Source organism: Bufo bufo, chromosome 7, assembly GCF_905171765.1.
Source record: "Bufo bufo chromosome 7, aBufBuf1.1, whole genome shotgun sequence".
In the NCBI taxonomy this organism is placed as follows: Eukaryota; Metazoa; Chordata; class Amphibia; order Anura; family Bufonidae; genus Bufo; species Bufo bufo.
The window spans coordinates 74576470-74720648 of NC_053395.1; positions in this window are offsets into that span (position 1 = coordinate 74576470).

The window sequence follows — 144179 nt, forward strand, 5'->3', positions numbered from 1 at the left end:
AGGACATAGATGGACTCGCGCCGGACGAGCTGACCTTTCTGCAAGCACCCGGCCGGCGTGTTGGTGCCCATGAGCTCGCCTGGCCTGAGGAACCCATAGAAGGCCAGATACAAGGCTGTTTCTACCAGCACGCTTACCTGTGGGCCGAACGGTTTGCCCTGTAGTTTGTCTATCACTAACCTGAACAAGCAGCCGGTAAAGGGCTGACGCACATGTCGTTTCGTAACAGACACCCTTCAACGCCGCTTTGATAGGGGGAGCAGAGAAGAGTGATGGTAGGTCCGGATATAGGATGTAGCGATGGTGCTGAATACCTGCCAGGTATAGTTTAACTGTACTATAGGATAGGTTTAATTGAGCGTGGCAAAACCCAACAAAGCCCAATAGGTGAGTGATAGGCCCCAGGCCTGTGGCCGGGTAGGTGTTTTCATATTTCTGAAACAGGCGCCAAGCTGTCTTGTAAGCCCTCAGAGTATTGCGGGACAAGGATTTGGCCATCAGTCTCTTAGCTACGGTGAGATGAGAGACTAATCCAAGCGCAGCTAGGCCTGGTGAGGAATTGGCGTTGGCAAGTGATCTGCCCCTGGACAAACCTGAAAGAAAAGTGGAAAATTAAGGCGGGATAAGGCATCTGCAGCGATGTTGCGCTCTCCACTGATGTGCCTACATACGAAACAAAAATTATGCATCAAAGATAGCCAGACGAACCTCCTCACGAATGACATGACCAGTTTGGAACTAGACCTGCCCTTCATGACGATGTCCACAACTGCCGTATTGTCCGTGAGAAACAGTACCGTACAGTTTCTCCACAGCTCGCCCCAGGCCACTGCTGCCCCCACTAAGGGATATACCTCAAACAAGGCGGAACACGAAGAGAAACCTGGGATGGATGCGACCTCCGGCGGCCAAGGACCAGCGAACCAATGGTTGCCGTGCAGTGCAGCAAATCCGACTGGCGATGAGGCATCAGTGTGGACTACTGGAGACTGGTTCGAGACCACCGGAATGAAGAGTGACACGCTGTTCCAGTGAGTCAGAAACCTGTCCCACATCATCAGGTCGGCCATGGCCTCTGGACCTAAACGTACCATCTCGTTCTGTGCGCGGGCCTGTGGGAGCAGCGCCAAAAGCCTAGATATGAAGGACCTACCTTGGGGTATAATGCGCATGGCAAAATTGAGCATGCCTAACAGGGATTGCAGGTCCGCTCTGGAAGCCACTCTCACTTGAGCCCACCTATGCACGACCTGCCTAATCCTGTCTAATTTATCAGGTGGGAGACTCGCTTGCAAGCGCACCGTGTCTAAACGTATCCCCAAAAAGGTAATAGTGGTGTCGGGGCCTTCTACTTTATGAGAAGCTATTGGCACATTGAGGTCTGAAAATACCGTCTGCAAGCGCTGTAGGTCCTGCGGCTGCCGTGTCGGGGACTCGATAAGAAGAAAGTCGTCCAGGTAATGCGTGACATGGCTGACCCTGAAGACATCTGATAATACCCAATGCAAAGCGCTAGCCAACTGATCAAAGAGCCATGGACTAGACTTGGACCCGAAGGTCAGTTTGCTGGCAAAGTAGTACTGCCCTTGCCACTTGATCCCATGCCACTGCCAGAGCTCCGGCTGGATGGGGAGCAGTTTAAAGGCGTCTGTGATATCCGCCTTGGATAACCAGGCCCCTCTCCCGAACTTGAGTATGACCTCAATAGCCTCATCGATAGAGGCGTACCTCATGGAGAATTCTTCCGAGGGGATCAATGAATTCAGACTGGGGACTGATAAGGAATGTGGGGCCGACAAGTCGTAAACAAATCTCTTTTTATGCCTGTCACCACACCGACCAGGTTAACCCTCCAGCAATCAAACGGAGGCTGCCGCACTGGGCCAATCACATAACCCTTGTCTAGCTCGAGTTGAATTAATTGTGTGACCGTCTCGGGATCTCTGATAGCCGACACCAAGTTCCCGCACTCATGCGGGGCTTGAGGAAGGGCCAGCAAGCCTGTGTGGAAGCCGTACCGCAAACCGTTGAGCACATACTGCACCCGAGCTGAGTCTGGATGTCCGGCTAAGAAACAGGCGAGGAGATCTATGTTAACCATGCTTAGTCATGCGTGATTCCCCCCTCTTTGCGTGCAAGCGACGCGGGGGTGGGCCCTGAAACACAGGGTACATAAGTGCAACAATCTGCATTGGTTTTAGTGGCATATTGCATAATTAAAGTTATTGCATAATGGTGACTTACAGAGGTACTTCCCCGGGCGCCCCAACTTGTCACTGGACGCGGAAGCCCTGCTAGCCGGCTGGACGGGGAGAACGCTAGATACGAAAGGCGCAGCTGCGCTACCGCTCTCTGAACACCATCCGGCCGTGTGGGCGTAGGAACCGCAACCAGTGCAAGTTGGAGCCTTCAGGCCCGCAAAGTGGCGGCAAAACAACTCGGTATCCATCCATGACCAATCTATGACATGCTTGCACTGAGCGAGTGTGGCCGCAGCCTTTGCCGAGAAGGAGCTGTGGTACTCATAGAAGGCAGAGCCTCCATATTTGTACCCTAGATCAACGATTTTGAATAAATATAGGTCAAGCTCCTCCCTCCTAAGGGGGCTAACAGAGCACACCACGTCTCGGTAGAGGCTGAAAGCCAACACAAATTCGGCAACATTGAGTTTCCTGTTCAGCCTTGTGTCCCTAGACTTGAGCACAACAGAGACCTCTCCGCAGGATATGGTCTTGTTGTCCGGGGCTTCGTGTGCCGGCACGAGCAGGGACGCCAAATTGACGTCCTTTCCTTCCAGAATATCCTGTCGGATATTAGGAGGTACAAAATGAGAAGGTGCTATAGTAGCGGAAAAGCTGGACCCACCCAGCACTGCGGAGGCTGATGAGCTGGCGACACACCCTGTCTGCAATCCTGTATTGAACGCTGCAGGCTGACCCTCGACAGTCTCCAGCCTAGCCTGCATATCTGACACAGATGTACCCATGATGTTGACCGCAGCATGCAGCTCCGTTAGGGAAGTCAGAATGGCACTAAGGGACCCCTCATCTCGGCTAGGAGCCGCGGGTTGTGTAGTCAGAAGGTGGTGAAGTTCCGCCTTCCTCGCGGCGGCCGGGAACGGTATCCCCCTTCTTGATAATTCTGCCGTCAGCCTAGGGACGGTCTACAAACTTATCGGCAACTCCGCCGACCGCATGGCGGTAATAGTGGTGTCGGGGCAGATGTACCCATGATGTTGACCGCAGCATGCAGCTCCGTTAGGGAAGACAGAATGGCACTAAGGGACCCCTCATCTCGGCTAGGAGCCGCGGGTTGTGTAGTCAGAAGGTGGTGAAGTTCCGCCTTCCTCGCGGCGGCCGGGAACGGTATCCCCCTTCTTGATAATTCTGCCGTCAGCCTAGGGACGGTCTACAACCTTATCGGCAACTCTGCCGACCGCACGGACTGCTGCTCCCCGCTGTCCCGAGAAGATAAGGACCCTTCCGGAAGAAATTCCTGTGACATCTCCCTACTGAAAGAAATTCAAACTCAAGTAACCACATCAAGGCTAATCACTACCTACTGGCCATACCAGGCCAGATCTGCCCCCAGGGGGGAACCTAGTGCCCGTAACCAAGGTCCGACGGCGCCCACGGTCGTGACCAGAAGCGCTGCCAGGTCTGCCGGCCTGGCCGGGCAGGGATTCTGAAGTCAGTAGTCAATGAGCAGGTCCAAGTACCATAGTGTTTATGATCGTAGCCGGGAGACGCGACTACGCTGTTAACTGCCCGGCTGGGGGCATATATTGTGACTGGGACCCGCTGGGAGACTGAGGCCTGACCCGGCCTTACCTGTGACCGTGAAAAGCTGCCCTCCCCGGCCGTGGCTGACCTGCGTGCGTGGACGTGACGCCACCTCCCGCAGATATACCCACCCCGTGCCTGTAGTCAAACGGGAGTAGCGGCCGAGTCCGTGGATGTGACCGACTCGCCCCTGTAGTCACGAGGGGACCCTGCATCGTGAGTAGCGGTAACGGATCACCTCCTGTAGACGTGGTAGTATTAGCTCACGAGACTGTCGTCGTAAGACTACTGCCTGCCGTTGTGGCTGGCCTTTATAATGAGTCTGTAGTCGTAACGGATTTGTGCCTGCAGTCGTGGCAGGGCTTTAGAGCAGGTCTGTAGTCGTGACAGACTGATGCCTGCAGTCATGGCAGGACTTTATAACGAGTCTGTAGTCGTGACAGACTGATGCCTGCAGTCATGGCAGGGCTTTATAACGGGTCTGTAGTCGTGACAGACTGATGCCTGCAGTCATGGCAGGACTTTATAACGAGTCTGTAGTCGTGACAGACTGATGCCTGCAGTCGTGGCAGGGCTTTATAACAGGTCTGTAGTCGTGACAGACTGATGCCTACAGTCGTGGCAGGGCTTTAGTGCGGGTCTGTAGTCGTGACAGACTGATGCCTGCAGTCGTGGCAGGGCTTTATAAGGAGTCTGTAGTCGTGACAGACTGATGCCTGCAGTCGTGGCAGGGCTTTATAACGGGTCTGTAGTCGTGACAGACTGATGCCTGCAGTCGTGGCAAGACTTTATAATGAGTCTGTAGTCGTGACAGACTGATGCCTGCAGTCGTGGCAGGGCTTTATAACAGGTCTGTAGTCGTGACAGACTGATGCCTACAGTCGTGGCAGGGCTTTAGAGCGGGTCTGTAGTCATGACAGACTGATGCCTGCAGTCGTGGCAGGGCTTTATAAGGAGTCTGTAGTCGTGACAGACCTGGCAAAGCAATATTTCTATCTATACCATTTATTTTATTTTTTATTTTCCCTCCCACCAAAGGCCACGACTGTAGGCGCCACCCTGCAAGAGATGCGCCAGTGGCCTGGACATGATAGGCCACCATACCCCGTCCCCCAAGCCCATGCAGGAGTAAAAGAGGGGGTTGGCCCACGCATGCGCACCACACCTGACTCACCTGGCGGCCGTGACAGCCACAAACCCCACAGTAACGTAAGTTAGCCAACCACCTGTGGACCTGAATAAACAAGGACAGACATGTGAGTGAGCGCACGCCGGCTGAGTGACCCTTCACCCACGCAACCGCTCCCTAGCCAACCACCGGTTTATTGCGACTGCGCCCGAACCGACCCACTGACTCCTGACGTACCGTATGGGCTTATGGGCGGCCAGGCTGCATGCGCAAAGTGAAGTGGCCATCCCCCTTCCTTGAACCCTCTTTATATTTAATACTTAAAACATTTCCCTTTTTTTTTTTTTTGACGCCTGCCTTAGTACCTAGCCACTGGGCCTGAGCAAGGAGACCTGCACCTGGACTGCAGTACCAGCATGGGCCTGTAGGTGTCGCCCTCTATCAGATCAGGACCTGCTGGAGCGCCGCAAGCCAGTGAGCCGTACTGTGGAGCCGACGGCCGGCGTGACCGATGCTCTGGGTATGCGAGCGGACGTGTGACTCGTCGTGGCGGAGCCACAGGTGAGGGGTGACCGCCAGGGGGGACGCTGCATGTGGGAGCGGGGTGCCTGGAGCAGGGTGCCTGGAGCGGGGTGCCCGCAGCGGATCGGGAGTGCGGGCAGTCACCGGTGCGGCTGGGGACCGGCGGCACGCCCGGCAGCCCAACATGATATACATAGCGAGACGGGTGTGCAGCCACCCTGCCTACCTATTCACCGTAGCGACGAGCCCGACGCAGCCGACCACCCGATCTACCAGTGAGACACGCGACTTCTCTGGCACCGACCCACGAGCCGATTCGAAAGCGTTCGAACCGAGAAGTGGGGGCAGGAGAGCCAGGTTTAAATAGTGAAAGCCCCGCCTCCTCTCACACAAATCCGTCACTCTCAATTGCCTACCACTTGCGGCATCTAGAAAAGAATACACACAATGGGCATATAATACTTGAACATTGCATAACCTGTAAACTTGTAATGAAATCAGTGCAAAAACATTATGTATTTATTAGTGCAATCAATATTATCATAATGCGCTCAAATATGACTTGAGTCCTTTTTCTTTGAAGTGCTTTCTGTAGAATCCTCTGGAAACAGGTAAAAATCAATTGTAATCCACAGGAAACAAGAGAGTTAATTGTAATCCAATGAAAGGTATAAAATGTCACATAAAAGCACATAAAGTAGCAGCATAATAAGAACCATAGTTCCATGAGGCTATCAAGTAACCTGAGATAGGGGGTAAAACAATGTAAAACTTGGGCACAAAGTAGTTGAAGATGGGGGGGGGGGGGGAGTCCTCACAAGAGTGGCCATCCAGCTGAGGCTGTAACTAGTGGCAACTGGAGAGGCTGTAACTAGTGGCAACTGGAAAAACAAAACTGGCCGACAGTCTCTCAGTTTTCAAGACCAGTCCACGCTGTGGATCCCAATAGTCCTTTATTTTTAGAAAGGAGCATTTTTAGAGAAGGACTTCCAGGTCCTCCTCGCTGCTAGAGCTACTGAAGCTCATTAGAGGGTGCTCTTGCCTCTGGTAACTTAGCTTGGCAGCTGTAGTGGTGAGCCACTGCCCTCTTGTGGTGTATTTTGTAATTGGCCGAGCATTCAGCCTGGTGAACGCTGCAGTGACCTGCTGCAAGCCGGGATCCCTAGCCGATGCAGAGGTGGGCAATACCTCTGGCTGGAGAGGCTCTTGAAGGCAAAATTGGGGTGCCTGTTGGAGCTTCCATGGTAGGACGTATGTCTGCACCCTGGGATTGAAGGTCAGCACTGAATTGTTAATCTGGCCCACCCGTAGTGTTGGTGGAGCGGCCAGGTCAGGGATGAGGGGCTCCGGTTCTGGCTGGGGTTGTTCCCTGAACCTCATCCTGCTGTCCGGGGTCTCCTGAAGGCAGCGGACTCTCCCTGCAGAGCCTGGGTCTTCCTTCCATGTCTCTAGGGTAAGTGCAGGGGATAATGGTTTGGCCAAAAGGGTCACTCCATATAGGTTGTGACAGGCCTGTGGCAAGTAGGGGCGCAAACCATAGGACTGTCCCGGTGCATCTGATGAGCTTTGGGTCACTGGGTCGGGAATCATCTAGGACCTGCTTGACCTACTCCTCAATTGCTGTTTTATATTCCCATGAGGTCTGGGCATGACGGGACCTCTGGGTTAAGCCGTCCCGACCTGGGGGTGTCTCCTCTGGGCAGCGGAGTGGAAACTCCGGCCGCCTCCGCCGCACCAGCAAGCGTGCGGAGCGGGGGCTGCTCGGGCCTACTAGAAGTGGTGGGACCCACCGGGCGCGGTGCAGGGGCAATTACTTGCTGGACCGGGGCCTCAGGGAGCGGGACTGCTTCTACCTGTAGTTGCGGCCGGGTGGCCCGTTCCGGTGCCTCCTGCTGGCTCTTGGCAGTGGTCGCAGTCGTCTCTGGAGCTGGGATGTCAGTCGCTAGAGACGTAGATGCCGTCGGTGACGCAGAGACCTCCGGGGCCTGGCCAGCTTTGCTGGCGGTGGCTTTGCTGGCGGTGGCTTCTGCAGGAAGACATATGGGGAATGTTAAGTAATAAATATTTTATTAGGTATTACTTTCTGTTTTAAAAGCAGAGAAATTGAAATTTAGAAAATTGCTAATTTTTCAAAATTTTGGGTAAATTTGGGATTTTTTCATAAAGGTGAAATATATTGACTCAAATTTACGACTATCATGAAGTACAATGTGTCACGAGAAAACAATCTCTGAATGGCTTGGATAAGTAAAAGTGTTCCAAAGTTATTACCACATAAAGTGAGATATGTCAGATTTGCTAAATTAGACCTGGTCAGGAAGGGGGCAAATGGCCCGGATGTGAAGTGATTAAAGAGGCCCACAACTCAATCTCCCTGATTTGCAAAGCACCAAAGTGTCAGGGTGCCTGTAAATGATGCTGTCTGGACATGTGATTCATTTGCAGATTACTGATAACTACAAGGCTGTAACTGTTCTTCAAATGGTAAGTACTAGTGCAAAAAAACGTAAAAGGATTTTATTCCTGCATAATTAAAAGGTATATTAGTACCTACAAAACTGGCTGACCTGTTGCACGTGTGATTGGCAGCTAAAGGCATCTGTGTTTGTCTCATGTTCATATGTTGCTGAGAAAAATGATGTTTTATAATATGCAAATGAACTCTAGGAACAAAGGGGGTGTTGCCGTTACTCCTAGAGGCTCTGCCTTCTCTGCAACTGCTGCCCCCTGCCTGGCAAGGCCAGGCAGTACAAATATCATAATGTCTGGCCCTGGCTAAGTGGAGAGTGTGTGGGAGTTGCAGAGAAAAAGGATCCTCTAGGTGTAACAGCAATGCCCCCATTGCTCCCTCTATAGCTACTTACATGTCGTGGGTGCTATTGAACGTGGCATGTAAGGGGCTAAACAGACTGGATCAGTGTTTATGTGAGATCCAAGCCCCAGCTCTCTCATACCAAGGAGACCTGTACAGTACTAACACTGAGCATAAAATGGTGGTGTCCCAGCCTAACACCCTTACTGACCGCAGTAGAAAAGGGAATGAGTGGTAACTAAGGAGTTAAAAATGATGAAACAGAGGCCATGCAATATTTTCATCCACAAATGTGTTAAAATGTCTATTATACACATCAAACTGCTGCCATGCTACCAAAATCTGCATTTTCTGAGAGCGCTCTTGCAACAAAAATGTATACTCTAGCAGAATCATTTTGATAAATAAAACAGTCTGCAAAAAAAACTGTAAGATGTTAGGAGTTCACACATTTATTTTACTTATTTACATAGCGTTGACATATTCTGCAATGCTTTACAGATGTCATATTATCATCACTCACTGTCTCCAATGGGGCTCACAATCTAAGTTCCTATCAATATGTTTGTGTGGGAGGAAACCCACACAAACACAGGAAGAAAATACGCCTATATTAGGTCTATTTCAGATGCAGATTGCAGCACAATGGTTAGTTGCACCTCAATCTGCTAATTTTTTCCACTCACACCAGGTCTAAAAAAGTGGGCGTGGGGAGGGAAGGGGATGGCCCGGCAGGTCCGTCTCATTCTTGATTTTCTACGTCTGTTTTAGGCGTAGAAAATGGTTTAATTGTAAGCCAGCTAGAAATGTGCTGAAGCTATGTACATTGCACCGCTTGATAACTTTGGCAGATCCATTGCCAGATATAGGGGTTATTAAAGGGCTTCTGTCACCCCACTAAAGTCATTATTTATTTTTTGGGCTAGTTAAATTCCTTATACTGCGATATATGAAAATATAATGGTCTTACTTACTTTCCTTCAGCAGTTTCTTATAAAAACGAACTTTTATAATATGTAAATTAGGTCTCTACCAGCAAGTAGGGCGTCTACTTGCTGGTAGCCGCCGCAAAAAACCGCCCCCTCGTCGTGTTGATTGACAGGGCCAGCCGGGATCTCCTCCTCCGGCCCGCCCTGTCAGCATTTCAAAAATCGCACGTCTGTGTTCATTTGGCACAGGCGCTCTAAGATGAGGAGGCATGCCTCCTCAGCACTCCCTCAGTGCGCCTGCGCCGATGACGTCTTCTCTTTCGGTGATGGAATTTAACTAGCCCAAAAAAAAAATATGACTTTAGTGGGGTGACAGAAGCCCTTTAAGGCAAGCATCTAAAATGTCTTAATGAATGACTCACTTTGTGTCTTGTCCTTGGTTGGATTTGAACTTAGGACCCCAGCACTATAAGGCACGAGTGCTGACCACTGTGGTGACCCTATGTACAAGACATGTCTACACCAGATATAAACTCCTAAGATTAGTCACAAAATTCAGAAAAAATGATTCTACCAAATGAATCTGAAAGTCTGGCGATTTTTTTTTAGACAAATCAAGCAAAACTGCACTCAACATTTTACACTATCAAGGGAAACAGAGCAGGGAAGACAGAGAATCACATGATCCCCGAACTGGGCTCTGCCTGGCAGACTTGCTCACAAGGAATTGCAGGCAGCCTGACAGCCAATCAGGGGGCAGGATATTGGCTGGTCTATTAGTGTCTATGCTATTTGTGACATCATTGTGTTCTCAGCCAATGATGTGAGAGAATGCATCTTCCATGGGTTTGAGAGACAGCAAATACAGACACAAGTCAGGCATCTTAGGGTCTTGCATGGATAGTGTAGTGATGTAGTGCGTAGAAGATATGTTTAGTTAGATTGATTAAATTAATAGGTAGAAAATCAGATTATTTTCTGTGCATGAGCGAGCCTTCCCCCCCAAAAAAACGATGTTTCTACAGTTCACAAGTGTTTCATAGGAATATATCCAGCACCATTAACTGCATACACTGCACTATTTCCAAAAACAGTTGCAATTTTGCTACCATTTATAATTGCATAATTGAACGCATTTTAGCCATACGAGTACTTATTTTCTGCAGGACAAGTTGTACTTTCTAATGGCACCATTTACTGTTACATAAAATGTAGTTGGAAGCTGTAAAAGTATTTCAAAATGGTCTGGCATTGGAAAAAACACACAATTCCGCCACAGTTTTCCAAACTCTGAATGCATCCATATGAAATTGGAAGTATACAAATGAACACAAGAGTTCCATACACTTATCAGTCATAATAAAGGAAAACTCCTTATAATTTGCAACCAAATGATCATGTCAGGTTATTTTGTATTGTTTTGTTTTCTGTTGGATTTATAAAGAATCCAAGGTTGCCATTTACTATAAAGTTAAAAATGTACGAGTTGTTTTTGTTGGAAAAATTAACACTAATGTTGTTCCTTAAATACTTTACACGTAAGTAATATAGGTCAGGGTAATACTAAATCAAGAAATTAACACTAATGTATACAAGAATTATAGTTGTGTTCAAATTTTGTTAGTATGCAGCATTTTCTGCATTATCCACTCCTGACAATTAGTCTTGAAGAAATCCTACAGAAAACACAGGGGTTAATCTCCTGTTGATCTCCTCCATCCTTGGCTTGTGGCCGTCTAAGGGGTGGGGCTTACCAAATGAGAGAGTAAAAATCCTTTTGTCCTACTGCTGCATTGCATAGCAGGGGGGCTCTTGCGTCAGCCAGTTGTCTTACAGCCATGCACAGGACAGTGAGGAGGCAAAGGAGGCTAAACTCATGGGACACAGATCATTTTTTCTATACATGTTTTTTAGTTTTTATGACCAAAGTAATGGAGGCGATAAAGGAAGGATGTGCTAAGCAGTTTTTGCGTTTTCGATGTGTCTTTTTGTGGTAAAAAACATGACATCAAGAGGTTAGCTGAAGGTCTATTAGAAATATGAAGCACAGGCCACACAAACATTTTTTTCTACTGGCATTCTTGTTAATTAGGTGGCATGTTTTATTTCTCTGGCTTCTTTTTAAAAACACAACCTTTTTTGCCATTTCTTTCAAGCATTTTAATGTGACCTTTTTTATAGGGGGGAAAAAAACACAAAGAAAATGTTAATCTGTAAGGATAAGCAAATTGATTCTGAATTAAAATAATTTGTTACGGAATTCACAAAACTTTGTCTGGGATATGAATCTGAATTTAACTGTTCATGTCAGCAGGCAAAACCACAAGGAAGAAGAAAGATGGTCACACTGGATGAAAGTGGAGGAGAGGGCTCGCCATGAGTGGCTCAGAGGCTGGCATACAGCCTCCATCACCCAAGATGCCTGTGCAGAAAGAGCAGAATGTCATTCTGCTTTGTAATTGTGATATTGCAAGAAGCTGTGGTGAGAAAAGGAGCTATATTTGGGAATCTGGGGAATATTAAGGGGTGTAATCAGGGAGAGCAAGTGAGAACTGGTCGCCATCAGGTGTATTTAGTGTATTTGTAACATTGTTTCAGGTTTTAAGACAAATCGTGACACCTTAAAAAATTATTATAAAATAACATTCTCCATATGTCTACTTTATATTGGCATAATTTTGAAAATGTAATTATTTATATTTTTTTTGGACATTACAAGGCTTTTTCACAAAACTTCCAAAACCGAGTTTTTTAATGACCAATTCAGTTATGACGTCACTTTGTGAGGCTTACATGACAGAAACCATCCAAAAGTCACCCCATTTTAGAAACTACATTGCTCAAGTTATTTGTAACAGTTTTTACATATTGTGTTAAACCATTAGGTGTTTCACAGGAATTAATGCAAATGGAGGTGAAATTTAAAAATGTAACTTTTTTTTGCAGATTTCTTATAAACATTTTAGTTATTTTTTCCAGTACAACAGCAAGGGTTAACAGCAAAACAAACCTCAGTATTTACTACCCTAATTCTACAGTTTCCAAAAACACTCCATAAAATGAAAAAAAAAAGTGAATCCATTTTAGAAACTAAACCCCTCAAAGAATTTATTTAGAGGTGCATTGCATGCTTTTACCTCACAAGAGTTTAACACAATTGAAAAATTATGATTTTTAAGAAAATGCTGTTTTAGGCCTACATTTTTCACTTTCACAAAAACTAACAGGAGGAAATGCACCCCGCATTTTGTTACCCATTTTCCCCTAAATAAGGCTCCATATGGGGTCACAAACTGATGTATGTGCGCATTTTAGGGTTTAGAAGGGAAGGACCACCATATGGCTTCTGGAGGGCAGATTTTGCTGGAATGGTTTTTGGGAGAAGAAACCCCCAAAATTGACCTAATTTTGGAAACTATATCCCTCAAGGAATCTTTCAAGGCATGTAATAAGCACTTTGACCTCAAAGATGTATCAGTAGTGTCCTGACTGCCATGGTAACCGATCGGAGTCCCAGCATTACACTGCTGGGACTCCGATCGGAACTGCCGCTGCCACCAATGACGGGGGGAGGGCGCACCATGGCAGCCAGGACTTCAGTAGCGTCCTGGCTGCCATGGTAACCGATCGGAGCCCCAGCATTACACTGCTGGGACTCCGATCGGAACTGCCGCTGCCACCAATAATTTTGTTGGGGGGGGGGGGGCGATCCCTACGCCACTGACACTTAGTCTGGTCAGGCTCCTGCCTTTAGCAGGAGCCTGATCAGGCATAGATATACCATGGCATCCGGATGCCTGTGAAGGCGTCCGGTTGCCATGGTAACCATTGGGGCTGACACAGCAGTGCAGCGTCCGATGGTGGGTTCCTCTCGGCAATCCTGAAATCAAAATTCACCATTCACTGAGGAGATAGGAGATCCGGGCTGCGCTGCTGAACTCTCGAAGACCGGACAGCTCCACTCCTCCTATGCGCTGATCTATAATTATTCGTGCCGCGTTTAGAATGGAGCCGCGCATGCGCGGCTCTGTTTCAGACGCGGCACAAAGGAATATAGATCTGCGCATGCGCGGCCGCCCAGAGCCGTGCTCGTTCGCGCTGGATGCCGGAGTTCTTCTGCGCAAGCGCGGCCCATGGATGCGGCCGGCGAGCGGTGGCCGTATCCATGGGCAGCGCAGATCAACAATGAATTTGAATAATAAGAATTTAAAGAAAACAGTAGCTTTTTTTAAATGAAATATATTTTGAAAAAAGCTCACTGGGGGGTATATAATTTAATAAAATAGGATCAATAAGATGAGAATACCCCTTTAAGTACTGGGGCCCTCCCCTTCCGTATTTTGACAAATTTGGGCCTTGATTACCATATCTTGGAACTAAAGGAAAGTTCCTGGGTGGCCTGTAAATTGATGTAACACATATGCATTGTACAGTGCCATCTGTACAATGTGCATGACCAGTTTTACGTATGGCACTGTACGGTTTTAGAATTTGATAGTGGTACCTCGCACAGGGGCCAGGGAGCTGGTGTTCCTGTAAAACTGTGGTCAGTACAAGGACATCCCTCTTGCCCTTGTACTTAACTACCAGCATGTTCTCATGGAGAAGAACCATACTATTGCCTTTTCTTAGTAGATGCCCTATCAGGGATCTAGGATAGAAGGTGTAGCAGCACTAAAGGTTATACTGGCCTTAATGTGATGGTGCACGCGGTGTTGAACGTCAGTCCGTAGCGTCCCTCCAAGCAGGCAACCAAAAAAAGTAGTAGAACTGCAGCACTCTCTTGTCTCTGTAATTCCTTTATTTCATCAAATTCATGCGACGTTTTGACCTGGACGTTATTTTTCAAGCTTGCTTGATAATGACCGTCTAGGTCGAAACGTCGCATTAATTTGATGAAATAAAGGAATTATAGAGACAAGAGAGTGCTGCGGTTCTACTACTTTTTTTGGTTGCCTATCAGGGATCTAAGGAGGCCTCTCTGATTTTTGTGTACTGTGTACACAGAGCTACTCTCACACAGCTTGTACATTTTAATTCTGCATTGTGCCCTCTTGCTGGGCAGGTACTGGCAGAATTTTACCCTTCGTTTAAAATGTACAAGGGACTTCTCTATGCAAATATCTTTTTCAAGGGTGTACATCTCTGCAAATTTGGATTTAAAGTGGTTCAGAGTGGGTCTAATTTTAAATAGGTGGTCATATTGTGGGTCATTTTGGGGGAGGCATTGTGCATTTTCATTGTAATACAAACATTTCAAAATAGCTTCAAATCTTGTGCGGGGCATGGCCATATTACAAATTGGAGTCTGATACAAGATCTTTGTACTCCAATATTGTCTAATCTTGGGCGTTTTAACAAAGCCCATATGCAGCACGAGCCCACAAAACATCATCATCTCTGCTTTTTATTTTACTGTGGTCCAGTCAAAGGGTCTAGCATATGAGGACGTTGGGTTCTGTGTAATAAATTGTTGGGTGTTTAAAATTGTTTGGGCCACCATCAAATTTATGAAATCTTCAGAGAAAAAGGTTAAAAAAAAATCTATTTCTGTGAAGCCCGCACAATCAATCTGAATTCCTGAGCTGCCCACAAACTCAGGAATTTGTCGCTGATATTCTTTAAAAAGTGTGGTCCATATTTTTATAATGATAGTCTGCATGTGACATGCTGCGACTGCGAAGTAACAGTCGCAGAAAAATTTATCTTGGATGGATATTTTGCTACTGCCGTGTTGCAGTCGCAGCATGTCGCAGTGCGACACCATAGACTATCGTTGCGTGACATTGGTGCGACAAAATGTCACACGACACATGTCGTTGTGTAGCCCTAGCCTAAATACCAAGAGATCAAAATGTCTCAGACTCCCCAATATAGTACCGATTAAACGATCATCTTATCCCGCAAAAAATGAGACTCTGCCTAAGGCAATCGCCCAAAAAATAAAAAAATAAACTATGGCTTTCAGAATATGATGACACTAAAAAAAATCATTTTTTTCAAAATATTTGGTATTGTCGCGTCCGTAACAACCTGCTTTATAAAAATAGCACATGATCTAACTTGTAAGATGAACATTGTAAATAACAAAAAATAAAAACAGTGCCAAAACAGCTATTTTTTGTCACCTTTCCTCACAAAAAGTGTAATATAGAGCAACCAAAAATCATATGTACCCTGAAATAGTACCAACAAAATTGCCACCTTATTCCATAGTTTACAAAATGGGGTCACTTTTTTGGAGTTTCAGGGGTGTTTTTAAATGTTACATGGCAACTTAAAATTATCCCAGTAAAATCTGCCCTCCAAAAACCACATGGCGCTCCTTTCCTTCTGCGCCCTGCTGTGTTCCCATACAGCAGTTTACGACCACATATGGGGTGTTTCTGTAAACTACAGAATCAGGGAAATAAATATTGAGTTTTGGAAAAAACTGATTAAAATGGAAAATCTGCAAAAAAAAATTAAATCTTAAATTTAATCTTCATTTTCCTTTAATTCTTGTGGAACACCTAAAGGGTTAACAAAGTTTGTAAAAACAGTTTTGAATACCTTGAGGGGTGTAGTTTCTAAAATGGGGCCATTTATGAGTGGTTTCTATTATGTAAGCCCACAAAGTGACTTCAGACCTGTCCTTAAAACCTGGGTTTTGGAAATTTTCAGAAAAATTTCAGGATTTTCTTCTGAACTTCTAAACCTTCTAACGTCCCCAAAAAATAAAATGGCATTCACAAAATGATCTAAACATAAAGTAGACATATGGGAAATGTAAAGTATTAACTATTATATGAGATATCTCTAGAGGTGGGACGAATCCAAATTTTTTAGAATCCGAATCCGAAAAGGTTCTCGAATCTATTGAATCTTTCGAATCTCGAATCCTACGAATCCTGTACATAAGAATTGTGTGAACGGTGTAAGAAACAAAGTGATTCAAACACTTATGGGGGGAATCTGTGGATGGCACTGTTATGGGGGGGAACTGTGGATGGCACTGTTATGGGGGGAATCTGTGGACGGCACTGTTATGGGGGATCTGTGGATCGCACTGTTATGGGGGATCTGTGGATGGCACTGTTATGGGGGATCTGTGGATGGCACTGTTATGGGGAATCTGTGGATGGCACTGTTATGGGGGATCTGTGGATGGCACTGTTATGGGGGATCTGTGGATGGCACTGTTATGGTGGATGTCACGCCTTGCCCTGTGAATGTGCAGAGGTCTGTCAGACTGGCTGCACATTTCTGACTTCTCTGTTTGTTTTGGTTTGGGTTTGAGCTGGATCCACCTTCCCTCGGGTGTACTGGGTTTGATTGTTAGTGAGGCTATTTATCCCTCCTTCCCCCAGTGGCCTGTGCGGGTTATAGTTCTTTCCTGTGAGCTCTGGATGTGTGGTGGATCGTTTGCTCCAGCTCTGCTCAAGATAAGTCCTCTCCGTTATTTCCCTTTGTGTCTTTTATCTAGGCCTCTAGGGAGACGCTTGCTTCCTCCGGGTTTGAAGAAGCAAGTTGCCTCTTTCCTTTTCCCTACAGCTTAGGGTTTGCCCAGGGTGTATAGGTTTAGGCATGAGGGCATGTGCATATCCACCATTAGGGTATGCACATGGGCACAGCAGTTTAGGGAAATATTTTAGGGATTGCTAGGAGGTGACCCTTTTCTCCCTAGCTTTTGGGCCTAGTCATTTGTTCTGTTTGTTTTCCTGTGTTTGGTTATTTCCTTGCTTACCTACTTATCGTGACATTATAACCCGCCAGAAAACTGTCATTTCCCTGCTGTTTGCGAAATGGAGGCTATGGATGTTTTGGTTGATCGCATACAGGGATTAACGCTGGAGGTTGCTGACCTCCGCAGTTTTGTTGCATGGTGTCAGAATGCTCTAGCGTCTGGCGCCGTTGGAGGAAATCAGGTCTGCTTAGAGCCTAAAGTTGCTCTCCCTGATAGGTTCTCAAGGGGTGGTGATGACTTTATTTGGTTCAGGGAGTCCTGCAGGTTGTATTTTCGTCTGCGGCCAATGTCATCTGGTGACAAGAATCAAAGAGTGGGGATCATTATATCTCTGATCAAATGGGACGCGCAGTCCTGGGCTTTTTCTCTGCTGACCGGTTCACCATCCTTTAGTCGGGGGATGAATTTTTCAGAGCCTTGGGCTTGATTTATGATGACCCAGACCTGGTCTCTATGGCTGAATCTAAGTTGCTCAGTTTGTTACAGGGAGAACATACTGCAGAGTCATATTGTGCAGAATTTAGAAGGTGGCAACTGACTCGGGGTGGAATGATCCTGCACTCCTGAGTCAGTTTTGTCAGGGGCTATCTGAGAGGTTGAAAGATGCCCTTGCGTTTCATGAGTATCCCGATTCATTGGAGACGGCCATGTCTTTGGCAGCGCGGCTTGATAGACGTCTTAGAGAGAGATATAAGATTCCTCTTGAGCGGGGGGTCCCGTCTGTAAGTGGATCCATCCCACCTATTCCCCGGGGTAATATGACATTTGAATCTGGGGCAGGAGAGGAGCCTATGCAGTTGGGCCAGGTTTCCTTTCGATCAGGTGATAGGGATTTTAGAAAGCTGAATAAGCTATGTTACTTCTGTGGAAAAGAAGGTCATTTTGTTTGTGCGTGTCCTTTTGTTAAACCTCAAAGCGGGAAGGAAAAACTACGGAGATATTCACTGACTCTTGGTAGTGTGAATGGGGAGACTGAGCAAACAAATATGCATTCTCCCTGCAATACCCGTTTCCTACTGCCTGCCATGGTTGTGCTAGACTCAGGAAATTTAGATTTTGAGGAATTTGTTGACAGTGATGAGGGGGTATACCTTATTGATTTTCCGTTCCTCCAAAATCTTGGTTTTAGAACCAGCACATTAGATAAAGAGATACTACTGTTTGCTATTGATTCCTCCCCTCTCTCACAAAAGAGTCTTACTCATATCGTTCATGACATTCAGTTAAGGGTGGGTGATTCACATGTTGAGTCCATTTCTTGTTTTGTTATGAAGGGCTTGCCTGCTCCGATGGTTCTAGGTTTACTGTGGTTGATAAAGCATAACCCTACTATTGACTGGCAAACAAGACAAATCAGTAGCTGGACTGAATTTTGTACGGACAACTGTCTTTGTGCTTCTATCTCAGGGGTGTCAACTACGGTCCTACCTCAGTTTCTCTCTGATTTTGCGGACGTATTCTCGGAGGGTAGAGCTCAGGAGTTGCCCCCCCATCGAGAATATGATTGTCCGGTCAATCTCATCCCTGGAGCTAAACTGCCAAAATCTCGGCTATACAACCTTTACATACCCAAAAGAGAGCCTATGCGGAAGTATATTGCAGAGAGTTTAGCAAAGGGACATATTAGGCCATCTAAGTCCCCTGTGGCCGCCGGCTTCTTTTTTGTAAAAAAGAAAGACGGATCACTTAGACCATGTTTAGATTTCCGTGAATTGAATCTCATTACGGTCCGTGATCCGTATCCCCTTCCTTTGATTTCTCATCTATTTGATCAAATTGTCGGAGCCAAGGTGTTCTCCAAGTTGGATTTAAGAGGAGCTTATAATCTGATCAGTATTAAGGAAGGAGATGAGTGGAAAACGGCCTTCAAAACTCCCAAAGGTCATTTCGAGAATATTGTCATGCCCTTTGGTTTAACTAATGGTCTTTCAGCGATTTGTCAATGATAATTTCCATCATTTAGTGGGAAGGTTCATTGTTATTTACCTTGATGATATACTAATTTACTCACCCGATTTGGAGACCCATCAGGATCACGTAAGACAGGTGTTGTCGATCCTTCGGGAGAATAAATTGTATGCAAAATTTTAAAAATGTGTATTTGCTCTCCAAGAGCTACCGTTTTTGGGATACCTGCTTTCTGACTCTGGTTTTCGTATGGACCCCGAAGAGGTCCAGGCGGTACTGGAATGGGACCGGCCTGAGAATCAGAAAGCTCTGATGCGGTTTTTGGGTTTTACCAATTACTACATAAAATTCATCTTGAATTATTCCACCATTGTAAAACCTTTGACAGATATGACTAAAAAAGGCGCCGACTTTTCTGTCTGGTTGGATGAGGCATTACAGGCCTTTTCTGCTATTAGGAAATGTTTTGCGTCTGCTCCCATTCTGATGCAACCTGATGTGTATCAACCGTTCGTCGTGGAGGTTGATGCATCAGAAGTAGGGGTCGGAGCAGTTCTGTCGCAGGGTCCATCCCCTAGCAAATGTCGTCCATGTGCTTATTTTCTCCAAGAAACACTCGGCCGCTGAAAGAAATTATGATGTAGGAGATAAAGAATTACTGGTCATTAAATTGGCCTTTGAGGAATGGCGTCATTGGTTGGAAGGGGCTACTCATCTTATTACGGTATATACTGACCACAAGAATTTGACTTACCTGCGGTCTGCTAAGCGCCTGATTCCTTGACAGGCTAGATGGTCACTGTTTTTTGACTTGGTTCAATTTTGTGGTCACCTTTCGTCCTGGGGTTAAAAACATCAAGGCAGATGCATTGTCACGTAGTTTTCCTGGGGGGAGTGATTTGTAGGATCCCGCTCCGATTTTGGCTGATGGTGTGGTGGTTTCCGCTCTGTACCCCGAGTTGGAGATGGAGGTGTTGGGGTCCCAGGAGGAGGCTCCTGATTCTTGTCCTCCAGACAAGGTGTTTGTTCCTGCTGAACTGCGATACAAGGTGTTAAAGGAACATCATGATACGGTCCTTGCGGGACATCCTGGAAGCAAATCCACCATAGATCTTATTTCCTGGAGATTCTGGTGGCCAGGGTTGCGCAAGGGTGTGGAGGGTTATGTGGCAGCCTGTGAGACCTGTAAAACAAAGAGGGGGGGGGTCAGCACATCCCAATGCGCAGGTGCACGTTGCTATGGCTGAAAATACATATAAACAACACATAGTGCAACAGCACTCTACAAACCAAATAAAGTACAAAGGTATATTATATTGCTCATGCTATGCTAATAAATTAGAGATGCTTAACAAATACATTTTGTACAAAATTATAATGGCCTCCAATGAATTCAGGGACTATAAATACCAGCATGCATGCTGAGAAAACTATGTACTCAAGCTAATTAAAATCAGCCCATGGCGCAAAACAGGCCACAGGAGTGCACAACCAAATAGGAGTCAGCCACTACTCCCATACAAACTACAAAACAAAGAGGTGGGGGGTGCTGTTGCACTATGTGTTGTTTATATGTATTTTCAGCCATAGCAACGTGCACCTGCGCATTGGGATGTGCTGACCCCCCCCTCTTTGTTTTGTAGTTTGTATGGGAGTAGTGGCTGACTCCTATTTGGTTGTGCACTCCTGTGGCCTGTTTTGCGTCATGGGCTGATTTTAATTAGCTTGAGTACATGCATGCTGGTATTTGTAGTCCATGGATTCATTGGAGGCCATTTTGGCACCATAGAGATATAAACCAAAAGGTGCCCAGCATGCATGTGGGACCTAAACTTCCTGAATTTCATGGTCGCTGTTATGGCACCCAACAGGTGAATTTAGTGTTAGGACCCGTCCTATAGAGATCGCCTTGGCGTGCGGCAGACGGGCTCGAATAATTTTGTACAAAATGTATTTGCTAAGCATCTCTAATTTATTAGCATAGCATGAGCAATATAATATACCTTTGTACTTTATTTGGTTTGTAGAGTGCTGTTGCATTATGTGTTGTTAGCCTGTGAGACCTGTGCATGTGCGAAGGTAGCTCACACTCGGCCTTTAGGATTCCTTCCTCTTTTGTCCATCTAGTCTCGTCCTTGGACACATTTGTCCATGGACTTTATTACAGATTTACCGAGTTCCTCTGGGAAAACTGTGATTTTGGTAGTAGTGGACCGCTTCAGCAAGATGGCCCACTTTGTACCGTTACCTAGCTTGCCCAATGCCAAAACTCTTATTCAGGTTTTTATCGATAACATTGTGAAACTACATGGCATTCCCTCTGATGTGGTGTCTGATAGGGGGACGCAATTTGTTTCCAGGTTTTGGAGGGCGTTCTGCTCTCGTCTGGGAATTCAACTGACTTTTTCTTTGGCTTTTCATCCCCAGTCGAATGGTCAGGCAGAGAGCACTAACCAAAACCTGGAGACCTATTTGAAGTGTTTTGTTGCCGAGAACCAGGATGACTGGTCCTCGTTCTTGTCTCTAGCCGAATTTGCCACGAATAACCGTAGACAGAAGTCCACTAATAAGTTACCATTTTTTGGCGCATATGGTTTTCACCCACAGTTTGGTACTTTTTCTGGGACTGGATCTTCTGGGATGCCAGAAGAGGAGAGATTCTCTTCCGCCTTGTCATCTATCTGGCGGATAATCCAAGTTAATTTGGAAAAGATGGGTAAAAAATATAAACGGATGGCTGACAGGAGACGTATGACTGGTCCGGACCTGTGTGTGGGTGATTTGGTTGTGGTTACACAAATCACTGAAAAAAATGCACCAAAAGGATACGCAACTGACAATACTAGCTAATTCCTCAAGCCGATGTTAAAAGCTGAGAACTTTGACAATATCTTCCAGTCAGGAACATATCGGAGCCCCTCATGCACCACGTCACGGTGTCTCAGCAAGCCTGGGGTCCTACCACTCAGCTACCCGTGGTGTGTGAACAAGGTCTGAACAGTGCTAGAAACCAACTCACAGCCAGACTCTCACATGCCTCCATAGTGGTATCAGCAATGCACTGTGAGGTAGAATAAATCTGCGAGCCGCCCCCACAACAGACCATGTGACACAGAAGCTACCAGTTGCAAAAGAACGTTACCACCACAATGAAGTGGCACATTCCTTACACATAAAGACAAAAACTCACAGAAATAATTGGCCAAAATGGGTGGAAATGCTCCAAACCCAGACATTGTTGCGTGTCTATAACTGGGGGAGCGATTTCTCCGCATGTGGTCCGCAGACAACGGCAATCCCCAGCAAGAAATGCGTACAATGGAGGATGCCGGGGCGGACCGCATGCACCACAAGGACATCTTACACAAAATGATACATTGTGCAGATGAAAAAAATATATATATTCACAAATCACTGAAAAAAAATGCACCAAAATGATACGCAACTGACAATACTAGCTAATTCCCCAAGCCGATGTTAAAAGCTGAGAACTTTGCCAATATCTTCCAGTCAGGAACATATCAGAGCCCCTCATGCACCACATGTGACACAGAAGCTACCAGGTGCAAAAGATCGTTACCACCACAATGAAGTGGCACATTCCATACACATAAAGACAAAAACACACAGAAAAAAGTGGCCTAAACGGTTGGAAATGCTCCAAACCCAGACACTGTTGCGTGTCTATAACTGGGGGAGCAATTTCTCCGCATGCGGTGAAAGCAGACAATGGCAATCCGCAGCAATAAATGCGTACAATGGAGAATGATCCAAGTTAATTTGGAAAAGATGGGTAAAAAATATAAACGGATGGCTGACAGGAGACGTATGACTGGTCTGGACCTGTGTGTGGGTGATTCGGTGTAGTTGTCCACTAAAAACATTAAGCTGAAGGTACCATCTTGGAAATTGGGTCCAAGATTTATTGGACTGCTATTGTCAACCCGGTGGCGTTTCGTCTGGATCTTCCGCAGGCTTGGAAGATCCATAATGTGTTTCACAGGTCTTTATTGAAGAAATATGTGGAACCTGTGGAATCATCTCCATTGCCATCTCCCCCTGTCCCGGTGGATGTTAATTTGGAGTTTGAGATCTCTAGAATTCTCGACTCACGTGTTCTTCGGGGTTCCCTTCAGTACCTGGTGCACTGGAAGGGATACGGTCCCGAGGAAAGAATGTGGGTTCCGGCTTCTGATGTTAGTGCCAGCCGCCTGGTGAGGGCCTTTCACAGGGCACACCCGGATAAAGTTGGTCCGGGGCGTTCAGAGGTCACCCATAGAAGGGGGGGTAATGTCACGTGAATGTGCGGAGGTCTGTCAGACTGGCTGCACATGTCTGACTTCTCTGTTTGTTTTGGTTTGGGTTTGAGCTGGATCCACCTTCCCTCAGGTGTACTGTGTTTGATTGTTAGTGAAATCGAATGCCCCTGAAGAAGCTCAATGCGAAACCCGGGACGGGCGTGCATAAGGCTGCTGCTTTTATTTGAGAAATGCTTATATTTTTTATGGAATTGTGAGTATAATAAATACCTATTTTATACAAATTGGAGATGGTACCTCACTATTGTAGCGAACCCCTTATAGGATCAACATTGGGAAGGAGGACCTAGATGGAGTTGCTCCTACAGTGTCTTTTGAAGTGTCTGAATATTGCTATGCGCTTGAGTCAGTGGAGAAAAAGGGACTCCTGTGGATACTAATGATTTACCCATACGTGCAGGAGTGGATACTGTGATTCTGGAGTGGTCACCTGAAAAACGTGCGGTCTATCAAAAACGCATTTGAACTGAGTGTGAATTGTACCCACATCACCTTGGACCTACTGCGGCTATTTATCCAGGCAACGTAACAGAATCATTTTTCTGCTTGATTGTTAGTGAGGATATATAGAAAGATCCGGCAGCACTACTATGCCCAAAAGACAATTGGGAAAACCATAAACAATACCTTAGTTGCGGTAGTGATGGTGCAGGCAGATCGGGATCCTGGCAATTGATCCCAACGTCAATGAAAATGCAAAAAATCCGCAGCACTCGTCAGTTGTAGCAAATATATTGTAGGTTTATTCCATAAAAAACAACAGGTAAATGCGACGTTTCGACCGTCCTCGGTCTTTCTCAAGCAATACAGTGAATACAAAGCATGTGTCTTATATAGTGCCCAATACACGGGGTAAACCCTCCCCCAGGTGAATCAATACATCCTCATTAGTACATAGTAATAATACGTCACCATACGTAATCGTCAATAAACAGCTTTCCGGTGCATTGTGTAATCCATTAAGTTACCTCTCCTGCAGGAGTAGTGTCCACAGGGCCTCATTCCCTCTCCGCAAATTCTTCTAGGACGAACCACGTTCGGCGTCCCGGAAGCTGTGGTACGCATGCGTCCCCCAGTCATCAGCCAGCCAATGAGAATAATTCGTCAACTGACGTCACCTGTTGTCAATGACGTGGAAGCAGTTTCTGTTCCACGGCATTGCAGTGCGTCCACCTCGTCTCTTGTCAATGACGTGGTTCTCGTCATGGAGACGCGGTTGTCAACATAAATAATCATGTGACGCACGCGTCACCCGACTCCTCCCACTGTCACTGTTCAATCGGTTCCCGGACATGTCTTCATGGGTGTAAGTCCCTCCTCCTTAAGTCAGAACACCTCCAATATTCCACTTGGGGTGATCTCTGGACAGAGTTCATTCGAAAATCCCCATATGCACTGACTGTTCAATATGATTCTTCCAGAGTGATCGCTGCTTTCCTTCAGCCATACACCCCTCTGAAGATATCATATCTCAAACATACCGACCCTTCAGGTAAACGACCCCGTCCCATCCATATTACATGTTGGGGCAGGTGTCTCCTAATAGGGTTTAAATTCAGGTCGTTCAGAGTGTCATGAGGGCCAGCCATGTTTAGTGACAATAGCCCCCGTGGCACTCCACGTCCATCCATACATACACTATATTCTTCTTTTTAGAGGTGATAGACCACGGATAGGACTCACCCCCCACTCCGGACACGCCCGTCGACCATAAATGCTGGACAAACGACTGTATGACCTTGGGGACATCAACATTAAGGATTGCGGAACAGGTAGAGACCTCAGTGAAGACATCCTTAAGGAGAGATAATAAAGTAAAATAAAGTGTTGGTGAATAATTCATTAAAATCATCACAACATAGTTGGGCACAAACTTAAGTTACAAAAAATAATAAATAAAGGTCCAGTCTACATTTAAGAGGAAGAGATACACAGAATCCCTTATAGGAAGACCCCCAGATTGAAATCTCTATTGAGTCCCCTAGGTTCACACGTATCAAGCCTGTAAATCCATTTTAACTCTAACTGTTTAAGGAGGGTCTCTCGATCTCCCCCCCTCCGTAGTGGTGATATCCCATCTATAACCTGAAACCGGAGTTGCGACAAGTTATGTCCCATTTTGTTAAAATGTTCTGGTACTGGGAGATCCAAAGCTTTTTTTCTAATCTTAGACTTGTGTTGTGTTATCCTCTTTTTTATCTCCTGTGTGGTCTCTCCCACATAGAGGAGCCCACACGGACATTGAAGAGTGTAAATGACATAGGATGAACTACAGGTATAAAACTGTTTGATTTTATATTTTTTCCCAGTGTGAGGATGTGCAAACGTTTTTCCTTTTATCATATTATTACAGAGGCAACATCCTAAACAGGGATAACATCCTATTTGTTTCTGCGTTTGCACGTTTGGAGGTTTATCTGCATGAACCAACCTGTCCCTTACATTAGGGCCTCTCCTGTATGAAAATAGAGGTGGGTTCCTAAACTCTGGGGTATCTGGAAACGCTTGTGTAAGAAGCGTCCAGTTCTTTCTAATCACCGCAGCCACCTGCCTGCTCAACATTGTGTACCTGGAGACAAAGGGGATCCTATTCTGGGCACTTGATTTATCTGTGTTTTTCTCAAGTAGTTTCTCCCTTTCCATTCTGTGAGCCCTATCTTGGTGTTTATTCGTCAGCTGTTTAGGGTATCCCCTATTCACAATTTTTTTGTTCATTTCCCCCAACCTTATCTCCACTTTTTCTTCATCACTGACAATTCTACGAACCCGTAGAAATTGGCTGTATGGCAATGATTTTATCATATCTCGGGGGTGTGAGCTGTCATATTTTAAGATGTTATTTTTGTCAGTATTTTTCACATGTCTGTCCGTGCCCAATTTTCCATTCTGGACACATACCAATGTGTCCAGGAATTGTAGCTCGGTCATAGAACTGACTCTCGTGAATTTTAAAGCTGGGTGGATGTTATTTAGGTACTCATTGAATACATGTAATTCCAGTTCTGTACCTGTCCATATACAAAAGATATCGTCAATGTATCTCATCCAGCCCCTCACAAATTTGAAGGAGCTGGATGGATACACAAACTGATCTTCTATATACGACATATAGATGTTGGCATAAACAGGTTAGACCCCATCGCGGTCCCCCTAGTTTGTAAAAAAAATTGATCTTTAAATTTAAAGTAATTCCAAGTCAGTGTAGTCTCCAATAGCATCAGAATAAAATCAGAATAAAATTTACAATTTCTGGTGTATATTCTGAGTCATTCAAGACATGCCTGACTGCCTCCAAACCTTTAGAATGGTCAATGCTAGTGTACAGACTGACCACGTCAAACGAGACTAGCCTGTCTCCAGGTTCAATCTTTAATTCTTTCAGTTTACATAGGAAGTGGGTGGTATCTTTCACATAAGACAATGCTTTTGTTACATGCGGTTGTAACACCCCATCCAAGAACATAGCTGGTCGTGAAAGAACAAAGTTGATGCCGGACACAATAGGGCGTCCTGGCGGATCAACCCTGTTCTTATGTATCTTGGGTAGGGTGTATAGTACCGGAGTGACTGGATGTGTGACTATCAAGTAGTCATGTAATGGACCATCAATGATATCCTCTGCGTACGCGTCATCCACCAAAAGTTTGATCTTCCGAGAGATCTCAAACTTTGGGTCTTGATCAATTTGACGGTAGACAGAGGTATCACTGAGCTGTCTTTTTATCTCACACTCATATCTTACAGTGTCCATAATGACAATCGCTCCGCCCTTGTCGGCCGGCTTGATTGTAATTTCATCCCTATTGCTCAGTTTGGTTAGTATATTCTTCTCTGTTTTGGTGAGGTTAGATCTAAATTTAACCTGTTCCCTTAGCTGCTGCATATCCTTTTGTACTAATGAAATATATGCCTCGATGACATTAATGTTTGGTGGTGGTTGAAACTTGCTTTTAAGTGAAAGGTTATATTTTTTAAGGGTCATGATATTTTGCACTTTTTCCTCCTCCCTTTTGGTGGAGTCACCCCCTTTCCCTGAAAAAAAACCTTTAAGCCTTAAACGTCTAAAAAAACGGTACAGATCCACCTCATACTCAAACCAATCGATATTTGGATTTTTTGCATTTTGATTGTTAGTGAGGCTATTTATCCCTCCTTCCCCCAGTGGTCTGTGCGGGTTATAGTTCTTTCCTGTGAGCTCTGAATGTGTGGTGGATCGTCTAATCCAGCTATGCTCAAGATAAGTCCTCTCCGTTATTTCCCTTTGTGTCTTTTATCTAGGCCTCTAGGGAGACGCTTGCTTCCTCCGGGTTTGAAGAAGCAGGTTGCCTCTTCCCTTTTCCCAACAGCTTAGGTTTTGCCCAGGGTGTATAGGTTTAGGCACGAGGGCATGTGCATATCCACCATTAGGGTATGCACATGGACACAGCAGTTTTGGGAAAACATTTAGGGATCGCTAGGAGGTTACCCATTTCTCCCTAGCTTTTGGGCCTAGTCATTTGTTCTGTTTGTTTTCCTGTGTTTGGTTATTTCTAGAGTTGAGCAAACACCTGGATGTTCGGGTTCGAGAAGTTCGGCCGAACTTCCCGGAAATGTTCGGGTTCGGGATCCGAACCCGACCCGAACTTCGTCCCGAACCCCATAGAAGTCAACGGGGACCCGAACTTTTCGGCACTAAAAAGGCTGTAAAACAGCCCAGGAAAGAGCTAGAGGGCTGCAAAAGGCAGCAACATGTAGGTAAATCCCCTGCAAACAAATGTGGATAAGGAAATGAATTAAAATAAAAATAAAATAAATAAAAATTAACCAATATCAATTGGAGAGAGGTCCCATAGCAGAGAATCTGGCTTCACGTCAGCAGAGAATCAGTCTCTTCATGCCATAGCAGAGAATCTGGCTTCACGTCACCCAACACTGGAACAGTCCATTGTCAGATATTTAGGCCCAGGCACCCAGGCAGAGGAGAGAGGTCCCGTAACAGAGAATCTGACTTCATGTCAGCAGAGAATCAGTCTGCATGTCATAGCAGAGAATCAGGCTTTACGTCACCCAACACTGGAACAGTCCATTGTCAGATATTTAAGCCCAGGCACCCAGGCAGAGGAGAGAGGTCCCGTAACAGAGAATCTGGCTTCATGTCAGCAGAGAATCAGTCTGCATGTCATAGCAGAGAATCAGGCTTTATGTCACCCAACACTGGAACAGTCCATTGTCAGATATTTAGGCCCAGACACGCAGGCAGAAGAGAGAGGTCCCGTAACAGAGATTCAGGCTTCATGTCAGCAGAGAATCAGTCTTATTGTCATAGCAGAGAATCAGGCTTCACGTCACCCACCACTGGAACAGGCCACTGTCACATATTTAGGCCCAGGCACCCAGGCAGAGGAGAGAGGTCCCATAACAGAGATTCAGGCTTTATGTCAGCAGAGAATCAGTCTTCATGTCATAGCAGAGAATCAGGCTTCACGTCACCCACCACTGGAACAGTCCATTGTCAGATATTTAGGCCCAGGCACCCAGGCAGAGGAGAGAGGTCCCATAACAGAGATTCAGGCTTCATGTCAGCAGAGAATCAGTCTTCATGTCATAGCAGAGAATCAGGCTTCATGTCACCCACCACTGGAACAGGCCACTGTCAGATATTTTTAGGCACCGGCACCCAGACAGAGGAGAGGTTCATCAACTTTGGGTTGCCCCGCAATATAATGGTAAAATGAAAATAAAAATAGGATTGAATGAGGAAGTGCCCTGGAGTACAATAATATATTGTTAAGGGGAGGTAGTCAATGTCTAATCTGCACAAGGGATGGACAGGTCCTGTGGGATCCATGCCTGGTTAATTTTTATGAACGTCAGCTTGTCCACATTGGCTGTAGACAGGCGGCTGCGTTTGTCTGTAATGACGCCCCCTGCCGTGCTGAATACACGTTCAGACAAAACGCTAGCCGCCGGGCAGGCCAGCACCTCCAAGGCATAAAAGGCTAGCTCTGGCCACGTGGACAATTTGGAGACCCAGCAGTTGAATGGGGCCGAACCATCAGTCAGTACGTGGAGGGGTGTGCACAGGTACTGTTCCACCATGTTATTGAAATGTTGCCTCCTGCTAACACGTTCCGTATCAGGTGGTGGTGCAGTTAGCTGTGGCGTGGTGACATAACTTTTCCACATCTCTGCCATGCTAACCCTGCCCTCAGAGGAGCTGGCCATGACACAGCTGCGTTGGCGACCTCTTGCTCCTCCTCTGCCTTCGCCTTGGGCTTCCACTGGTTCCCCTGTGACATTTGGGAATGCTCTCAGTAGCGCGTCTACCAACGTGCGCTTGTACTCGCGCATCTTACTATCACGCTCCAGTGCATGAAGTAAGGTGGGCACATTGTCTTTGTACCGTGGATCCAGCAGGGTGGCAACCCAGTAGTCTGCACACGTTAAAATGTGGGCAACTCTGCTGTCGTTGCGCAGGCACTGCAGCATGTAGTCGCTCATGTGTGCCAGGCTGCCCAGAGGTAAGGACATGCTGTCCTCTGTGGGAGGCGTATCGTCATCGTCCTGCGTTTCCCCCCAGCCACGCACCAGTGATGGGCCCGAGCTGTGTTGGGTGCCAGCCCGCTGTGAACCTGCTTCATCCTCATCCTCCTCCACCTCCTCCTCATCCTCATCCACCTCGTCCTCCAGTAGTGGGCCCTGTCTGGCCACATTTGTACCTGGCCTCTGCTGTTGCAAAAAACCTCCCTCTGAGTCACTTCGAAGAGACTGGCCTGAAAGGGCTAAAAATGACCCCTCTTCCTCCTCCTCCTCCTGGACCACCTCCTCTTCCATCATCGCCCTAAGTGTTTTCTCAAGGAGACATAGAAGTGGTATTGTAACGCTGATAACGGCGTCATCGCCACTGGCCATGTTGGTGGAGTACTCGAAACAGCGCAACAGGGCACACAGGTCTCGCATGGAGGCCCAGTCATTGGTGGTGAAGTGGTGCTGTTCCGCAGTGTGACTGACCCGTGCGTGCTGCAGCTGAAACTCCACTATGGCCTGCTGCTGCTCGCACAGTCTGTGCAGTATGTGCCAGGTGGAGTTCCACCTGGTGGGCACGTTGCATATGAGGCGGTGAGCGCGAAGGCCGAAGTTACGCTGTAGCGCAGACAGGCGAGCAGCGGCAGGATGTGAACGCCGGAAGCGCGAACAGACGGCCCGCACTTTATGCAGCAGCACTGACATGTCGGGGTAGTTGTGAATGAACTTCTGCACCACCAAATTCACCACATGCGCCAGGCAAGGGATGTGCGTCAAACCGGCTAGTCCCAGAGCTGCAACGAGATTTCGCCCATTGGAAGGTGGAAGAAGAGGAGGAGGAAGCTGAGTAGGAGGAGGAGAAGACAGGAGGCAAAGAATGTTGCCCTGCGATCCTTGGCGGCGGAAGGACGTGCGCCAAACAGCTCTCCGCCTGAGGCCCAGCCGCCACTACATTTACCCAGTGTGCAGTTAGGGAGATATAGCGTCCCTGGCCGTGCTTACTGGTCCACGTATCTGTGGTTAGGTGGACCTTGCCACAGATGGCGTTGCGCAGTGCACACTTGATTTTATCGGATACTTGGTTGTGCAGGGAAGGCACGGCTCTCTTGGAGAAGTAGTGGCGGCTGGGAACAACATACTGTGGGACAGCAAGCGACATGAGCTGTTTGAAGCTGTCTGTGTCCACCAGCCTAAATGACAGCATTTTATAGGCCAGTAGTTTAGAAATGCTGGCATTCAGGGCCAGGGATCGAGGGTGGCTAGGTGGGAATTTACGCTTTGTCTCAAATGTTTGTGAGATGGAGATCTGAACGCTGCCGTGTGACATGGTTGAGATGCTTGGTGACGCAGATGGTGGTGTTGGTGGTACATCCCATGTTTGCTGGGCGGCAGGTGCCAACGTTCCTCCAGAGGCGGAGGAAGAGGCCGAGGCGGCAGCAGCAAAAGAGGCCGAGGCGGCAGCAGCAGAAGAGGTAGCAGGGGGAGCCTGAATGACTTCCTTGTTTTTAAGGTGTTTACTCCACTGCAGTTCATGCTTTGCATGCAGGTGCCTGGTCATGCAGGTTGTGCTAAGGTTCAGAACGTTAATGCCTCGTTTCAGGCTCTGATGGCACAGCATGCAAACCACTCGGGTCTTGTCGTCAGCACATTGTTTGAAGAAGTGCCATGCCAGGGAACTCTTCGAAGCTGCCTTTGGGGTGCTCGGTCCCAGATGGTGGCGGTCAGTAGCAGGCGGAGTCTCTTGGCGGCGGGTGTTCTGCTTTTGCCCACTGCTCCCTCTTTTGCTACGCTGTTGGCTCGGTCTCACCACTGCCTCTTCCTCCGAACTGTGAAAGTCAGTGGCACGACCTTCATTCCATGTGGGGTCTAGGACCTCATCTTCCCCTGCATCGTCTTCCACCCAGTCTTGATCCCTGACCTCCTGTTCAGTCTGCACACTGCAGAAAGACGCAGCAGTTGGCACCTGTGTTTCATCATCATCAGAGACGTGCTGAGGTGGTATTTCCATGTCCTCATCATCAGGAAACATAAGTGGTTGTGCGTTAGTGCATTCTATGTCTTCCACCGCTGGGGAAGGGCAAGGTGGATGCCCTTGGGAAACCCTGCCAGCAGAGTCTTCAAGCAGCATAAGAGACTGCTGCATAACTTGAGACTGAGACAGTTTCCCTGGTATGCTTGGGGGTGATGTGACAGACTGATGGGCTTGGTTTTCAGGCGCCATCTGTGCGCTTTCTGCAGAAGACTGGGTGGGAGATAATGTGAACGTTCTGGATCCACTGTCGGCCACCCAAATGACTAATGCCTGTACCTGCTCAGGCCTTACCATCCTTAGAACGGCATTGGGCCCCACCAAATATCCCTGTAAATTCTGGCTGCTACTGGGACCTGAGGTAGTTGGTACAATAGGACGTGTGGCTGTGGCAGAACGGCCACGTCCTCTCCCAGCACCAGAGGGTCCGCTAACACCACCACGACCATGTCCGCGTCCCTTACTAGATGTTTTCCTCATTGTTACCGTTCACCACAATAAGAAAAATATTATTTGGCCCAATGCATTTAATTCAAATTCAGGCCTTTTTTTACAGACACCTAACACTATCTGGCTATCTATTTAGGTACCGTATTACACTAATACAGGCACAGCAGTAATGACAGATTTATCTGAATATAAATTTGAGGCCTATTTTTTAGGCGCTGGGTGACAGGTATACGTTTACGGACAGAATTAGACTTGGATATGCACAGTAGCGTGTGTGTGAAGTTATTGAGAATGACCCTATCAGCACCTTGAATCTAATATACCCTTTTAGGGATAGATTTAAAGTAGGCCTGATACAGCAGAAACCACTAATTTAGGAATTTGCTAGGTTGGGAATTGTATTTCAACCCAGAACAAAAACTGTGCTTTGACAGACACAAAATAACTTGACCAGCTACAGCAATAACCACAGATTTAGCTGAATATAAATTTGAGGCCTATTATTTAGGCACTGGGTGACAGGTATACGTTTGCGGACAGAATTAGACTTGGATATGCACAGTAGCGTGTGTGTGAAGTTATTGAGAATGACCCTATCAGCACCTTGAATCTAATATACCCTTTTAGGGATTGATTTAAAATAGGCCTGATACAGCAGAAACCACTAATTTAGGAAATTGCAAGGTTGAGAATTGTATTTCAACCCAGAACAAAAACTGTGCTTTGACGGACACAAAATAACTTGACCAGCTACAGCAATAACCACAGATTTAGCTGAATATAAATTTGAGGCCTATTATTTAGGCGCTGGGTGACAGGTATACGTTTACGGACAGAATTAGACTTGGATATGCACAGTAGCATGTGTGTGAAGTTATTGAGAATGACCCTATCAGCACCTTGAATCTAATATACCCTTTTAGGGATAGATTTAAAGTAGGCCTGATACAGCAGAAACCACTAATTTAGGAAATTGCTAGGTTGGGAATTGTATTTCAACCCAGAACAAAAACTGTGCTTTGACGGACACAAAATAACTTGACCAGCTACAGCAATAACCACAGATTTAGCTGAATATAAATTTGAGGCCTATTATTTAGGCGCTGGGTGACAGGTATACGTTTATGGACAGAATTAGACTTGGATATGCACTGTAGCGTGTGTGTGAAGTTATTGAGAATGACCCTATCAGCACCTTAAATCTAATATACCCTTTTAGGGATAGATTTAAAGTAGGCCTGATACAGCAGAAACCACTAATTTAGGAAATTGCTAGGTTGGGAATTGTATTTCAACCCAGAACAGAAACTGTGCAACTTGACCAGCTACAGCAATAACCACAGATTTAGCTGAATATAAATTTGAGGCCTATTATTTAGGCGCTGGGTGACAGGTATACGTTTACGGACAGAATTAGACTTGGATATGCACAGTAGCGTGTGTGTGAAGTTATTGAGAATGACCCTATCAGCACCTTGAATCTAATATACCCTTTTAGGGATAGATTTAAAGTAGGCCTGATACAGCAGAAACCACTAATTTAGGAAATTGCTAGGTTGGGAATTGTATTTCAACCCAGAACAGAAACTGTGCAACTTGACCAGCTACAGCAATAACCACAGATTTAGCTGAATATAAATTTGAGGCCTATTATTTAGGCGCTGGGTGACAGGTATAAGTTTATGGACAGAATTAGACTTGGATATGCACAGTAGCGTGTGTGTGAAGTTATTGAGAATGACCCTATCAGCACCTTGAATCTAATATACCCTTTTAGGGATTGATTTAAAATAGGCCTGATACAGCAGAAACCACTAATTTAGAAAATTGCAAGGTTGAGAATTGTATTTCAACCCAGAACAAAAACTGTGCTTTGACGGACACAAAATAACTTGACCAGCTACAGCAATAACCACAGATTTAGCTGAATATAAATTTGAGGCCTATTATTTAGGCGCTGGGTGACAGGTATACGTTTACGGACAGAATTAGACTTGGATATGCACAGTAGCATGTGTGTGAAGTTATTGAGAATGACCCTATCAGCACCTTGAATCTAATATACCCTTTTAGGGATAGATTTAAAGTAGGCCTGATACAGCAGAAACCACTAATTTAGGAAATTGCTAGGTTGGGAATTGTATTTCAACCCAGAACAAAAACTGTGCTTTGACGGACACAAAATAACTTGACCAGCTACAGCAATAACCACAGATTTAGCTGAATATAAATTTGAGGCCTATTATTTAGGCGCTGGGTGACAGGTATACGTTTATGGACAGAATTAGACTTGGATATGCACTGTAGCGTGTGTGTGAAGTTATTGAGAATGACCCTATCAGCACCTTGAATCTAATATACCCTTTTAGGGATAGATTTAAAGTAGGCCTGATACAGCAGAAACCACTAATTTAGGAAATTGCTAGGTTGGGAATTGTATTTCAACCCAGAACAAAAACTGTGCAACTTGACCAGCTACAGCAATAACCACAGATTTAGCTGAATATAAATTTGAGGCCTATTATTTAGGCGCTGGGTGACAGGTATACGTTTACGGACAGAATTAGACTTGGATATGCACTGTAGCGTGTGTGTGAAGTTATTGAGAATGACCCTATCAGCACCTTGAATCTAATATACCCTTTTAGGGATAGATTTAAAGTAGGCCTAATACAGCAGAAACCACTAATTTAGGAAATTGCTAGGTTGGGAATTGTATTTCAACCCAGAACAAAAACTGTGCATTGACGGACACAAAATAACTTGACCAGCTACAGCAATAACCACAGATTTAGCTGAATATAAATTTGAGGCCTATTATTTAGGCGCTGGGTGACAGGTATACGTTAACGGACAGAATTAGACTTGGATATGCACAGTAGCGTGTGTGTGAAGTTATTGAGAATGACCCTATCAGCACCTTGAATCTAATATACCCTTTTAGGGATAGATTTAAAGTAGGCCTGATACAGCAGAAACCACTAATTTAGGAAATTGCTAGGTTGGGAATTGTATTTTAACCCAGAACAAAAACTGTGCTTTGACGGACACAAAATAACTTGACCAGCTACAGAAATAACCACAGATTTAGCTGAATATAAATTTGAGGCCTATTATTTAGGCGCTGGGTGACAGGTACACGTTTACGGACAGAATTAGACTTGGATATGCACTGTAGCGTGTGTGTGAAGTTATTGAGAATGACCCTATCAGCACCTTGAATCTAATATACCCTTTTAGGGATAGATTTAAAGTAGGCCTGATACAGCAGAAACCACTAATTTAGGAAATTGCTAGGTTGGGAATTGTATTTCAACCCAGAACAAAAACTGTGCTTTGACGGACACAAAATAACTTGACCAGCTACAGCAATAACCACAGATTTAGCTGAATATAAATTTGAGGCCTATTATTTAGGCGCTGGGTGACAGGTATACGTTTACGGACAGAATTAGACTTGGATATGCACAGTAGCGTGTGTGTGAAGTTATTGAGAATGACCATATCAGCACCTTGATGTCACGACTGTGACTGATCCAGACAGGTCTGGGAGGAGAAGGTCGCAGCGACTTGCTACTCGCGATAGCTTGTGAGTTTGCTCCATGGTTCAGGGTATGTCATCCAGGTTTTGCCTTGTGAACCTTTTTGTCCTGACTGGGAGTTTGTAGGCATCCTTCTCAGGTGAGTCCTGTCTGCCACTCCCAGATACTATATTAGTTTCAGTTTCACTTGCAGTCATTGCCAGATATAGTCCTTACTTCCAGTGCTACTCTGACCTTTGAAGGAGATCGTTTGATCGTGCTGCTGTGGAGCTCTTGTCCGGCGTGGACTGTCGTGTTTGGGATCGCCTTCTCTGCTCGTGACTGGATAAGTCTATCTCTGCTGTTGTTTGTTTGTTGCTGTCTTCCCCTGTTGTTTTCCTAGACGTGAGTGATGGTGACTAGCGCTCCCATCGGCGTTTCCCCAGTCCAGTCTTGTTAGGGCGACTGAGGGTTTAGGCATCCTGCTCGCCGCACGGGTTCACACCCCGTCTAGGGTATCAGGGCAGACAGGTGCCAGCTTAGGGTTAGTCAGGGGTGGCCATTCTATTTCCCATCCGTAGATAAGGGTCCCCCTTCCCCTCCGTCTGGTGTGACGCGACTGCTGCTGGGATAGCGGTCGTGACACTTGAAACTAATATACCCTTTTAGGGATAGATTTAAAGTAGGCCTGATACAGCAGAAACCACTAATTTAGGAAATTGCTAGGTTGGGAATTGTATTTCAACCCAGAACAAAAACTGTGCTTTGACGGACACAAAATAACTTGACCAGCTACAGCAATAACCACAGATTTAGCTGAATATAAATTTAAGGGCCTATTATTTAGGCGCTGGGTGACAGGTATACGTTTACGGACAGAATTAGACTTGGATATGCACTGTAGCGTGTGTGTGAAGTTATTGAGAATGACCCTATCAGCACCTTGAATCTAATATACCCTTTTAGGGATAGATTTAAAGTAGGCCTGATACAGCAGAAACCACTAATTTAGGAAATTGCTAGGTTGGGAATTGTATTTCAACCCAGAACAAAAACTGTGCTTTGACGGACACAAAATAACTTGACCAGCTACAGCAATAACCACAGATTTAGCTGAATATAAATTTGAGGCCTATTATTTAGGCGCTGGGTGACAGGTATACGTTTACAGACAGAATTAGACTTGGATATGCACAGTAGCGTGTGTGTGTGAAGTTATTGAGAATGACCCTATCAGCACCTTGAATCTAATATACCCTTTTAGGGATAGATTTAAAGTAGGCCTGATACAGCAGAAACCACTAATTTAGGAAATTGCTAGGTTGGGAATTGTATTTCAACCCAGAACATAAACTGTGCTTTGACGGACACAAAATAACTTGACCAGCTACAGCAATAACCACAGATTTAGCTGAATATAAATTTGAGGCCTATTATTTAGGCGCTGGGTGACAGGTATACGTTTACAGACAGAATTAGACTTGGAAATGCACAGTAGCATGTGTGTGAAGTTATTGAGAATGACCCTATCAGCACCTTGAATCTAATATACCCTTTTAATGAATAGATTTAAAGTAGCCCTGATACAGCAGAAACCACTAATTTAGGAAATTGCTAAGTTGGGAATTGTATTTCAACCCAGAACAAAAATATATCCCTTACCAGACAGCAGACAGTATTACAATTGGCTGGCCACAGCTGAAACACCAGATTTAGGGTACTGCTATTTTTGGCAATTGTATTTCCACCCTCAATAAAATAGCAAGCACAGCCAAGCCCCTGATGTAGGATATAGCAAAAAAAACAACACACTATTGATGGTTAAATGGACTTGGTGGCAGCTTGCCCCTGATGTAGGATATAGCAAAAAATAACCACACTATTGATGGTTAAATGGACTTGGTGTCAGCTTGCCCCTAAAGTAGGATATAGCCAAAAAATAACCACACTATTGATGGTTAAATGGACTTGGTGACAGCTTGTCCCTGATGTAGGATATAGCAAAAAAATAACCACACTATTGATGGTTAAATGGACTTGGTGGCAGCTTGCCCCTGATGTAGGATATAGCAAAAAAATAACCACACTATTGATGGTTAAATGGACTTGGTGGCAGCTTGCCCCTGATGTAGGATATAGCCAAAAAATAACCACACTATTGATGGTTAAATGGACTTGGTGACAGCTTGTTCCTGATGTAGGATATAGCAAAAAAATAACCACACTATTGATGGTTAAATGGACTTGGTGGCAGCTTGCCCCTGATGTAGGATATAGCCAAAAAATAACCACACTATTGATGGTTAAATGGACTTGGTGACAGCATGCCCCTGATGTAGGATATAGCAAAAAAATAACCACACTATTGATGGTTAAATGGACTTAGTGGCAGCTTGCCCCTGATGTAGGATATAGCCAAAAAATAACCACACTATTGATGGTTAAATGGACTTTGTGACAGCTTGCCCCTGATGTAGGATATAGCAAAAAAATAACCACACTATTGATGGTTAAATGGACTTGGTGGCAGCTTTTGCTGGCGCACCACAAGCCACAAAATGGCTGCCGATTACCCCAGAAAAAAGTGACTGAAAAACCCTCTGGGCAGCCTAAAAACAGTGAGCAATTGAATAGCAGCAATTCAATGATCCACAGCTGTAGATCAATCACTGACTTAAGTGTTTTGGAGGAGTTAATCACTGCCTAATCTCGCCCCAACGTCGCAGCTGCAACCTCTCCCTACACGTGCGGCGCTACGTGACTCCAGCTTAAATAGAGGCTGGGTCACATGCTGCACTGGCCAATCACAGCCATGCCAATAGTAGGCATGGCTGTGATGGCCTCGTGGGGCAAGTAGTATGACGCTTGTTGATTGGCTGCTTTGCAGCCTTTCAAAAAGCGCCAAGAAAACAACGAACACCGAACCCGAACCCGGACCTTTACTAAAATGTTCGGGTCCGTGTCATGGACACCCCAAAATTTGATACGAACCCGAACTATACAATTCGGGTTCGCTCATCCCTAGTAAAGACCTGTGGAACACATCATGGATCCTCCAAGTCTGCGGAAGATCCAGCCGAAATGCTACTGGATTGATCACCGCAGATATTTTGTACGGACCAATAAATCTTGGACCCAGTTTCCAAGATGGCACTCTCAGTTTAATATTTTTAGTGGACAACCACACCAGATCACCCACACACAGGTCCGGACCAGTCACACGTCTCTTGTCAGCCATTCGCTTATACCTCTCACTCATCTTCTCTAAATTCACTTGGATCCTCCGCCAGATAGAAGACAAGGCAGAGGAAAATCTCTCCTCCTCTGGCATCCCAGAGGAACTAGTCCCAGAAAAGGTACCAAATTGAGGATGAAAACCATATGCGCCAAAAAATGGCGACTTACCCGTGGACTCCTGCCTACGGTTATTCAAAGCAAACTCTGCTAGGGACAAGAATGAGGATCATTCCTCCTGATTCTCAGCCACAAAGCACCTCAAGTAGGTCTCCAGGTTTTGATTAGTACGCTCTGTCTGTCCATTCGACTGCGGATGAAAAGCCGAAGAGAACGAAAGTTGAATGCCAAGCCGAGAGCAGAACGCCCTCCAGAACCTGGAGACAAACTGTGTGCCCCTATCAGAAACCACATCCGAAAGAATACCATGCAATTTCACGATATTATCAACAAAAATCTGCGCAAGAGTCTTAGCATTAGGCAGACTAGTTAACAATATAAGGTGAGCCATTTTACTAAAACGGTCAACTACCACCAAAATTACTGTTCTCCCGGAGGAACTTGGCAGATCCGTAATAAAGTCCATAGACAAGTGATTCCAAGGACGAGACGGAATAGACAAAGGGAGAAGTGAACCAGCCGGTCGAGTATGAGCAACCTTTGACCGTGCACAGGTTTCGCAAGCTGCCACGTAATCCTCAATGCTCTTACATAACCCGGGCCACCAGAACCTCCGGGACACAAGATCAAAGGTGGACTTACCACCAGGATGTCCAGCAAGGACAGTATCGTGATGTCTAGGGTTCAGACGCTTGGCAGATTGTAGGTAAGCTAAATTCTTATGATCCGTATATACTGTAACGGGGTGATACGCCCCCTCCAACCAGTGACGCCATTCCTCAAAGGCCAACTTGATGGCCAGCAACTCTCTATCTCCTACATCATAATTTTTCTCGGCGACCGAGAGCTTCTTGGAAAAAAAAGCACACGGGACCCATTTGCCAGGAGATTAACCCTGCGACAGCCCCGCTCCAACCCCCACTTCTGATGCATCAACCTCCACTACGAATGGCTGAGACACATCGGGCTGCACCAGAATGGGAGCAGACGCAAAACACTCCTTAATAGTCGAAAAGGCGTGCAATGCCTCATCCGACCATACAGAGACATCGGCGCCCTTCTTAGTCATATCAGTCAGAGGTCTTACAATGGTAGAATAGTTCAAAAAATAATTTCTATAATAATTAGTAAACCCAAAAAACCACATCAAAGCTTTCTGATTCTCTGGTCGGTCCCATTCCAGAACCGCCCGGACCTTTTCGGGGTCCATGCGAAACCCAGAGTCAGAAAGCAGATATCCCAAAAACGGAAGCTCCTGCACAGAAAACACACATTTCTCCAATTTGGCATATAATTTATTCTCCCGAAGGATCGTCAAAGCCTGTCTCACATGATCCTGATGGGTCTTCAGATCAGGAGAGTAAATTAAAATGTCATCCAAGTAAACTACCACGAACCTCCCCACCAAATGATGGAAAATGTCATTGACGAATCGCTGAAATACTGCTGGCGCGTTCGTCAAACCAAAAGGCATAACCAGATTCTCAAAATGACCCTTGTGCGTATTGAAGGCCATTTTCCACTCATCCCCTTCCTTGATTCTGATCAGATTGTACGCCCCTCTCAAATCCAACTTAGAGAACACCTTGGCTCCAACAATCTGATCAAAAAGGTCGGAGATCAAAGCAAGGGGATACGGATCCCGGACTGTAATACGGTTCAATTCCCGGAAATCCAAACAAGGTCTCAGCGATCCATCCTTTTTCTTTACAAAGAATAAACCTACTGCCACCAGAGACTTAGATGGCCTAATATGACCTTTTGCCAAGCTATCGGCCATATACAGTCAGGTCCATAAATATTGGGACATCAACACAATTGTAACTTTTTTTGCGTTATACACCACCACAATGGATTTGAAATGAAACAAACAAGACGTGCTTTAACTGCAGACTGTCAGCTTTAATTTCAGGGTATTTACATCCAAATCAGGTGAATGGTGTAGGAATTACAACAGTTTGCATATGTGCCTCCAACTTGTTAAGGAACCAAAAGTAATGGAAGCAAGCCATCATTAAGCTGAAAAAACAAAACAATCCAATCAGAGAGATAACAAAAACATTATTTGTGGCCAAAACAACTGTTTGAAACATTCTTAAAAAGAAGGAACGCACCGGTGAGCTCAGCAACACCAAAAGACCCGGAAGACCACGGAAAACAATTGTGGTGGATGACCGAAGAATTCTTTCCCTGGTGAAGAAAACACCCTTCACAACAGTTGACCAGATCAAGAACACTCTGCAGGAGGTAGGTGTATGTGTGTCCAAGTCAACAATCAAGAGAAGACTTCACCAGAGTGAATACAGAGGGTTCACCACAAGATGTAAACCATTGGTGAGCCTCAAAAACAGGAAGGCCAGATTAGAGTTTGCTAAATGACATCTAAAAAAGCCTTCCCAGTTCTGGAACAACATCCTATGGACAGATGAGACCAAGATCAACTTGTACCAGAGTGATGGGAAGAGAAGAGTATGGAGAAGGAAAGGAACTGCTCATGATCCTAAGCATACCACCTCATCAGTGAAGCATGGTGGTGATAGTGTCATGGCGTGGGCATGTATGGCTGCCAATGGAACTGGTCCTCTTGTATTTATTGATGATGTGACTGCTGACAAAAGCAGCAGGATGAATTTTGAAGTGTTTTGAGCAATATTATCTGCTTATATTCAGCCAAATGCTTCAGAACTCATTGGATGGCGCTTCACAGTGCAGATGGACAATGACCCAAAGCATACTGCAAAAGCAACCAAAGAGTTTTTTAAGGGAAAGAAGTGGAATGTTATGCATTGGCCAAGTCAATCACCTGACCTGAATCCGATTGAGCATGTATTTCACTTGCTGAAGGCAAAACTGAAGGGAAAATGCCCCAAGAACAAGCAGGAACTGAAGACAGTTGCAGTAGAGGCCTGGCAGAGCATCACCAGGGATGAAACCTAGCATCTGGTGATTTGCAACCAAGTATTAAAAAGTGAAAGTTTGATTTATGATTATTATTTTGTCCCATTACTTTTGGTTTCTTAACAAGTGGGAGGCACATATGCAAACTGGTGTAATTCTTACACCGTTCACCTGATTTCGATGTAAATACCCTCAAATTAAAGCTGACAGTCTGCAGTTACAGCACATCTTGTTTGTTTCATTTCAAATCCATTGTGGTGGTGTATAGAGCCAAAAAAATTTGTATTGTGTCGATGTCCCAATATTTATGGACCTGACTGTACTTCCGCATGACCTCTCTTTCGGGTTGAGAAAGATTGTAAAGCCAAGACTTTGGCAACTTAGCCCATGGGATGAGATTAACTGGACAATCATAGTCACGATGAGGGAGCAATTCCTGAGCCCCACCCTCCGAAAAGACATCCGCAAAATCTGAGAGATACTGAGGTAGAGCAGTAGTGGACACACCAGAGATAGATGTGCCAAGACAATTATCCGAACAAAATTCACTCCACCCAATGATTTGTCTTGCTTGCCAATCTATAATTGGGTTATGTTTTGTCAACCACGGTAACCCTAAAACTATAGGAGCGGGTAAATCCTTCATGACAAAACAAGACATAATCTCAACATGTGAATCACCCACCCTTAATTGAATACCATGAGCAATATGAGTGAGACTCCTTTGAGAAAGAGGGGAAGAGTCAATTGCAAAAACCGGAATCTCTCTTTCTAAAGTGCAAGTACTTAGACCCAGATTTTGAAGAAAAAGAAAGTCAATAAGGTTTACCCCAGCACCACAGTCAATGAATACTTCAGCAAAAAAATCTAGCGCCACCATAGCTGGAAGGAGAAAATGAGTATTACAGGGAGCTTGCATACCTGCTTGCTCCACCACTCTATTCACGCTACCAAGAGTCAGGACGGTTCTCTCTTTCTCATCAACATGCGGTTTAACAAAAGGACAAGCAAAAATAAAATAACCACTTTTCCCACAGTAGTAACATAGTTTATGCAATTTCCTAAAGTCTCTACTACCAGAACGGAAAGATACCTGACCCAGCTGCCTGGGTTCCTCCCCTACCCCAGAGTTACCTGTAACATCACCCTGGGAAGCAGTAGAGACGAAACCACTCACAGAAGGGATCCCTTGTGCGGAGGGAGCCTTACACCTCTCTCTAATACGTCTATCTAACCGTACTGCTAAAGACATAGCATTCTCCAAAGAATCTGGGTACTCATGAAAAGCAAGGGCATCTTTCAATCTCTCAGATAACCCTTGACAAAACTGACTACGTAACGCGGGGTCATTTCACTCTGACTCGGTAGCCCATCTCCTAAACTCCACGCAGTAAACCTCTGCAGTATTTTCACCCTGTAATAAATTACGCAATTTGGATTCTGCCATCGAGACCCGATCTGGGTCATCGTAAATTAATCCCAGGGCTTTGAAAAATTCCTCCACCGACCGGAGGGCCAGAGTACCGGGCTGCAGAGAAAAGGCCCAGGATTGCGCGTCCCCTTTAAGCACAGAAATGATTATACCAACCCTCTGACTTTCATCACCTGATGAAGATGGATGCAACCGAAAATACAACTTGCATGACTCTTTGAAGCGGATAAAGTAATCCACACCTCCTGCAAATCTATCAGGAAGAGCGACTTTAGGCTCCCCACAAATTTGACCTGCACCTGATGCCAGAGCATTCTGACACCGTGTGACCGAACTACGCAGATCCGCAACTTCTAGAGATAATCCCTGCATGCGGTCAACTAGCGCATCAATTGACACCATCACCAAACCGCTGAGCAATGGCAGTCACAGTACGGCGGGTTATAATGTCACGGCGAACAGGATATCATATACAAACCGGATTCCAAAAAAGTTGGGACACTAAACAAATTGTGAATAAAAACTGAATGCAATGATGTGGAGATGGCAAATGTCAATATTTTATTTGTAATAGAACGTAGATGACAGATCAAACGTTTAATCCGAGTAAATGTGCTATTTTAAAGGAAAAATACGTTGATTCAAAATTTCACGGTGTCAACAAATCCCCAAAAAGTTGGGACAAGTAGCAATAAGAGGCTGGAAAAAGTAAATTTAAGCATAACGAAGAGCTGGAAGACCAATTAACACTAATTAGGTCAATTGGCAACATGATTGGGTATAAAAAGAGCTTCTCAGAGTGGCAGTGTCTCTCAGAAGCCTAGATGGTTAGAGGATCACCAATTCCCACAATGTTGCGCAGAAAGATAGTGGAGCAATATCAGAAAGGTGTTACCCAGCGAAAAATTGCAAAGACTTTGCATCTATCATCATCAACTGTGCATAACATCATCAGAAGATTCAGAGAATCTGGAACAATCTCTGTGCGTAAGGGTCAAGGCCGTAAAACCATACTGGATGCCCGTGATCTCCGGGCCCTTAAACGACACTGCACCACAAACAGGAATGCTACTGTAAAGGAAATCACAGAATGAGCTCAGGAATACTTCCAGAAACCATTGTCAGTGAACACAATCCACCGTGCCATCCGCCATTGCCAGCTGAAACTCTACAGTGCAAAGAAAAAGCCATTTCTAAGCAAGATCCACAAGCTCAGGCGTTTTCACTGGGCCAGGGATCATTTAAAATGGAGTGTGGCAAAATGGAAGACTGTTCTGTGGTCAGACGAGTCACGATTCGAAGTTCTTTTTGGAAATCTGGGACGCCATGTCATCTGGACCAAAGAGGACAAGGACAACCCAAGTTATTATCAACGCTCAGTTCAGAAGCTTGCATCTCTGATGGTATGGGGTTGCATGAGTGCGTGTGGCATGGGCAGCTTGCATGTCTGGAAAGGCACCATCAATGCAGAAAAATATATTCAGGTTCTAGAACAACATATGCTCCCATCCAGACGTCATCTCTTTCAGGGAAGACCCTGCATTTTTCAACAAGATAATGCCAGACACAATTCTGCATCAATCACAACATCATGGCTGCGTAGGAGAAGGATCCGGGTACTGAAATGGCCAGTCTGCAGTCCAGATCTTTCACCTATAGAGAACATTTGGCGCATTATAAAGAGGAAGGTGCAACAAAGAAGGCCCAAGACGATTGAACAGTTAGAGGCCTGTATTAGACAAGAATGGGAAAGCATTCCTATTTCTAAACTTGAGAAACTGGTCTCCTCGGTCCCCAGACGTCTGTTGAGTGTTGTAAGAAGAAGGGGAGATGCCACACAGTGGTGAAAATGGCCTTGTCCCAACTTTTTGGGGATTTGTTGACACCATGAAATTCTGATTCAACATATTTTTCCCTTAAAATGGTACATTTTCTCAGTTTAAACTTTTGTTCCGTGATTTATGTTCTATTCTGAATAAAATATTAGAAGTTGGCACCTCCACATCATTGCATTCAGTTTTTAGTCATGATTTGTATAGTGTCTCAACTTTTTTGGAATCCGGTTTGTACACAGATAACTAAACAAACAAGTTTCTAGGCGAGAAGCTGGGGATAAGGTCACCTCCTAGCAAATCCCTACAGCTCTCCCTATTCTGCTAAGCCCACATTTAGACCCTGAAGGTGGGAATAATGTGTCCTCGTGCCTGGGCTGAGAATACCCTAGAATCCCTGAGATGGTGAAAGGGGAAAAGGGGCAGCCTGCTCCCTCAGCACCAGGAGGGAACTGACGACACTTAAACAGCCTAGACAGCAAACCAAAGAAATAAGAAACCAACTTATCAGAGCAGGAAAAGCAAATCCTTCACTCCTTGCTTCCACCGCCTGACAGAAGCTATAACCCGCATGGTACACTGAGAGTTAGAGCAATTTAAACCAACGACCCCACCCAGTGCACCTGAAGGGAGGCGGATCTAACACAACTTTAAAACAAAACGCAAGACTAGACGCATGCTGCTAATCTGGCAGACCTCCGCACATAGTCTGAGCAGGGCATGACAGTTAGTAAAAAAACACCCTTTTTTGCAAAATACTTAATATTGCAGCCCTTGCTGCATCTGTGATTGTTAAAAACAAGTTTTAAAAACTTCAATAATTTTCTGGCTTTGAAAAAACACCCATTTTTGGCAATATCCAACATCTGGTGCCTTTGCAGGATTAGTCAGTGTGCAATTTAAGCTAGAAATACAGCTATAATTTTCTTGGTTTTTAAAAACACCCTTGTTGGGCAAAATACACAATTTTACAGCCCTTGCTGCATCTGTAAGTGTGAAATTCAAGGGCTATATACTGCTGTCATATTCTGTTATTAAACAAACACCTATTTTGGGCAAAAAACTTAAATTGCGGCCTGGTCTGTATCTGTATGTGTGAGATACACACTTTAGATACTGTGGTTATATTCTGCTTTTAATAAAACACCCTTTTTGGGCAAATACACAATTTTATAGCCTTTGCTGCATCTGCACGTGTGAAATTCAAGGGATATATACTGCTGTTATATTCTGTTATTAGCAAAACACCTATTTTGGGCAAAAAACTTTAATTGCGGCCTAGTCTACATCTGTACATTTGAGATACACCCTTTAGATACTGTGGTTCTATTCTGCTATTAATAAAACACCCAATTTTGGGCAAGATCCTAAATTTGAGAAATATGAGGAGACCGTCAATTAAGGGACGTGGCCCAGATCGTGGTGCTTCTAGTGGAACTCCTGTTGCAGGGAGAGGACGTGATCGATCTTTGCCAGCTACACGCACAAGTGAAAACCCCTTCCTCTGGTGCGAGTATGTGACAGAACCTGCAGCGGTATTTGGTCGGACCAAATGCGGCTCTACGAATGGTGAGGCCAGAACAAGTACAGGCAATAATAGATTAGGTTGCTGACAGTGCCTCCAGTTCCTTCACATTGTCTCCCACCCAGTCAGGGCCATCTTTAATATTGATTGGACCCTGGGAAAAAATGTATTTGGGCCCCCTTGATCCCACCTTCCCACACCCTTGCATGCAATCACGGCCTCCACCACAACACACACGCAAAAAAAATCCACACACCTTGTAGAGTACAGTGAATAACTGTAAATACTTCCAGTTCTGAAGACTCCAGCGGTTTAGGACCAGTGCTCTGGGCAGCTGGGCTCAGGGCTGGAAGTAGGCACCGCTCTGCAGGAAGGAGACCGGGGCTCGACTCACCCTAGCGTTAGAGTGCACCCTAGCACCCCACAGTATGCAGTAAAGCACCCTATAGTATACAGCACCCCACAGTATGTAGTAAAGCACCCTATAGTATACAGCACCCCACAGTATGCAGTATAGCACCCCACACTATACAGCACCCCACAGTATGCAGTATAGCACCCCACAGTATACAGCACCCAACACTATACAGCACCCCACAGTATATAGTAGAGCAGTATAGCACCCCACAGTATACAGCACCCAACACTATACAGCACCCAACACTATACAGCACCCAACAGTATATAGTAGAGCAGTATAGCACCCCACAGTATACAGCACCCCACAATATACAGTATACAGCACCCCAAACTATACAGAAAACCACAATATACAGCCCCCTACAATATACAGCACAGCAGTATAGCACTCCACAAAATACAGCACCCACAGTATACAGCACCTCACGGTATACAGCAACTCTCAGTATACAGCACCCCACAGTATACAGTAGAGCAGTACAGCACCCCACAATATACAGCACCTCATGGTATACAGTATACAGCACCCCAAACTATACAGAATACAGCACCTCACAGTATACAGCACCCCACAGTATACAGTAGAGCAGTATAGCACCCAACAGTATACAGTAGAGCAGTATAGCACCCCACAGTATACAGCACCCCAAAATATACAGCATCCCACAGTATACAGTAGAGCAGTATAGCACTCCACAATATACAGCACCCACAGTATACAGCACCTCACGGTATACAGCAACTCTCAGTATACAGCACCCCACAGTATACAGTAGAGCAGTACAGCACCCCACAATATACAGCACCTCATGGTATACAGTATACAGCACCCCAAACTATACAGAATACAGCCCCCCAAAGTATACAGCCCTCCACAGTATACAGTATAAAGCACCCCACATTATACAGTATACAGCCCCCCCCAGTATACAGCACCCCACAGTATAGAACCCCACAATATACAGTAGAGCAGTAGAGCACCCCACAGTATACAGCACCCCAAAATATACAGCACCCCACAGTATACAGTAGAGCAGTATAGCACACCACAATATACAGCACCCCACAGTATAGCACCCCACAATATACAGCACCCCACAGTATACAGTAGAGCTGTATGGCACACCACAGTATACAGTAGCTTACAGTATATGCAGCATAACAGCCCATGTCACCTTTTCCTGATTTAATCTACGCAAAAAAAGCTCCACAGTTAAGGCAAACTTCTTCTGCAGCAACACTCCTGGTAGAAATAAAGGACCTTTGATGACCTCATAGCCATGTGACCAGTAATATTGCTAGGTTACTGGTCACATGGTGATGATGTCATCTAAGGTTCTTTCTCCTAAGAGAATCACAGCTCTCACAGTTCGCTGCCTGGAGTGCCGGCAGGCAGGCATGGCAGCACCCCCCTGTGTAGCCGACAGTCTGACACCTGGCGCAGTGGCCAGCAGGGATCAAGAGGGAGCTGCCTTGGGGCCCCCAGGAGCATCTGGGCCCGGGGCAGCTTCCCCTTTTGCCCCTTGTTAAAGACAGCCCTGCACCCAGTGTCCTGAAAATAAGCCAAGCAGTCTGAGCCCCAAGTCATGCAGCAGTCTCTTCTGCTTTTTGATGACTCTGTTAGCAGGGTTTCCCAGGGCCATACACCTATCCCTGCCCCAGAAGTGGAAGAGATGCCCAATCACTTATGTTTCAAGATGAGTACATGGGAGGACCATCCCAGCACGTCTCGGATGATGACGAAACATAGGTGCCAACTGCTGGGGTTCTCGAAACTGTGCAGACTGACAAGGAGGACAGAGGTGAAGACTGGGTGGAAGATGATGTGGAGGAAGATGAGGTCCTCGACCCCACATGGAATCAAGGTCATGCGAGTGACCTGTGTAGTTCAGAGGAAGAGGCGGTGGTCGCACAGAGCCACCAGCACAGCAGAAGAGGGAGCAGGGTGCAAAAGCGGAGCAGCCATCCCCTATACATACGCCTGCTACTGCCCACCGCAGCAAGGGAACAAGCACACCAAAGCCAGCTCCAAGGAGTTCCCTAGTGTGGCACTTCTTCAGACAATGTGCTGATGACAAGACACGAGTGGTTTGCAATCAGAGCCTGAAGTAAGGCAGTTTTAAAACTTATTTGCTTGGGGGACAAACCACACACCGCGCAGGAGCTGTGGACGGGCCTTAAACAACAGACCGATGAGTGGTTGGTGCCAGTGAGCCTCAAGCCCGGCCAGGTAGTGTGCAATAATAAGCGAAATCTCATAGACGCTCTGGGACTAGATGGTTTGACACACATCCCTTGCCTTGCGCATGTGCTGAATTTGGTGGTTCAGAGATTCCTTAAAAATTACCCCAATATGTTAGAGCTGCTGTATAAAGTGTGGGCCGTCTGTGCACGCTTTCGGCTTTCTTACCCTGCTGCTGCTCGCCTGTCAGCGCTGCAGCGTAACTTTGGACTTCACGCTCACCGCCTCATATGCGACGTGCCCACAAGGTGGAACTCCACCTTGCACATGCTAGCCAGATTGTGCGAGCAGCAGCAGGCAATAGTGGAGTTTCAGCTGCAGCACGCACAGGTGAGTCACTCTGCGGAACAGCACCACTTCACCACCAATGACTGGGCCTCCATTCGAGACCTGTGTTCCTTGTTGCGCTGTTTCGAATACTCCACCAACATGGCCAGTGCCAATAACGCCGTTCTCAGCGTAACTATCCCACTTCTATGCCTCCTTGAACAAACGCTGCTGGCGATGATGGAAGAGGATGTGGCACAGGAAGAGGAGAAAGAGGAAGAGGGATCATTTTGTAGGGTTTCCGGCCAGTCATTCACAAGTGGCTCCGAGGGTGGGTTCCTGCACCCACAAACGCCAGGTACACAATTGTCCAGCCAGGGCACAGTTCTGGAAGATGAGGAGGTGGAGGATGAGGAGGAGGAGATGGAGGAGGAGGAACCTTGTTCACAGCAGGGTGGCACCAAGACAAGCTCATGGCCATCACTGGTGCGTGGCTGGGGGGATACAGAGGACACAGATGATACACCTTCCACAGAGGACAGCTTTACGTTGACTCTGGGCAGCCTGGCACGCATGAGCGATTACATGCTGCAGTGTCTCCGCAACGACCGCCGAGTTGCCCACATTCTAACTTGTGCTGACTACTGGGTAACCACGCTGCTGGATCCCCATTATAAGGACAACGTACCGTCCTTAATTCCCTCACTGGAGCGTGATCGTAAGATGTGCGAGTACAAGTGCACGCTGGTATACTCGTTGCTGGTGGCATTCCCACCTGACAGCAGGGGCACAGTGGAAGCACAAGGTGAAGGCAGAGGAGGAGGAAGAGGTCGCCAACGCAGCTGGGGCACCGCCAGCAACTCAGAAGGCTGGGTTAGCATGGCCGAAATGTGGAAAAGCTTTGTCAGCACGCCACAATAACCAGCACTACCAGCTGATATGGAACGTCTTAGCAGGAGGCAGCATTTCACTAACATTGTGGAGCAGTATGTGTACACACGCCTACATGTACTGAATGATGGGTCTGCCCCGTTCAACTTCTGGGTCTCCAAATTGGGCACATGGCCTTAGCTTGCCCCTTACGCCTTGGAGGTGCTGGCTAGTCCTGCATCCAGTGTATTATCTGAAAGTGTGCTTAGCATGGCAGGGGGCGTTTTCACAGACAAGCGCAGCCACCTGTCCACAGCCAATGTGGACAAACTCACGTTCATTAAAAAGAACCAGGCATGGATCCCACATGACTTGTCCGTACCTTGTGCAGAATAGATATGTATACCGGCCTTAACCAGCCATTGTTATACTACAGCGCAATTGCTCATTCTTGTATTTTGGATTTTTCACACTCTTTTGGCATGTACCCTAATTTAAAATTAAACCCAAAAACCAGTGTTGGCTACCTCGTCCTCTACTGCTGCTTCCACCTACACCGCCTCCTCAAATTCCTACTCTATATGGACCTCCACCTAATAAATCAAGTTTTTATTTTTTTATTTGTATGCATTTTATTTTATGTCATTTCACAAATTTGTCTGCTACATTTTCGGGTTAAATTCACCAATTTTTGGGTGTAATATACCACTGCTATACCTAGTAGACAGGTTAAAAAAATTCACAAATGTGTCTGTTACATTTACGGGTGAAATTCCCCAATTTTTGGGTGTGAGATACCACTGCTATACATAGTAGACAGGTAAAAAAAAAATCACTAATTTATCTGTTATATTTTAGGGTGAAATTCACCACATTTTGGGTGTGATATACCACTGCTATACCTAGTAGACAGGTAAAAAAAATATCACTAATTAGTCTGTTACATCTTCGGGTAAAATTGACCAAGTTTTGGCTGGAATATACCCCTCCTCTACCTAGTTGACAGCTTAATAAATTTCACTAATTTTTCTTTTACATTTTCGGGTGACATTAAGCAACTCTTTTCTGTCATAGACCCCAGCTCTACCTAGTAGACAGGTTAATAAATTTCACTATTTTTTCTGTTACATTCTTGGGTTGACATTTTACAATTTTAGACGTACATAAACCCTTGCTCTGCATAGGTGACAGGGACAGAAATTTTTCAAAATAATCTGTTCCATTGGTGGGTGACATTAACACATTTCTGGCGATGAAAAAACCCTACTCTGCATAGATGACAGGAACATAAATTTAAAAAATTTGTCTGTTACATTGTCAGGTGAGATTTTACAAATTTTGCCAGATAGAAACCCCTGCTCTGCATATGAGACAGGGAATAAAATTTTAGAAATTCTTCTTTAATTGATGCGCGCCTCCTCCTTTCATTCAATTTTTAAATTTTAACAAGTTGTCCCACATTTGCGCTTCAAATTTGTCCCACATTTGCTCTTCATTAATTTGTCCCACAATTGCGCTTCAATAATTTGTCCCACATTTACACTCTATCATATTTAATTTTAAACAATTAACCTACCTTGGATGTGATCTCTCTTTCTCACGCTTCCTCTCCGGCGTGGAACCCTGAATCGCCGATAACCGTGATCAACATGGTAGGCTCAGAAAAGAACATCAAAAATTGATAGAGAAGATATTCAAATGGATGGTGGACATCACAGGGATGTGCGATCAGGCAGAAGTTATCAAGAATCAACAAAGCGGCAGCAGGGCCTCTCCTGGCTAACGTTTCCAAATCCAAATTTCCCCAGTGACATTCCCTCTAATTTTTTATTAATCTTTCTAACAACAAGGCATCTTAAGAGTCCTGTATTGTTATTTATCGTCACTACCTCCCCGAGTCGGGAGTAAGTAATTGCTGCACGCCCCCTACTTTCCTCCAAATTATTCCGTTTTAATAGCATCTCCCACATTTCCGCTTGATCACAATTAAATTTCATCCATTGATCTCCTTTGGATGTGGTCTCTCTTTCTCACGCTCCCTCTCTGGGGTGGAATCATGATTCACCAATTACCGTGATCAACATGGTAGGCGCAGAAAAGAACATCGAAAGTTGATAGAGCAGATATCCACTTGGATCGTGAACATCACAGGGATGTGCGACATGGTGGGGCAGTATGTGAGCACACGCCTACATGAACTGACTGACAGGGGTCAGCCCTGCAACTTCTGGGTCTCCAAATTGGGCACATGGCCCAAGCTTGCCCTTTATGCCTTGGAGGTGCTGGCCTGCCCTGCAGCCAGTCTATTGTCTGAACGTGTGTTTAGCATGACTGGAGGGGGTTATATTTCCCAATGTTTTGGGGTGCACCCTAATTTAAAAATATAAAAATTAATTTTAAACCAAAAAGCAGTGTAGGATACCTCCTCCTCCACCGCCGCTTCCACCTACACCGCCACATCCACCGCCTCCTCAACCTCCTACTCCATATGGACCTCGTCCTCCTAGATCAAGATAATTATTTTGAATTTTTACGTATTTTATGCTATTTAAAGTCATTTCCCTATCCACATTTGTTTGAAGAGCACTTGCCATGCTCTTAACCACATTTTGATGCCATTTACAGCCCTCTAGCCCTTTCCATGACATTTTTACAGCCATTTTAGTGCTCAAAAGTTCGGTTGGGGTTCAATGGGGTTCCGGTTGGGGTTAGGGGTCAAGTGGCCGAAGCCGTCGAACACGAACATCCAAGTGTCCGCTCAACTCTAATCCTGGGTCAAGGCTGCTACGAAGATATTAGCTTGTAGAATGGGTTCAGGTGGTGCATCCGTAGGCTCAAACACACAGAAGCGTCAGCCTTCACGTTTCTATTTCCTGGCCTGAAAGTGATGAAGAAATCAAAACGTGTAAAAAACAATGCCCATCTGGCTTGACGAGGATTTAACCTTTTAGCAGACTCGAGAAACATTAGGTTATTATGATCAGTGACAACAGTGACACAATGTTTCGCCCCCTCCAGAAAATGCCTCCACTCCTCAAACGTCCATTTAATGGCCAGCCATTCACGATTCCCTATGTTATAGTTTCTCTCAGTGGTGGAAAATTTTCTGGACAAGAAGGCACAAGGCCTCAGGTTAGTAAAGCTAGTGGGACCTTGTGAGAGGAACGCCCCTGCCCCGTCCTCGGACGCATCTACCTCTACAATAAAAGGTTTCTCCTAATCTGGCTGAATCAGAATGGGAGAGCTACTGAATGCCTTCTTTAGGGTTTCAAATTAAATTAAGGCCTCAGTAGACCAATTGTCACGAGAGGCAGGCGGCGGGCTTCTTGTTCCCTGTGCCTCCGACGGCCCTCAATCTCGCGGCAGCCAGGACTTTCACGGCATCTGGCTGCGCTCTCCTGTCTGCTGCGTCCATGTTGTCATGGTGACGGGTGAGGCGGGTCGTTTGTTTTCTCCTCATACCCTTTTTAAACCTGAGGCTTCCCCCATTGAACCCAAGATGGAGGCCAACTCAGACGAGCCCATGCAGCTCGGGATGACGCGAAGAGAACTACGCCATCGTCGGGGCTCTTGTTTTTATTGTGGGGATCCCGACCACTGGGTCCGTCAGTGTCCTAAAGCTCCGCCTTCTGGAAAATTATCTAAGTCAGAAGGATCCAAGGACAAGGTACAAGGTGGTAAGAAGTAAATTATTGCTGCCGGTTTTAATTGCCTTTGGGGTCTTAAAGGGGTCAGGAAATGCCTTTGTGGATTCAGGGTCAGCTTTTAGTTTTATTGATTTAAAATTTGTTGAACAGATGGGAATTCCTATACTAGAATTGTCCACCCCGATCCAGGTAGTCGCCATCGATTCTACCCCCCTGCTGGCGAGCACGGTAAAACTCCATACTCCGGAGGTTACCCTGTCTGTAGAGATCTGCCACTCAGAGAAATGTTCTTTCTTTGTTTTAGAGAATCTTCCTGTTCAGGTAGTCCTTGGTATGCCCTGGCTTCAGCAGCACAATCCGGTCATTAACTGGAGTTTGGGCGAGTTAGAGAGATGGGGGCCCAACTGTAGTTCTTGCTTAACCATAGTTCAAGCTGGGGTTTCTTAAGATGTTATTCCTCATTTTATTGCAGATTATTCTGATGTTTTTTCCACTACAGAGACCGATAGTCTCCCTCCCCATAGGTCTTATGACTGTGTTATTGACTTGGTTCCTGAGTCAAAATTTCCTAAGAGACGGATTTATAATTTTTCCGGTCCTGAGCGCAAGGCCATGAAATACTATGTCCAGGAGAGTCTCAAGAAGGGACATATTAGGCCCTCCACCTCTCCCCTGGGAGCAGGATTCTTTTTCGTTAATAAAAAAGGACGGTGGTCTCAGGCCCTGCATTGATTATAGAAATTTGAATAAATTCCCTATTAGGAATCAGTATTCCATCCCGTTGTTTCCTGATTTGTTTAACCAGATTTTGGGTGCTTCTAAATTTGATTTGAGAGGGGCTTATAACCTAGTACGTATTAAGGAGGGAGATGAATGGAAAACTGCTTTCAATACTCCAGAGGGACACTTTGAGTATCTTGTTATGCCATTCGGTCTTTGCAATGCCCCAGCTGTGTTTCTGAAAATTATGATCGTTTAACTTGATGATATTCTTGTCTTTTCACCTGACTGGGATTCTCATGTGTCTCACATCAGATTGGTTCTTAAAATCCTCAGGGAGAATCATCTGTCTGTTAGATTAGAAAAATGTGTGTTTGGAGTTCAAGAGATTCCCTATCTCAGCTATATTCTTACTCCACATTCATTTAAAATGGATCCCAGTAAGGTTCAGGCTATCTAAGACTGGGTAAGACTATCCTCCTTAAAAGCACTCCAACGCCTATTAGGATTCGCCAATTTTTACCGTAAATTCATTTTAAAAAATTCTGTTATTGCCAAGCCCCTTACGGATTTAACTAAGAAAGGTTCTGATCTGGTTAACTGGTCGTTGGAGGTTTGTCCGGCCTTTGATACTCAATTTTTTTTTTAAAAGTGGCCCCAGTCTTGGTTCAGCCCGATACCGAGGAACCTTTTGTGGTGGAGGTGGATGCCTCGGAGGATGGAGTGGGGGCCATCCTTTCTCAGGGGTCTTCTAACTTCAGAAATTTAAGGCCATGCGCCTTCTTCTCTCGCAAGTTCTCTCCTTTGGAGAGAAATTACGATATTGGAAACCGCAAATTACTGGCCATAAAATGGGCATTTGAGGAATGGAGGCATTTTTTATAAGGGGCTAGACACCGTTTTACTGTCCTCACCGATCATAAGAACTTAGTGTTTCTTGAGGCGGCCAAACGCCTTAATCATAGAGAAGCCAGGTGGGCCCTGTTTTTTACTCGTTTTAACTTCTCTATTACATTCAGACCAGGAAGTAAAAATATTAAGGCAGATGCCTTGTCCCGGAGTTTTAATGCCGTCCAACCTCCTGACACCCCTCCTGAACCCATCTTGCCGGCAAGCATCTTTGTGGCAGCGATTTCTTCGGATCTTTCCTCAGAGATTCAATGGGCTCAGCAACTTGCTCCTCCACAAACACCTTCAGATAAGTTGTTTGCTCCTGAGTAGGGATGAGCGAACCCGAACTGTATAGTTCGGTTTCGTACCGAATTTTGGGGTGTCCGTGACACGGACCCGAACACGAACATTTTCGTAAAAGTCCGGGTTCAGGTTCGGTGTTCGGCGCTTTCTTGGCGCTTTTTGAAAGGCTGCAAAGCAGCCAATCAACAAGCGTCATACTACTTGCCCCAAGAGGCCATCACAGCCTTGCCTACTATTGGCATGGCTGTGATTGGCCAGTGCAGCATGTGACCCAGCCTCTATATAAGCTTGGGTCACGTAGCGCTGCACGTCACTCTGCTGATTCAAGCATAGGGAGAGGTTGCAGCTGCGACGTTAGGGCGAGATTAGGCAGATTAACTCCTCCAAAAGACTTCATTCTGTGATCGATCTGCAGCTGTGGATCATTGAAGTGCTATTATTGACTTGCTCACTTTTTTGAGGCTGCCCAGAGCGTTTTTAGATCACTTTTTTTCTGGGGTGATCGGCGGCCATTTTGTGACTTGTGGTGCGCCAGCACGAGCTATCACCAAGTGTATTTAACCATCGATAGTGTGGTTATTTTGTGCTATATCCTACATCAGCTGCAGGCTGAGCCTGTGTCACCGAAGTGCATTTAACCATCAACAGTCTGGTTATTTTTTGGCCATATGCTACATCAGCTGCAGGCTGAGTCTGTGTCACCCAAGTGCATTTAACCATCAACAGTCTGATTATTTTTTGGCCATATACTACATCAGCTGCAGGCTGAGCCTGTGTCACCGAAGTGCATTTAACCATCAACAGTGTGGTTATTTTTTGGCCATAGATTACATCAGGGGCAAGTTGAGCCTGTCACCCAGCGCCTAAAAAATAGACCTGACATTTCTATTCAACCAAATCTGCACAGTTTTAGCTGGTCAAGTTATTTGTAGTGACCGTAAAAGCAGACTTTTTGTTCTGGGTTGAAAAAGCATTCCCAAATTTGCCATTCTGAAAATAACTAGTTTGTGGTATTTGAGGCCTACTTGAAATCTATCCCAAAAAGAAAATCTTACATTGAAGTTATTGATAGTGTCATTCAGAAAAACCTAAGACACACGCTAGCGTGCTGATCGAAGTGTCATTCTGTGATTAAACCTATAACTGTCACACAGCGCAAAAAAAAACAGGTCTCACATCTCTATTCAACCAAATCTGCACAGTTTTAGCTGGTCAAGTTATTTGTAGTGACCGTAAAAGCAGACTTTTTGTTCTGGGTTGAAAAAGCATTCCCAAATTTGCCATTCTGAAAATAACTAGTTTGTGGTATTTGAGGCCTACTTGAAATCTATCCCAAAAAGAAAATCTTACATTGAAGGTATTGATAGTGTCATTCAGAAAAACCTAAGACACACGCTAGCGTGCTGATCGATGTGTCATTCTGTGATTAAACCTATAACTGTCACACAGCGCAAAAAAAAACAGGTCTCACATCTCTATTCAACCAAATCTGCACAGTTTTAGCTGGTCCAGTTATTTGTAGTGACCGTAAAAGCAGACTTTTTGTTCTGGGTTGAAAAAGCATTCCCAAATTTGCCATTCTGAAAATAACTAGTTTGTGGAATTTGAGGCCTACTTGAAATCTATCCCAAAAAGAAAATCTTACATTGAAGTTATTGATAGTGTCATTCAGAAAAACCTAAGACACACGCTAGCGTGCTGATCGAAGTGTCATTCTGTGATTAAACCTATAACTGTCACACAGCGCAAAAAAAAACAGGTCTCACATCTCTATTCAACCAAATCTGCACAGTTTTAGCTGGTCAAGTTATTTGTAGTGACCGTAAAAGCAGACTTTTTGTTCTGGGTTGAAAAAGCATTCCCAAATTTGCCATTCTGAAAATAACTAGTTTGTGGTATTTGAGGCCTACTTGAAATCTATCCCAAAAAGAAAATCTTACATTGAAGGTATTGATAGTGTCATTCAGAAAAACCTAAGACACACGCTAGCGTGCTGATCGAAGTGTCATTCTGTGATTAAACCTATAACTGTCACACAGCGCAAAAAAAAACAGGTCTCACATCTCTATTCAACCAAATCTGCACAGTTTTAGCTGGTCCAGTTATTTGTAGTGACCGTAAAAGCAGACTTTTTGTTCTGGGTTGAAAAAGCATTCCCAAATTTGCCATTCTGAAAATAACTAGTTTGTGGTATTTGAGGCCTACTTGAAATCTATCCCAAAAAGAAAATCTTACATTGAAGTTATTGATAGTGTCATTCAGAAAAAACTAAGACACACGCTAGCGTGCTGATCGAAGTGTCATTCTGTGATTAAACCTATACCTGTCACACAGCGCAAAAAAAAACAGGCCTCACATCTCTATTCAACCAAATCTGCACAGTTTTAGCTGGTCAAGTTATTTGTAGTGACCGCAAAAGCAGACTTTTTGTTCTGGGTTGAAAAAGCATTCCCAAATTTGCCATTCTGAAAATAACTAGTTTGTGGTATTTGAGGCCTACTTGAAATCTATCCCAAAAAGAAAATCTTACATTGAAGGTATTGATAGTGTCATTCAGAAAAACCTAAGACACACGCTAGCGTGCTGATAGAAGTGTCATTCTGTGATTAAACCTATACCTGTCACACAGCGCAAAAAAAAACAGGCCTCACATCTCTATTTAACCAAATCTGTACTATTTTAGCTGGTCAAGTTATTTGTAGTGACCGTAAAAGCACACTTTTTGTTCTGGGTTGAAAAACCATTCCCAAATTTGCCATTCTCAAAATAACTAGTTTCTGGTATTTGAGGCCTACTTGAAATCTATCCCAAAAAGGATATCTTACATTGAAGGTATTGATAGTGTCATTCAGAAAAACCTAAGACACACGCTACCGTGCAGATAGAAGTCTGATTCTGAGATTAAACCTTAACCTGTCACACAGTGCAAAAAAAAACAGGTCTCCCATTTCTATTCAAGCAAATCTGTACTGTTTAATCTGGTCAAGTTATTTGTAGCGACCGTAAAAGCCCTATTTTTTTTCTGGGTTGAAAAACTATTCCCAAATTTGCCATTCTCAAAATAACTAGTTTCTGGTATTTGAGGCCTACTTGAAATCTATCCCAAAAAGGATATCTTACATTGAAGGTACTGATAGTGTCATTCAGAAAAACCTAAGACACATGCTACCGTGCAGATAGAAGTCTGATTCTGTGATTAAACCTTAACCTGTCACACAGTGCAAAAAAAAAACAGGTCTCACATTTCTATTCAATGGTCTGCCGGGTGTTCACTCCAAGGTCATGGAAGTCACGCCTGCGGCCACCCCGTTCTCCGAGGGATATGTCCTGAAATCCAGCTGAAAGCTGCAGAACATCAGTCGGAGGTCTCTCCACTACTGGCGGGCCTCTCTGGTGCCCTCTTCCCACAAGCAAAGGCTCGGCTGGTGGCTGCTGGGGTCTTTCAATGCGTCTAGGTTCTTGAGCCTCTTGCTCCTGTCCAGGCTGTCCTTGGCTGGGCTGCCCCCTGGCACGTGCTCTTCCGCGGGCTCTGGCTCGTCCACTCATCTTCTATTCCTGAGAGGATATAAACCGCTAATAAGGTCAATCTGCCGCCTAGCAGCTCAGCCGTGGCACAATCACCTCAGAACTCGCACACTGGTGACTTTAGGTATCTTCACTGGTCACTTTGAGCAGAATGATGACATCCGAGTCACGGCACCAAAAGTAACCCTCTTTTCCTTGCACCATCTGCGACACCTCCAGCTTTCACACTCACTCGGTCACCAGCTCGTTCAGGCATAAGCTCTAAGTGGACTCTAAGGGACGACACTCAGGTCTTCTGTGGTTTAAAGCTTTATTGAGGTGTAGTGCACTTGGCTGGAGCCTGTAATACAACAGGGAAACACTGCCACTATGTGGTATACAGCCAGGTCACCAGCCCACCTATATCATAACAGGCAGTCATTATATTACATTCCCACATACATGTTACAGGATATAACAAAGCATACAGAAAAATGAACAAGAGAAAATCATTTACAAAGATATTGCAGCAGGGTGACCTGGAATACAGCATGTCTTGCAGCCATTTTAGGAAGAACACATGTCTCTTTAACTGTACATCATCTACTCAGCCTAGCATGTGCTGCAGGGTTTAAAGGCTGCTAAAAAAACATACAGTCACCTCTTTACATTCTACAGAACTATTATGGGTATATATTATAACTTTTTACAATAGATAAATGAACTTTAGCTTTAGAGAACTTAGACAGAGATCCTACCTCCTTCACAGTAAATGTCTGCACTGAGGAGACCAAACCAAGTAGCAGAATACACAGGGGGCTTTCTGGAAGAGTCCACTGTAAAGACTCTGTCTGTTAAAACTTTCCTCAGTTATCTAATAGCACATTTGAAGAGGTTTATTTAGCATGTCCTGACTCTCTGCTAACAGCTTATGAATATATGGAACTATATTTAACAAGTGATCATTGCTGCAGCTCCTGTATATTGGTATGACCCTATTGCAAACCTGCAGACTGGATATTTGGTGAAACTTCATGTGGTTCATATCGACTGTACTACACCACTGACTTGGTGCCTGGGCCTAAATGTGTGACAGTGGCCTGTTCCAGTGGTGGGTGACGTGAAGCCTGATTCTCTGCTATGACATGAAGACTGATTCTGCGCTGACATAAGGCCAGATTCTCTGTTACGGGACCTCTCTCCTCTGCCTGGGCCTAAATGTGTGACAGTGGCCTGTTCCAGTGGTGGGTGACGTGAAGCCTGATTCTCTGCTATGACATGAAGACTGATTCTGCGCTGACATAAGGCCAGATTCTCTGTTACGGGACCTCTCTCCTCTGCCTGGGTGCCTGGGCCTAAATGTGTGACAGTGGCCTGTTCCAGTGGTGGGTGACGTGAAGCCTGATTCTCTGCTATGACATGAAGACTGATTCTGCGCTGACATAAGGCCAGATTCTCTGTTACGGGACCTCTCTCCTCTGCCTGGGCCTAAATGTGTGACAGTGGCCTGTTCCAGTGGTGGGTGACGTGAAGCCTGATTCTCTGCTATGACATGAAGACTGATTCTGCGCTGACATAAGGCCAGATTCTCTGTTACGGGACCTCTCTCCTCTGCCTGGGTGCCTGGGCCTAAATGTGTGACAGTGGCCTGTTCCAGTGGTGGGTGACGTGAAGCCTGATTCTCTGCTATGACATGAAGACAGATTCTGTGCTGACATAAGGCCAGATTCTCTGTTACGGGACCTCTCTCCTCTGCCTGGGTGCCTGGGCCTAAATGTGTGACAGTGGCCTGTTCCAGTGGTGGGTGACGTGATGCCTGATTCTCTGCTATGACATGAAGACAGATTCTGTGCTGACATAAGGCCAGATTCTCTGTTACAGGACCTCTCTCCTCTGTCTGGGTGCCGGGGCCTAAATGTGTGACAGTGGCCTGTTCCAGTGGTGGGTGACGTGATGCCTGATTCTCTGCTATGACATGAATACAGATTATGCGCTGACATAAGGCCAGATTCTCTGTTACGGGACCGCTCTCCTCTGTCTGGGTGCCGGGGCCTAAATGTGTGACAGTGGCCTGTTCCAGTGGTGGGTGACGTGAAGCCTGATTCTCTGCTATGACATGAAGACTGATTCTGCGCTGACATGAAGCCAGATTCTTTGCTATGGCATGAAGAGACTGATTCTCTGCTGACGTGAAGCCAGATTCTCTGCTATGGGACCTCTGTCCAATTGATATTGGTTCATTTTTATTTTTTTTATTTTAATTTTAATTCATTTCCCTATCCACATTTGTTTGCAGGGGATTTACCTACATGTTGCTGCCTTTTGCAGCCCTCTAGCTCTTTCCTGGTCTGTTTTACAGCCTTTTTAGTGCCGAAAAGTTCGGGTCCCCATTGACTTCAATGGGGTTCGGGACGAAGTTCGGTTCGGGTTCGGATCCCGAACCCGAACATTTACGGGAAGTTCGGCCGAACTTCTCGAACCCGAACATCCAGGTGTTCGCTCAACTCTACTCCTGAGTGTTTTCGTTTTCAATTATTGGGTGAATGTCATGACTCCGTGCTGTGTGGTCATCCAGGTATCGCTGCCACTAAGGAATTGCTGCTGAGGTCTTTCTGGTGGCCCACTTTAGTTAAAGATGTATGGTTTTATGTTTTGGCTTGCGATGTATGTGCCAGGTCAAAGACCCCGAGAACACATCCCGCTGGTGAACTACAACCACTACCCATTCCCTGCAAGCCATGGTCTCACATTTCCATGGATTTTATTTCTGACCTGCCCCCCTCTGAGGGGAAGTCAGTGGTGTGGGTAGTGGTTGACCGTTTTAGCAAGATGGTGCACTTTGTTCCCTTAAGTAAGCTCCCTGATGCGAAGACCTTAGCATTCTTGTTCATTGAACATGTGGTCCGTCTGCATGGTGTCCCTGAAAATATTGTCTCTGATAGAGGTGTTCAGTTTGTTTCTAATTTCTGGAGAGCTTTTTGTCAAAGATGCAACATCTCTTTGTCCTTTTCGTCTGCTTTCCATCCACAGACCAATGGGCAGACGGAACGGTTAACGTTTTCTAACGTGCTATGTATCACATAATTAACTTTTATGGATAAGATACCTCCCGTTGGCAGAATTCGCCATCAATAATCGGGTTAATTCTTCCACGGGGGTATCTCCTTTTTTTTGTAACACTGGTTTGCATCCTCTCTTGAGTTCTAATCCCTCTGTATCCTCACTCAACCCGCAGGCAGATTTTTTTACCTCTAGTCTGGGCACAGGTTCAAGCGAACCTGGAAAAGGCCCAGGAAACTCAGTGTAAACATACCAATAAGAGACGTTCCAAGGGGGTACATTTTGTACTCGGCGATAAGGTGTAGTTTTCGACTAAGAATCTTGCTTTGAAACAGTGTTATAGAAAATTCTCTCCGCGTTTCATTGGACCATACAATATTATTGAGGTTATTAAACCAGTGTCTTTTAGACTTAAGCTACCCGACTCCCTTCGTATACATAAGTCGTTACTTAAGAGATACAGTACAGACCAAAAGTTTGGACACACCTTCTCATTCAAAGAGTTTTCTTTATTTTCATGACTATGAAGGCATCAAAACTATGAATTAACACATGTGGAATTATATACATAACAAACAAGTATGAAACAACTGAAAATATGTCATATTCTAGGTTCTTCAAAGTAGCCACCTTTTGCTTTGATTACTGCTTTGCACACTCTTGGCATTATCTTGATGAGCTTCAAGAGGTAGTCACCTGAAATGGTCTTCCAACAGTCTTGAAGGAGTTCCCAGAGATGCTTAGCACTTGTTGGCCCTTTTGCCTTCACTCGGCGGTCCAGCTCACCCCAAACCATCTCGATTGGGTTCAAGTCCGGTGACTGTGGAGGCCAGGTCATCTGGCGCAGCACCCATCACTCTCCTTCATGGTCAAATAGCCCTTACTTTCAAAGTTTTCCCAATTTTTCGGCTGAATGACTGATCTTCATTTCTTAAAGTAATGATGGCCACTCGTTTTTCTTTACTCAGCTGCTTTTTTCTTGCCATAATACAAATTCTAACAGTCTATTCAGTAGGACTATCAGCTGTGTATCCACCTGATTTCTCCTCAATGCAACTGATTGTCCCAACCCCATTTATAAGGCAAGACATCCCACTTATTAAACCTGACAGGGCAAACCTGTGAAGTGAAAACCATTTCAGGTGACTACCTCTTGAAGCTCATCAAGAGAATTCCAAGAATGTGCAAAGCAGTAATCAAAGCATAAGGTGGCTACTTTGAAGAACCTAGAATATGACATATTTTCAGTTGTTTCACACTTGTTTGTTATGTATATAATTCCACATGTGTTAATTCATAGTTTTGATGCCTTCAGTGTGAATCTACAATTTTCACAGTCATGAAAATAAAGAAAACTCTTTGAATGAGAAGGTGTGTCCAAACTTTTGGTCTGTACTGTATGTGTCAACAGTGGTTCCGGTTAAAAAACCTCCTCCACTTGTGGAGGTTGAGGGTCAGGAGGAAATTCATCATTTCTAAAATAATAGATGTCAGAAAGGTTAGAAATTCCTTTCAATACCTGGTCCACTGGAAAGGTTTTGGACCTGAGGAGAGGTCCTGGATACCTATGTCTAGGATGCATGCTTCCAGGTTAATTGCTAAATTTCACCGGGAACACCCTGAGAAACCCTGTCTGCAATTGTTGGGTCCGGAGGCCCCTCGTTGAGGGGGAGGGGTACTGTCACGAGAGGCAGGCGGCATGCTTCTTGTTCCCTGCGCTGCCGACGGCCCCCAATCTCGCGGCAGCCAGGACATTCACGGCGTCTGACTGCGTTCTCCTGTCTGCGGCGTCCCGGTTGTCATGGTGACGGGGGATGCGGGACTATGGCCACACTCCTCCTGCAGGAGCAGCCGACGTTCCCCGTCACCATGGGGACCAGGTGGGGCTGAGCGCCGAGCTAGGCACTCAGTGCTCTGCTACGGGAGGAGGGATCATGTGACGCTGGCCACGTCACATGACCCCTTCCCTCCACTATTTAAACAGGCAACCTGCTGGCCACAGGTTGCCTGTGATTTTCGTCCCTTAGGCTGTGTATTGTTATTACTATTAGCTGACCTCTGGTATTGACCCTTGATTTGCTCCCTGACACCTCTTCTGCCTGCTCCTTGGACCTTGACGCTAACTCCCGGATTTTGACTTCGGCTTGCTTTCGGATTTTGTCTTTGCCTCCTCCCTGGTACTGGCGTGACCTCCCGGATTTTGACCTCGGCTCGCTCTCGGATTTGTCTCTGTCTCCTCCCTTGTACTGACATGACCTCCTGTACTGACCTCGGCTAGTTGACCCGCCTTGTCCATCTGTTTTTGGCCAACTTATTTGTCTACCTCTCTGTCCGCTCGGGTGCTACTTCTTGTTGGCTGTCCGCTTCCCTTGCTATCTCGATCTCTCTGCTTGCACTTACGCAGGTCAGGGACCGTCGCCCAGTTGCGCCTCGTCGCCTAGTGCCTAGTGCGGGTGGTGCAAGCAGGCAGGGACAGGGGACTGGGTGGCAGCTCAGGGGGTGCACTTCCGCTCCATCTTGCTACCCGTGACACCAACCCGTGACACCTATCCTCTAAATCCACCGCTTAGTGAGATCGGTCAACGGTCTAGCAATCACCGAAAAATTATTTAGGAATTTACGGTAGTAATTGGCAAACCATAGGAAACGTTGTAAGGCCTTTAAGGATGATGGTCTTACACATCCAATAATTGCTAGTACCTTACTAGGATCCATTTTGAAGGTGTGAGGAGTCAGAACATGACCTAGAAATAGTATCTCCTGTACCCCAAAGACACATTTCTCTTGTTTAGCGGATAACTGATTCTCCCTCAAAACCTCCAACACTTGTCTAACATGAAACACATGAGATTCGAAATCAGGGGAAAAAATCTAAATGTCGTCAAGGTAGACAAACGCAAATTTACCCAAGAACTCCCTGAGAATATTGTTCAAGAAGTTTTGGAACACACCTGGGGCATTGCTGAGTTCAAAAGGCATAACCAGATATTCAAAATGCCCAGCCGGAGTATTGAACGCTGTCTTCCATTAGTCTCCCTCCTTGATTCGGATTAAGTTATATGCCCCTTTCAGGTCAATCTTAGAAAACCAGGCCACCCCTAGTACCTGGTTAAACAAATCAGGAATCAATGGGAGGGAGTATCTATTCCGGATAGTAATTTTATTTAATTTCTGGTAATCGATACACGGTCTGAGACCATTATCCCTCTTCTTAACAAAGAAAAACCCTGCCCCCATCGGAGAGACAGATGGTCTAATGTGCCCCTTAATGAGACTCTCTCTAATATAATCCTCCATGGCCTTGCGTTCGGGCTTAGAAAGATTATAAATACGCCCCTTTGGAAGCCTAGCACCCTCTACTAATTCTATGGCTCAATCATAAGGTCTATGGGGTGAAAGAGCCTCCGGGGTAGATGATGAGAACACATCTGTATATAACTTAATGACTGCGGGTAATATATCAGATTCTACTGAGACCCCAACATGTACTACAGACAAACATGAGTCGCACTTAGGTCCCCATCTCACCAACTCCCCTCTGGTCCAATCTATAGTGGGGTTGTGTAATTGGAGCCAAGGCATCCCTAGTACCACTTCAACTGGTAAGTTCTCCAGGACTAACAGGGAGCATTTCTCAGAGTGACACACCCCCACAGTTAAAGAAATCTCTGAGGTACACGACCTCACAATACCACCGATGTTGTGTTAGACAACTGTTCACATGGTGCAGTACTGCGTGGTGGCCTTTGTTTTTGTGGTGCTGTGCTGGTGGGTTGGTGGGACCCAGTGCCAGGGGTGGCATTATCATACAGCAGAGGTGCTGTTTGACTCCTGGGTCACACCGCCTACTAGGGCTGTGCCGCTTTGTCACCGCATTGTCGCTGCCTTTTTGTCAGAGTAGGTCCCACTCAAAGAGGCAACCTTGGCGTGGTGAGTGGGCTTATGCCTTTTGATCAAAAATGTACACTAATGCCTCTTGTACAGCATGCAGCATGGGGGGCTGTACACTTTAGAAGCGAGTTAGATCAAAGCATAGCATTGTGGATGTGCGATCCAGTTCTGTTCTTCTCCCCCAGATAATTCTTGATGCTACACTAGACAGCGGTGGTCTGTCTTTTTATGGTTTTGTAGTATATGGTTTGTCATGTTTAAAGGTGTTGGATTTGATACGTGGCAACCCAGGGATTAAGTGGCTGTGTATTCAGCAGTTTTCCTTCCCTCCCCCACCCCATCCCACCACTCCTCCCCCTGCTAATCGTACCTACTTAACCTCAGGTGTTGGGTCCACGTCACTAGGTTATGATTAAGAACTTCCAAGTTTGAAACATGTTAACCTGTGGTGGAGGGTGGTGAAGATTGAAGCATGTACTGTTATGCCGATCTACAATAAAGACGACCAATACTGACGGATGCTGGAGAATTTTCCTTTATTTCTCTGATTGTACAAGGGACGGGTCTGGTCCTCTCCGTGCACCAGACGCTTATGGTGAGCTGGATAAACTTTCTTTTTTGATTACTAACTCACTAGAAGATCTTTCAGGTTATCAGACTGACCTGAACTGACTCTTAAGGGCTGGTTCATTCCAACCTGAGGGAACACACCACCTCCTAAATTAGGTGCTATACTCCTCTGCGGGTTGATCGCCCTGAACCAGAGCCTTAAGAGCGGTCTCTGCTACCAGGACCCTGTCCGGTTCATCATACAGGGTACCCAGTGCCTGTAAAGAGAATGCCCACTCCTGGGGAACACCCTGTAATCGGGAAATGACAATGCCCACACATTGACTCTCAGAGCCGGAGGACAAGGGGCACAATCTGAAATAAAGTTTGCAATTCTCCTTAAAAGAATGAAACTTCCTCCGGTCTCCAGAAAAGGGTTCTGGAAGCTTAATCTGCGGCTCCATATGCAGACTGGAGGCGCGAGGAGTGGAAGAGCCTTGTCCTAACTCAAAGGAACAGAGTTTCTCCCCTAGCTCCTGCACCATCTGCGTCAGATAAGAAACGTGGTCTGTCAGGGTCACCAAAGGATTCATGATACAGTGGTTTGGTAGGGCCTGTTATTCTGTAACGGTCGCGTACACACCACACACGGGGGAGGGAAGTGACCACTGCGCTCCACCCTTACCCCTGGCCCTGCCTACTTGCCTCGCAAGTCCTAATGACAGGGGACAACTGGACGGCAATCCCTAGCTTGGAATAAGTGCACGGAGGACAGACCAGACAAACAACAGAATGTGAACGGACCGAGTCAATACCAGGAGAGCAATGAAGTACAAATGGAGCAAGCAGAGAATATTCAGAAGAAGCCGGGGTCAAAAATACCAGGAGAGTCGTGAAGAACCAATGGAGTCAGAAGAGGATCGTCAGGAGGAAGCCAGAGTCAGAATACCAGGAGAGCAGCAAAAGTACACAAGGAGCAGGCAGAGGATCGTCAGGAATTCAGCAGAAGGTAAGTACGCCAGGTAAGACAAAATCGCAGGTGGAACCTAAATAACAGGCAATCTGTGGCCAGCAGGCTGCCTGTTCAAATACTGACTAGCAGGGGTCATGTGACGTGGCCAGCGTCACATGACTCACCCTGCTGCATAGGGCTGAGCACCGAGTGCCCAGCTCGGTGCTCAGGCTTATCTTGGTTGCTGGGGGAACCGAGGACTTCGGCCGCGCTGAGGAGACGTGTGCGGCCGGATCTGTCCCGCCCCCTATCACCTAGTAGACGAGGACGCTGCACGTGTCCTCGCTCCTGCACACAGCCGGGGCGCCGTCGGCGCTGCAGAGAGCGAGCGCATTGCCGGCACCCCGCGACAGGAGACCAACTATACAGTGCGGTCTTCATTATTAAATGAAAGGCAGATGTGGGTTAATTGGCCACGCAGTTCTTTACCACAGCATGGCCGCAACCTGCCTGCAGCATGGCCTGTCTTTGTGTTCGTACCCTAATGCTGAGTGGAATGGGTATATCTGATTTATAGTGACAAATTCATTTACACCAAATCGAATTTCTTGGAAAAATTTTCAAAACTTCACTTATCTCTAATCACCAGCATTCTGGATTTCATCTATTAGATCTTTATATTTCTCGAAATCTGAGAATGATTTTGCCAAATACAATTCAGTCTGGTTACACTTTTATATACTGATAAACCGTGTATTGCTGTGTAAACTTTCTTGCACTTTAGAATGGATTGAATTCGGCAGATGGAAATGCTTCATCAACAACCATCTCACTTTGGAGGAGAAACGGAGAAAAGATGGCGCCCCTCAGTTGAAACATGTAGCTGTTGTTTTTTATTTGTTTTTTGTGTGTTTATGCAATAGTACAAAGTATATCAAAGTATCCGATGCAGCACACTGTTTTTATTTGCTACCTTTGGGACCTTTTTTATTTTAACACAAAGAATGATATTATAATTGGGAGTACATTATGGTGATCTGAGAGGTGTCTTTTTTTGACCTGCACCTGGTTTTGGCTCACAATAACTGATTGAAATAACTGATCAAATAACTGAAGCGTAAAAACAGCCTAAGGCCTCATGCACATGACCGTGGTTTGGTTCCGCATCCGAGCCACATTTTTTTCATTTCAATGGGGCTGCAAAAGATGCGGACAGCACTTTGTGTGCTGTCCGCATCCGTTGCTCCGTTCCATGGCCCAGCAAAAATTATAGATCTTGTCCTATTCTTGTCCGTTTTGCGGACAAGAATAGGCATTTCTATAATGGGCCATCTGTTCCATACTGCAAATTGCGGAAGGAACATGAACGTTTGTGTACATGAGGCCTAAGGTGTATGAATTGTTCACATATGCATTGAGGTTAGACTCTTACAGCACTGTCAACTTGTGAACAAAATAAAATTTATTAATATAATATAAAATATATATTTGAAAAACAATATTGATAGCTCTGCATTTGAGTGACTGTTGATCTGCAGTTAGCAGATTTATTTATAATGTTAAGTGTAGATGGTGGCCTATGTTGCTGTATTAGAGTGTAAATTCCCTAGCTGAGATAATCATATGGGAGGAAACAAGGATACACCGACGGATTTAGAGTTAAATTAAGAATGCAGATTATTTCTGTTTTTCTGATGTTGGAGCTTGTACCTGCATGGCAATGAACAAGTAAATCAAGATGGAGTGAAGGTTCTTCATCTGCATTTTCAAATACAAAAGCAATTTAATTACACATTAGAGCATTATATTCCCTTTCATCATGTGGATAATGTGAAAATGTGAATGTAATTTACTTTTCACTGCTCCTTTGGGGCAACATTTAGAAAAAAAATTACCAGACATTCTTTGTCCTGGAAACTAATGTTGATCGAGCACCAAAGTGCTTGAGTGCTCGAGTAGAACACTTTGGGATGCTTGGGTGCTCTACAGAGCACCCGAGCACAATGAAGTCAATGGGAGAACCCTAGCATTAAACCAGGCACCCCCTGCTCTGAAGAGGGGAGGGTGTCTGGTTCAAAGAAAAAGGTCAGAAATTTATGGAAACACCACTAAAATGGTTCGGGAAGAGCATGGGGAGTATGTCTGGATTCATCTTGGACTCCCAGGTCGCTGCTGGGAACGATGTTGTCCGAGTAGTACACCAATTTTACAGACTGACAATAATATGCACCAAACCGAAGATAAAATCGATTTTAGAGGAAAAATTGTTAAGAAACATTCTACTTGTATATAAAGTGCAAGTGCTGCCAAAAATTACAAGGAAGAGGCACTCCGATACAACCTGTATGTCACATAAAGGAGGGCCTCATTCACATTGTGGTACAATTGTTTAGGTAGTGGGACTCCTACACTCATAAAGCCTATGCACTAAGTGAAAGGGCTGCCAAAAATTACAAGGAACTGGCACTCCAGTACACTCTTTATTACACATAAAGGAGGGCATCATACACACCCTTGAAAAATTATGATTGATGGTCTGCTGGTGACCCTGAAAAACATTAGGAGCTAGGGCCTGCTGGTGACCCTCTAAAACATTAGGGGCGAGTGCCTGCTGCTGATCTGACCATCTAAAACATTAAGGGTGAGGGTCTGCTTCTGAGCTGACCCTCTAAAACATTAGTGGCGAGGGCCTGCTGCTGATCTGACCATCTAAACATTATGGGCGAGGGCCTGCTGCTGACCCTTGTGGGGTTTCGCTCTGGTAGATAGGGTAAGCAGGCTTAACTTAAAATGTCAGCGTTTATTCACACTTGAGGCAATAGCACAAAATAGCACCTAACTTTTCAGTCTTGGTGTTAATTGACACACAATGGAAAGTTCATATAACACAAGTCACCTTGCTGTCAGTTCTGCCTCCAGTATTCCACAGCAGGCTTTCCTGTTTCCCCAGCATGTGGCTCTTAGCCCTCCAGCACGGCACAAAGCCTCAGATCCCAAAAACAGAGACATCTCTGCTGAGCCCAGCTGCTTATTTAAGGACAGCCAGGTGCTGCCAAAACCCAGTCCGGCACTTAAACTCCGGTCCGGTATTTGACCTCACCTGAAAGGAAACCAGCCCAGCCGCACATGCTGGGAGGAAAATACCTGCCTTGCCAGACACATCCCCTCACTGTGTCACATACCCCCCCTTTGTTCAACCCTGAGGAGGTGGACACACACCAGACACCCAAGACAGGGCATCCACGTTTCCCTGCAACCGGCCTGCTCTGTGTTCTACCTGGAACTTAAAGTTCTGCAGAGACAAAAACCATCTGGTGACCCAGACATTCTTGTCTTTGGCCTGGCTCATGCACTTGAGAGGGGAGTGGTTGGTCACCAGGCGGAACTTTCTCTCCAACAAATATTAGCGGAGAGACTACAGTACCCACTTGATAGCCAGACACTCTCTCTCCACTATACTGTACTTGGTGAGCTTGCGGCTTAGGAAGACAACAGAATGCTCCTCGCCGTTGACTTCATGAGACTGTACAGCACTGAGTCCTACTTCGGAGGCATCAGTTTGTACCACGAACTCCCTCTTGAAGTCGGGCGTCACCAAAACCGGTGATCCACACAGGGCCAACTTCAAAGCGTCAATAGCCTCTTCCGTGCCATCATCCCATCGAACCAGCACTGATTTTTTGTTTCTTCAAGAGCCCTGTAAAGGGCACTGTTAGAATAGCAAAGTGGGGAACAAACCTCATGTAATAGCCAGGAATTACTTTATTTGCCTAGTGGTGACAGGTCTGGGCCAATTCCGTATGGCCTCCATTTTGTTCACTTGGGGTTTGATGACTCCGCACCCCAGGTACTTAGTCTCTTCTAACTCTATCGCACATATTTTGGGGTTAGCGGTTAGGCCAGCTTTCCAAAGGGAGTCCACAACAGCCTGCACTTTGGGTAGGTGACTTTTCCAGTCGGTACTGTGGATGACAATATTGTCCAGTTAAGCCAAAGCGTACCAACGATGTGGACGAAGCACAATGTCCATTAGTCGCTGAAAAGTGGTGGGGGCGCAATGCAGAACGAAGGGCAAGACCTTATATTGATATAGCCCTTCAGTTGTGATGAAGGCAGTTTTCTCTTTGGCAGCCTACGTTAAGGGCATCTGCCAGTACCGAAATACTTTATCCAGCTCACCTCCGCAATAAAATGTATAGTCCCGGCTCCAGAGACCCTGGGGGAGTGTTCCCGTGGCAGGCTGCAGGTAAATGGAGAAGGAAGGTCCTGGAGACACATGCGGTTCCTCTATCAGCTTTGCTTTAATGATCATGTAAAATTGACAGACATCACCACCTTCCACATGACAAGCGTTGACACGTTTCGGGTTTAGCACCCTTAGTCGTAACACTATGCCAAGTGTGGCATTCCTATTTAAGGGGGTTAGAAAACACTCCCCCCCTGGAACGGGGAAGGAGTCTTCAACTCCATAGGTTGCCACACATATTGGCACACCCTTTCATTAGCTGCAACAGTGATTAGTATGATTGCTATCACACTATGCGGACAATGATTTGGGTATGTTAACCCTAGAATTGCCGAATCACTCATTCGCTGTCAATAACCGCATAGTGTGAACATATCGTCACTGAAACAGCCAATATATCATACATATTCAAACATATTACATAAAATAAAACAAGAAAAAAGACAATGGCCATCAGAACTTCCACAGACTATGGCCTCTTGTATCATAGCAAATTATATTAGGCACTTTGATGATATTATTTATATTGTATACAAAATTGTCAAGAAGTTTCTTATTGCAATTCAGCAAACAACAGTGGTAATGTTTTCATACGGCACTCTTAATATGCAAGTAGCAAAAACTGGATACATGGCTTGCAGTGAAGCATAGGAACACTGCTAAAACCAGTTTTTAACCACTTGATTGCAGGAAGAAAAAGACGCATTGTCTAGCCATGGTCCTATAGACCTAAGAGACAAACGAACAGAGATGTGTGCGGGACCCGAAGCCTCGGGATATTATTAGGAGTTGCTTGGTAAGTATATTCTTTATTATAATACCATGTTGACAGTAATCCATATTAGCTATTCCATTTATTTAATAAATTACTGATAAACATAGGTCAGTTCTTTTTTTAGATTGAGACCTGCTGGAATTCTAGTTGCAAGTCTAAAAATCCAGTAGGCCTCTCTGAGGAGGATTTTCTTCCGATAATCCCCCCCCCCTTTTGGGGGCCAGAACTCGCTCGATGGCATAAGCCTGGAAGAATGACACCTGCCGTGCATGTATATGAATGAAATGTTTGGCTGCATTTGAAATGTTTAAGATATTGGGGTTATTAATATAATTCAAATGTTCGAGAATGCGGCTTTTAAACTTACGAGATGTGCTGCCTATGTACATTAGGTTACAATGCGTACATCTGATTACATATATAACACCCTCCGTGTTACAGTTTATGTAGCTACGGATGGGATATTTGCATGTATGGTCTGAATTTTCAAATGACTTAATAGGCCGCACATAGTCGCACGTTTTACAAGGGCTGCCTCCACATTTTGTAAAGCCCTTGTAAATAAGCCAATTCTGTTTAAAATTGGTTCCTTTGCTACCCGCGGTGTATAGTGATGGAGACAGCGAGCAGGACAGTGTTGTGGCCTTTCTGGACACAATTCTACACCCTGATTTTAGAGCTTGATATAGAATATGGTCATCATATAATATAGGCAGACATTTTTGTATTACGGAACTGATTGCATTAAATTCACTGCTATAAATCAATGATAAAGTAGGGATTCTGTTCTGGTCACTGTCTCCAGACACCCCGACACCGTCAGCAGCCAATTTTTTATCAGACTTGTTTTTTTGTCTTCCGAATAACATGTCTTCTCTGTCTTTTTTTGACGCTATCTCTCGCCCCCTTTTAATCATCCACATTGGATAATTTCTGTCCCTCAATCTTTTTTCCACTTTATTGAACTCTTCTTCCAGTTTGTCTGTCTCGCTACAGTTTCTAGCTATACGTGTTCGTTTGTCTCTTAGGTCTATAGGACCATGGCTAGACAATGCGTCTTTTTCTTCCTGCAATCAAGTGGTTAAAAACTGGTTTTAGCAGTGTTCCTATGCTTCACTGCAAGCCATGTATCCAGTTTTTGCTACTTGCATATTACGAGTGCCGTATGAAAACAGTACCACTGTTGTTTGCTGAATTGCAATAAGAAACTTCTTGACAATTTTGTATACAATATAAATAATATCATCAAAGTGTCTAATATAATTTGCTATGATACAAGAGGCCATAGTCTGTGGAAGTTCTGATGGCCATTGTCTTTTTTCTTGTTTTATTTTATGTAATATGTTTGAATATGTATGATATATTGGCTGTTTCAGTGACGATATGTTCACACTATGCGGTTATTGACAGCGAATGAGTGATTCGGCAATTCTAGGGTTAACATACCCAAATCATTGTCCGCATAGTGTGATAGCAATCATACTAATCACTGTTGCAGCTAATGAAAGGGTGTGCCAATATGTGTGGCAACCTATGGAGTTGAAGACTCCTTCCCCGTTCCAGGGGGGGAGTGTTTTCTAACCCCCTTAAATAGGAATGCCACACTTGGCATAGTGTTACGACTAAGGGTGCTAAACCCGAAACGCGTCAACGCTTGTCATGTGGAAGGTGGTGATGTCTGTCAATTTTACATGATCATTAAAGCAAAGCTGATAGAGGAACCGCATGTGTCTCCAGGACCTTCCTTCTCCATTTACCTGCATCTGCCAGTACCCTTTCGTGAGGTCCAAAACAGAAAAATACTGGGCTTGTCCTAACCTCTCGATGAGCTCATCCACCCGGGGCATGGGATACACATTGAATTTGGAAACCTCGTTAAGTTTTCGACAGTCGTTACAAAACCGCAACGTCCCGTCTGACTTGGGTATCAATACTATAGGACTGGCCTACTCACTTTTTGACTCCTCAATGACGTCTAGCTGCAACATTAGCTGCACCTCCTCCGATATTGCCTGTCGCCGAGCCTCGGGTACCCATATGGTTTTAATCTGACTTTTGCCTGAGGCTCAGTGACAATGTCATGCTGGATTATGGAAGTGCGTCCAGGGAGGTCCGAGAACACATCCGTGTTCCGACTAATGAACTCCCTGGCCTCCTGAGTCTGTTTAGAGGAGAGGCTGTTAGCAATTTTTACTGCCTCTCTTGCATCAGACAGAGGGGCCGGTACCTCTTCTCTGTCTGATCCGAAACCGGTCGATTTTCTGCATTGCTGTATGTTGGTTTTTATCTGCATGGGATTAAATAAAGCCTCAAGTATTTTTCAGTGAAGCTGGACCGTCTTTCTTTTTATTGGAATCTGCTGTGCGCCTAAGGTTCAGGGCGAGGTCCGGGCTCCTGGCTTCCTGTGGATGAGCGCGACATCTTCCAGTGTTGCTCCAAAGTCTGTCTGAACTAGGTCAGTGCTCCCAAGGAGATTTACTAGGCGAATTACATCCCTCTATGTGCAGTAGGATTTTATAATACCAACTAAGCTATAATGCAGCATTCTTCACGTAAAGCTTTTGACGATTGCCAAGATAGATTGCTAAAAATGAATACTATATTTGATGTGGATAACAAAGATACGCAGGATACTCTGAATCTGAAGATCCAAATGTTATCCTTGGAAAAACTGCTCACCAAGAAGATGAGAACCTGGTGGGATTTAACAAGCCTAACTAAGTATTTGGACAAACAGATGATAGCGCGCGGCTTGCGCCTACGAAAAAAACCTACTACCGTCTACTCTGATGACTTCACTAGCAAGTGGCAACTCATTTTATCTGACTGTTCATTTAAACTTATGGAACTTATTATTTCTTATGAGGAACAATCATTATCCACTTTGCGTGAGGAAATTAAGGTTACACAGGAATTGATAACCCCTCTGGCTAATACTGAGACATTCATAGAACTGGATCAGAGACTCCAAAAGAGTTTAAATACAATGGAGGACAGTTTGACTCACATCAAACAAGAGAAATACAACCGTGACATGCAGGATTATAGGTCTAATAATGTGTATAATTGGACTGATATGCGTACCTATACATCTCGCTCTATTATGAAACGACGTCAGTACTATAAAAAGAATAGAGGTAACAAAGTGGCTTTTAGCTCCACTGACGCTGAATCCTCTGATTCCGCCCCAGAATCATCTGTGTTATCCTCTGCTAATCATTCAGGCACTGCACATGACACCAATCCCAATACAAATGCTATTACAAGGCCGTCAAAAAACGCCGTGCAGGGCGGAAGCATGCAAGGAGGAGGTCGCTATCCGTCACGCCACAGAAATACTTAAACAACATTCAAGTCATTAACCTATCAGCTAAGGTCTTCTCACAATTGCAAATTAATGTTCTTGCCAAAGGTTTATCTTTTTCTCCCACAGTGCACTTTGATGTATATCGCACTTTACTTGATGTCAACCGTTTTGCACGCAATCTTACCATTAAAAAACACTTTTCTGATATAGATAATGTTGGTATAGGTTCTGCAGAGGCTGATACAACTCAGTCAAATTTTTCTGTTGATCAGATGTCTTCCTTTTCCTTTCAGGAATTATCACACATTGCCTCTATGCAGACTATGCGTTTTCTCTCTGGGATTGATCCAGAGCGGCAGGTGCACAGTGACTTTGCAAATAATTTTCGCACCTATAACAGAGACTTTTATCCCATTCAGTCACGCACCCCCGCTCTTGATCAATTCCAAGATAATGTAGAACGTGATTTGGTTGAACTTGATAGGGTGTCTCAGAGTAGAGATACAAATGACAGTAAAAATAATCTCATGGCCAGTGAACGCAGAGCATTAAAAGAATTGAAAAGTATGTCTGACATAATTGTGAGAAAGGCTGATAAGGGGGGAGCGGTGGTTATCTTGGATAGACTCGTGTATGCCGCACAAAATGAGCTTATGCTCTCTGATTCCGCCCCCTATACCGGGTTGAAACAGGATCCCACCGCTCCCTTTCAAACCCTTTTGAGGAGTATCTTGGAGGAGGGACTGGATAGTGGATACTTGGACCAAAAACAATTTGACTATATTTTTGTCTCTTATCCAGTGGTCCCCATCTTCCATTCCCTCCCCAAGATACATAAAGAGGGATTCCCACCCCCTATGCGCCCTATAGTTTTGGGTATTGGGTCTTTCTCAGAGAATCTGTCATCCTGGGTGGACAGTATGTTGCAGCCACTGGTACAGTGTATTCCTGGTTTTCTGAAGGACACTGCTTCAGTTTTACAGGCCTTCCATTCCTTCTAGTGGTCCTCTGATCTTTCTTGGATCTCTGCTGATGTCGCTTCTCTGTACACGGCCATCCCCCAGGATCTCGCCATTATCTCCTTGGGTTGGTTTTTGAGTCTTTATTCCAATTTCTCATTACCCTTTAGAGATTTCCTCTGCAAAGTTGTATTATTTCTTATGCAGCACAAATATTTTATGTTTAATGGGAGTTTTTTTCTCCAATGCAGAGGAGTCTCTATGGGGGCCCGTTTCTCACCATCGCTTGCAAACATTTATATGGCATGGTGGGAACATCATTTTCTATTCTCTGATTCCAACCCATGGAGTGGATCTGTCCGGTGGTACGGTCGCTACATCGATGACCTGCTCTTTGTTTGGTCGGGCGATGTGGCGGCCGTACCATCATTCGGATCCTTCCTCAATGCTAATAATTGCAATTTACGTTTTTCTCTAAATTCGCATAAGACCCTAATATCCTTTTTGGATTTGTGTTTGGTGGGGGACGTGGGGGTTGGCTGTGTACAGAGTCGCACGTATAGAAAAGTAACCGCAGGAAACACCATCCTGCATGCGGGATCCTGTCATCCTGCACATACTGTCCACAACATCCCCAGGGGTGAATATATTTGCGCTTTGCGCAATTGCTCCTCTAGTGAAACCTGTATTGAAGAAATGAATACTGTCACCACCCGTCTCCTAGCCAGGAATTATCCCAGCAGACTTTTAAACCGATCCAAAAATATGGTTTCCACTATGTCTCGGGATAATCAAATTTTCCCAAACAATAAGCCCAAACTTGGTCATAAAGAGAAGCAAGTGATTTTTTCCACGAGGTATAGCTGTGAATACTCACAAATATGTAACATTGTCAAAAGACATTTTCATCTTCTCAAATATGACCAAGTCTGGGGTGATGTTGTAAAAAGCGGTGTTAAATGTGTTGCCCGACGTGCTGTTACTTTAGCTAATATGGTGAGCCCCTCTCTTTACCAGGATAAACCTGGGTCCCAGCCTACCTGGCTGAGACACATAGGTAATTTTAAATGTGTGCATAAAAAATGCACATGTTGCTCACATATGAGGATGGGCCCACATATTTTGTCTACAAGTAATCACACTACTCACACTATTCAGCAATACATTAATTGCAACACCACATATGTGGTATATTGCATAACATGTTCTCTGTGTAATCTAGAGTACGTCGGGTGCACATTAAACTGCTTAAAAGTTCGAATTTGCCGTCATATCTCTGATGTACCCCATGCTAAAATAAAAAATGTTTCTGCCGCAAGTCTGCATTTCGCTGCGGTTCATAATGGTAATACAGATAGCATGTCAGTACAAGGAGTAGAGAGGGTTAACAGACCAAGCAGAGGCGGTGATCACAAGAAAAAGTTGCTCAATCGTGAGTGCTTCTGGATCTTCAAATTAGGCTCACGGATACCGTCAGGATTGAACAGGCGTCATGATTCTATTCTACATTACTAATATTTTTACTTCTTTTTTACTATTGTAATTTGTAAATTTTATCTTACTTTCTATGTCTTTTGGCATGTTGTAATTGTTATGCACTTTATCTGTGGAGGATGTCATCAGGAGGTGTGTCCTGTACCTGATTGTGATCACCTGTTCTCAGTGGTTCACTATTTAGTCTCGACTTCACCTCCTACTGATGCACATCATGACTAAGGATCCACATCTATAGTGATCCGAAACCGGTCGATTTTCTGCATTGCTGTATGTTGGTTTTTATCTGCACGGGATTAAATAAAGCCTCAAGTATTTTTCAGTGAAGCTGGACCGTCTTTCTTTTTATTGGACTCTTCTCTTAGAAAACCAGGCCGCAGGCTGACTTCTGTACAGGTTTCCCTATCTTTCCACGGTTTGAGTAAATTCACATGGTAAACCTGCTCTGGCTTTCGCCGCCCTGGCTGATGTACCTGTCACGAGGGTATCAAGAGCCACGTCTGACTCCGTTATACCCGAGGTCAGGAAGTCGCAGCGGGTGGCTGTGCGCTCTATATCTAAAGATCATGGTGTTTCTTAGTTATTGTTTTCTGTGTTTGCCTTGCTATCCTTTTTGTCTCTCTCAGGGATCCGTAGCTTCTCCTCCTCAGCTGTTTCGTGTCTGCCACTCCCTACCTCCTTATATTCTCCCCTCACACTTCTCTAGTTGCCAGTTATAGAGCTTCCTGCCTGGACATCTATACTGACCCACTGGAGTGGTTAATCCTGGTTGTTGTTCCTGTGTGCTACCCTCCGGATCCCTGTTTGGCTTATTGTTGTCTCCTGTTGTCGCCCACCTGGGAATATATGTTGAGTCTGTGTTGTCTGTCCTCCCCTTGGTGTTTTCCCTTAGAGTTAGTGGTGCGGACTAGTGTTCCCATCGCCCTGTTCACTACCTAGGGCTCAGCTCAGGGAAAGCCAGGGCTTTAGGCACGTGATCGGCGTACGGGTGAGGAACCCGTCTAGGGACGTCAGGGCAGCCAGGTGCCAGCCGCCAGGTGAGTCAGGGGTCACCATCTTCCCTCTCACTTGGGCAGGGCCTTCCTCGTTCCCTCCCTCTGTGTCACGTATGTGATAGCCACGCCGACCGTGATATTATAACTGGCCCTTACTTTTTGAGAAAAAAAAAAAACATTTTTTTTTTAATTTTTTGTTTGTTGTTTTTTTTTCTCTCTCTACTTAGAATCCAATATGGATCCTATTGATGCCTTGGCAGAACAGCTTCAAAGCCTGTCTTTGGAGGTGGCAGGATTGAAGGCGTCTGTTCTCCAACAACAGCAGCAAGTGCAGCAGACCGCACCCCCAGCGGTTGCTATGGGTAACCAGGTTGTCACTGAACCCAAGGTTGCTCTTCCCGACAGATTTTCTGGGGGAAGGGACAAATTTGCAACGTTCCGTGAGGCCTGCAAATTATATTTTAAGTTGCGCCCTTACTCCTCAGGTCATGAAGAACAGCGGGTTGGGATTGTCATTTCCCTGCTTCAGGGGGATCCGCAATCCTGGGCGTTCTCGTTACCCCCTGGTTCTCAGGCTCTTCGGTCAGTGGAGGGATTTTTTGGGGCTTTGGGTCTCATATATGATGACCCTGACCGAGTCGCCCTGGCTGAGTCGAAGTTACGGAGACTCCTACAGGGAGATCGGTCAGCAGAGGAATATTGCTCAGAGTTCCGTAGGTGGGCTACGGATACTCAGTGGAACGACCCGGCTCTCAGGAGTCAGTTCTGCTCTGGGTTATCTGAAAGGGTTAAGCATGCACTGGCGCTGTATGAGACCCCCCTTTCCCTTGATGCTGTTATGTCCCTCTCTATCAGAATAGATAGACGTCTTAGGGAGAGATCGAAAATTCCGGAGCAATTGGTTACCTCTCCCAAGCAACAGTCAGCCTGTACTGACTTAGATGAGCCTATGCAGCTAGGCGGAACTTCTCGTCAGGTCCGTCCTCCCGAGATTCGCCGTAGGGGGGGGGCTTGTTTTTTCTGTGGGGGGAGGGGTCATTTCATTAATGTCTGTCCCTCCTTTCTCAAAAACAAAAGACCGTCGGAAAACTACTAACCCCGGGCTGTGCGGAGGATGTCAGCCGGGGGGTATACGTTTCCTCCATACGAACATCTCAATTTATGTTACCAGCGGTCATTGTTTTTGGTGTTAAGACGGAGTCTATTTCTGTTTTTCTAGACAGTGGAGCAGGGGTAAACTTGATTGATGCCCATTTTGCCCGCACTATGGGTTTGTCTCTCTGTACGCTGCAGAGACCTATTCCCGTATTCGCTATAGATTCTGCTCCTCTGTCTCAGAGAAACCTCACCCACATTGTTCGTAATTTACACCTTCGGGTAGGGGACCACCATAATGAGTGTCTTTCATGTTACGTTCTGGAGGGCCTTCCCTCTCCGGTGGTATTGGGTCTTCCCTGGTTGGTAGCGCACAATCCAGTGGTGGATTGGCAGGCCAGGGAGATATTAGAGTGGAGTGAGCATTGCAGAGAGAATTGCTTAAATAACAATTGCTTAATCGCCTCCATAGCTTCCCTACCTACATTTATTTCGGACTTTGAGGACGTTTTTTCTGAAAAGGGTTGTCAGAAACTACCACCTCATCGTCCTTATGATTGCCCGGTTAACCTGATTCCCGGGGAAAAATTACCCAAGTCCAGGTTGTATAATCTTTCAGGTCCCGAGAGACAAGCCATGAAAGATTATATCTCCGAGAGTCTGGCTAAGGGACACATCAGACCCTCTTCTTCACCCGTGGCTGCAGGGTTTTTCTTTGTTAAAAAGAAAGATGGGGGCCTGCGTCCTTGCTTAGATTTCCGTGAGTTAAACCAGATAACCATCCGTGACCCATACCCTCTTCCTCTCATTCCTGACCTTTTTAATCAGATTGCGGGTGCTAAGTGGTTCTCCAAACTTGATCTTAGGGGGGCCTACAATCTGATTCGCATCAGGGAAGGGAATGAGTGGAAGACAGCTTTTAACACCCCTGAGGGGCATTATGAAAATCTTGTTATGCCTTTCGGTCTGACCAATGCCCCTGCTGTCTTCCAACATTTCGTTAATGATATTTTTAGTCATCTCATCGGCAGGTTTGTAGTCATATACCTAGATGATATCTTAATTTATTCGGCTGATCTGAAAACACATGAGGTGCATATCAGGCAAGTACTGCAGGTCCTACGGACGAATAAATTATATGCGAAAATTGAAAAATGTGTCTTCGCTGTTCAGGAATTACAGTTCCTGGGATATCTATTATCTGCTTCAGGTTTCCGCATGGATCCTGGGAAGGTCCAGGCAATTTTAGATTGGGATCTTCCTGAGAACCTTAAAGCCCTACAACGGTTTTTGGGTTTCGCTAATTTCTATAGAAAGTTCATTAAAAATTATTCAGTGATCGTTAAACCCCTTACCGACATGACTAGGAAGGGGACAGATTTTTCCAAATGGTCTGACGCCGCTAAAGATGCATTTTCCTCTCTAAAGGAGAGGTTTACCTCGGCACCTGTTCTAATTCAACCTGATGTCTCCCAGCCTTTTATTGTCGAGGTAGATGCGTCAGAGGTGGGAGTGGGAGCTGTATTGTCTCAGGGTCCGTCTCCTGGCAAATGGCGTCCTTGCGCTTTCTTTTCCAAAAAATTATCTTCTGCAGAGAAGAATTATGATATTGGAAATAGGGAACTGTTGGCGATTAAACTGGCGCTTGAAGAGTGGCGTCACTTCTTAGAGGGAGCAATCCACCCCGTCACGGTGATTACGGATCACAAGAACCTTCTGTACCTAGAATCGGCTAAACGTCTCACCCCTAGACAAGCTAGGTGGTCGCTATTCTTTACCAGATTTAACTTTGTAATCACCTATCGTCCTGGGGCAAAAAATTCCAAGGCAGACGCATTATCTCGTAGTTTCCCTGGAGGGGGTAATGTTTGTGATCCGGTACCTATTTTACAAAGAGGAGTGGTTGTCTCTGCTGTACACTCTGTTCTAGAGGGAAAGGTGTTAGAGGCTCAGGGGGACGCCCCGGCCTCTTGCCCCTCAGAGAAATTGTTTGTACCGTTAAACCTGCGTCTTGAATTATTAAAAGAACATCATAATTCGGCACTTGCTGGACACCCGGGTAGTAAAGCAACCTTGGAGCTTTTATCTCGTCGTTTTTGGTGGCCAAGGTTGCGTCAGGATGTAATGGATTTCGTGTCTACTTGTTCTACTTGTGCACGCGCGAAAGTCTCTCATACACGTCCAGCAGGGTCTTTATTGCCACTTTTCATTCCCAATAGGCCATGGACACATCTGTCTATGGATTTCATCACTGACTTACCGTTGTCGGCGGGTAAAACAGTTATCTTGGTAGTAGTAGACAGGTTTAGCAAAATGGTACACTTTATTGCGCTACCCGCACTTCCTAATGCTAAAACTCTCGCTCAGGTGTTTATCAGTGAAATCGTGAAGCTTCACGGGGTCCCTTCCGATGTGGTTTCGGATCGGGGAACCCAGTTTATTTCTAAGTTTTGGAAAGCTTTTTGTTCCCGTTTGGGGGTTCACTTGTCCTTTTCCTCAGCTTTCCATCCTCAGTCGAATGGACAGACTAAGCGTACCAACCAAAACCTAGAAACATATTTAAGGTGTTTTGTGTCTGAAAACCAAGAGTTGTGGTCATCATACTTACCGTTAGCTGAGTTTGCCATAAATAATCATTATCAGGAGTCCACTGGCAAGTCACCATTCCTTGGTGCATACGGTTTTCATCCCCAATTTTGTACTTTCAAAGAGGGGGGGGTCTTCTGGGGTTCCCGAAGAGGAAAGGTTTTCTTCATCTCTTTCATCGGTATGGCAGAAGGTGCAAGTTAACTTGAAAAAGATGAGTGGTAAATATAAATGCATGGCCGATAAGAAACGGTCGCCAGGTCCGGACCTAGGAGTGAATGACTATGTGTGGTTGTCTACTAGGAATATTAAGTTGAAGGTTCCTTCTTGGAAACTGGGTCCTAGGTTCATTGGTCCCTATAAAATAGTAGCCGTCATTAACCCTGTGGCTTTTCGCCTGGAGCTACCTCAGACTTTTAAGATCCATAACGTCTTCCATAAATCGTTACTCAAGAAGTATGTTCCACCTCTAGAACCATCGCCGCTGCCACCTCCTCCTGTTATTGTGGATGGTAATCTGGAGTTTCAAATAGCCAGAATTGTTGATTCTCGTCGGGTCCGCCGCTCTCTTCAGTATCTTGTGCATTGGAGGGGTTACGGTCCCGAGGAAAGAATGTGGGTTCCAGCGTCAGAGGTAAACGCCAACAGGTTAATTCAGACTTTCCATGCCTCTCATCCGGAGAGACCTGGTCCTGAGTGTCCGGAGGCCCCTCGTGAAAGGGGGGGTACTGTCACGAGGGTATCAAGAGCCACGTCTGACTCCGTTATACCCGGGGTCAGGAAGTCGCAGCTCTATATCTAAAGATCATGGTGTTTCTTAGTTATTGTTTTCTGTGTTTGCCTTGCTATCCTTTTTGTCTCTCTCAGGGATCCGTAGCTTCTCCTCCTCAGCTGTTTCGTGTCTGCCACTCCCTACCTCCTTATATTCTCCCCTCACACTTCTCTAGTTGCCAGTTATAGAGCTTCCTGCCTGGACATCTATACTGACCCACTGGAGTGGTTAATCCTGGTTGTTGTTCCTGTGTGCTACCCTCCGGATCCCTGTTTGGCTTATTGTTGTCTCCTGTTGTCGCCCACCTGGGAATATATGTTGAGTCTGTGTTGTCTGTCCTCCCCTTGGTGTTTTCCCTTAGAGTTAGTGGTGCGGACTAGTGTTCCCATCGCCCTGTTCACTACTTAGGGCTCAGCTCAGGGAAAGCCAGGGCTTTAGGCACGTGATCGGCGTACGGGTGAGGAACCCGTCTAGGGACGTCAGGGCAGCCAGGTGCCAGCCGCCAGGTGAGTCAGGGGTCACCATCTTCCCTCTCACTTGGGCAGGGCCTTCCTCGTTCCCTCCCTCTGTGTCACGTATGTGATAGCCACGCCGACCGTGATAGTGCCTTGTAGTTTACATCTCCAATTTTATCGAGTACCTCGTAGGGCTCCTGCCAACTAGACAAGAACTTACTATCCACCACGACAAGGTAACGATCACAAAGGGGAATTGACACATGTATGTGCCTTTTTTTTTTTTTGCAGCCACAGTGCAGCACCAGAGGCCATAAAAATTAGGCATGTACACATGCCTGAAAAACAATGGTATTGTTGCAGCCGCTGTTGTAGCAGCGGCCGGAAAAATGTATGTTTTCCAAGCAGAAAGGTGACTAAAACATTGCGGCTTGAACCCTAGTTGGTGGCGGAGAATTCACAAAAGTCATCCGGTATGCAGACATTAAATACAGCAGCGTGGGGACCATTTTGAGGCCAAGGCATGTTATCAGGCCTTTTGTTAGTCAAACGTATCCCCCACTGTCAGTCCCTTCGGGATCCATGCCTCATTCATCTTAATGAAGGTGAGTTAATCAACACTTTTTTGACCGAGGCGACTTCTCTTGTCAGTGACAATGCCTCCTGCTGCACTGAAGGTCCTTTCTGACAGGACACTTGAAGCGGGGCAGGCCAGAAGTTCTATCGCAAACTGGGATAGCTCAGGCCACAGGTCAAGCCTGCACACCCAGTAGTCAAGGGGTTCATCGCTCCTCAGAGTGTCGATATCTGGCGAGGTAGTCTGCTACCTGTCGGTTGAGTCGTTCTCTAAGGCTGGACCCCAAAGGGCTGTGGTGATGTGTAGGACTGAAAAAGCTCTGCATGTCCTCCATCAACAACACGTCTGTAAAGCGTCCTGTCCTTGCCGGCGTGGTCGTGGGAGGAGGAGGATTACTTTCACCTCTTCCCCTGTTGGATTCCCGTTGTGCTGTGACATCCCCCTTATAAGCTGTGTAAAGCATATTTTTTAGTTTGGTTTTGAACTGCTGCATCCTTTCCGACTTTCTGTAATTTGGTAACATTTCCGCCACTTTCTGTTTATACCGGGGGTCTAGTAGCGTGGCCACCCAGTAGAGGTTGTTCTCCTTCAACCTTTTTATACGAGGGTCCCTCAACAGACATGACAGCATGAAAGACCCCATTTGCACAAGGTTGGATGCCGAGCTACTCATTTCCCGTTCCTCGTCCTAAATGATGTCATTGAGGGTCTTTTCTTCCCCCCAAGCCACGTACAACACCACGGGTCCCAGATAGGTGACAATAACGAGCACCCTGGGATGCCTGCTGTGGTTGGTCTTCCTCCTCCTCAAAGCCACATTCCTCCTCTGACTCCTCTTCCTCATACTCCTCTTCCAGCGTTGCCGCAGGTCCGGCAAGCGATGATGACAAGGCTGTTTCTGGTGGTGATGGTGGAAAGGAGAAAATAAAAAACACAGCGCCTCATGTGCGGTACCGCCTTATATAAAATATAAAATTATGGTGCGTATTGCGCTTACCGGATTTTGTTGTGAATAGTCACAACAGCTGGATGTGCCTTAGCTGGTATATTTCCCCACCAGCATTAGGGGATGCCATGCTGCTGCCTGGGTCTTTTCCTGTCCAGAGGTTCCAGGGAAATAGGTATGCATAAATTCTTAAAAATATCAGCCCACTATCCGGTGCTGCAGGCATAGAAATCAGTCCTTGAGGTAAGTAAGATTCTTTTTATTATAGTCAACGCGTTTCAAGGGCAAAAGGCCCCCTTCGTCAGGACAATATACAGAACTGTATATTCTGTATATTGTCCTGACGAAGGGGGCCTTTTGCCCTTGAAACGCGTTGACTATAATAAAAAGAATCTTACTTACCTCAAGGACTGATTTCTATGCCTGCAGCGCCGGATAGTGGTCTGATATTTTTAAGAATTTCTGGTGGTGATGGTGACCACAACTCTTCCTCTTCCTCTTCACCCTCATCTACAGCCTGATCCAGCACTCTTCGCAGGGCACGCTCCAGGAAGAAAACAAATGGGATGAGGTCGCTGATGGTGCCTTCGGTGCGACTGACTAGGTTTGTCACCTCCTCAAAAGGACGCATGAGCCTACAGGCATTGCGCATGAGCGTCCAGTAACGTGGCAAAAAAATTCCCAGCTCCGCAGAGGCTATCCTAGCACCCCGGTCATACAAATACTCGTTGACGGCTTTTTCTTGTTAGAGCAGGCGGTCGAACATTAGGAGTGTTGAATTCCAACGTGTCGGGCTGTCGCAAATCAAGCGCCTCACTGGCATGTTGTTTCACCGCTGGATATCTGAAAAGTGCGCCATGGCCGTGTAGGAATGCCTGAAATGGCCACACACCTTCGGGCCTGCTTGAGGACGCCCTGTAAGCCTGGGTACTTAGACACAAAGCGTTGTACGATGAGATTTAACACATGTGCCATGCACGGCACATGTGACAACTTGCCCAAATTCAATGCCGCCAACAAATTGCTTCCATTGTCACACACCACTTTGCCGATCTCCAGTTGGTGCGGGGTCAGCCACTGATCCACCTGTGCGTTCAGGACGGACAGGAGTGCTGGTCCGGTGTGGCTCTCTGCTTTCATTCAAGTCAACCCCAAGACAGCGTGACACTGTCGTATCCGGGATGTGGAATAGCCCCTGGGGAGCTGGGGGGATTCAGTTGATGTGCAGCCAGACGCCGCAGCAGAAGAGGACTCAGCCGAGGAGGTTATCGAAGAGGATGGAGTAGGAGGAGTAGAGGAGGTGGCAGTAGGCCTGCCTGCAAGTCGTGGCGGTGTCACCAACTCCGCTGCAGAGCAACGCATTCAATTCTTGTCAGCCGTCAGCAGGTTGACCCAATGCGCAGTGTAAGTGATATATCTGCCCTGACTGTGCTTTGCAGACCAGGTATCAGTGGTCAGATGGACCCTTGCCCCAACACTGTATGCCAGAGATGCCATGACTTCCTTTTCAATTTCAGAGTAGAGGTTTGGGATTGCCTTTTTTGAAGAAAAAAATTTGTCCGGGTACCTTCCACTGTGGTGTCCCAATAGCGACAAATTTTTTGAAGGCCTCAGACTCCACCAGCTGGTATGGTAAAAGCTGGCGGGCTAAGAGTTCTGTCAAGTCAGCTGTCAGACGCCGGGCAAGGGGGTGACTTTGTGACATTGGCTTCTTACGCTCTAACATGTCCTTGACAGACACCTGACTGTGGGCAGATGAGCAGGAACTGCTCAAGGCGAGAGACGGAGTGGCGGATGGTTGAGAGGGGGCAAGGAGGACAGCAGTGGTTGACGTGGCTGAAGATGCTGGACCAGGAGGAGGATGGCGGCTTTGAGTTTGTGTGCTGCTTGTACTCATGTGTTGATCCCATAGGCGTTTGTGATGTGCGATTATGTGCCTTCGCAAAGCAGTTGTACCGAGGTGGGTGTTGGACTTCTCACAACTCATTTTCTTTTGGCACAGGTTGCAAATGACATTGCTGTTATCAGAGGCAGACACACAAAAAAAATGCCACACTGCTGAGCTTTGCAATGACGGCATTCTGGTGGTGGCGAAAGCATGCGTTGATTGGGGTGCTGTCTGGCTGACCCCGGTTGCCGATACATGCTGTCTGACTGTGCCACTAGCTCCTTGCGACGACCTCCCCCTGCTTCCAACTCGTCTCCTCCTTCTCTCTGTCTCCCCTTCTGAACTTTCCCCCTCTTCTTCTTCTCTTCGAGCAGGCACCCACGTGGCATCCACGGACACATCGTCATCATCAACCACTTCACTTGTATCTGACACCTCAGCAAAGGAAGCAGCAGCGGGTACAACATCATCATCATCACACTGTACGTCCATGTGTGTAATCCTGACTGACTGAGACATATCCCTGTTATCTACTTCCTCTGGCAATAATGGTTGTGCATCACTAATTTCATCCAACTCATGTATAAATAACTCCTCTGACGGATCAAGTGAAGCAGCTGTGGTGGCTGTGGTGGTAGTGGTGGTGGTGGCGGCGGGCGGGAGAGTGGTAACTTGAGAGCAGGTGACCGAAGCTGAGCTGGAGGAGGATGGTGCGTCAAGGTTCTTATCGGAAGCTGTTGAAGATTGGGTGTCCTGTGTAAGCCAACTATTTCTCAGAATTTTTCGGGTTCAGGGTACATGGCCTCTGAACACTGGGCATTATTCCAGGGCCAGTGGAAATCACAGCACCACGACGGCCCCTGCGGGGTGGCCTGCCTCTGCCTGTCATTTTTTTTTAGATAAGTGGTACTATGCGTGCAAGGTACTGTGGCACCCTATATAAGTGGTGGGCAGTGGGCACAGTACAGTCTGTGTGGGCCTGACACACACTGGCTTGCAACTGCGATTATATTTATTGCAGAAAAATAATAAATTGACTTTAGTTTTATCTGCAAGGTATTGTGACACCCTGTAACGGTATGAGTGGTGGCTTGCCCAGTGGCCACAGTACAGTCTGTGAGCCTGCAGCCTCTCACTGTCTGGCAACTGCGATTATATCACAGAGAAAAAATAAATTGGCTTCTTTTTATCTGCCAGGTATTGTGAGTGTGACACCCTGTAACGGTATGAGTGGTGGCCTGGCCAGTGGACACAGTACAGTCTGTGAGCCTACAGCCTCTGACTGTCTGGCAACTGCGATTATATCACAGAGAAAAAATAAATTGGCTTTTTTTTATCTGCCAGGTATTGTGAGTATTACACCCTGTAACGGTATGAGTGGTGGCCTGGCCAGTGGACACAGTACAGTCTATGAGCCTGCAGCCTCTCACTGTCTGGCAACTGCGATCAGGGCCGCTGATAGGCCAGTACAGCTGGCCCAGTTGTACCGGGCCCGGCTGGCAGGGGGGCCCGGGCTGCCGACTCCCGAGCCATTTTAATTTTTTTGCTGTCAGTGGGCTGGCTCCAGTAACAGCAGGCAGTGTGGGGGCGGCGCTCACTCACTGACGTCACACGCCTGCTCCTCCCACTAGGCGGCGCAGGCGCGTGACGTCAGTGAGTGAGCGCTGCCGCCCGCACTTGTTACTGGAGGCTGGAGGGTGGAGGGAGGAGACAGGAGCTGAATGTAAGGTAGTATTTTAGTAAAGAGATGAGCGCTGTGCCTGTGCTAAAATTAAAGTTACTGTCTGCAGCCTGCACGGCTGCACCGATTTATTAATGTATACTACTGTGAGTGGCGGGGGGGGATCTATATGGATGACGTCATGACGGCACTGTTATAGGGAGGGCGGGGGATACGTGGATGGCACTGTTATGGGGGGGGGGGGGGGTCTGTCATGTGGATGACACTTATGGGGGGGGCCGGGGGGTCTGTGGATGACACTTATGGGGGGGATCTGTGGATGGCACCATTATGGAGGGGGATCTGTGGATGACACTGTTATGGGGGGGATCTGTGGATGACACTGTTATGGGGGGATCTGTGGATGACTGTTATGGGGGGGATCTGTGGATGGCACTGTTATGGAGGGTATCTGTGAATGGCACTGTTATGGAGGGGTATCTGTGGATGACACATAGCATAAGATGCTATATACGGTATGTGTCATCCACAGATCCCCCTCTATAACAGTGCCATCCACAGATCCCCCCATAACAGTGCCATCCACAGATCCCCCCATAACAGTGCCATCCACAGATCCCCTCCATAACAGTGCCATCCACAGATCCTCTCCATAACAGTGCCATCCACAGATCCCCTCCATAACAGTGCCATCCACAGATCCCCTCCATAACAGTGCCATCCAGAGATCCCCTCCATAACACTGCCATCCACAGATCCCCTCCATAACAGTGCCATCCACAGATCCCCTCCATAACAGTGCCATCCACAGATCCCCTCCATAAAAGTGCCATTCACAGATCCCCTCCATAACAGTGCCATTCACAGATCCCCTCCATAACAGCGCCATTCACAGACGACCCCCCAGCGCCATAAATATCACTTGTAGACAAATCTGCATGTTGTTTCAAGGCGGCGTCTGGGGAGGGGCCAAGGGCGGGGCCAGGGGTGTGGCTGAAGGAGGGATCAGGGGGTGGAGCTGAAGGGGGCCCCGTCATGTATGCTGTACGGGGCCCCATGATTTCTATCAGCGGCCCTGACTGCGATGTTATCACAAAGAAAAAAAAATTGGCTTTTTTTAATCTGCCAGGTATTGTGAGTGTGACACCCTGTAACGGTATGAGTGGTGGCCTGGCCAGTGGACACAGTACAGTCTGTGAGCCTGCAGCCTCTCACTGTCTGGCAACTGCGATTATATAAAAAATAAATAAAAAATTGCCCTTTTTTTATCTGCAAGGTACTGTCTGTGACACCCTGTATGAATGCAGAAAGAAAGGTGTGCAGGAGCAGCACAGCAAGCGGCTAGTGTAGAGCGATAATGGAAGTCATGCAGTAGCTGGGCAGGAGATCACAGATCCAAAGCAATCCAAGGTATGTAGAAAAAGTGGAAGGCCACAGCAGCATATCCAAAATCCTTCTTTATTTCAATCGATCACCGCATAACACAGCATAAAAACAGCAGCAACGTTTCGGCTAGGAATAGCCTTTGTCAAGCATATTTTACAATTAAAACACCAAGTATATATCCAACATATCAATGCCGCCCACTATGATCACAATCCAATCAACTGTTGTTTCTCTATGTTACACCCACCTAGTTAATATGCACCAAGCTGCGATACAACATTCATTAGCTGTTTCAAACAAACATGAGCTGAATTCACATATTCACCTGTGTGGTATAGTGGCGTGCAGGCATCCTCAAAGTAGCTGGCGTCTCAAGCTAGAAAGTGCGCATGCACGTGAGCGTCATCAGAAGGCGACACAAACCGAGCCGCGCCGCAACCACTATTGACAAAAAACTCAACGTGGTAGCTAGCGTCCCAATGTTCACACTGCGCATGTCCGTAAACGTCATCAGAGGGCGGCCGGCTAGCGTCACGATGCCGCGCCAATTAGTGACGTGACAGGCAGCGTGACAGGGGAGGCAACATAGCTGCAAATGAGGAATGTCCGCGTTGCTAAGATACAAAGCAACGTGCAAACTGGTAGATACAATGACACATGGTAAGGATACAATGTGTAGCGTACCTCAGTTAAAACGGAGATCTTCAAGTAGATGAATGGACGCAATACCCACACAGGTGTATACATATGATAATATACAAGAACACAGAAGTATAAAGCATGTGTAGCCAGCATATAGCATTATAATGAAAGAGATCATCCTGACTAGTGACGTGTCAGTAGAAACTGATGATCGGGTGGTTATCAATCGCAGGGCTATGCATTGTGATATATTACAACAGTTTTCAAATACATAAAACATAACATAAAGAAATACATATAACAGAAAAGAGTCTAGCTGATTCCTGCCACATTGAACTCAAGATTGAGTCCAAACGGCTGTAAGAACCTCAGCGTATAGATCCATTTGAGTTCCTTTTTTCTCAATATCGCATCCTTATCACCACCTCTCCGTAGAAAACCCACACTGTCAATAACTCTAAAGCGAAGCTGATTGACAGAATGTCCCGCCTCAACAAAATGTTTAGCGACGGGTTTGTCCATGTTCTTCTTGCGTATAGTGCTTTTGTGCTTATTAATGCGATCCCTAACTTCCATAGTACAGTAGTCTCTCCCACATAAGTGAGGCTACACGGACATTGGATAGCATATATCACGTCCCGTGACCTACAGGTATAATAGCCATTGATTTTATATTTTTTACCACTATATGGATGGAAGAAGTGATCTCCTTTAAGAACATTGCCACAATTGCAGTAGGAGTTTTTGTGCAGTCATAGACTGATCGCTTACATCAGTTTTAACCAGCCTATCACGTAGGCTAGGGTTCCTCCTGTATGCCATCATCGGCGGGGACTGAAATTCTTCTATCTCTGGCAATCCCCTTTGGAGTATATGCCATTTCTTCCTGAGGATATGGGCAATGTCGCCACTGTCCCGGCCGAAGATGGAGACAAAGGGAACCCTAGCCTTGGATCTGGTTTTTGTAGAATTCTGAAGTGTGGAACATCTGTCAACCAGCTTCACCCTACGTCTAGTTCTGTCAAGCAGATGTTTGGGGTAGCCACGTTCAACGAATCGTGCGCACATGGCGTCCACCCTTTTTGTGCAAACATCTTCTTCAGAAACTATGCGTCTAACCCTCAAAAGTTGACTCCAGGGTATTTTACGCGGGTGATAGCTATCATGCATAAGGAGGGTATTTCTATCAGTGGGCTTCTGATAGAGGTCCGTGGCTAAAAGACCCTGCATCACATACACCCGTACATCAAGGAACTGCAATTCACTAGCTGACGAAGTAATTGTGAACTGCAGTCCTGGGACACCTGCATTCAAATGTGAGTGGAAACTGTCCAACTCATCTGTCGTGCCTGTCCAAATCATGAAGATGACGTCGATGTAGCGCCACCAACACAGGACCCTCCCAGAAAAGGGGGAACAGTAAACCAGCTTGTCCTCAACCTCGGCCATAAAGATGCGTGAGTTGGGGCCATATTAGACCCCTGTATAAATGGTGTGCACACAGTACAGTCTGTGAGCCTGCAGCCTCTCACACACGGGCAGGCAACTGCAATATATATATATATATATATATATATATATATATATATCTCAAAAAACGGAACAGCACCTCCTGTGACAAATCGCAGGTGCAAGCTACCCGGCAATAATACAGCAAACAAAAAACAGTAGCAGCACACCACTATATGCGCTAAGAATAAGTGAACAGGTGAATGTGTGAACAGGGTCAAATACATGACGCCATATAGTTACTGCAAAGCAGTGGAGAAGCTCTTAGCGCATATTATTGATCAAAAATATGTCTGGCCCACCTACCAGACGGCAAGGTCGCTTCTCATCAGGTGGGACCTACTCTAACACAGAATGTCCAGCTCCATTGTTTCTCTGATTAAAAGCACCAAGGGGTGGAGGATGGGCGAGGAGTGCTAAGTTCCACAGAGGATGCCTTGTCCTCTATACTATATATATATATCAAAAAACGGAACAGCACCTCCTGTGACAAATCGCAGGTGCAAGCTACCCGGCAATAATACAGCAAACAAAAAACAGTAGCAGCACACCACTATATGCGCTAAGAATAAGCGAACAGGTGAATGTGTGAACAGGGTCAAATACATGACGCCATATAGTTACTGCAAAGCAGTGGAGAATCTCTTAGCGCATATTATTGATCAAAAATATGTCGGGACCACCTACCAGATGGCAAGGTCGCTTCTCATCAGGTGGGACCTACTCTAACACGGAATGTCCAGCTCCATTGTTTCTCTGATTAAAAGCACCAAGGGGTGGAGGATGGGCGAGGAGTGCTAAGTTCCACAGAGGATGCCTTGTCCTCTATACTATATATATATATCAAAAAACAGAACAGCACCTCCTGTGACAAATCGCAGGTGCAAGCTACCCGGCAATAATACAGCAAACAAAAAACAGTAGCAGCACACCACTATATGCGCTAAGAATAAGTGAACAGGTGAATGTGTTTTTTGTTTGCTGTATATATATATATATATATATATATATATATAAAAAAGCAGACTGATGTACCAGCCCTAAAAAGAGCTTTTTGGGGTGCTGTCAGGACGCTGTCCTTACAGCAGATGAGTCTGTGGACACAGAACACTGCCCTAGCTAACGCTTTCCCTATTAAATCAGCAGCAGCAGAAGCACTGTCCCTCCTCTCACTAAGAATGCAGCTTCCGAATGAATCTAAAATGGATGCTGTCCAGGAGGTGGGAGGATCTGGGAGGGAGGGTCTGCTGCTGATTGGCTGGAATGTGTTTGCTAACTGTGATGTACAGGGCCAACGTTTACACAATGATGACGAATAGGGGGCGGACCGAACATCGCATATGTTCGCCCGCCGCGGCGAACGCGAACAAGCTATGTTCGCCGGGAACTATTCGCTGGCGAACTATTCGGGACATCTCTAGTCAATAGAGGGTACACCCCGGGTGGGTTTGGTTGGTACAAGCCGCCGGGTCTGGGATAGAGATTTACAGGGTTTGACTGCCCCCCTCCCAAAAGAACCCCTGTAACCGTCTTAGTAGCCTCGTAGAACTCCACCAGGTTCACCATTTCTAGGGCATTGCCAGGAGACCCCTGACCGATCCAGTGCTGGAGAGGGGGTGGCAGAGCCCTCCAGAACATACATATCAGCCAATAGTCTATCCAGCATAGCCTTGGGGCTGTAGCCACTTTTCCAAGAAGTGGAGTAAATCATAATACTGGGTCCTTGCAGCTCAGCCGGCTTAAATTCTCACTGATGTACCCGCTGGGCCTGGACCAACACATTCACCCCAAGTCTTGCCAAAATCTCACCCTTTACATTTTGGTAGTCGGCCACTTGATCGTCTGGCAAGTCAAAATACACCCGCTGGGAATCGGATGCCAGGAATGGTGTGACGACTTCAGCCCACTGGTCATGGGGTATCTTTTCCCTGATAGCCACTTTCCCGTACATCACCAGGTAGGTTTCGATGTCGGTTGCGGGGGTCATCTTAGGAATCGCGGCACAGACTGCTTTCCGGGCATCATGGACACTCGGGGTTGCACCTGCTGTCTGCAAAGTCATCACGTGTTGTAGCAGCAACTGGTTAGTCTACTGCTGCTGCTTATTAGCCTCGTGTTGCTGCAGGTTTGTCTCTTGTTGCTGCAGATTAGCCTCCATGAGGGCCTTCACAACAGCCTCCATTTTGTAGAGGGGCACTAGTTGTAATACAGCTGGTTTAATGTACGACATACAATGTGCCTGAAAAATGCAGAAACCAAAAATATCGGCATTCATGTCAGCCTCACTGCTCTTGGCCGCATTCTCCACCAATTTTGGGGTTTCGCTCTGGTAGATAGGATAAGCAGGCACAGTACATAGGCAAAATATAAGTTCTTAACTCAAAAAGTCAGTGTTTATTCACACTTGAGGCAATTGCACAAATTAGCACGTAACTTTGCAGTCATGGTATTAATTCACACAATGGAAAGTTCATATAACACAAGTCACTTTGCTGGCAGTTCTGCCTCTAGTAGTCCAAAGCAGGCTTTAGGGGGCCTGTTTCCCAGAGTACATCTCTCAGCCCTCCAGCACGGCACTAAGCCTCAGATCCCAAAAACAGATACATCTCTGCTGAGCCCAGCTGCCTATTTAAGGACAGCCAGGTGCTGCCAAAACCCAGACCAGAACTTAAACTCCGCTCCGGTTTTTAACCTCACCTGGCTGGAAACCAGCCGGCACATGCTGGGAGGAAAATACCTGCCTTGCCAGACACAACTTCTCACTGTGTCACACCCTCTAAAACATTAGGGGTGAGGGTCTGCTGCTGATCTGACCTCTAAAACATTAAAAGCAAGGGAAGCCTAATACGCATGTTGATATGATGGAGGAGGAGGACGACGAGAAAAGGAAGATTGAACATATACCCTTTTTGTGGTGGAAGAGGTGCATGGGAATACAGTGTATTCAATCCACCATAAAAGCCACATTTAAAGTGGCCGCTATCCTCTGGTGGAGTAGAGAAGTTAGGGGCAATCCATGCATTGTTCATTTTGATAAGAGTCAACCGGTCAACATTTTCAGTTGACAGGCGAATGCACTTATCAGTTACTATGCCCCCAGCAGCACTAAATACTGCTCTGACAAAATGCTGGCGGCAGGGCAGGCCAGCACCTCCAAGGCGTAGAGCGCCAGTTCATGTCACGTGTCCAGCTTGGACACCCAATAGTTGCAAGGCACAGAGGGATCACTGAGGATGCTGGCACGGTCTGCTATGTACTCCTTCACCATCTTCCAAAACTTTTCTCTCCTTGTGAAACTAGGCTGTGGATCAGGGTGAGGGTGCTAGTGGGGTGTCATGAAACTGTCCCAGGCCTTGTAGAGTGTTGCACTGCCTCTGTTAGAACTGCTGTGTGTTCCACTCGTCTCCCCTCCTCGGTTGCCCAAGAAACTAGGTACCTTGCTGCCAGCGCTGTCAGCTGGAAATATTTCGAGCAATTTTTCCACAAAGACCTTCCGGTATTGCACCATTTTGCTCGTCCTCTCCACCAGAGTAGTGATAGATGCGAAGTTCTCATTGTCAAGAAGGGTGAACAACCAGAAATCGGTGTTGGCCAAAATGCATATAACGCGAGGGTCGCCGGAAAGACAGCATAACATAAAGTCATCCATGTGTGCCAGAGTCATAACATACAAGGCTTCGCTGTCCTCATCAGGAGGATGACTCTCGATTAGTGTTGAGTGAACTTTAGGATTTTTGGACCCCGGACCCGAACCCGAACCCGAACATTTCCGTAAAAGTTCGGGTTCGGTGTTCAGCGCTTTCTTGGCGCTTTTTGAAAGGCTGCACAGCAGCCAATCAACAAGCGTCATACTACTTGCCCCAAGAGGCCATCACAGCCATGCCTACTAATGGCATGGCTGTGATTGGCCAGAGCAGCATGTGACCCAGGCTCTAATTAAGCTTGAGTCACGTAGCGCTGCACGTCACTCTGCTGTTACAAGTGTAGGGAGAGGATGCTGCTGGACTTGTGATTTCAGGGAGAGAATAGGAGAGAATCTAACTCAGCGATCTACCTAGAAATAGTTGTGTGGGTGCAGGACACAATCGTTTTACCCTGCCCTGGGGCCATTGACCAAAAAAAAATTACTTTTATAATTCTGTTAGTTAGGTGGGTGGCGGCGGTGGCCATTTTATGCATGCTCAGTGCACCAGCACTGCATCTGAACTTTTGCGACATTGCAAATCACCACATTGGAAATTGCACACTGAATAAACAAGTGTTAAATTCAAGTTTAACCACTTCCCGCCACGCTAACGCCGAAAGGCGTCATTTCTGCGGCGCTCCCAGGTCACACTAACGCCAATAGGCGTCATCTCGCGTGAGCCGAGATTTCCTGTGAACGCGCGCACACAGGCGCGCGCGCTCACAGGAACGGAAGGTAAGAGAGTCGATCTCCAGCCTGCCAGCGGCGATCGTTCGCTGGCAGGCTGGAGATGTGTTTTTTTTAACCCCTAACAGGTATATTAGACGCTGTTTTGATAACAGCGTCTAATATACCTGCTACCTGGTCCTCTGGTGGTCCCCTTTGTTTGGATCGACCACCAGAGGACACAGGTAGCTCAGTAAAGTAGCACCAAGCACCACTACACTACACTACACCCCCCCCGTCACTTATTAACCCCTTATTAGCCCCTGATCACCCCATATAGACTCCCTGATTACCCCCCTGTCATTGATTACCCCCCTGTCATTGATTACCCCCCTGTAAAGCTCCATTCAGACGTCCGCATGATTTTTACGGATGCACTGATAGATGGATCGGATCCGCAAAACGCATCCGGACGTCTGAATGAAGCCTTACAGGGGCGTGATCAATGACTGTGGTGATCACCCCATATAGACTCCCTGATCACCCCCCTGTCATTGATTACACCCCTGTCATTGATCACCCCCCTGTAAAGCTCCATTCAGACGTCCGCATGATTTTTACGGATGCACTGATAGATGGATCCGATCCGCAAAACGCATCCGGACGTCTGAATGAAGCCTTACAGGGGCATGATCAATGACTGTGGTGATCACCCCATATAGACTCCCTGATCACCCCCCTGTAAAGCTCCATTCAGATGTCCGCATGATTTTTACGGATGCACTGATAGATGGATCCGATCCGCAAAACGCATCCGGACGTCTGAATGAAGCCTTACAGGGGCATGATCAATGACTGTGGTGATCACCCCATATAGACTCCCTGATCACCCCCCTGTAAAGCTCCATTCAGATGTCCGCATGATTTTTACGGATGCACTGATAGATGGATCGGATCCGCAAAACGCATCCGGACGTCTGAATGAAGCCTTACAGGGGCATGATCAATGACTGTGGTGATTACCCCCCTGTAAAGCTCCATTCAGATGTCCGCATGATTTTTACGGATGCACTGATAGATGGATCGGATCCGCAAAACGCATCCGGACGTCTGAATGAAGCCTTACAGGGGCATGATCAATGACTGTGGTGATTACCCCCCTGTAAAGCTCCATTCAGATGTCCGCATGATTTTTACGGATGCACTGATAGATGGATCGGATCCGCAAAACGCATCCGGACGTCTGAATGAAGCCTTACAGGGGCGTGATCAATGACTGTGGTGATCACCCCATATAGACTCCCTGATCACCCCCCTGTCATTGATTACCCCCCTGTCATTGATTACCCCCCTGTAAAGCTCCATTCAGACGTCCGCATGATTTTTACGGATCCACTGATAGATGGATCGGATCCGCAAAACGCATCCGGACGTCTGAATGAAGCCTTACAGGGGCATGATCAATGACTGTGGTGATCACACCATATAGACTCCCTGATCACCCCCCTGTCATTGATTACCCCCCTGTAAAGCTCCATTCAGATGTCCGCATGATTTTTACGGATGCACTGATAGATGGATCGGATCCGCAAAACGCATCCGGACGTCTGAATGAAGCCTTACAGGGGCGTGATCAATGACTGTGGTGATCACCCCATATAGACTCCCTGATCACCCCCCTGTCATTGATCACCCCCCCTGTCATTGATCACCCCCCTGTCATTGATCACCCCCCTGTAAGGCTCCATTCAGACATTTTTTTGGCCCAAGTTAGCGGAATTATTATTATTTTTTTTCTTACAAAGTCTCATATTCCACTAACTTGTGTCAAAAAATAAAATCTCACATGAACAACTCACCATACCCCTCACGGAAACCAAATGCGTAAAATTTTTTAGACATTTATATTCCAGACTTCTTCTCACGCTTTAGGGCCCCTAGAATGCCAGGGCAGTATAAATACCCCACATGTGACCCCATTTCGGAAAGAAGACACCCCCAGGTATTCCGTGAGGGGCATATTGAGTCCATGAAAGATTGAAATTTTTGTCCCAAGTTAGCGGAACGGGAGACTTTGTGAGAAAAAAATTAAAAATATCAATTTCCGCTAACTTGTGCCAAAAAAAAAAAATTTCTATGAACTCGCCATGCCCCTCATTGAATACCTTGGGGTGTCTTCTTTCCAAAATGGGGTCACATGTGGGGTATTTATACTGCCCTGGCATTCTAGGGGCCCCAAAGCGTGAGAAGAAGTCTGGTATCCAAATGTCTAAAAATGCCCTCCTAAAAGGAATTTGGGCACCTTTGCGCATCTAGGCTGCAAAAAAGTGTCACACATCTGGTATCGCCGTACTCAGGAGAAGTTGAGGAATGTGTTTTGGGGTGTCATTTTACATATACCCATGCTGGGTGAGAGAAATATCTTGGTCAAATGCCAACTTTGTATAAAAAAATGGGAAAAGTTGTCTTTTGCCAAGATATTTCTCTCACCCAGCATGGGTATATGTAAAATGACACCCCAAAACACATTCCCCAACTTCTCCTGAATACGGCGATACCACATGTGTGACACTTTTTTGCAGCCTAGGTGGGCAAAGGGGCCCACATTCCAAAGAGCACCTTTAGGATTTCACAGGTCATTTACCTACTTACCACACATTAGGGCCCCTGGAAAATGCCAGGGCAGTATAACTACCCAACAAGTGACCCCATTTTGGAAAGAAGACACCCCAAGGTATTCCGTGAGGGGCATGGCGAGTTCCTAGAATTTTTTATTTTTTGTCACAAGTTAGTGGAAATTATTTTTTTTTTTTTTTTTTTTTTTTTCATACAAAGTCTCATATTCCACTAACTTGTGACAAAAAATAAAAACTTCCATGAACTCACTATGCCCATCAGCGAATACCTTGGGGTCTCTTCTTTCCAAAATGGGGTCACTTGTGGGGTAGTTATACTGCCCTGGCATTCTAGGGGCCCAAATGTGTGGTAAGGAGTTTGAAATCAAATTCTGTAAAAAATGACCTGTGAAATCCGAAAGGTGCTCTTTGGAATATGGGCCCCTTTGCCCACCTAGGCTGCAAAAACGTGTCACACATCTGGTATCCCCGTACTCAGGAGAAGGTGGGGAATGTGTTTTGGGGTGTCATTTTACATATACCCATGCTGGGTGAGAGAAATATCTTGGCAAAAGACAACTTTTCCCATTTTTTTTATACAAAGTTGGCATTTGACCAAGATATTTATCTCACCCAGCATGGGTATATGTAAAAAGACACCCCAAAACACATTCCTCAACTTCTCCTGAATACAGAGATACCAGATGTGTGACACGTTTTTGCAGCCTAGGTGGGCAAAGGGGCCCATATTCCAAAGAGCACCTTTCGGATTTCACTGGTCATTTTTTGCAGAATTTGATTTCAAACTCCTTACCACACATTCGGGCCCCTAGAATGCCAGGGCAGTATAACTACCCCACAAGTGACCCCATTTGGAAAGAAGAGACCCCAAGGTATTCGCTGATGGGCATAGTGAGTTCATGGAAGTTTTTATTTTTTGTCACAAGTTAGTGGAATATGAGACTTTGTATGAAAAAAAAAAAAAAAAAAAAATCATCATTTTCCACTAACTTGTGACAAAAAATAAAAAATTCTAGGAACTTGCCATGCCCCTCACGGAATACCTTGGGGTGTCTTCTTTCCAAAATGGGGTCACTTGTGGGGTAGTTATACTGCCCTGGCATTCTAGGGGCCCGAATGTGTGGTAAGGAGTTTGAAATCAAATTCTGTAACAAATGACCTGTGAAATCCGAAAGGTGCTCTTTGGAATATGGGCCCCTTTGCCCACCTAGGCTGCAAAAAAGTGTCACACATCTGGTATTGCCGTACTCAGGAGAAGGTGGGGAATGTGTTTTGGGGTGTCATTTTACATATACCCATGCTGGGTGAGAGAAATATCTTGGCAAAAGACAACTTTTCCCATTTTTTTATACAAAGTTGGCATTTGACCAAGATATTTATCCCACCCAGCATGGGTATATGTAAAAAGACACCCCAAAACACATTCCTCAACTTCTCCTGAATACAGAGATACCAGATGTGTGACACTTTTTTGCAGCCTAGGTGGGCAAAGGGGCCCATATTCCAAAGAGCACCTTTCGGATTTCACAGGTCATTTTTTACAGAATTTGATTTCAAACTCCTTACCACACATTTGGGCCCCTAGAATGCCAGGGCAGTATAACTACCCCACAAGTGACCCCATTTTGGAAAGAAGAGACCCCAAGGTATTTCGTGATGGGCATAGTGAGTTCATAGAAGTTTTTATTTTTTGTCCCAAGTTAGTGGAATATGAGACTTTGTAAGAAAAAAAAAAAAAAATCATCATTTTCCGCTAACTTGTGACAAAAAATAAAAAGTTCTATGAACTCACTATGCCCATCAGCGAATACCTTAGGGTGTGTACTTTCCGAAATGGGGTCATTTGTGGGGTGTTTGTACTGTCTGGCCATTGTAGAACCTCAGGAAACATGACAGGTGCTCAGAAAGTCAGAGCTGCTTCAAAAAGCGGAAATTCACATTTTTGTACCATAGTTTGTAAACGCTATAACTTTTACCCAAACCATTTTTTTTTTACCCAAACATTTTTTTTTTATCAAAGACATGTAGAACTATAAATTTAGAGCAAAATTTCTATATGGATCTCGTTTTTTTTGCAAAATTTTACAACTGAAAGTGAAAAATGTCATTTTTTTGCAAAAAAATCGTTAAATTTCGATTAATAACAAAAAAAGTAAAAATGTCAGCAGCAATGAAATACCACCAAATGAAAGCTCTATTAGTGAGAAGAAAAGGAGGTAAAATTCATTTGGGTGGTAAGTTGCATGACCGAGCAATAAACGGTGAAAGTAGTGTAGTGCCGATTTGTAAAAAAGGGCCTGGTCTTTAGGGGGGTATAAACCTGTGGTCCTTAAGTGGTTAATATATACAGCTTTCATATTCTGTTACCAAAAAAGGACTTTTTTGGCAATCTACAATATCTGGATTAGTCAGTGTGCAATTTAAGGTAGAAATACACCCATCATTATCTGGGGTTTGAAAAACACACTTTTTTTTTCTTCAAAAAACAGTATTTTCCAGATCTGCAAGTGTTAAATTCAAGTTTAATATATACAGCTTTCATATTCTGTTACAAAAAAAAAAGACTTTTGGCAATCTACAACATCTGTATTAGTCAGTGTGCAATTTAAGGTAGAAATACACCCATCATTTTCTGGGGTTTAAAAAAACACACTTTTTTGACAAAAAACACTATTTTCAGGCCTTTCAGCATCAGCACATGTGAAATTATAGGCTTATATACTGCTGTTAAATTCAGTTGTTGAACAAACACTCGTTTGGGCACAAAAAATTTAGTTGGCAGACTTATGCAGATGTCATTGTGAGATACAATCTTAATACATTTGGGTTACATTCAGAGATTTTAAATTCTGCCATTTGGTGCGCCAATATTGAATTCAGGCCTACACTGGTTCAGGTCATGTGAGATATACCCTCTAAATAGAGTGTTTTGAATCAGGGATTTGAAATACAGCCATTTTGTGCAAAGATATATTTACTTCAGGCCTACACTGATTCAGGGCGTGTGAGATCCCCCCTATACATACAGGGGTTTGATTAAGCCATTTGAAATACAGCCATTTGAAATACAGCCTTTTAAAATACAGCCATTTTGTGCAAAGATATATTTACTTCAGGCCTACAGTGGTTCAGGCCTTGTGAGATACCCCCTCTACATACAGATGTTTGAATCAGCCATTTGAAATACAGCCATTTAAAATACAGCCATTTTGTGCAAAGATATATTTACTTCAAGCCTACACTGATTCAGGGCGTGTAAGATCCCCCTATACATACAGGGGTTTGATTCAGTTATTTGAAGTACAGCCATTTGAAATACAGCCATTTAAAATGCAGCCATTTTGTGCAAAGATATATTTACTTCAGGCTTACACTGATTCAGGGCGTGTGAGATCCCCCCTATACATACAGGGGTTTGATTCAGCCATTTGAAATACAGCCATTTGAAATACAGCCATTCTGTGCAAATAAATCTTTAATTCAGGCCTACACTGATTCAGGGCATGTGAGATCCCCCTTACACATACAGGGGTTTGATTCAGCCATTTGAAATACAGCCATTTGAAATACAGCCATTTTGTGCAAAGAAATATTTTCTTCAGGCCTAAACTGATTCAGGGCGTGTGAGATCCACCCTACACATACAGTGGTTTCATTCAGCCATTTGAAAGACAGCCATTTGAAATACAGCCATTTGAACTACATCCATTTTGTGCAAATAAATCTTTAATTCAGGCCTACACTGATTTAGGGCGTGTGAGATCCCCCCTATACATGCAGGGGTTTAATTCAGCCATTTTAAATACAACCATTTGAAATACAGCCATTTTGTGCAAAGATATATTTACTTCAGGCCTACAGTGGTTCAGGCCTTGTGAGATAACCCCTCTACATACAGGGGTTTGAATCAGCCATTTAAAATACAGCCATTTTGTGCAAACATATATTTACTTCAGGCCTACACTTATTCAGGGCATGTGAGATCCACCCTACACATACAGTGGTTTGATTCAGCCATTTGAAATACAGCCATTTGAAATAGAGCCATTTGAAATAGAGCCATTTTGTGCAAAGATATATTTTCTTCAGGCCTACACTAAATCAGGGCATGTCAGACCCCCCTACACATACAGGGGTTTCATTCAGCCATCTGAAATACAGCCATTTGAAATACAGCCATTTTGTGCAAAGATATATTTACTTCAGGCCTACACTTTTTCACGGCGTGAGAGATTTCCCCTATACATACAGGGGTTTGATTCAGCCATTTGAGATACAGCCATTTGAAATACAGCCATTTGAAATACAGCTATTTTGTGCAAAGATATATTTACTTTAGGCCTACAGTGGTTCAGGCCTTGTGAAATACCCCCTCTATATACAGGGGCTTGAATCAGCCATTTGAAATACAGCCATTTGGAATGCAGCCATTTTGTGCAAAGATATATTTACTTCAGGCCTACACTGATTCAAGGCGTGTAAGATCCCCCCTATACATACAGGGGTTTGATTCAGCCATTTGAAATACAGTCATTTGAAATACAGCCATTTTGTGCAAATAAATCTTTAATTCAGGCCTACACTGATTAAGGCCGTGTGAGATCCCCCCTATACATACAGGGGTTTAATTCAGCCATTTTAAATACAACCATTTGAAATACAGCCATTTGAAATACAGCCATTTTGTGCAAAGATATATTTTCTTCAGGCCTACACTGAATTAGGGCATGTCAGATCCCCCCTATACATACAGGGGTTTGATTCAGCAATTTAAAATACAGCCATTTAAAATACAGCCCTTTGAAATACAGCAATTTTATGCAAAGATATATTTACTTTAGGCCTACACTGATTCAGTGCGTGTGATATCCCCTCTATACATACAGGGGTTTGATTCAGCCATTTCAAATACAGCCATTTGAAATAAGGCCATTTGAAATACAGCCATTTTGTGCAAAGATATATTTACTTCAGGCCTACAGTGGTTCAGGCATTGTGAGATACCCCCTCTACATAAAGTTGTTTGAATCAGCCATTTGAAATACTTCCATTTTGTGCAAAGATATATTTACTTCAGGCCTACACTAATTCAGGGTGTGTGTAATCCACCTATACATACAGGGGTTTGATTCAGCAATTTAAAATACAGCCATTTGAAATACAGCCATTTTGTGCAAAGATATATTTACTTCAGGCCTACAGTGTCTCAGGCCTTGTGAGATCCCCCCTGTACATACAGGGGTTAGAATCAACCATTTGAAATACAGCACTTTGAAATACAGCCATTTTGTGCAAAGATATATTTACTTCAGGCCTACACTGATTCAGGGCATTTGTTATCCCCCCCCTCTACATACAGGGGTTTGATTCAGCAATTTGAAATACAGCCATATGAAATACAGCCATTTTGTGCAAAGATATATTAATTCAGGCCTACACTGATTTATGGCGTGTGTGATCCACCCTATACATATAGGGGTTTGATTCAGCCATTTGAAATACAGCCATTTGAAATACAGCCATTTTGTGCAAATAAATCTCTAATTCAGGCCTACACTGATTCAGGGCAAGTGAGATCCCCCCTATACATATAGGGGTTTGATTCAGCCTATTGAAATACAGACATTTGAAATACAGCCATTTTGTGCAAAGATATATTTACTTCACGCCTACATTAGTTCAGGCCTTGTGAAATACCCACTCTACATAGAGGGATTTTCAATCAGCCATTTGAAATACAGCCATTTTGTGCAAAGATATATTTACTTCAGGCCTACACTGATTCAGCGCGTGTGTGATCCCCCCTATACATAGAGAGGTTTGTTTCATCCATTTGAAATACAGCCATTTGAAATACAGCCATTTTGTGCAAAGATATATTTACTTCAGGCCTTCATTGATTCAGGGTGTGTGTGATCCCCCCTATACATACAAGGGTTTGATTCAGCCATTTAAAATAGAGCTATTTGAAATACAGCCATTTTGTGCAAAGAAATCTTTAATTCAGGCCTACACTGATTCAGGGCGTGTGAGATCCCCCCTATACATACAGGGGTTTGATTCAGCCATTTTTTAATACAGCCATTTGAAATGCAGCCATTTTGTACAAAGATATATTTACTTCAGGCCTACACTGATTCGGGGCGTGTGCGATCAACCCTACACATACAGTGGTTTGATTCAGCCATTTGAAGCACAGCCATTTGAAGTACAGTTATTTGAAATACAGCCATTTAAATACAACCATTTTGTGCAAAGATATATTTTCTTCAGGCCTACACTGAATCAGGGCATGTCAGATCCCCCCTACACATACAGGGGTTTGATTCAGCCATTTGAAATGCAGCCTTTTGAAATACAGTCATTTTGTGCAAAGATATATTTACTTCAGGCCTACACTTTTTCAGGGCGTGTGAGATCCCCCCTATGCATACAGGGGTTTGATTCAGCCTTTTGAGATACAGCCATTTGAAATACAGCCCTTCGAAATACAGCAATTTTGTGCAAAGATATATTTACTTCAGACCTACACTGATTCAGTGCATGTGAGATCCCCTCTATACATACATACATACATACAGGGGTTTGATTCAGCCATTTGAAATACAGCCATTTGAAATACAGCCATTTTCAAATACAGCCATTTTGTGCAAAGATATATTTACTTCAGGCCTACAGTGGTTCAGGCCTTGTGAGATACCCCCTCTACATAAAGTTGTTTGAATCAGCCATTTGAAATACTTCCATTTTGCGCAAAGATATATTTACTTCAGCCCTACACTAATTCAGGGTGTTTTTGATCCCCCTATACATACAGGGGTTTGATTCAGCCATTTAAAATACAGCCATTTAAAATACAGCCATTTGAAATACAGCCATTTTGTGCAAAGATATATTTACTTCAGGCCTATAGTGTCTCAGGCCTTGTGAGATACCCCCTCTACATACAGGGGTTAGAATCAACCATTTGAAATACAGCTCTTTGAAATACAGCCATTTTGTGCAAAGATATATTTACTTCAGGCCTACACTGATTCAGGGCATTTGTGATCCCCCCTCTACATACAGGGGTTTGATTCAGTAATTTGAAATACAGCCATATGAAATACAGCCATTTTGTGCAAAGATATATTACTTCAGGCCTACACTGATTCAGGGCGTGTCTGATCCACCCTATACATATAGGGGTTCGATTAAGCCATTTGAAATACAGCCATTTTGTGCAAATAAATCTCTAATTCAGGCCTACACTGATTCAGGGCAAGTGAGATCCCCCTATACATAAAGGGGTTTGATTCAGCCATTTGAAATATAGACATTTGAAATACAGCCATTTTGTGCAAAGATATATTTACTTCAGGCCTACACTAATTCAGGGTGTGTGTGATTCACCTATACATACAGGGGTTTGATTCAGCAATTTAAAATACAGCCGTTTGAAATACAGCCTTTTGAAATACAGTCATTTTGTGCAAAGATATATTTACTTCAGGCCTATAGTGTCTCAGGCCTTGTGAGATACCCCCTCTACATACAGGGGTTAGAATCAACCATTTGAAATACAGCTCTTTGAAATACAGCCATTTTGTGCAAAGATATATTTACTTCAGGCCTACAGTAGTTCAGGCCTTGTGAAATACCCACTCTACATAGAGGGGTTTGAATCAGCCATTTGAAATACAGCCATTTGAAATACAGCCATTTTGTGCAAAGATATATTTACTTCAGGCCTTCACTGATTCAGGGCGTGTGTGATCCCACCTATACATACAGAGGTTTGTTTCATCCATTTGAAATACAGCCATTTGAAATACAGCCATTTTGTGCAAAGATATATTTACTTCAGGATTTCACTGATTCAGGGTGTGTGTGATCCCCCTATACATACAAGGGTTTGATTCAGCCATTTAAAATAGAGCCATTTGAAATACAGCCATTTTGTGCAAAGAAATCTTTAATTTAGGCCTACACTGATTCAGGGCGTGTGAGATCCCCCCTATACATACAGGGGTTTGATTCAGCCATTTTTAATACAGCCATTTGAAATGCAGCCATTTTGTACAAAGATATATTTACTTCATGCCTACACTGATTCAGGGCGTGTGAGATCAACCCTACACATACAGTGGTTTGATTCAGCCATTTGAAGTACAGCCATTTGAAATACAGTTATTTGAAATACAGCCATTTTAAATACAGCCATTTTGTGCAAAGATATATTTTCTTCAGGCCTCCACTGAATCAGGGCATGTCAGATCCCCCCTACACATACAGGGGTTTGATTCAGCCATTTGAAATACAGCCTTTTGAAATACAGTCATTTTGTGCAAAGATATATTTACTTCAGGCCTACACTTTTTCAGGGCGCATGAGATCCCCCCTATGCATACAGGGGTTTGATTCAGCCTTTTGAGATACAGCCATTTGAAATACAGCCCTTCGAAATACAGCCATTTTGTGCAAAGATATATTTTCTTCAGGCCTACACTGAATCAGGGCATGTCAGATCCCCCCTACACATACAGGGGTTTGATTCAGCCATTTGAAATACAGCCTTTTGAAATACAGTCATTTTGTGCAAAGATATATTTACTTCAGGCCTACACTTTTTCAGGGCGTGTGAGATCCCCCCTATGCATACAGGGGTTTGATTCAGCCTTTTGAGATACAGCCATTTGAAATACAGCCCTTCGAAATACAGCAATTTTGTGCAAAGATATATTTACTTCAGACCTACACTGATTCAGTGCATGTGAGATCCCCTCTATACATACAGGGGTTTGATTCAGCCATTTGAAATACAGCCAGTTGAAATACAGCCATTTGAAATACAGCCATTTTCAAATACAGCCATTTTGTGCAAAGATATATTTACTTCAGGCCTACAGTGGTTCAGGCCTTGTGAGATACCTACTCTACATAAAGTTGTTTGAATCAGCCATTTGAAATACTTCCATTTTGTGCAAAGATATATTTACTTCAGCCCTACACTAATTCAGGGTGTGTGTGACCCCCCTATACATACAGGGGTTTGATTCAGCAATTTAAAATACAGCCATTTAAAATACAGCCATTTTGTGCAAAGATTTATTTACTTCAGGCCTATAGTGTCTCAGGCCTTGTGAGATACCCTCTCTACATACAGGGGTTAGAATCAACCATTTGAAATACAGCTCTTTGAAATACAGCCATTTTGTGCAAAGATATATTTACTTCAGGCCTACACTGATTCAGGGCGTGTCTGATCCACCCTATACATATAGGGGTTTGAATAAGCCATTTGAAATACAGCCATTTGAAATACAGCCATTTTGTGCAAATAAATCTCTAATTCAGGCCTACACTGATTCAGGGCAAGTGAGATCTCCCCTATACATAAAGGGGTTTGATTCAGCCATTTGAAATATAGACATTTGAAATACAGCCATTTTGTGCAAAAATATATTTACTTCAGGCCTACACTAATTCAGGGTGTGTGTGATCCACCTATACATACAGGGGTTTGATTCAGCAATTTAAAATACAGCCATTTGAAATACAACCATTTGAAATACAGCCATTTTGTGCAAAGATATATTTACTTCAGGACTACAGTGTCTCAGGCCTTGTGAGATACCCCCTCTACATACAGGGGTTAGAATCAACCATTTGAAATACAGCTCTTTGAAATACAGCCATTTTGTGCAAAGATATATTTACTTCAGGCCTACAGTAGTTCAGGCCTTGTGAAATACCCACTCTACATAGAGGGGTTTCAATCAGACATTTGAAATACAGCCATTTGAAATACAGCCATTTTGTGCAAAGATATATTTACTTCAGGCCTTCACTGATTCAGGGCGTGTGTAATCCCACCTATACATACAGAGGTTTGTTTCACCTATTTGAAATACAGCCATTTGAAATACAGCCATTTTGTGCAAAGATATATTTACTTCAGGCCTTCACTGATTCAGGGTGTGTGTGATCCCCCCTATACATACAAGGGTTTGATTCAGCTATTTAAAATAGAGCCATTTGAAATACAGCCATTTTGTGCAAAGAAATCTTTAATTCAGGCCTACACTGATTCAGGGCGTGTGAGATCCCCCATATACATACAGGGGTTTGATTCAGCCATTTTTAATACAGCCATTTGAAATGCAGCCATTTTGTACAAAGATATATTTACTTCATGCCTACACTGATTCAGGGCGTGTGAGATCAACCCTACACATACAGTGGTTTGATTCAGCCATTTGAAGTACAGCCATTTGAAGTACAGTTATTTGAAATACAGCCATTTTAAATACAGCCATTTTGCGCAAAGATATATTTTCTTCAGGCCTCCACTGAATCAGGGCATGTCAGATCCCCCCTACACATACAGGGGTTTGATTCAGCCATTTGAAATACAGCCTTTTGAAATACAGTCATTTTGTGCAAAGATATTTTTACTTCAGGCCTACAGTGGTTCAGGCCTTGTGAGATACCCCCTCTACATAAAGTTGTTTGAATCAGCCATTTGAAATACTTCCATTTTGCGCAAAGATATATTTACTTCAGCCCTACACTAATTCAGGGTGTGTGTGATCCCCCTATACATACAGGGGTTTTATTCAGCCATTTAAAATACAGCCATTTGAAATACAGCCATTTTGTGCAAAGATATATTTACTTCAGGCCTATAGTGTTTCAGGCCTTGTGCGATACCCCCTCTACATACAGGGGTTAGAATCAACCATTTGAAATACAGCTCTTTGAAATACAGCCATTTTGTGCAAATATATATTTACTTCAGGCCTACACTGATTCAGGGCATTTGTGATCCCCCCTCTACATACAGGGGTTTGATTCAGCAATTTGAAATACAGCCATTTTGTGCAAAGATATATTTACTTCAGGCCTACACTGATTCAGGGCGTGTCTGATCCACCCTATACATATAGGGGTTTGATTAAGCCATTTGAAATGCAGCCATTTGAAATACAGCCATTTTGTGCAAATAAATCTCTAATTCAGGCCTACACTGATTCAGGGCAAGTGAGATCCCCCCTATACATAAAGGGGTTTGATTCAGCCATTTGAAATATAGACATTTGAAATACAGCCATTTTGTGCAAAAATATATTTACTTCAGGCCTACACTAATTCAGGGTGTGTGTGATCCACCTATACATACAGGGGTTTGATTCAGCAATTTAAAATACAGCCATTTGAAATACAACCATTTGAAATACAGCCATTTTGTGCAAAGATATATTTACTTCAGGCCTACAGTGTCTCAGGCCTTGTTAGATACCCCCTCTACATACAGGGGTTAGAATCAACCATTTGAAATACAGCTCTTTGAAATACAGCAATTTTGTGCAAAGATATATTTACTTCAGGCCTACAGTAGTTCAGGCCTTGTGAAATACCCACTCTACATAGAGGGGTTTCAATCAGCCATTTGAAATACAGCCATTTGAAATTCAGCCATTTTGTGCAAAGATATATTTACTTCAGGCCTTCACTGATTCAGGGCGTGTGTGATCCCACCTATACATACAGAGGTTTGTTTCACCTATTTGAAATACAGCCATTTAAAATACAGCCATTTTGTGCAAAGATATATTTACTTCAGGCCTTCACTGATTTGGGGTGTGTGTGATCCCCCCTATACATACAAGGGTTTGATTCAGCTATTTAAAATAGAGCCATTTGAAATACAGCCATTTTGTGCAAAGAAATCTTTAATTCAGGCCTACACTGATTCAGGACGTGTGAGATCCCCCCTATACATACAGGGGTTTGATTCAGCCATTTTTAATACAGCCATTTGAAATGCAGCCATTTTGTACAAAGATATATTTACTTCATGCCTACACTGATTCAGGGTGTGTGAGATCAACCCTACACATACAGTGGTTTGATTCAGCCATTTGAAGTACAGCCATTTGAAGTACAGTTAGTTGAAATACAGCCATTTTAAATACAGCCATTTTGTGCAAAGATATATTTTCTTCAGGCCTCCACTGAATCAGGGCATGTCATATCCCCCCTACACATACAGGGGTTTGATTCAGCCATTTGAAATACAGCCTTTTGAAATACAGTCATTTTGTGCAAAGATATATTTACTTCAGGCCTACAGTGGTTCAGGCCTTATGAGATACCCCCTCTACATAAAGTTGTTTGAATCAGCCATTTGAAATACTTCCATTTTGTGCAAAGATATATTTACTTCAGCCCTACACTAATTCAGGGTGTGTGTGATCCCCCTATAAATACAGGGGTTTGATTCAGCCATTTAAAATACAGCCATTTAAAATACAGTCATTTGAAATACAGCCATTTTGTGCAAAGATATATTTACTTCAGGCCTATAGTGTCTCAGGCCTTGTGAGATACCCCCTCTACATACAGGGGTTAGAATCAACCATTTGAAATACAGCTCTTTGAAATACAGCCATTTTGTGCAAAGATATATTTACTTCAGGCCTACACTGATTCAGGGCATTTGTGATCCCCCCTCTACATACAGGGGTTTGATTCAGTAATTTGAAATACAGCCATATGAAATACAGCCATTTTGTGCAAAGATATATTACTTCAGGCCTACACTGATTCAGGGCGTGTCTGATCCACCCTATACATATAGGGGTTCGATTAGGCCATTTGAAATACAGCCATTTTGTGCAAATAAATCTCTAATTCAGGCCTACACTGATTCAGGGCAAGTGAGATCCCCCTATACATAAAGGGGTTTGATTCAGCCATTTGAAATATAGACATTTGAAATACAGCCATTTTGTGCAAAGATATATTTACTTCAGGCCTACACTAATTCAGGGTGTGTGTGATCCACCTATACATACAGGGGTTTGATTCAGCAATTTAAAATACAGCCGTTTGAAATACAGCCTTTTGAAATACAGTCATTTTGTGCAAAGATATATTTACTTCAGGCCTATAGTGTCTCAGGCCTTGTGAGATACCCCCTCTACATACAGGGGTTAGAATCAACCATTTGAAATACAGCTCTTTGAAATACAGCCATTTTGTGCAAAGATATATTTACTTCAGGCCTACAGTAGTTCAGGCCTTGTGAAATACCCACTCTACATAGAGGGGTGTGAATCAGCCATTTGAAATACAGCCATTTGAAATACAGCCATTTTGTGCAAAGATATATTTACTTCAGGCCTTCACTGATTCAGGGCGTGTGTGATCCCACCTATACATACAGAGGTTTGTTTCATCCATTTGAAATACAGCCATTTGAAATACAGCCATTTTGTGCAAAGATATATTTACTTCAGGATTTCACTGATTCAGGGTGTGTGTGATCCCCCCTATACATACAAGGGTTTGATTCAGCCATTTAAAATAGAGCCATTTGAAATACAGCCATTTTGTGCAAAGAAATCTTTAATTCAGGCCTACACTGATTCAGGGCGTGTGAGATCCCCCCTATACATACAGGGGTTTGATTCAGCCATTTTTAATACAGCCATTTGAAATGCAGCCATTTTGTACAAAGATATATTTACTTCATGCCTACACTGATTCAGGGCGTGTGAGATCAACCCTACACATACAGTGGTTTGATTCAGCCATTTGAAGTACAGCCATTTGAAGTACAGTTATTTGAAATACAGCCATTTTAAATACAGCCATTTTGTGCAAAGGTATATTTTCTTCAGGCCTCCACTGAATCAGGGCATGTCAGATTTCCCCTACACATACAGGGGTTTGATTCAGCCATTTGAAATACAGCCTTTTGAAATACAGTCATTTTGTGCAAAGATATATTTACTTCAGGCCTACACTTTTTCAGGGCGCATGAGATCCCCCCTATGCATACAGGGGTTTGATTCAGCCTTTTGAGATACAGCCATTTGAAATACAGCCATTCGAAATTCAGCCATTTTGTGCAAAGATATATTTTCTTCAGGCCTACACTAAATCAGGGCATGTCAGATCCCCCCTACACATACAGGGGTTTGATTCAGCCATTTGAAATACAGCCTTTTGAAATACAGTCATTTTGTGCAAAGATATATTTACTTCAGGCCTACACTTTTTCAGGGCGTGTGAGATCCCCCCTATGCATACAGGGGTTTGATTCAGCCTTTTGAGATACAGCCATTTGAAATACAGCCCTTCGAAATACAGCAATTTTGTGCAAAGATATATTTACTTCAGACCTACACTGATTCAGTGCATGTGAGATCCCCTCTATACATACAGGGGTTTGATTCAGCCATTTGAAATACAGCCATTTGAAATACAGCCATTTTCAAATACAGCCATTTTGTGCAAAGATATATTTACTTCAGGCCTACAGTGGTTCAGGCCTTGTGAGATACCCCCTCTACATAAAGTTGTTTGAATCAGCCATTTGAAATACTTCCATTTTGTGCAAAGATATATTTACTTCAGCCCTACACTAATTCAGGGTGTGTGTGATCCCCCTATACATACAGGGGTTTGATTCAGCAATTTAAAATACAGCCATTTAAAATACAGCCATTTGAAATACAGGCATTTGAAATACAGCCATTTTGTGCAAAGATATATTTACTTCAGGCCTATAGTGTCTCAGGCCTTGTGAGATACCCGCTCTACATACAGGGGTTTGATTCAGCAATTTGAAATACAGCCATATGAAATACAGCCATTTTGTGCAAAGATATATTATTTCAGGCCTACACTGATTCAGGGCGTGTCTGATCCACCCTATACATATAGGGGTTTGATTAAGCCATTTGAAATACAGCCATTTGAAATACAGCCATTTTGTGCAAATAAATCTCTAATTCAGGCCTACACTGATTCAGGGCAAGTGAGATCCCCCCTATACATAAAGGGGTTTGATTCAGCTATTTGAAATATAGACATTTGAAATACAGCCATTTTGTGCAAAAATATATTTACTTCAGGCCTACACTAATTCAGGGTGTGTGTGATCCACCTATACATACAGGGGTTTGATTCAGCAATTTAAAATACAGCCATTTGAAATACAGCCATTTGAAATACAGCCATTTTGTGCAAAGATATATTTACTTCAGGCCTACAGTGTCTCAGGCCTTGTGAGATACCCCCTCTACATACAGGGGTTAGAATCAACCATTTGAAATACAGCTCTTTGAAATACAGCCATTTTGTGCAAAGATATATTTACTTCAGGCCTACAGTAGTTCAGGCCTTGTGAAATACCCACTCTACATAGAGGGGTTTCAATCAGCCATTTGAAATACAGCCATTTGAAATTCAGCCATTTTGTGCAAAGATATATTTACTTCAGGCCTACACTGATTCAGGGCGTGTGTGATCCCACCTATACATACAGAGGTTTGTTTCACCTATTTGAAATACAGCCATTTGAAATACAGCCATTTTGTGCAAAGATATATTTACTTCAGGCCTTCACTGATTCAGGGTGTGTGTGATCCCCCCTATACATACAAAGGTTTGATTCAGCTATTTAAAATAGAGCCATTTGAAATACAGCCATTTTGTGCAAAGAAATCTTTAATTCAGGCCTACACTGATTCAGGGTGTGTGAGATCCCCCCTATACATACAGGGGTTTGATTCAGCCATTTTTAATACAGCCATTTGAAATGCAGCCATTTTGTACAAAGATATATTTACTTCATGCCTACACTGATTCAGGGCGTGTGAGATCAACCCTACACATACAGTGGTTTGATTCAGCCATTTGAAGTACAGCCATTTGAAGTACAGTTATTTGAAATACAGCCATTTTAAATACAGCCATTTTGTGCAAAGATATATTTTCTTCAGGCCTCCACTGAATCAGGGCATGTCAGATCCCCCCTACACATACAGGGGTTTGATTCAGCCATTTGAAATACAGCCTTTTGAAATACAGTCATTTTGTGCAAAGATATATTTACTTCAGGCCTACACTTTTTCAGGGCGCATGAGATCCCCCCTATGCATACAGGGGTTTGATTCAGCGTTTTGAGATACAGCCATTTGAAATTCAGCCATTTTCAAATACAGCCTTTTTGTGCAAAGATATATTTACTTCAGGCCTACAGTGGTTCAGGCCTTGTGAGATACCCCCTCTACATAAAGTTGTTTGAATCACCCATTTGAAATACTTCCATTTTGTGCAAAGATATATTTAATTCAGGCCTACACTAATTTAGGGTGTGTGTGATCCCCCTATACATACAGGGGTTTGATTCAGCAATTTAAAATACAGCCATTTGAAATACAGCGATTTTGAAATACAGCCATTTTGTGCAAATATATATTTACTTCAGGCCTACAGTGTCTCAGGCCTTGTGAGATACTCCCTCTACATACAGGGGTTAGAATCAACCATTTGAAATACAGCTCTTTGAAATACAGCCATTTTGTGCAAAGATATATTTACTTCAGGCCTACACTGATTCAGGGCATTTGTGATCCCCCCTCTACATACAGGGGTTTGATTCAGCCATTTGAAATACAGCCATTTGAAATACAGCCATTTTGTGCAAATAAATCTCTAATTCAGGCCTACACTGATTCAGGGCAAGTTAGATCCCCCCTATACATAAAGGGGTTTGATTCAGCCATTTGAAATATAGACATTTAAAATACAGCCATTTTGTGCAAAGATATATTTTACTTCAGGCCTACACTGATTCAGGGCGTGTGTGATCCCCCTATACATACAGGGGTTTGTTTCATCCATTTGAAATACAGCCATTTGAAATACAGCCATTTTGTGCAAAGATATATTTACTTCAGGCCTTCACTGATTCAGGGTGTGTGTGATCCCCCCTATACATACAAGGGTTTGATTCAGCCATTTAAAATAGAGCCATTTGAAATACAGCAATTTTGTGCAAATAAATCTTTAATTCAGGCCTACACTGATTCAGGGCGTGTGAGATCCCCCCTATACATACAGGGGTTTGATTCAGCCATTTTTAATACAGCCATTTGAAATGCAGCCATTTTGTACAAAGTTATATTTAGTTCAGGCCTACACTGATTCAGGGCGTGTGAGATCAACCCTACACATACAGTGGTTTGATTTAGCCATTTGAAGTACAGCCATTGGAAGTACAGCCATTTGAAATACAGCCATTTGAAATACAGCCATTTTGTGCAAAGATATATTTACTTCAGGCCTACAGTGTCTCAGGCCTTGTGAGATACCCCCTCTACATACAGGGGTTAGAATCAACCATTTGAAATACAGCTCTTTGAAATACAGCCATTTTGTGCAAAGATATTTTTACTTCAGGCCTACACTGATTCAGGGTGTGTGAGATCCCCCCTATACATACAGGGGTTTGATTCAGCCATTTGAAGTACAGCCATTTAAAATACAGCCATTTTGTGCAAAGATATATTTACTTCAGGCCTACACTGATTCAGTGCGTGTGTGATCCCCCTATACATACAGGGGTTTGATTCAGCAATTTGAAATACAGCCATTTGAAATACAGCAATTTTTTGCAAAAATATATTTACTTTAGGCCTACACTGATTCAGGGCGTGTGTGATCCCCGCTATACATACAGGGGTTTGATTCAGCCATTTTAAATACAGCCTTTTGAAATACAGTCATTTTGTACAAAGAAATCTTTAATTTAGGCCTACACTGATTCAGGGCGTGTGAGATCCCACCTATAAATACAGGGGTTTGATTCAGCCTTTTGAAATACAGCCATTTGAAATACAGCCATTTTGTGCAAAGATATATTTACTTCAGGAATTGTGAGATGCCCCCATACATATAGGGGTTTGAATCAGCCATTTGAAATACAGCAATTTTGTGCAAAGATATATTTACTTCAGACCTACACTGATACAGGACGTGTAAGATCCCCCCTATACATACAGGGGTTTCATTCAGCCATTTGAAGTATAGCCATTTGAAATACAGCCATTTGAAATACAACCATTTTGTGCAAAGATATATTTACTTCAGGCCTACACTGATTCAGGGCGTGTGAGAATCCCCCCTATACATATAGGGGTTTGATTCAGCCATTTGAAGTACAGCCATTTGAAGTACAGCCATTGGAAATTCAGCTATTTTGTGCAAAGATATATTTACTTCAGGCCTACACTTATTCAGGGCATGTGTGATCCCCCTATACATACAGGGGTTTGATTCAGCAATTTGAAATATAGCCATATTAAATACAGTCATTTTTTGCAAAGATATATTTACTTTAGGCCTACACTGATTCAGGGCGTGTGAGATCCCCCTATACATACAGGGGTTTGATTCAGCCATTTGAAATACAGCCATTTGAAATACATCTATTTGAACTATAGCCATTTTGTGCTAATAAATCTTTAATTCAGGCCTACACTGATTTAGGGCGTGTGAGATCCCCTCTATACATACAGGGGTTTAATTCAGCCATTTGAAATACAGCCATTTGAAATACAGCCATTTTGGGCAAATATATATTTACTTCAGGTCTACAGTGGTTCAGGCCTTGTGAGACACCCCCTCCACATACAGGGGTTTTAATCAGCCATTTAAAATACAGCCATTTGAAATACAGCCATTTTGTGCAAAGATATATTTACTTCTGGCCTAAACTGATTCAGGGCGTGTGAGATCCACCCTACACATACAGTGGTTTGATTCAGCCATTTGAAATATAGCCATTGGATAATACAGCCATTTTGTGCAAAGATATATTTTCTTCAGACCTACACTGTAACAGGGCATGTCAGATCCCCCCTACACATACAGGGGTTTGATTCAGCAATTTGAAATATAGCCATATTAAATACAGTCATTTTTTGCAAAGATATATTTACTTTAGGCCTACACTGAATCAGGGCGTGTGAGATCCCCCTATACATACAGGGGTTTGATTCAGCCATTTGAAATACAGCCATTTGAAATACATCTATTTGAACTATAGCCATTTTGTGCTAATAAATCTTTAATTCAGGCCTACACTGATTTAGGGCGTGTGAGATCCCCTCTATACATACAGGGGTTTAATTCAGCCATTTGAAATACAGCCATTTGAAATACAGCCATTTTGGGCAAATATATATTTACTTCAGGTCTACAGTGGTTCAGGCCTTGTGAGATACCCCCTCCACATACAGGGGTTTGAATCAGCCATTTAAAATACAGCCATTTGAAATACAGCCATTTTGTGCAAAGATATATTTACTTCTGGCCTAAACTGATTCAGGGCGTGTGAGATCCACCCTACACATACAGTGGTTTGATTCAGCCATTTGAAATACAGCCATTGGATAATACAGCCATTTTGTGCAAAGATATATTTTCTTCAGACCTACACTGTAACAGGGCATGTCAGATCCCCCCTACACATACAGGGGTTTGATTCAGCCATTTGAAATACAGCCATTTGAAATACAGCCATTTTGTGCAAAGATATATTTACTTCAGGCCTTCATTTTTTCAGGGTGTGTGAGATCCCTCCTATACATACAGGGGTTTGATTCAGCCATTTGAGATACAGCCATTTGAAATACAACCATTTGAAATACAGCAATTTTGTGCAAAAATATATTTACTTCAGGCCTACACTGATTCAGTGCGTGTGAGATCCCCTCTATACATACAGGGATTTGATTCAGCATTTGAAATAAAGCCATTTGAAATACAGCCATTTTGTGCAAAGATATATTTACTTCAGGCCTACAGTGGTTCAGGCCTAGTGAGAAACCCCCTCTACATACAGGGGTTTGAATAAGCAATTTGAAATACAGCCATTTTAAATATAGCCATTTTGTGCAAATAAATCTTTAATTCAGACCTACACTGATTAAAGGCGTGTGAGATCCCCCCTATACATACAGGGGTTTAATTCAGCCATTTGAAATACAGCCATTTGAAATACAGCCATTTTGTGCAAATATATATTTACTTCAAGCCTACACTAATTCAGGGTCTGTGTGATCCCCCTATACATACAGGGGTTTGATTCAGCAATTTAAAATACAGCCATTTAAAATACAGCCATTTTGTGCAAAAGAAATCTTAAATTCAGGCTTACACTGATTCAGGGCGTCTGAGATCCCCCTATTCATACAGGGGTTTGATTCAGCCATTTGAAGTACAGCCATTTGAAATACAGCCATTTGAAATACAGCCATTTTGTGCAAAGATACATTTACTTCAGGCCTACACTGATTCAGGGCGTGTGAGATCCCCCTATACATACAGGGGTTATTTCAGCCATTTGAAATACAGCCATTTGAAATACAGCCATTTAGTTCAAAGATATATTTACTTCAGACCTACACTGATTCAGGGCGTGTGTGATCCCCCCTATACATACAGGGATTTGATTCAACAATTTGAAATAGAGCCATTTGAAATACAGTTATGTTGTGCAACAATATATTTACTTCAGGCCTACCCTGATTCAAGGCATGTGTGATCCCCCCTAAACTTACAGGGGTTTGATTCAGCCATTTGAAATACAGCCATTTTGTGCAAAGAAATCTTTTATTCAGGCCTACACTGATTCAGGTCGTGTAAGATACACCCTATACATACAGGGGTTTGATTCAGCCATTTGAAGTACAGACATTTGAACTAAAGCCATTTGAAATACACCCATTTTGCGCAAAGATATATTTACTTCAGGCCTACACTGATTCAGGGCGTGTGATATACCCCCTCTACATACAAAGGTTTGAATCAGCCATTTGAAATACAGCCATTTTGTGCAACGATATATTTACTTCAGGCCTACACTGATTCAGGGCGTGTGAGATTTCCCCTATACATACAGAAGTTTGATTCAGCAATTTGAAGTACAGCCATTTGAAATACAGCCATTTGAAATACAGCCATTTTGTGCAAAGATATATTTACTTCAGGCCTACAGTGTCTCAGGCCTTGTGAGATACCCCCTCTAAATACAGGGGTTAGAATCAGCCATTTGAAATACAGCCATTTGAAATACAGTCATTTTGTGCAAAGACATATTTACTTCAGGCCTACACTGATTCAGGGCGTGTGAGTTCCCCCCTATACATACAGGGGTTTTATTCAGCCATTTGAAGGACAGCCATTTTGTGCAAAGATATATTTACTTCAGGCCTACACTGATTCAGGGCGTGTAAGTTACCCTTTATACATACAGAGGTTTGATTCAGCCATTTGAAATATTGCCATTTCAAATACAGCCATTTTATGCAAATAAATCTTTAAGTCAGGCCTACACTGATTCAGGGTGTGTGAGATCCCCCCTATGCATACAGGGGTTTGAGTCGGCCATTTGAAGTACAGCCATTTGGAATACAGCCATTTGAAATACAGCCATTTTGTGCAAAGATATATTTACTTCAGGCCTACAGTGGTTCATGCCTTGTGAGATACCCCCTCTATTACATACAGGGTTTTGAATCAGTTATTTGAAATACAGCCATTTGAAATACAGCCATTTAATGCATAGATATATTTACTTCAGGCCTACAATGTTACAGGGCATGTGTGATCCCCCATATACATACAGGGGTTTGATTCAGCAATTTGAAATACAGCCATTTGAAATACAGCAATTTTGTGCAAAGATATATTTATTTCAGGCCTACACTGATTTCGGACGTGTGTGATCCCCCCCTAAACATACAGGGGTTTGATTCAGCCATTTAAAATATAGCCATTTTGTGCAAATAAATCTTTAATTCAGGCCTACACTGATTCAGGGCGTGTGAGATTCCCCCTATATATACAGGGGTTTGATTCAGCCATTTGAAATACAGCCATTTGAAATACAGCCATTTTGTGCAAAGAAATTTTTACTTCAGACCTACAGTGGTTCAGGCCTTGTGAGATACCCCCTTTACATACAGGGGTTTGAATCAGCCATTTGAAATACAGCCTTTTTTGTGCAAAGATATATTTACTTCAAGCCTACACTTTTTCAGGGCATGTGAGATCCCCCTTATACATATAGGATTTTGATTTAGCCATTTGAGATACAGCCATTTGAAATGCAGCCATTTTGTTCAAAGATATATTTACTTCAGGCCTACACTAATTCAGGGCGTGTGTGATCCCCCCTATACATACAGGGGTTTGATTCAGCCATTTGAAATACACCCATTTGAAATACAGCCATTTTGTACATAGATATATTTACTTCAGGCCTACAGTGGTTCAGGCCTTGTGAGATATCCCCTATACATACAGTGGTTTGAATTTAGCCATTTGAAATACAGTCATTTTGTGCAAAGATATATTTACTTCAGGCCTACACTGATTCAGGGCGTGTGAGTTCCCTCCTATACATACAGGGGTTTGATTCAGCCATTTGAAGGACAGCCATTTGAAATACAGCCATTTGAAATACAGCCATTTTGTGCAAAGATATATTTACTTCAGGCCTACAGTGGTTCAGGCCTTGTGAGATACACCCTCTACATACAGGGGTTTAAATCAGCCATTTGAAATACAGCTATTTAAAATACTGCCATTTTGTTTAAAGATATATTTGCTTCAGGCCTACACTGATTCAGGGCGTGTGAGTTACCCTTTTTACATACAGGGGTTTGATTCAGCCATTTGAAAAATTGCCATTTGAAATACAGCCATTTTGTGCAAATAAATCTTTAATTCAGGCCTACACTGATTCAGGGCGCGTGAGATTCCCCCTATACATACAGGGGTTTGAGTCGGCCATTTGAAGTATAGCCATTTGAAATACAGCCATTTTGTGCAAAGATATATTTACTTCAGGCCTACAGTGGTTCATGCCTTGTGAGATACCCCCTCTATTACATACAGGGGTTTGAATCAGCCATTTGAAATACAGCCATTTGAAATACAGCCATTTTGTGCAAAGATATATTTACTTCGGGCCTACACTGATTCAGGGCATGTGTGAACCCCCCTATACATAGAGGGGTTTGATTCAGCCATTTGAAATACATCTATTTGAAATACAGCCATTTTGTGCAAAGAAATCTTTAATTCAGATCTACACTGATTCAGGGCGTGTGAGATCCCCCCTATACATACAGGAGTTTCATTTAGCCATTTGAAATACAGCCATTTGAAATACAGCCTTTTTGTGCAAAGAAATATTTTCTTCAGACCTACAGTGGTTCAGGCCTTGTGAGATATCCCTCTACATAGAGGGGTTTGAATCAGCCATTTGAAATACAGCCATTTTGTGCAAAGATATATTTAATTCAGGCCCACACTGATTCAGATCGTGTGAAATCCCCCCTATACATACAGGGGTTTCATTCAGCCATTTGAAATACAGCCATTTGAAATATAGCCATTTGAAATACAGCCATTTTGTGCAAAGATATATTTACTTCAGGCCTACACTGATTTAGGGCGTGTGAGATACCCTCTATACATACAGGGGTTTGATTCTGCCATTTAAAGTACAGCCATTTGAAATACAGTCAATTGAAATACAGCCCTTTTGGGCAAAGATATATTTACTTCAGGCCTACACTGATTCAGTGTGTGTGAGATTTCCCCCTACATACAGGGGTTTGATTCAGCCATTTGAAATGCAGCCATTTGAAATACAGCCATTTGAAATACAGCCATTTTGTGCAAAGATATATTTACTTCAGGCCTACACTGGTACAGGCCTTGTGAGATACCCCCTCTACATACAGGGGTTTTAATCAGCCATTTGAAATACAGCAATTTGAAATACAGCCATTTTATGCAAAGATATATTTACTTCAGGCCTACACTGATTTAGGGCATGTATGATCCCCCCTATACATACAGGGGTTTGAGTCAGCAATTTGAAATACAGCCATTTGAAATAGAGCCATTTTGTGCAAATAAATCTTTAATTCAGGCCTACGATGATTCAGGGCGTGTGATATCCCCCTATACATACAGGGGTTTGATTCAGCCATTTGAAATACAGCCATTTGAAATACAGCCATTTTGTGCAAAGATATATTTACTTCAGGCCTACAGTGGTTCAGGCCTTGTGAGATACCCCCTCTACATACAGGGGTTTGATTCAGACATTTGAGATACAGCCATTTAAAATACAGCCATTTTCTGAAAAGATATATTTACTTCAGGCCTACACTGATTCAGTGCGTGTGAGATCCCCCCTATACATACAAGGGTTTGATTCAACCATTTGAAATACAGCCATTTGAAATACAGCCATTTTGTGCAAAGATATATTTAATTCAGGCCCACACTGATTCAGGGCGTGCGAGATCCCCCCTATACATACAGGGGTTTCATTCAGCCATTTGAAATACAGCCATTTGAAATATAGCCATTTGAAATACAGCCATTTTGTGCAAAGATATATTTACTTCAGGCCTACACTGATTCAGGGCGTGTGAGATCCCCCCTATTCATACAGGGGTTTGATTCAGCCATTTGAAATACAGCCATTTGAAATACAGCCATTTTGTTCAAAAAAATCTTTAATTCAGACCAACACTGATTCAAGGCGTGTGAGATACACCCTTCACATACTGTCGTTCTTTTCTACTATTAATTAACACCCATTTAGGGCAAGATCCTCAATTCAAAAAATATGAGGAGAACGTCAAATAAGGTGGAGCTCCTGTTGCAGGGAGAGGACGTGGTCGTTCTGTGCCAGCTACACGCACAAGTGAAACCCCTTTCTCAGGTGCGGGTAGGCGACAAAACCTGCGGCGGTTTTTTGTCGGGCCTAATGCTGCTCTACGAATGGTGAGGCCTGAACAAGTACAGGCGATAGTAGATTGGGTTGTTGACAGTGCATCCAGTTCCTTCACATTGTCTCCCACCCAATCTCCTGCTGAAAGACCACAGTTGGCACCTGCAGCCGATGTCCATCAGTCTTTCACCTCACCCCCTTGCAAATCTGCCAAGCAGTCTGAGCCCCAAGTCATGCAGCAATTTCTTCTGCTTTTTGATGACTCTGTTAGCAGGGTTTCTCAGGGCCATCCACCTAGCCCTTCCCCAGAAGTGGAAGAGATTGAGTGCACCGATGCCCAACCACTTATTTTTTAAGATGAGTACATGGGAGGACCATCGCAGCACATCTCGGATGATGACGAAATACAAGTTCCAACTGCTGGGGCTTTCGAAAGTGTGCAGACCGACAAGGAAGTCAGGGGTGAAGACTGGGTGGTAGATGATGTTGAGGACGATGAGGTCCTTGACCCCACATGGAATCAAGGTCATGCGAGTGACCGATGTAGTTTGGAGGAGGAGGCGGTGGTCGCACAGAGCCACCAGCACAGCAGAAGAGGGTGCAAAAGCGGAGCGGCCGTCCTCTAGACAGTACGCCTCCTACTGCCCACCGCAGCAAGGGACTGAGCACACCAAAGTCAGCTCCAAGGAGTTCCCTGGCGTAGCAGTTCTTCAGACAATGTGCTGACGACAAGACACGAGTAGTTTGCACGCTGTGCAATCAGAGCCTGAAGCGAGGCATAAACGTTCTCAACCTGATCACAACCTGCATGACCAGGCATTTAAGTGCAAAGCACGAGCTGCAGTGGAGTAGACACCTCAAAAACCAAGAAAGGTCTCTGGCTCTTCCTGCTTCCTCAATATATGATAATTGTAGTGGATGGCACTCCTTGTATGTAGCTGTCGGTGCTCAGTGGAGAAGGTCAATCAAAATATGCAGAAACCACTGCACTCGATATTGGATATTCAAAATTAATTCATTTATTTATTGTCCATCCCAAGTAGGATCTTTTTTGTTGCAAATGGCCAACGTTTCGGTCCAATAGGACCTTGGTCACGGCCTAGAATAGGTACATCATATTTTAGTACATCATAATTAAGGACATATCCCATAGCATAAATGGGCAATATATAGTATAGCAAAATGTCAAAGCAAAACATATTGTAACTTAAATAGATGCCAAACATATGTATATAGACTACAGTATCATAAAGAGGCAAATCAGATGACACTTGGCAAGACATGGATATCACGTGGTTCCAAAATCATTATCTTTGTATTTCAACTAGGATTATTGTGAAACCTGTATATAGGGAAGTAGTCTTAAGATATGCAATAAGTACAGGCTACCATGTTTGGGCTAAAATATATGGTTCTTATATAATCAGGCTACCATGTTTGGACTAAAATATATGGTTCTTATATAATCACAGAATAAGACTGGTAACAAACCTATAGAGATAGTATAATATAATATAGTCAGTTGGTCATAGTGGCAGAAATTGTCACAGGGAGAATTTATCAAGATTACAGCTATGACAATACAATATACTATCTCAGTGCAGTATTTTGGCACTATATAAGTAGAAAATCATTTCTCAAAGAATACAATCTTGTTGGCTGAGTGAATAAAAAGAAAATATATAGTAAGTCAAAGCAAGTCAAAGCAAGGGGTAGACCAAAATCATATTCATATTGTTCCCAGAGTCACTACTAATTGGTAGTGGAGTTAAGTGGCAGGCAATAGATAGAGTCAAAGCTGTAAGGGATAGAAAACTAGAGTCCCTGCTAACTGGTAGCAGGAACGAGCGGCAGTCAGAGTTGTGGGCAATGCGCACACAGTATAAGATGTTAGCAGTATCGAGCATAGGCTGAGATGGTGACAATATCGAGCGCTGGTTACCAACCTTAGTGCAGGAGATCTGGAGGCATCGGGAGGACTCGTTGTGGGCGCGCAACTTCCGGGTTTACATAGGGAGCTGGGGCGGTTTTGCGCATGCAATTGCCGAGGTATCGTGAGAGCAATTACGTCACTCGCGCATGCGTACTGGCTCACAGTGCCGGACATAGAATGTCCTGAGATCGAGGCCCATTGCGCAGGCGCTGTAAGTTAGAAGATTGCGCATTTTATCAAAATCACTGCATCATGGAGGTTATACAAGGCATGGATAATGCTCCATATGTCATATATATTGTATTGTACTATTGGCTCAGTAATTCATTCTATGTATAGAAATCTATAAAAGGAAGACAATAATAATACTAGTAATGACTCTATATTTGTGTGGTGGTATACTACCTGTAGTGATGCGACTATGGGGGTCATTTTGTCTGTGAAGATAGGAGAAAAAAGAGGATTAGAAGAAAATTATATGGTATAGAAGACATGCATATAAGTAAACATATATCTCTATGATCCATCTAACAATAAAAATACTGCCTACAAGTGATGAAGATTGACATATAGAAATCCACCTATAGAAATCAATTATGAGAAGTGTGGTCCCAGTTCGTTCCTTGGGATTAAAAGTTATTTACAAGGGTTAAATACGAAAATCGAAGTCCCTGTTCATTCCATGGGGAGAAAGAGTCTTTAACTCAAAGATCCAGAAGGCCTCCCATTCCTTTAGGCGTGCAATCCGATTACCTCCTCGTCTTGTTAGTGGCACATGTTCTAATACCTGGAATTTGAGCTGGTTGATTTGATGTCTATTGGATGAAAAGTGGTGTGGAACCGGAAGTTCTGTTCTATTGCATCGAATGTCAGATTTGTGTTTAGATATGCGATCACGAACACACTGGGTCGTTTCGCCTACGTAGGCCAGACCACACGGGCATTTGGTAAGGTATACCACGAAGGACAAGTTACATGTGTAGAAGTCTCTTGCTTGATAAATTTTGCATGAATGGGGATGTGTAATCCTATTACCCTTAATAACATTAGTGCACTGGGCACAATGGAGACATGGGTAAGTGCCTGTCTTACGGGGGGCCAGAGTGGTTTGTCGCAATAGTGGTGTGACTGAGCCAATGTCGGCGTGTACCAGTTGATCTTTGAGATTGGTTGGGCGTTTGTAACACATACGGATCGGATTTCTGAATTCGGACACTTTAGGATATGATCGTGCTAGTATGGACCAGTGTTTTTTAATTATGTTTTGAATCTTTGATGCAAAGGGATGGTAAGTGGTTACGAAGGGAATGCGTGAGGAGGGTGTGAGTCTAGTGGGACACGGAGAAACCTGTTGCGCTAGAGTCAGTTCTTCTTCCAGTAACCTAATGGGGTAGCCCCTATCAGTGAATTTGCTTGCCATTTCATGGAGGCGTTGTTCGCAGAGGGAAGGGTCTGCTACTATTCTGGTTACCCGTGTGAACTGAGATCGTGGTAAGGAGTGCTTGGTATTACGGGGGTGACAGCTGGAGTAGTGTAGCAGTGTGTTGCGGTCAGTAGGTTTTCTGAAAAGATCAGTAGTTAATGAGCCGGTTGAAGTCTTAAGTACCAATGTGTCTAAGAAGCTTATCCTGTCTGAATCTGTGTGAGAGGTAAAGGAGAGGTCCGGATCTTGTTTGTTAATGTGATCAATGAAGTAAGAGAGTGAATCGTTGTCACCAGTCCAAACTCAGAAAATGTCATCGATGTATCGATGCCAGGTTAACGCAAACTGTTGAAAAAGGTGGTTTGGATAGATATTGTCCTCCTCAAATTTTGCCATAAAGGCATTTGCATATGGTGGCACCACATTGGCCCCCATTGCTGTGCCCCGTTTCTGAATATAGAATTCGTCGCCAAACATGAAATAATTATTGTGTAAGACTAGTCTCAGAAGTGTGAGGCAGAAAGTTTGTGCACTGGGTGAATAGTTGGAAGTTGAAAGAAGAGAGGAGACCGCTTCAATGCCCTTCTCATGGGCGATGGAGGTATATAAACTATTTACATCTAGTGTCACTAATATGCTGTCGCTTGGGATATTTTGTAACGAGGAAATGGTAGATAGGAAATGAGTCGTGTCAAGTAAAAAGGAGCGGGTATTTTCGATTAGTGGCGTAAGTATTCTTTCTAGGAAGATGGAAAGTGAAGAGAGAATGGAGTCTGTTGATGCGACTATGGGTCTGCCTGGGGGATTTGTTAGATTTTTGTGGATCTTTGGTAATATATAGAGGACAGGGGTGACGGGATGTTCATTGAGGAGGAAAGTGTAGGTCGGTTTGTCGATTGTACCTAGCTGAAGGTGGTTATCGAGTAGAGAGATAATTTCTTTTTTGATACGGAAAATGGGGTTATGGGGCACCTTGAAATAGGTTGCAACGTCCGACAGTTGTCGTTTTATCTCCCTGACATAACTACGATGGCTCCACCCTTATCAGCTGGTTTTATCGTGATGCTTTTATCCTCCCTCAGTGTGTTGAGAGCAGTCCGTTCCTCACTTTTGAGATTGTGAGGTATGTACATAGATTTATCTTTTGATTCTTTTAGGGTACTGTCTATATCTTTTTTGACAAGATCAATAAAGACCTCAGCCGCATGATAGTTTTTAGGGGGCATGAATGAACTCTTATTTTTCAGGTTAAGGGATTTAATTGATAAATCCAGGGCTGAAGTCAGTATTTGAGATGTTGGCTCTTGTAATTGCTGTTCAAAGTGTGCCTTTAATCGGATAGATCTATAGAACCGTTGTAAGTCCTGTTCTAAGGAGAAGGAATGGAAAAAACCGGACGGGCAAAAGGAAAGTCCCTTAGATAATGTGTTTAATTCTGCAGGGGATAGTGTACGGGATAAGATATTAACTACTATGTCCGTACCTGTGAACGTGTCTGTATCCCCGATGGGTTTCGATTGGCGTCTTCCCCTTCCTCGGCGTATGCGGCTGTTCTTCTCCTTCCTGGGCGATATCCGCGCCTGTGAAAAAAACGCTGATTCCGGTAGCCAGTTGATCGTTCGCTTCCTGAAGAGGATGAAGCGTAGCCGGTGAAGGTAGAGTAGTCGTTGCCCATCGAAGTACTTTGCCACTGCCATCTATAGACTCGCTGTAGTTGGTAATCCTCCGAATCACGGAAAAACTTGTTATGTTTGGTAGTTTCAAGGTATTTTTGATGATCGTTCAGAATTCGTTCAGTCTTCTGTTTAAGATCAGCCCACTCTTCTGCCGGAATTGTGGAAACCAGTTGCGTCTCGATTGCTGTTAATTTTTCTTTGGAGTCGATAATGGATTTCTTAAAAATTCTATACTTAAGACAATAATGTCTAAAGAACACTTATTAATAATAGATTCAAACTTGTTGCAGTATTCACTGTTATTAGGAAAAAGAGTTGGACGAAGATGGACCCAAAGGCCCCTCTGAATTTTCTTTTGTTTAAAATATTCTGCCAAGGTAGTGCAGTGCAGTTCCGTAGCGATGAGTTTCTTGGACTCGCGTTCCCAATCCCGCGACCAGAATTCACTGGGTAATATATGTAGAAAATTGCTTGACGTGTGCACTTCTGACACTATTTCCTCTGCAGTAGAATTTTCGTATGAGAAGGTGGATGACGACATCTGGAGGGTGCTCAGTCACACAGGAAAGAATCCAAAATATATGATAATTGGAGTGGATGGCACTCCTTGTATGTAGCTGTCGGTGCTCAGTGGAGAAGGTCAATCAAAATATGCAGAAACCACGGCACTCGATATTGGATTTTGGTTTACCCCTTGCTTTGACTTGCTTTGACTTACTATATATTTTCTTTTTATTCACTCAGCCAACAAGATTGTATTCTTTGAGAAATGATTTTCTACTTATATAGTGCCAAAATACTGCACTGAGATAGTATATTGTATTGTCATAGCTGTAATCTTGATAAATTCTACCTGTGACAATTTCTGCCACTATGACCAACTGACTATATTATATTATACTATCTCTATAGGTTTGTTACCAGTCTTATTCTGTGATTATATAAGAACCATATATTTTAGTCCAAACATGGTAGCCTGATTATATAAGAACCATATATTTTAGCCTAAACATGGTAGCCTGTACTTATTGCATATCTTATGACTACTTCCCTATATACAGGTTTCACAATAATCCTAGTTGAAATACGAAGATAATGATTTTGGAACCACGTGATATCCATGTCTTGCCAAGTGTCATCTGATTCGCCTCTTTATGATACTGTAGTCTATATACATATGTTTGGCATCTACGTATTTAAGTTACAATATGTTTTGCTTTGACATTTTGCTATACTATATATTGACAATTTATGCTATGGGATATGTCCTTAATTATGATGTACTAAAATATGATGTACCTATTTTAGGACGTGACCAAGGTCCTATTGGACCGAAACGTTGGCCATTTGCAACAAAAAAGATCCTACTTGGGATGGACAATAAATAAATGAATTAATTTTAAATATCCAATATCGAGTGCCGTGGTTTCTGCATATCCTCCTGCTTCCTCTTCTGCTGCAGTCGCGGCCTCTTCATCCACCTCTGTAGTGACAATGCCACCTGTCACCCCAAAAATAGAGGATCTGCCAGCAACACCAACACCTGGGTCACCAAGCATCTCCACAATGTCCCACGGAAGCATTCAGCTCCCCATATCCCAAACGCTAGAGATGATGAGGAAGTACCCCCCTACCCACCCGCGATCCCTAGCCCCGAATGCTAGCATTTCTAAATTACTTGCCTTTGAAATGCTGTCATTCCGTCTGGTGGAGACGGATAGTTTTAAAGGCCTTATGGCGGTGGCTGTCCCACAGTACGTCATGCCCAGCCGCCACTACTTTTAAAGGCGAGCCATCCATTCCCTTCACAATCAAGTAGGGGACAAAATCAGGTGTGCACTGCGCAACGCCACCTGTGGCAAGGTGCACCTGACTACGGATACGTGGACCAGTAAGCACGGTCAGGGCTGTTATATCTCCATAACAGCACACTGGGTAAATGCAGTGGTGGCTGGGCCTGAGGCGGATAGCAGTTTTGCGCATGTCCTTCCACCACCGAGGATTGCAGGGCGCTTTAGTTTGCCTCCTGTTGTTTCCTCCTCCTACTCTGCTTCCTCATCCTCTACCAGCTCCTCATCCGGTCAGCGTAACACCTTCACCACCAACTTCAGTACAGCCAGGGGTAAACAACAGCAGGCAGTTTTAAAACTTATCTGTTTGGGGGACAAACCCCACACCGCGCAGGAGCTGGGGACGGGCCTTGAACAACAGACCGATGAGCGGTTTGTGCCAGTCAACTTCAAGCCCGGCCTGGTGGTGTGCAATAATGGGCGAAATCTCGTAGCAGCTCTTGGACTAGCCGATTTGACACACATCCCTTGCCTGGCGCATGTGCTGAATTTGGTGGTGCAGAGATTCCTTAAATATTACCCCGACATCTCAGAGCTGCTGCATAAATTGCAGGCCGTCTGTGCGCGCTTTTGGCGTTCTCACCCTGCTGCTGCTCGCCTGTCAGCGCTGCAGTGTAACTTCTGCCTTCCCGCTCACCGCCTCAATATGCGACATGCCCACAAGGTGGAACTCATGCTGGCCAGACTGTGCGAGCAGCAGCAGGCGATAGTGGAGTTTCAGCTGCAGCACGCACGGGTGAGTCGCTTGGCGGAACAGCACCACTTCGCAACCACTGACTGTGCCTCCATGCGAGACCTGTGTTCCTTGTTGCGCTGTTTCAAGTACTCCACCAACATGGCCAGTGCTGATAACGCAGTTTTCAGCGTTACTATCCCACTTCTATGCCTCCTTGAAAAAATGCTCCTGGCGATGATGTGGCACAGGAGGAGGAGGAGAAGGAAGAGGGATCATTTCGTAGGGTTTCCGGCCAGTGATTCCCAAGTAGCTCCGAGGGTGGGTTCCTGCACCCACAAACCCAAGGTACACAATTGTCCAGCCAGGGCACAGTTCTGGAGGATGAGGAGGTGGAGGATGAGGAGGAGGAGATGCAGGAGGAAGAACCATGTTTACAGCAGGGTGACACCCAGACCAGCTCATGGCCATCACTGGTGCGTGGATGGGGGGATACAGAGAACACAGACGATACACCTCCCACAGAGGACAGCTTTTCGCTGCCTCTGGGCAGCCTGGCACACATGAGCGATTACATGCTGCAGTGTCTCCTCAATGACCGCCGAGTTGCCCACAATCTAACTTGTGCTGATTACAGGGTGGCCACGCTGCTGGATCCCCGCTACAAGGACAACGTACCATCCTTAATTCCATCACTGGAGCGTGATCGTAAGATGCGCGAGTACAAGCGCACGCTGGTAAACGCGCTGCTGGTGGCATTCCCACCTGACAGCGGGGGCACAATGGAAGCACAAGGCAAAGACAAAGGATGAGAAAGAGGTCGCCAACGCAGCTGGGGCACCGCTAGCACCTCAGAAGGCCGGGTTAGCATGGCCGAAATGTGGAAAAACTTTGACAGCACGCCACAACAACCAGCCCCACCAGCTGATATGGAACGTCTTAGCAGGAGGCAGCATTTCACAAACATGGTGGAGCAGTATGTGTGCACACGCCTACACGTACTGAATGACGGGTCTGCTCCCTTCAACTTCTGGGTCTCCAAATTGGACACATGGCCTGAGGTTGCCCTTTACGCCTTGGAGGTGCTGGCCTGCCCTGCAGCCAGTGTACTATCTGAACGTGTGTTTAGCACGGCAGGGGGCGTCGTCACAGACAAGCGCAGCCGCCTGTCCACAGCCAATAAGGACAAGCTCACGCTCCACAAGCTCATACACCCGTCTGAACAGATAAAACCGCAGATGAAGGTCCTGTGCGACCGAAACGTCCGGTTTATGAAAATGTTCCTATCATGAAATAGATTGGGCAAATGGATGATATCACTATATGATACAAAGAATAAATCGCCTGAATTGCAAATACTAAAAATTGTGTGCCTCAATTTTACTTTCATTAAAATGAACCAGGCATGGATCCCTCAGGACTTGTCCGTACCTTGTCCAGAATAGACATGTATAACGGCACTAAGCAGCCATTGTTATACTGCAGCGCAATTGCTCATTCTTGTATTTTGGATATTTCACACTCTTTTAGAGTGTACCCTAATTTAAAAAAAAAATATTAAAATCAAAAACTTGTGTTGGCTACCTCGTCCTCCTCCACCACCGCTTCCACCTACACCGCCTCCTCAAACTCCTACTACATATGGAACTCCGACTGATAAATTTTGTAAACTGGGACTAGTTAAAACGTAACCTTTACTAGGTCTTTTAAAATATTGTTTCACACTGGGTGGGAGACGACAGTAACAGTAAATTACCTCCACTATATCACATTATATACGGTCATAGAAAAAATGCAAAAAGGGTAGATCTCACCTCGTCCGAGCTGGATCCACATCCGTGGAGGTAGGTCCTGGCAGTTGTACCTATGACCGGTGTGACCAGGGTGCTTGTGTTGTATTGGCATTACATCCACTCCTACGCCACCCTATAATGGCTTTCCTGCCTGTCTAGGGGTAGGGGGCTGTAAAATGGACCTGCCTACCACACATGGAGCACCCGCCCCGACAGGGGCGACCCCACACCGAACCTTTCCCTGGGGTATGGGTCTAGTGTTCTATAAAGCCCTAATTACAATGCCCTACATGCCATGTTTCTGTCTTTCTTGACATCATCAGGGGCTTCACATATGTATTCAAGGACAAACTACAAAAAAAGTTACAGACATACACTCAATATAGGTCACAAATGGCACAGAGTACCGCAAACGCACAAACTTTTAAGCAGACTCAATGTACTTACTAGAGATCAAGGTGGTTTAAGCCTCGTCTCATCACACGGGATAGTGGGTAATTCTTATCCTCACTGTATCATGGGAAGTGTCCCATGTCAGTCTGTGTCTCACCACAAATAACAATGATTTGGGTGAGCACTGCATACTTGTCAGCCGCCTCCTCATATGCCTCTCCTCCCGGTGAGTGTACGCCCCCCTTAGTAACTTGCCTCACCTGTCCGGATCCATCCGAATGCATGTTACTCCATGTGGAACGCATGTTGCTCGCGTGCGTTCCACCGGACCGGAAGTTCAAGTCACATGGTGCGGGCTAACCGGAAGTGAGGTCATGGCCTGCGTCGGAGCGTTGCCAGTTGCATAGCAACCTCCAAGCTCATGACGCACAGCCAGATCACAGGGCAAATGATGACTTGCCTCATCTTTGAATATGCACAGTCGCATTACGGATTTAAAATTGACAGGACAAGCCACGCACCTGCCGTGACACTAAAAATGCCAGTTATTAAGAGAACCAAGGGCACAAGTATATGTATGCATAAGTATGATAGCATGGTACATTTAATACACCTGCCTTCATTAGCATTATACTTCCATCAGAGGGTCCCACGGGCATCAGCACATGGGATCCGAGGGGGCCTAAGTTATATTAAGTAGAGTTACCCCCATATGTCATTTAACCAGAGTCAACCATCGGGTCCCATACGCTCACATTTTAAACGAGAGCCCATGAGACCCAAGGGAGAGACTCTAGCAGTCACCGTCCTTTTCTTGCACCTGAGATCATTTAATGCAGCAATTATTTACATGTCACAATACATGAGATCTAAAGTGGCCCAAACCATAATTCTAATGGCTAAGAGCGCCCCCATCTCTAGACTGGTCAGATTCCACCATCAGGTCCCACATGCTCGCATTAAAAACGGGAGCACATAAGATCCAAGGGAAGGAATACCGTAGACACCCTCCTGGCATTAGAGCCTAAATCAAATAAAGCAACAATAGTTTTGTTGTTCATTTAAACCAGATGGGTGGACCGTTCTAAGATAGAAGATCCATTTCGCCTCGCATTGCAGGATCCTCTTGTCAAAGTCTCCCCGTCTAGTGCCTGGTTTTATTTGTTCAATTCCCATAAAGGAAAGGCAGTTCATTCTGCCGTCATGTTCAGTGTTCACATGCCGTGCCACCGATGTGTCTCTCCCATTTCTTATATCACTCAGATGCTCTCCTATTCTTCTCCTCAATTCTCTACTTGTCTTCCCGATGTATTCCTTTCCACATTCACATGTGATTTTGTAAACTAATCCGACACTCTTACAGTTAATGAACTCCTTCACTATGTAGGTTTTGCCGTTATTGTTGCTCCTGAATGACCTCGCTTTGGTCACAAAGGGGCACGCCACACAACGACCGCATTTGAAATTGCCACTGATGCCTCTCTCTAGCCATGTCTTTTTCTGTGGTACTGGTGTATAGTGGCTATGTACCATCATATCGCGGATGCTTCTGCCCCGTCTGTATGTAATGCTGGGGTGCCCCTTTATGACCCTACGAATGTCAGGGTCCATCAGGAGCACATGCCAATGTGTAGATATGATGTCTCTGATAGCAGAGGAACATCCGTTATATGTGCTGATCAGGCGGATCTCCCTATTCTCACTGGAGCCACTCGGCCCAGGGGTATCCATCTGTGGGGTCAATAGAGACACTCTATCTTTATTCAAGGCCATTTGATATGCTGGTGTGAGTACACCTGGTGGATATCCACGTTCTAGAAATCGAGTTTTTAATTCTCTCGCTTGTTTGATGAACTCTGATCGCCTGGAGCAGTTCCTCCTCAGTCGCAAGTATTGGCCTCTCAGTATTCCCTTCCTGAGTGGGTACGGATGGCTACTTTCCCATCTCAGGAGGGAATTTGTCGAGGTAGGCTTGCGATATATGGATGTCTCCAAGCGACCTGTGTGGTTTATGCTCACTCTGATGTCAAGGAAGGGAAGGTTAGATGGATCACATTCAGATGTGAAATGGAGACCTATTTCGTTTTGGTTTAGTTGTTGAACCCAACCTGAAAAAGACTCCATACTTCCCTTCCAAATGACAAAAACATCGTCGATAAAGCGCGCCCATTTTTGGACGCACTGTAGCTCGATTGTGGACTCATCCTTGAATATTTTAAAAGACCTAGTAAAGGTTACGTTTTAACTAGTCCCAGTTTACAAAATTTATCAGTTATATTTGGGTGTAATCATATACCACTGCATATACACCAATAGCGGTGGCATAATTAATTTTATTATTACATATGGAACTCCACCTCATAAATAAAAAAAAATATTTTTATTTGTACTTATTTTATTTTATATAATTTCACTACTTTGTCAGTTACATTTTCAGGTGAAATTCACCAATTTTTGGGTGTATAGTACCACTGCTATACCTAATAGGCCGGTTAAAAAAAAATAATTGTCATTAACATTTTCGGATGAAATTAACAAATTTTTGGGTGTATAGTACCACTGCTATATCTAGTAGACAGGTTAAACAAAAAAATTATAATTGTCATTTACATTTTCAGGTGAAATTCACTAATTTTGGTGTGTATAGTACCACTGCTATACCTAGTAGACTGGTAAAAAAATAAAAATAAATTGTCAGTTACATTTTTTGGGTGAAATTAACCAATTTTTGGGTGTGATGTACCACTGCTATACATAGTAGGCCGGTTAAAAAATAAATAAGTAAATAGTCAGTTACATTTTTCGGCTAAATTCACCAATTTTTGGGTGTAATATACCCCTCCTCTACCTAGTTGACAGCTTAATAAATTTCAATAATTTTTCTGTTACATTCTTGGGTTGACATTATACAATTTAAGATGTGAATAAACACCTGCTATGCATAGAGTGACAGGGAATAAAATTTTAGAAATTATTCAGTATTTAATGCGCGCCACATCCTTTCATTCAATGCTTAAACTTTGAAAAGTTGTCACACTTTTATGCTTTAATAATTTCTCCCATATTTCAACTCTATAATTTTTAATTAGAAAAAATGTATCCTCCCTTGGATGTGGTCTCTATTTCTCAGGCTCCCTCTCTGGCCTGGAACCCTGATTCCCCGCCACCCGTGATCACCATGGTATGCCCATAAAAGAACATAGAAAGTTGATAGAGCAGATATCAAATTGGATTGTGAACATCACGGGGACATGCGACATGGTGGGGCAGTAAGTGTGCACACGTCTACACGATCTGACTGACAGGGGTCAGCCCCTGCAACTTCTGGGTCTCCAAATTGGGCACATGGCCTGAGCTTGCCCTTTACACCTTGGAGGTGCTGGCCTGCCCTGCAGCCAGTCTATTGTCTGAACGTGTGTTTAGCATGACTGGAGGGGGTTATCACAGGTTATATTTCCCAATGTTTTGGGGTGCACCCTAATTTTAAAAATAAAATTTAAAACCAAATAGCAATGTAGGCGACCTCCTCCTTCTCCACCGCCGCTTCCACCTACACCGCCACATCCACCGCCTCCTCAACCTCCTACTCCATATGGACCTCGTCCTCCTAGATCAAGATTTTTTTTTTTTTTTTTTACCTATTTTATGTTATTTAACTTCTTCAGGACACAAGGCGTACCGGTACCCCATGATGTCCTGGTACTTAAGGACACAGGGCGTACCTGTACGCCCTATGTATTTACGATCACCGCCGCACAAATCATTGAGCAGGCACCTCGGCTAAATGCCCGGGGAGGTCCCATGACCCCCCCATGTCGGCGATCTCCGCAAACCGGTTTGCGGCTTTTTATTGTGCGGGCGGCGGCGGTGCCACCGGGTCCCCATGGGGCTGTAGGGGGGACACGATGGCATGGAAGGCAGCGCGATGCCTAAGGAAGGCATCGCGCTGCCTTCCTGTGACGTGCATGTGAGATCCAGCCCCCTGGATCTCACAGGCCAGAAGCTGTATGAGTAATACACATAGTATTACTCATACAGCCAATGCATTCCAATACAGAAGTATTGGAATGCATTGTAAAGGATTAGACCACCAAAAGTTCAAGTCCCAAAGTGGGACAAAAAATAAAGTGAAAAAAAGTAAAAAAAATAACATTTCCCTCCCAAAAAATTAAAAGTTTCAAGTAAAAATAAACAAAAACATAATTTTCCCCAAATAAAGTTTAAAAAAATTGGTAAAAAATAGGGGAAGGGGGGGAAATAAACATATTAGGTATCGCCGCGTGCGTATCGACAGGCTCTATAAACATATCACATGACCTAACCCCTCAGATGAACACCGTAAAAAAAAAAACTGTGCTAAATAAACAATTTTTTGGTCACCTTACATCACAAAAAGTACAACAGCAAGCAATCAAAATGGCGTAAACCCACGAAAATAGTACCAATCTAACCGTCACCTCATCCCGCAAAAAATGAGCCCCTACCTGAGACAATAGCCCAAAAAATTTTAAAAAACTATGCCTCAGAATATGGAGACACTAAAACATCATTTTTTTTGTTTTAAAAAAGCTGTTATTCTGTAAAACTTACATAAATAAAAAAAAGGATACATATTAGGCATCGCCACGTCCGTATCGACCGGCTCTATAAAAATATCACCTATATGACCTAACCCCTCAGATGAACACCGTAAAAACTAAAAAATAAAAACTGTGCTAAATAAACCATTTTTTGGCACCTTACATCACAAAAAGTGTAATATCAAGCGATCAAAAAGTCACATGCATCCCAAAATAGTGCCAATCAAACCGTCATCTCATCCCGCAAAAATCATACCCTACCCAAGAAAATCGCCCAAAAACTGAAAAAACTATAACTCTCAGACTATGGAGACACTAAACAAAACATGCAATGCAACAGCTCACTGCAAACCAAATAAAGTACAAAATTGCATTATAATTGCAAATGCTATACTAATAAGTTAGAGATGCTTGGCAAATCGTTTTGTACAAAATTATTTGAGCCCGTCTGCCGCACGTCAAGGCGATCTCTAGTTAGACGGGTTCCTAACACTAAATTTTACCTGTTATGTGCCATGACGGCTATCATATAATTCAGAAAGTGCAGGTTCCACATGCATGCTGGATCCGCCTGAATTTCTGTCATTTTTGGTGCCAAAATGGCCTCCATTATATCCATGGAAAGCAGTTACCAGCATGCATGCCGGGCCAACTCCACACCACCCCTGGCGCCAAAGGGTCACCAAGGACTGCAATGAGAGTCCACACACTATCTCTCTCCTGGTGCCAGATGGCTTCAGTGAGTGAAGGGGAGCAGGCCAAGCTATATACTAACACTAATTAAAATCAGCCTGTGAGACAAACGAGCTGGTCAGGAGTGCACGACTGAGGAGGCAGCCACACCTCCAGCACAAGCTGCAAAGAAGGAGACACTAAAACAGGATTTTTTTTTGCTTCAAAAACGAAATCATTGTGTAAAACTTACATAAATAAAAAAAATTGTATACATATTAGGTATTGCTGCGTTCGTGACAACCTGCTCTATAAAAATACCACATGATCTAACCTGTCAGATGAATGTTGTAAATAACAAAAAAAAAGGTGCCAAAACAGCTATTTCTTGTTACCTTGCCTCACAAAAAGTGTAATATAGAGCAACCAAAAATCATATGTACCCTAAACTAGTACCAACAAAATTCCACCCTATCCCGTAGTTTCTAAAATGGGGTCACTTTTTTGGAGTTTCTACTCTAAGGGTGCATCAGGGGGGCTTCAAATGGGACATGGTGTCAAAAAAACAGTCCAGCAAAATCTGCCTTCCAAAAACCATATGGCATTCCTTTCCTTCTGCGCCCTGCCGTGTGCCCGTACAGCAGTTTACGACCACATATGGGGTGTTTCTGTAAACTACAGAATCAGGGCCATAAATTTTGAGTTTTGTTTGGCTGTTAACCCTTGCTTTGTTACTGGAAAAAATGGATTAAAATGGAAAATTTGCCCAAAAATGTAAATTCTGAAATTTCATTTCCATTTGCCAATAACTCTTGTGGAACAACTAAAAGGTTAACAACGTTTGTAAAATCAGTTTTGAATACCTTGAGGGGTGTAGTTTCTTAGATGGGGTCACTTTTTCTGGAGTTTCTACTCTAGGGGTGCATCAGGGGGGCTTCAAATGGGACATGGTGTCAAGAAAACCAGTCCTGCAAAACCTGCCTTCCAAAAACCGTATGGCATTCCTTTCCTTCTGCGCCCTGCCGTGTGCCCGTACAGCGGTTTACGACCACATATGGGGTGTTTCTGTAAACTACGGAATCAGGGCCATAAATATTGAGTTTGGTTTGGCTGTTAACCTTTTCTTTGTAACTGGAAACAAAATATTAAAATGGAAAATCTGCCAAAAAAGTGAAATTTTTAAATTGTATTTCTATTTTCCATTAATTCTTGTGGAACACCTAAAGGGTTAACAAAGTTTGTAATATCAGTTTTGAATACCTTGAGGGGTTTAATTTCTAAAATGGGATCTTTTTTGGGTGGTTTCTATTATGTAAGCTTCGCAAAGTGACTTCAGACCTGAACTGGTCCCTAAAAATTGGGTTTTTGAAAATTTCAGAAAAATTTAAAGATTTGCTTCTAAATTTCTAAGCCTCTTAACATCCCCAAAAAATAAAATATCATTCCCAAAATGATCCAAACATGAAGTAGACATATGGGGAATGTAAAGTAATAACTATTTTTGGAGGTATTACTATGTAGTACACTATTCATACTCAGGTTGTATATCTCTTCTAATATTGTGAATACTTCTGCATTTGTTATCTTCTTTGTAACATGGAAAAGCATGTTTTGTTTTATTTGTTTAAAAATTTAATAAAAATAATTTTACAAGAAGTAGAGAAATTAAAACTTGGAAATTTTTTACAAATTTTTGGTAAATTTTGTATTTTTTTATAAAGAAAAATTATTTTTTTTTACTTCATTTTGCCAGTGTCATGAAATACAATATGTGCCGAAAAAACAATCTCAGAATCTCCTGGATACGTCAAAACGTTTTAAAGTTATCACCACTTAAAGTGACACTGGTCAGATTTGCAAAAAATGGCCTGGTCCTTAAGGTGAAATAAGGCTGTGTCCCAAAGGGGTTAAAGTCATTTCTCTATCCACATTTATTTGCAGAGCACTTGCCATGCTCTTAACCACATTGTGATGTCATTTGCAGCCCTCTGGCCCTTTCCATGACATTTGTACAGCCATCTTAGTACTCAAAAGTTCGGGTCCCCATTGACTTCAATGGGGTCCGGGGTCAAGTTTGGGTTCCGAACTCTAACTTTTTTCTCAAGTTCGGCCGAACCCGTCGAACTCGAACATCCAGGTGTCCGCTCAACTCTATTAATCTCTTTTCAGGTGGCTGCTTTTGGAATTTGCAGCAACTGCAGTTGCGCTAAGAGGCACACCCTGCCTCAGTTCCTCACTTCTCATTCCCTGGCTGAAAGATTTCCCTACTTATCCCTATTCTACACACACAAGTCTTCTTCTTTGTAGTTCTAGCCTTTCCATTCACTGTCCCTGACAGTAGAATACAAGCTTGATTGTGATTTTTGACTGTCCCTGACTCCCTAAGATCGTTTTTCTGGCAGATACTGTAAGGCCCATCCACCCCCATTCACAGCCCAGCACAGAATGGCGTCCTGCTCATTCTGCTAGGGCACCCCTTGCCTGCTGCAACACTGATTTGGTCATGTAGGCTGTCTTTCGGCCTGTAAGCCAGTCAAGGCAAGCCCTACCCCGACTTCCTCTAAGGGTCATGTTAGTACCCTTTTTGTCCTCCCTTGTGCTTTTTTACTGCCAACATGTACAGTAAAATGTAACGCCTTTTTACTGGATTTGTCCAAAATGAAACGGTTTAAGTTTGTCTGTCATCGGAGAAACAAAATAAGAGTATTGCAGGTTTGATACCTTTTAATGGCTAACAAAAATAGAAGTAATGACGTTACATAGCGAGCTTTCAAGACATCACCAGTCCCTTCATCAGGCGTACTACAATAATATATGAAGAAACAGCAATATATATACAATAAGAACAGAGACATGGGGGAATGAATGCACATTTGAAAAAAAACCGAACAACTTATTAAAGATCTTGAGGCTAAGTCCTTAATTATCTTACAGATAAGGGGTGTGAAAGTTTTATGGCCTCTAAATTGATGTTAAATTGATAACATCAATTTAGAGACCATAAAACTTTCACACCCCTTATCTGTAAGATAATTAAGGCCTCAGCCTCAAGATCTTTAATATGTTGTTCTGTTTTTTTTCAAATGTGCATTCATTCCCCCATGTCTCTGTTCTTATTGTATATATATTGCTGTTTCTTCATAAATTCTTGTAGTACGCCTGATGAAGGGACTGGTGATGTCTTGAAAGCTCGCTATGTAACTTCATTACTTCTATTTTTGTTAGCTATTAAAAGGTATCAAACCTGCAATACTCTTATTTTGTTTCTCTTAATGAGAGCACTAAACTAGTTTTCTATTGGCTAACACGGTACCAGACTTTTTCCTTTTTCTTTGTCATCGGAAACATGCAAAGTTCATAACAACCCCAGTTTCATTACGGACTGGTCTGCTCATCTTTAAGCTCTATTATTGTGGTTTTGACACTTTTCTTTTTGTCTATTTCCGAGTTGTTTTTGTGTCTTTTGGGTTGAGATATACCCCTTGTTTCAAGGTCATGTTTTATGCTTCTTAGCTCATTATGCATGTGCTTTAATTTATTTTGCGATAATTTCAACACAACACCATGTGAAACACATACCATGCAACCTTTAGCATTTAGTTTACAGGGTTACACGACATTCATGGGCTAGTTGAATACGAATAATGGAGGAATTATTGTTACCATTGTAGCCGCTCATTCACTGTTTGAGATTAGTAGATTTCTTGAAATTAATTTTGAGTCCAAAAGGAAGGAATTGATCTGAAGATTTGATTTTGGTATGAATCACTTTGACCTGAATCAAAAATGCTCCTAACTACTCTTATTTTTTTCTCTCTTCACATCATAGTTGACCGTGTTAACAAACAAAATGTTTAAAAACATAGGGCCAGATTTATCATTAACTCAAGTCATAATAATGGAGTGAAAAAGTCGCACATTTTTGCACAATCGCTAAAACTTCGCAAAAATTTGCAACTTTTTTCTGCTCTGCACTATACTCACCAGTTTTCTGAAAGTGAGCGTGTTTTCTTATGTAAATTAATCTCCAGACAGATTTAGGCCTCATGCACACGACCGTATTTTTTAACGGTCCGCAAATGGGGTTCCGTTGTTCCGTGATCCGTGATCCGTGTCAGTTTTTTCTTCCGTTGTGTTTCCGTGTGTCCGTTTATTTTTTTACGGACCGTCAGAAAACAATGAATGGTGAAAAAAATATAATTTTAATAACTCCACCCAGGATACTGGTATATATACAGGTCACCTGAGTATGGTTTTGTGGCCATTTTCTGTAGTCTTCACAGGGTACAGAGGTTCC